This window comes from Echeneis naucrates, chromosome 22 (genome assembly GCF_900963305.1).
Source record: "Echeneis naucrates chromosome 22, fEcheNa1.1, whole genome shotgun sequence".
Classification (NCBI taxonomy): Eukaryota; Metazoa; Chordata; class Actinopteri; order Carangiformes; family Echeneidae; genus Echeneis; species Echeneis naucrates.
In genome coordinates this window covers 743,580-847,489 of record NC_042532.1, presented here as the reverse complement: position 1 = coordinate 847,489, position 103,910 = coordinate 743,580, and the positions used below count along the sequence as shown (strand labels likewise).

At 39.7% G+C, this 103,910-nt stretch overlaps 4 protein-coding genes across 8 annotated transcripts; 2 read left to right on the top strand and 2 right to left on the bottom strand.

Annotated features, from left to right (window-relative positions):
• Positions 1-20,692: 20,692 nt before the first annotated feature.
• On the bottom strand, positions 20,693-26,382 carry ldah (lipid droplet associated hydrolase). Of its 3 annotated transcripts, none has more exons than XM_029493915.1 (7): positions 26,357-26,382; positions 25,889-26,038; positions 25,049-25,183; positions 24,167-24,336; positions 23,670-23,910; positions 22,208-22,290; positions 20,693-22,023 (listed from the first exon to the last, which is right to left on the bottom strand). In XM_029493915.1, the coding sequence occupies exons 2-7, from the start codon at positions 26,028-26,030 to the stop codon at positions 21,835-21,837; spliced, it is 960 nt and encodes a 319-aa protein (XP_029349775.1). In that variant the 5' UTR covers positions 26,031-26,038; positions 26,357-26,382; the 3' UTR covers positions 20,693-21,834. The 3 variants fall into 3 exon arrangements, with proteins under 3 accessions (XP_029349775.1, XP_029349776.1, XP_029349777.1); XM_029493916.1 differs by having other exon boundaries at positions 26,353-26,375; XM_029493917.1 differs by lacking the exon at positions 26,357-26,382 and adding an exon at positions 26,266-26,341.
• A 2,648-nt stretch (positions 26,383-29,030) lies between these two features.
• Positions 29,031-37,068, bottom strand: alkbh1 (alkB homolog 1, histone H2A dioxygenase). Its single transcript, XM_029494003.1, has 6 exons — positions 36,770-37,068; positions 35,889-35,997; positions 35,053-35,215; positions 33,831-33,921; positions 29,775-29,968; positions 29,031-29,651 (listed from the first exon to the last, which is right to left on the bottom strand). The coding sequence occupies exons 1-6, from the start codon at positions 36,905-36,907 to the stop codon at positions 29,201-29,203; spliced, it is 1,146 nt and encodes a 381-aa protein (XP_029349863.1). The 5' UTR covers positions 36,908-37,068; the 3' UTR covers positions 29,031-29,200.
• A 22-nt stretch (positions 37,069-37,090) lies between these two features.
• Positions 37,091-40,037, top strand: slirp (SRA stem-loop interacting RNA binding protein). The gene is made up of 4 exons (XM_029494004.1): positions 37,091-37,191; positions 37,752-37,810; positions 38,057-38,164; positions 39,830-40,037. Exons 1-4 carry the CDS (start codon positions 37,125-37,127, stop codon positions 39,896-39,898), a joined length of 303 nt encoding a protein of 100 aa, XP_029349864.1. The 5' UTR covers positions 37,091-37,124; the 3' UTR covers positions 39,899-40,037.
• A 463-nt stretch (positions 40,038-40,500) lies between these two features.
• On the top strand, positions 40,501-103,700 carry adck1 (aarF domain containing kinase 1). Of its 3 annotated transcripts, XM_029493308.1 has the most exons (11): positions 40,501-40,743; positions 43,631-43,770; positions 44,107-44,190; positions 72,335-72,538; positions 81,013-81,171; positions 81,824-81,982; positions 82,345-82,461; positions 82,911-83,060; positions 88,006-88,203; positions 99,630-99,823; positions 100,311-103,699. In XM_029493308.1, the coding sequence occupies exons 2-11, from the start codon at positions 43,639-43,641 to the stop codon at positions 100,468-100,470; spliced, it is 1,557 nt and encodes a 518-aa protein (XP_029349168.1). In that variant the 5' UTR covers positions 40,501-40,743; positions 43,631-43,638; the 3' UTR covers positions 100,471-103,699. The 3 variants fall into 3 exon arrangements, with proteins under 3 accessions (XP_029349168.1, XP_029349169.1, XP_029349170.1); XM_029493309.1 differs by lacking the exon at positions 88,006-88,203 and having other exon boundaries at positions 100,311-103,700; XM_029493310.1 differs by lacking the exons at positions 43,631-43,770; positions 44,107-44,190 and having other exon boundaries at positions 100,311-103,698.
• The last annotated feature ends 210 nt before the right edge of the window (positions 103,701-103,910 follow it).

Genomic DNA, 103,910 nt, shown 5'->3' with positions numbered 1-103,910 from the left:
GCAACTGCATTTCAAACGTGCTAAATACTGAAGAAAAAAACATTGACCGCAATTAGCCTGGGCTTTGATAAATCACATCACGGGAGCTAAATGAATACATTTGCATCTCCTCTCCCCTGTATGTTCTGATAATTTGCATATGCTCTGCATATGAATGAAAACAAATAGGCTACTAAATAATGAATTGCAGTCCATATATTCTGCATATTAATAACAATAAATACTAAATTATGATTACTGACACAATCATATTTCAGAATTCAATGTTATATACTGTATGTTCGCGGCCCTAGCACAAATGGACAGTGCCGAGCACCAACGTGTGCCAATCATACCAATGCAGGTCTATGAAACCCATCACCACAAAATACGCAAAATATTGCAAAGTAAGAAAACCCACCAAAATGGCTATGAATGATAATTCATAAAAAAACAGTTACAGATGCTGATCAGCGGCAGATTGGCATGTATTGATTAACGGCATTAGCTTTCAGAACCACGGACAGCTCCGTTCTTGTTGGCCTAGGGCCTGATCTATGAAAGGTTACTGAGGGTTAACGTACATAAAACAAATGCAAACTTGATAGCGCACAGTGCTGAACTACTAACCTACTAAACTCCTAGTAATAGGCTTACTGCATTCTCTTGTGTCTGGATAATTCCAGCGCACCATAGCAATTGTGTCGGTGTCTCCCAGAGTAGTTTTCTGGTGTGGTGTACCAAGTGTTGAAGACCATGTTACGCAGGATGGGCAGTCATACTAACGCTGAGATGTCTCAGGGTGCTTAAGCACCCATTTTTGCTGCTTTTGTGCAGCTGTGCAGTTGTGTAAGTATTGAGCGCCCACCAGCACAAACAGAAATACCAATGTAAATACATGTAAATACTTGTAAAGCCCTTGCTGTATTTATCATTGCTGTAATTAACAAAAGCCAACATGATTAATGTATGTCGAAAAAAAAACAACAAAATAAAAAAAAGTACTTACCACTAATGCCGTTGACGGCCACAGACTCTGTTATATTCAGCTCCACGCAGGCATTCTTTTTGGCCTGCGTACGCACAGATCTTTATGTTTGGCCAGAGTCCTTCATGATTTTGGCCGCTTTCAAGAGTCTTCCAGAGAAACGTCTGCTCGCGCTGCTACCTGCAGAAACACGTGTCGATGACGTAGTGGAAGCATGTTCCTTCGCCCCACGCTAATGACGTATTCGAAGCGGGATTGCAGCTCTTTCAGTGGACCAGAGCAGTTTAGTGATAATGAGCAGATTCACCCGATTTAAGAGGCTTATTAAGGAGGAAATGTATAAAAGAAATGCCCTGAAGGCAATGAAGTGGCTGCAGGGCATTTCTACAAAGAAGAGCTAAATGCAGAATATGCCATAAGGACATCAAGCTGAAGAGAAGGACGAACATTGGAGACCTATATGCTTGGTAAGACATAATGATATAGGTAAATTTGAACAAATGTGCAATTAACTGTTGATATGTGCACGTTTGGGTCAGATTAATATGAGATGTAATAAGGCTACTGGATAAAATAATTCCATGCAATTTATGTAATTAGCAATGTCATCTATTGCTATATTAACTATATTATCCTTAAATCATTAAACAGAAGTATAATTACAGTATATTCCTATTCTTTTTAAGTACGACTTGTCGCGAAGCACCACATAAAGGACAGGAAACACAAATTTCAGTCAGGCACATGTTAATCTTAGTAACTGGATGCAGTTCATGTACAGGTGTGTAATAATAATAATAATAATGTATAGCATGCTTTTTCAATGATTTTAAAGACACAAACAATCCTTTTTTCATTTCCCTTGAAGATTTTCTCAGGGTGTAAGATTACGACAGATTGATATGATGGATGACACAATTGCAGTTCAAAAGTTCAAAAAGTTCAAAAACTCTCACTAAAATGGCAAAAAAAAATAAGGGAGGTCTGTGTCACAACATCTGAAAGGATGAGAAGGTGTACAGGCCAACAGATTGGTGGAAGAAGAGAATTTGTTGTGATCAATGAGAGCCATTTTCGGCACAAAAGAAAGGTATGTTAATGTAACTGTGAATTTAAATATGTTTCAAAGAAAGTCAAGAAAGTTAACAGAATGTATCCATTTATTGTCTGTGTTTTTGTTTTGTTTCTGCATCAGTATGGGAGAGGAAGAATGGCTTGTGGATGGAAAAGAAAGAAGTGGGTCTTTGGGATGTTGGGTGTGAGGTAGAAGATCTCAAAGACATCTGATTAGTTGTTCATCATGTGAGGCCTGGATCTTTAGTTATCAGTGATGAGTGGCGTGCCTATTGGGTACTCTCTGGACTAGGATACAACCATCACACTGTTAACCACAGCAGGTGGTATGTAGATCAGGTACTCATACTCAGATCCTACAAGGAGCAGATCTGGAGGTTTAGGGGAAACCGCACTTACAGTTTGCTCTCTGACCACCTTTCAGTGATTGAGTGGAATGAATGGCTCTGAAAGAAACACCCTGATGGTGCATTTGGCAGACTGTTTCGTGACATTTCGAGAAAGTATAAGTAATTTGCAGTCACTGTTACCACTGCAAGAATTTTCTGTTGGAGATGGCGGTGAAATAAATTCCATATAATCAGTGCACGTTGTTGTTATAGTGTCCATAAAACTACATTTTCAGCATTATTTTCTCTTTTGTTCATTATATTCTATCTTTCTGAATCATGTTTGACTATTTTCTCTGAGATATGATTTAGAATTACACTAAATAGTAACAGTGAAATATTTTTGATACTGGAAGAATTTATTTTTGTCTTAATCAAAGATTTAATTTGTAGAAAGAGTACTTATTATCTCATAGAGCTGACTGTACCATGGGAAGATTCAGTTGAAGAAGCATATGAAAGGAAAAAGCTCAGGTATGCAGATCTAAGTAAGGATGCTGAGCAACAAGAATGGAAGGTTAGGATTTGTCCAGTGGAAGCAGGATGTCGAGGGTTTGTATCAAGATCTGTTGTCGCTTTGTTGAGGGAGTTAGGAGGATGGGGACAGAGTGTGAGATAAGTAGTGAAGGAAATGTCGGATGAGGCAGTAAGATCCAGTCAGTGGATTTGGATTAGAAGAAGTAATAGTAGCTGGGGGCCCAGCAGGGGGAGCTCTTAAGATAGACTCTAGGGAGAAGCAGAGGAAGAAATCCAGGAAGAGGAAGTATATTTAAGTGGAGGTTGTGGCCTGTTTGAGCCTCTTGGAGACCAGGTGGTTAGTTCAGGTGAGTTGGCCTGTATTGGTTTGATTTGGTTTGAGTATAGGACTGTTCAGGTGAGTTTGTTTGCTGAATCTGCTAGTGAAGCTTGTCCTCCACCTCCAGCACCCTTTAAACTTTCATGCCTCCTACCCGAACCAAGGTCTGTATCCCATCCCTACTTTTATCTCCACCTCTTCTATTACTCCCCCCTACCCGAGCCAGGGTCTGTATACCCACTGGTGCAATTGGTGAGAGGACAGAGTAGTTGACGGTAGTGCTGTTTGAGTTAGTTATCTTGATGTGAGGAGCGGTGATGGCTGGCACTAGGGGGTGACTCTGGGACGCCAGTGATCACAGTGAAAGGAGGTTCCCACCTGATGACCCCAAAGACATATTAGTTATCACTGCTCACTGGTCATCAGACCAGAGAATTTAGTTTATCCTGGTGTGTGAGTCCTTCAGGTGCCTTCTAGCCAGTCCAAGCGAGCTGTCATGTGCTTTTTACTGAGGAGTGGCTTCTGTCTGGCCACTCTACCATGAATGCCTGACTGGTGGGGTGCTGCAGAGATGGTGGTCCTTCTGTAGGGTTCTCCCATCTCCTCAGAGGAACGCTGGAGCACTGTCAGAGTGACTATCGGGTTCTTGGTCACCTCCCTGACCAAGGCCCTTCTCCCCCGCTTGCTCATTTTGGCTAGGCGGCCAGCTCTAGGAAGTCCTGGTGGTTCCAAACGTCTTCCATTTCTGAATGATGGAGACCATTTGGTGTAGAATTTTTGAGGGAAAAAAGGAATTTAACCACATTTTGGAATAAGGCTGTAACATAACAAAATATGGAAAAAGTGGTATGAATCCTTTCAGGATGCACTGTATACACTGTATATAGATATCTCATGTAAAAACATGTAAGAGGTATAAAATCACATATTAAAACAATACGTGATTCATTAGGTTAAAAAAGTATGATTATCAACTGTACAAAAGTATGTAAATAGCATAAGGTCAGACATCCCAACAATAGACAGACTAAATATAATTGACTCGTTTGCCGTGCACCGCTTCCTTGGGTCTTGTGAAATAAATCATCCCACGTCTACTGCTTGAATTTCAATGGATTATTTATTTCTCACTGTTTTGATCTTCAATGTGCTACATGCAAGAATCCAACCAGTAGTGTCCATCAAAATCCATTAATTCAATAAACACAAATACATTCAGAAGGTTTAACTCGGCCTGGCATTGCAGTCAAAAAAATATTTCTGCTCCACCGTCTAGCAACACCTGAAGAAAGGTTCCTACCCAAATAGGCATGTGAACAGCGTTGCAACAGCGTCCTACACACACACACACACACACATTACCCAGTTGAAATGGCCCTTAAATATTGGCAAAGGAATTTATGAGATTTCTTTAATTATCTACTAACTTTCGCCAAGCATTAGTACGTCTGAATAGTATGTTTGTGAGGGCAACATAAATGTAATTTAAATAGCTCAACTATTTACATACACCTTCTCAATGATCTTACAAACTACTACCCATTCCTAAATAATCCCAAATAGCTGGTTTGTAAATGATGTAATAATTAATTTATGAATGCTGTTTTCATTATTTATAGTCTGAAAATACAAACATTAGGCAAGTTATAGATGAGCTCATTAACCCTCCGGTCGTGTTCACTGCAAGCGCATAGTGTGGAGAATATCATAAGGCCTTGAGGCAATCAGATGTAAAACACAATATTTATGAGTGTTTTAAGTTGTAAATGACAGGAGGGTTAATGAAGGGTGAAACATTTTTAATCATGTTTATAGATTACAGACCAATGAGTAATTATGTTGGAAAATGCTTTTCAATGATGAATTTAGGAATTAGGAATCATTTACTAATGTCCTTTTTAGTAAATGATTACTAAAAGTAAAACATTTATAATTGTATTTATAAAATATTTATTCATGATTAATTATGTAAGAAAAATGCTTTATAAATTATAACTACAATATTTACAAATCCTTTACTGATATGCTCATTAATGATGAGTAAAACATTTATATTTGTATTTGTAAACTACTTAAACTACTACTTACTAATGTCATAAAAATGCTTTATAAATTATTATTTTAAGATTTATTAATGCTTAACTAAAACTTAATAGTGTGTACTTCTATTCTTACTGTTTACTACTACTGTGCGTCTCTTCAGAGTGACCAGATGCAGGCCTCCAACTGAATAGGCAGCTAAAGGGTAGTCATTGAGTAATTCGCCATTCTCAGTCAGAGACACCTCTCTCACATGTGACATGTCTCATTCAAAACCTCGGAAGTGCTCTCAATAAATTGAGCAAGCTACACAGGTATTATGCTCTCCAAAAAATCATGTGCTACATCTGGAGGGGAGCCTGCAGTGACATGAAAATGGCTGAGATTCTTACTCAAAATACAATCCCATTAAACTCCACAACACACAATTGCTGTTTCTAGTGCACACTTCAAATGGGCTTCATGAAGTTCCTGTGTTCTACACTCAAAAGCACCAGCAGTCACTGATGTAATTTCTGATTTCTTCGCTGTACAGAATCTGCAGATGTATTCAGCAGAAAAACTTTCCACAAAACCTGCCAGCCCATGGGCAACTCACAGTTCTTTTAATACACTTGTTCAACTGACTGATGAACACACCATGTTGCGCCAAAATTGCCAGATCTTTCAAAAGTGGATCCAAGATTTTTTTTTTTTTTTTTTCTATAGCGCCAAATCATAACAAAGTTACATCAAGGCACTTTACATATAGCGCAGGTCTAGACCAAACTCTTTATAAATTTATTTAAAGAGACCCAACAGATCCCCCGATGAGCAAGCACTTGGCAACAGCGGCAAGGAAAAACTTCCTTTAAGAGGCAGAAACCTCGAGCAGAACCAGGCTCGGGGGGGCGGCCATCTGCCTCGACCGGTTGGGTTGAGAGTGGAAGAGAGAGAGAGAGAGAGAGAGAGAGAGATAGACAGACAGGCATTGGAGGGGGGGGGGGGTGTAGGCAGGAACATGTTGTTGCATGAAGTTCATGGAGTTGAGCTGTAATACAGAATTCATGCTATATGGGACCAGCAGGTGTTGCAGGAACATGGGATGGAGATGAGTCACCACCTGCAAGAGAGAGAGGAGAGGAACTGGGAGAGACAGAGACTTTGGCAGAACATGGTTAGTAAATCCAGTATAAATGCTTAGAACTGGGTGAAACCGTTGTTTTTTGTTTTTTTTTTTTAAGAAGGATGGTTTTTATCAGCGCATGCAAGGAGGGAGTTAGAGAGAAAGAGGGAGAGGGGGAGAGGATGATAGGGAGAGACAGAGAGAGAGAGAAGCTCAGTCCTTCCCCCAGCAGCCTAGGCCTATAGCAGCATACCTAAAGAGTAGAGGACTTTTTAACTGTACGCTCTGTCATACAGGAAAGTTTTAAGCCTGGTCTTGAAAGTTACTAAAGAGTCCGCCCCCCGGACCGATGCTGGGAGTTGGTTCCATTGAAGAGGAGCCTGATAACTGAACGATCTGCCTCCAGATTTACTCTTGGAGACTCTAGGAACCACAAGTAAACCTCCATCTAGAGAGCGGAGTGGCCTGCTAGGACAGTAAGGAACTATGAGCTCTCTGAGATACGATGGAGCTTGGCCATTAAGAGCTTTATACATTAAAAGAAGGATTTTGAATTCTACTCTATATTTTACTGGCAGCCAATGAAGAGCAGTTAACACGGGAGAGATGTGATCTCTTTTCCTAGTTCCTGTTAATATTCGTGCAGCAGCGTTCTGAATTAACTGAAGGCATTTTAGAGATTTGTTTGGACATCCAGATAGTAATGAGTTACAGTAGTCCAGCCTAGAAGTTACAAATGCATGGACTAGTTTTTCTGCATCATCCTGAGAAAGGATGTTTCTGATTTTCCTAATGTTTCTCAGGTGGAAGAAAGCTGCCCGACTAACTTGTTTTATGTGAGGGACAAAGGACATGTCCTGGTCAAAAATTACTCCAAGGTTTCTTACAGTGGAGCTGGAAGCCAAAGTAATGCCGTCCAAACTGATGAGATGATTAGATGATTTTTCTGAAGTGCTTAGGACCGAGTACAATAACTGTTTTGTCAGAGTTGAGAAGTAAGTATTACTAAGTAAAATTCCAGTCATCCAGACTTTTATGTCTTCAAGACATGCCTGCAGTCTGACTATCTGACTGACTTCATTTGGCTTCATTGATAGGTACAGCTGAGTATCGTCTGCGTAGCAGTGGAAATTGATGCTGTGTTTCCTGATAATGTTGCCTAGAGGAAGCAGATAAAGCGTAAAGAGGATTGGTCCAAGTACCGATCCCTGCGGGACTCCATGACTGACTACAGTACATGGGGAGGAGCTGTTGTTTACATGAACAAACTGATGTCTATCTGATAAGTAGGATTTGAACCACTTTAGTGCAGTTCCTTTAATTCCAATTTCATGTTCCAGTCTCTGTAGTAAAATATTATGATCTATGGTGTCGAATGCAGCACTAAGATCTAGAAGGAGAAGTATGGCGGCTGATCCATTGTCTAAGGCCATTAGAATGTCATTGGAGACTTTAACCAGCGCTGTTTCTGTGCTATGATGGGCTCTAAATCCTGACTGAAACTCTTCAACCAAAGTGTTCCCATCCAGATGCTCGTGTAGTTGTTTTGCTACAGCTTTCTGTAGCAAAACAACTACACGAGCATGATTTTTTCAAACCCAAATATCCTCAAATCTTCACTTTTACAAAGAACTGTCAAATAAATGGATGAGAGCGCAGAGTGAGAGCCAGGAGGTAAATTGCCCGAGGCCAAATATACATCACAGAGCTTATGCGTATTGCGAGAGGTCCCAAGAGGATTACAAACCTCAAAATCATCAATATAAAGGTTTTTGCAAATTCTCAACTTCTCAACAGCTAGAAAGGTATTTTTTTTATATTATGCTCACCATCTTGAAAAGATCTGTAAACCCACTGCTCACCATTCAGATTTTCTCCATTTTCTTAACCTCTTCACTCAGTCCCCTTTGTGGTTGGGACGACGGTGTGCCAAACTAATTAACGTGAAAGTATGCGTGGTTTTCTGAATATTTCAATACAGACGTTTTTACCACACTTTCAGCAGCATGCACAAAGATTTTGACATTTCTAGGTGCTACGGGTTTATCATAGTTATGAAAAGGTCTCGAACAATAGAAGACGACAGCAAGCCCACAAGCGACGTCACGTAAGCATATGAACATATATGTATAATCTTTACGCTGTTTCTTTCACCTCCTAAAAGTCGTATACTGTCATAGAAACAACAAAGAACAAAAATGGAGTTCATTTCCCAATAAAGTTTTCAATAAGTCTGCTCACAAAAAAGAAAAAAAAAGTGGGACGTTGTTTTCTATCTCCGCGAAATGCGAACATTCTTTGATCAAGCCCCTACTAAAACACTGAATAAATTCACAAGCTTGGCCTCATTTTAAAGCTGAAGATGTGCCCAACAATAATCTTCGGTTAAATTTTTATCCATCGTGTCCAGCTAATCGGACGTTTTGTCATCTTTCCCTTCTGTGCTAATGCACATCTAATACGCGCAGGCAGCGTCTCCTGTCAAGCAAAGTCCCGTGGAAGAAAAAGTTTCCATCAAACAGTAGAGGCCCTAAGGTTCCCTCTGATGTATAACAATCCCTGATTGGGCCTTTGGTCTTTAGATATAAAATACTCAACAGGTTCTGCAATTCTAAAATTTAGTGTGTGGTATAGTTTTCTTTTTTAAGAAGTGGCAAGAGGGCCACAATTTCACAAACACGCACAGAATAGGCAAGTTCTTCAACAACAGCCTTACCAATATGGAGGTTATGGCTTTTGAACAATTTCTGTAATTGTACACTTTGTAAGAGGCACACTAGCTGAACTTAACAGAAAATATAACTCCTCTAATAACGCATCAACTCCTTTTGCTGGAATATGAAATATATGCTCCGATTTCAACAATATTAGAGCTACTTTTTATTCAATTTGTTCTGGCTGAGTTTCAACAGCACTATGATCACTTTCTGTCCCTCACGCAATATCAAATTCACCATATGATACATCTGCATAACAGCTAGCCATTACGTTGTCAGAGAACTTCTCACTACATGTCACTTGTCACTTGTCACTTGAACTGGATCCTCAAGTGTTACCATATTAGCTTTAAAATCTTTCAATGTGTGTATATAAAATGTATTGTAAATATTTGTCTTGAAAGGGCAACCAAAAAACACACAACTGTCTCAATACTTTGCTGATGTTCCAATCAGAACAAAAAAATATCTCTCTGAGGATACGTGACTGATTTCACATTACTCACATTTAAAAGTTACAGAACTGGAAGCTGTCTGTGTAAACTGAAACAAATGAGCTTTATAGACATGAGTGTTCAGTCCACTCCACGTCTTGAATGTGCATGGACAATTTGCATATATGCGCAGATAATGCTGGCCTATTCCATAATGATGATGTCATTTATAATGCTGAAGTAATTTGTACCTACTACTCTCTCTGGTGACACAATTTTTGCACTGGCACATACAAGTCACTGAAAGAAAAGGAATTGCACATTAGCAAACGATAATATATCAACCACAGGCCGGGTTTCAGTCAGGGGGATTAAACTTCTGCATAATGCCAATCAGATAACAGATGAACAATAATATCACAAAATTATGAACTTACGATGTATTGTTGAGGAGGTGCCTGAGAATTTGAGGGCTTTATTTTGTGATGCATTTCTGGTAAAAAGAAAATTTTTAAAGTTAATACTATTATAAATATGTATTATATCTGTGAAGACTGTCAATCTTAATGCAGAGTACCAGAGAGCAGAGAAACAATATGAACAATATTCCACCTAAATAATACTGAATTCAAAAAACTGGATGTAGATATTCCAGAAAAAGAGAATGCACATGCAATTATTGTTACAGATTTTATCTTGCTTCTTGTTATTATTTCATAACATTCACTGAGTTAAATTTGAAAATATTCTGTGTCTATGTTGTCCCCACTACATTGCACTCCTCAAAACCACCAAACTCCACTGACAAAATCAGCCATTTTGGAGCACCATAAAATTACCAACTCCAGCTGAGTAGAGGGAAAACCTTAATTCACAGAGTTATACATGAAAACATTACATCGCCTCACGCCAAAGCATTCATTTTATGCACTGTGGCGGTTCTGTGGGGGTCCAGCAGGGGCCAGTACCCCTGTAACACTGCGTCTGGACCCCCCTGTGGCCCCTGCTCTGAATAGCGACCAGATGACGATGCAAAAGGCGGATACAATGCGTGCATGGGTCAACATTCTAGTTAGATCCTTTAGTGCGTTTCACCACTTCAAATATTGATGATCTGCAGCATGAATGTTAGAATAAATGTACATAAAGTGATTATCACAGTACTGCTCAACTTTTACTGACCCTGCAAGAATGCAGAAACCTGTGTTTTTATTAGCAGGAGCAGAGGTCATACCTCCGAAGAAGAAGCAACGACCTTCAAAGAAGATTTATAAAGAAAGGGAGGATGTCGAAGCGAGATTACTTCGTTCATAAACTAACCCCTCAATGTGTTTGTGTTTCTTGTGACTTATAACTTGAATATAAATCATATAACAAGCGTCTATTCATTCACTACTTGCAGCTGTGTATTCTCACCTTTAGAGCTGCAAGATTTTGTAACTAGGGACCACCCTAAGGAAATCAAAAGGGGGAGAACAGAAGTGATACTCTAGAGCGGGTAGAGAGTGTCAATGAGCACATCTCTGTCTGTTCTCCTTGCAAGTAAAATGAGCGCTGTTGTCCTTTGTCTTTCTTCCCTGTGTGTTTAATAATGTTCTAGGTGGTTTAAACCTGACAATGAACCACATCAATTCAGAAGGATCTTAGACAGGAAAGTACAGACTGGGATGCAGAGACCCTCCAGTACAGTAGAGCTAGTACAGTTCATTGAGCCACATAAAGAGGTATTTTTTGAGCTCTACAGACTGTAAAATAGCAGTTGCGATCCCAGTGAGTACTGCTTCTTGTGAGCCGAGTTTTTCAATATTAAAGCTCGAGAAAACATCCCTCAGATCTACCATGAACGACGAGAGATTAAGCAATCTGGGTGTACTGAGCACTGAGTCTAGGAGGGAAAAGGCATTGAATCTTGACCTATTTGTGGATCGCTTTGCCAGAAATCACCAAAACCGCAGAATACAGTTGCTGTAATAGTAGGGCAGCCTATGGTGGAAAAAAGTTTTGGGAAACCCTTAAAAATATCCACAATGTTATGAAGCATGTGTCTTCTCAGGCGTGTCTCCTGTGTTTTGTCTCTGTTTTTTTTCTGAGAGCCTCTTGTGTGTGGACAGTATGTAATTTTGGACTAAGAAACTCAACCAAGGCTGCACCTAAGCGTTCAACTGTTGGTTGGTTCATAAAAATAAAATAAGATCAAATATGATTTTGAATCTTTGCCTTTTTTGCCCTGGCTCAGTGGCGCAAAAAGTGGGTATGGACTATATGCAGCGTAGAGGGGCGTAGCGCTTGAGGGGAATTATTTTCAGTCTGCATTAACTGTATTTAAACGTTGCGTGTCTAAATTATATGATCGATAACATAAGCACATCACTGATCACCTCCGGCTCTTCTCTTTCCCCATTCTTTCCTCTCCTTCCCTGGCTGACACACACAGGCACTCCAGTGCGCACCCCCTCAAGCATGCGCTAGAGCATGAGTGTTCATTATGTCAGGGACAGGGAGCATGTAGAGGCAGAAGAAAAAGGTGTCGGGGGCGCAAAACAGAAAACGCAAGAGGGAGAAGGAGAAAGATTGTATTGGGATGAAAAAAAGCTTCTCAAAGTGGTTGAAAGAAAGTCGTTAGGTTGAGGAAGCTTGTAAATAGGCTATTCAGGTCAGCAAGTCGACAGTAACCTATGATCAGTATTTACAATATAACAGATCATCAGAGAAAGAGAAGAAGAGAGAGAGAGAACCAGGACAGGCACACTCAAAGAAATAAAACATAGGATTTAAATAATAAACTTATGTCAACCGGTCCCACTAAACTAGGTTATTTAAATTGGAAGTATACTAGATGACTTAATTTCACCAAACCATCTTAAGTGCTAAATCATACAGTTATATTGAATATACTAAACACCATTATGTTGAATTTACTAAAATCACTTACGTTAAATATACTACACACAAATTAGTTGTATTTATGTTGTAGGAGTTAAATACCATTTCAGTCATTCATGTTACCCAACTTCATTTTACTTATTTTTTAACAACATGCATATCAAACATAAATATCAAAGTCAAAGTGAGGCAGCCAAATGTGCTGCATAAAGGCCCCAACTGCTTTGAGTGTGTGTGTGTGTCTGTGTGTCAGTGGGTGTGGGTGTGTGACTCTCTGTCTTCCTGTGGCTGTCTGCCTCTGTGTGCGTGGGTTTTTGTTTCAAAAAATATAAACAGTGCATCATAATTCCCAGGAACACAGGAAAACTACCATACCGTGCTGTCTAACACATTGCACAGATTGGCTCGGTTTCACAGAACATTCTCAGAACCTCAATTTGGGCCCTGCTCAGGAGGTGATACTAACCCTGAGTTCCAGGAACCCAGAACTTGGAACCTTTCCAAGTCAAAAATAGCTGTATGTAAACAAATTACAAATTAAAACGCAAAAACATAAAGTGCAGGAACCGAGAACTTGTTACCTTTCCTAGTTGAAAATAGCTATATGTAAACAAATTACAAACATAAAGTGCACCAGTGGGGAACAACGAGCCACCAGCATAGGCAACGCATTGTCATTCAAACTCGTAAAGTACTGCCACTTTACCAACACTGTGACAATAGTGCAACGTACTTGCTGAAAATACTAACTTAAAATTGCATTAGAGAAAAAACTATTAAATAAACTATAAAAAAAATAATTCTGATTGCATTTAACTGCAGTCCAACCGCTAGCAGTCATAGGCACTACTGGTGCAAGCACATGGTAAACTCCTTTCACTTACTCATATAATTTGCCTTTGAGGACCTGTACATTCTTTGACAGTTTCTGCCCATCCATGTCCGTCTACACCTTCTGAATAAATTCGAAGGTGTATTTGAGGTTGCTGGGGTTCTCCAGATTTAGGCAGTAGATGAGCCCAAGGAGGAGTGCACAATCATTTGCCACGTCCTTCATGTCCTGCAGCACTTCTACTCCCTCTATAATAACTCCTACATCCTCATAGTCGTCTGTGGGCTCAGTTCTTTCGTGTTGGACATGGACCCCCATGTCGAGTTGCAGTCTGCTGCACTTCAGGATCAACATCCTAAAAAAGGGATTGAGAACAAAGTATTTGTGAAAATCTATTTTAACAGTGCAGTGGTTCCCAACCTTCTCTAGATTAGGGCCCACATGAAAATATTGAAAATGTTTGCGGCCCACCCATTTGACCTCATAACCTGGCTGCTGATGGGTGGCCTGCATGCATTTTCAGAGCATAGTATCACTATGAAAACCCTTTTTTCCCGGTTTTCAAATACATTTTTTAATATCAGTCTCACTACAAATATTTATATTGAATATCCAATCCAACATATGTCACACCATTTTGCAACTTACCAGGAACTCCTTTATGAGGTCTTTCATTGAGGTAAACACAAAGTGTTTTCAGGATGCATTCTGTGCATTTTTCAACTTTTTCAAGGGATTCTGTGGGAGGGAGATAAACCTTCAGAATCTACACACAGTTGTTTCGGAGCACATCTTCAGGACACAGGTTTTCATAACGTGAAACACCCATTTCCTGTTCTGGTTAATTTTCCCATAACGCTTATGAACATTCTAATTAAAGGACCTGCAGAGTGAAGACACCCATGTTCACATTACCCATACACAAGGGTCGATGAGATAAAGAAACAGGATCAGGGCGGTAGACAGACCCTGAGGTAGTGAGAAACTACATGGAGAGACAGGGTTAAGAAGTAGAGTTTTAAGCTTAACGCCATTGACGTCATATTTCTATCTTGTAAAAGTGCTTTGAGCGGAAAAATGCCAAGAAGCTGAAACAAAAAATAAAGAGTTGAAATTGAAAACTTAAATTACAGTGGATTTTATAAAATTGGTATTGATCGTTCACGAAACGGTATCAAAACCAGTACTGGTATCGAAAAACTTTAAACGATACCCAGCCCTAATGTGTAGTTCTGTTAGCAAGTGAGTGTCGCAATCGTGAGAGGGGGCGGTGGAAAAGACAGAATAGACAGCAGAACAGATGGAGCCGCTGAGACAGTGAGCACATCGGGTTCAGACACCCACATAGACTGTATCGCTGACCCGGAAAAACAGCCGCAGGCAGCGGACAGCCCCCACTCGGGAGCCTGCTGTGCACTCTGCCTCCACCACTGGCCAGCTGTGAGACAGCTCCGAGTCAGAAAAATATATATTTCAGTATTTTACAGGTTCAGATGTTTGAGGTGTCAGTGAAGAAAAAAAATAGCTTCAGAGTCACTGTTCTGTTTTTGGTGAAATCAACCTATGTTCTAATGCTGATTACTAAAGAACAGAAAAAGGTAGAAACACAATATTCTGTGGGTCTTGAAAGATCAGTCAAAATTCTCTAAAACATTTGGCAATCGGAGGCAGTATGAGCTGGAAACAGCTGGCAGCCAATGAGTTAATGAGAGAAAAAGTGAAAGCTGGTGACACAAGTACTCAAAATACACCATTTAACCCATTTAGACCTGGAACAGCATATACGTAAGCCAGCGGCTTAGTAGTGATGCGGGTGAATTCAGCATTTACCTGAAACACATTGATTAATGAATAAGCAAATGTAAAGCTAAAAAGCAGTGTTATACAGGAGGTGGACCTGGACATTGCTTGCGTTCAAATTTTGAAGTTAAGTCCTCTTTTCTCATTCCTACTGACTGCAGCTTTAGGTCAAATTGGGCCAGGTGGACACTTTTAATGTCACTTTTAATGCTTGCCACCTGCGTTAAATAATCAGTTCAGGAAAATAAAAGGCATATCACACTTTGCTTTATGAGGTCTTAATTTACGGTACTCCAACATTACTGTATCATATGTACTGTTGTGTTTTTGTACTGCAGTCAACCATTGGTACCGGGTTACCATGCAACACTACTTTTTAACACCTGCCAATTCATCAAATGGGTTTCCATACTTTTCCATACTTGCGTTGGAACCCTGAAAATAAGACTTTCAGCTGAGGTTACTCATTGATTCACATACCTACCATGAGCTAAACACGCAAAGACTCACTAGTACTTTACCTCACTTCGGGTAAACAGAGCTGGCCATCTGTTTCAGAGCTGTGTGATGAAGGGCATCTCCATGACAATTTCCTGTCTTCTGTAGGCAAAGGTTCTCTCCATTTTCACTTTGATCTGTGACTTTTTATCAGAGTTTTTCTGCTTATGCTCCAATACTAGTGCTTGCCTTTGGGCCTCAAGAGTTTCTGTAGTTTCACCCTCTGGATAATTAGGAAGGTAATTTACTTCAGCTTTTCATGGCTTCTTCACTTGGTTTGGACCTAGGTTTCAGGCAGCCCCCTCTTTCTTTCTTTTCATAGAATTTAGGCTCAAGTCTGGGTAGCCAGCGTTTCGTAGTATTTGGCGGTAATTGTAATCTTCCACCCGCCGTAACCAGTTCCTTGATTTCCTAAACAAGGACGCTTTGCAACCAGAGCCTGGGCCACTTGTTCCAAGTCTTCGTTTTCAGGATACATTTTGTATTTGACAATTTCTTTCGCCAACATGTCAGGAATGCCCGACCTAACTCTGCTACTTGGATTCAGAGGAGTGCCATCTTTGCGATAGTCATTGTTGGCTTCAGCTAGCGGTAATTGTAATCTTCCACCCGCCGTAACCAGTTCCTTGATTTCCTAAACAAGGACACTTTGCAACCAGAGCCTGGGCCACTTGTTCCAAGTCTTCGTTTTCAGGATACATTTTGTATTTGACGATTTCTTTCGCCAACACGTCAGGAATGCCCGACCTAACTCTGCTACTTGGATTCAAAGGAGTGCCATCTTTGCGATAGTCATTTTTGGCTTCAGCTAGCTGATGCTCTATCTCAGCAGCAAACTGGGGTATAGCAAAGGTTTGAGGCCATGGGTGTGATGGCCCTGAATTTGTGGATGACATTGAAATTGAGGATGAGGGGGAGGAAAGAATGTCTGTGTCTGACGTAGAGGACAAAGCATTATTTGATCCTTGAAGCAGAGGGCCTGATGGTATGGGGCCATTGTGAGGGGTAGTGCCTGACTCATTTGTTATGTGAATTACTTTCACTGTTCTCCTGTCTTTTATTAGGGAAGTGGATGACAAGTTCACAAAGTCATTGTCAAATCTTGCATCTCTAAACTGCAGTCTAAAACTTCCCAACAAGCCATACTGTCTTTTGATCTCTGCTTTAAGGTCTTCAAGCTCAGGTGGTATTTCATTGGGAAGATCCAAAACAACTACATTGTCTTCTCCAACTACAACTCTGAGGACTGCAGCCATCTTGTATTCAATCTGAGAAGGGTATTAATAAAATAGAAAATGTAACAAAAACAAAAAGTATAGTATGCTATGTCAGGTTCAAACCATTTTCTTCAGTTTTTGGGCATGTGGATCCCTGACTATAGTGACTTTTCTGTTTTCACTCTGCACTAAATATCTTACCTGAAAATAGCAGAGCTACAAGCTCACAAAGCATTGAGCTTGTAGATCTGCAATTTTCTGGTGACGTTCTCCTCGAATACAGATGCGCTGAGTTCAACTGGTTAAATACCTACCATGTTGAATAAAGGTGTAATAATAATTACATCATATTAATCTTGCAAGAAAAAATAGGTTCCCACAACTTTCTTTCAGGCCCCTAATGGCACATAGCAGGGGTTTTCAAAGTGTGGGAGAGTGAGCCCCCCTTCAGAGAGCAAATGAACAGCTGTTCCCCCCAATCCAAATATCTTTAACGCATTTACACATCATGTCACACATTTTTAATACATTTTAAACATCTGTGCAGTTAAAAAAAATAATATATATTTCTACAACAGGGAACCCCATACTCTTTGCAGTAAGTGTCATGAAATCTTTAACATGAACATCAATTCAAGGTGACCAAAGCCCCTGAACGCAGAGTGCTGGACAGAGAAACAGCACTCTGCGCTGCTGTAGCTTACTGAGGGAGAGCAGAGTGCAATCTGCTGCATCTAATGTACTTAGAGGCTATTTGTACCTCATGCAAACCTACTTTTAAAAAACTGAACAATCCCTTTAATTCCAAGGACATTGATATACAGGTAAAAACCCTAATCTTAACCAATATCCCCACCTAAAGCCTCATTTATATTGTACAATGGCTAACATAGCTAATATACTAGCCCACACCAGTCTAAAGCAATGAAGCTTCTTCCCTGACATTGTGGCAAAGTCTGCCACAATGACACCAAGACTTCACGTCTTTGACAGGAGTTCACGTCGTTGACACAGAATATGGAATTTTTTTAGTTGTAAGATGTATAAACTTGCCAATTTATAACTCTAACTTCACCTGATGTTGAATTTTAAATGTCCGTCCCACATGAAATTATAAGACACTCCTTTTTTTTTTTTTTACAAAACATACATCTACTGGTCTCGTTTTAGACCCCAGGAAGAACAACTGATGCTATGCAGAAGCTAATGGAGACCTGAATAATGCCCCTGAGCAAGATGGCAGCTGTATAAATCTCACAAGCCCGGATGCAGTATAACGTGTTTAATAGGTAGCTATGCTAGTAATGTTAGCATCGTCTTTGAAAAAAATACATTCAGATCACAGGTTCACGGCATCATTAGAGCACATTTTAACAACACAATGCAACGTTTTAATTCCCATATGTTATGGTGTGATAGTCAGCATAGTGGATTAATGTTAGGGTTAGGGTTAGGGTTAGCCCTAACCCTAACCGATCTGGAATATACCACTACAAACTCTGAATAGTGTCGGTATATTAGGCGCCAAAGTATATAGCTCTGTACACAAGTAATAATCACCATCTTACGTAGTTTATACATCGTTTTCACTAATATGACTATGATAATAAGTGTACTTACCAGAAAATCGACAGATGACGATAGATAGACAGAAGCACATACGACCCAAATTGGCGGCCGCTTTCCTTTTAGCTGTATTACAACAGTGCGCAAGTGCTAGGTGGACGGAAAGCACATTGGGACAATCTTAAATTTCTAAATAACTGTGTCGACTAAACTTCAGTAAACAATATTGAATATCTCTCAAGACTTTTATTGTTATTTAGATGTAACTGAACTCTCTTGTTTTTGTTACTAAAAGTGAATGTATCAAGTATTTTCAACATAAATACATTAAATAAAGTATAATACAGCAGTTTTCCATTTCTTTGAGTGCAGGGGAAGGCAACAGGTTGGTCTAATATCAGGTGGAAGTTGAGGAACAGCCACTTCAGCCACAAGTCATTAATTTCTAAATATCATTTAGTACTACTACTACTACTCTAACAACTACTATATAAAACACAGGATCTAGAGTAAAATAAATAAATAAAATATATACTATTCACAGTAAAACATTGCATTAGCAATGTCTGCAGCCTAATTTATTCAAAGCTATTAAATAATGCTTGTTGCATAAAAAAATTGATGTCCAATATGGGTTGAATTTCAGCTGACCAATCTATTCACTGTAACCTTTTGGTAAAATTAGTGCAGACGGACATGGCAGGCAGTGGACAATGTCGAGCAGAGAGGTGCAGATGATGATGAAGAGGAACTCTAACAGAGAGGTGAAGATGAGGGAGAGGAACAGAGAGGTGCAGATGACAATAAAGAAGAGGGACTTGAACAGAGAGGTGAAGAGAGAGCTGGGGCAAGGCCTTACCCAGAAGAGCCTTCTGAATGGCCTTCACCACACAAAATGGGGGACTCATTGAGACAGTACAATGTTGATAATGGCCCACAGAAATGTCCTGGTGGACCATATCCAAGATCAGATAAGAGTAAAAGGTGTTTTTCCAAAGCATACTGTTTTCGTGTACTATCCAATGGAGAGAAAGTGGAGCGGGATTGGTTACTGTACTCCAAAAGTACTAACTGTTACTACTGTTTTGCATGTAAACTGTATGGTGAATCTAGAGTTGCTGACACACGCCTTGTGGTGGGATATAATAACTGGCAGTGTCTTTCAAAAACTGAAGCACCATGAAACCAGTGGTTATTACATAAATGCATATATGATGGCATATTGGCATCCTGCTTACGCATAGATAAAACTATTGATAGCAAATTGCAGAGAGCCATGGCCACTGAAAAGGCACACTGGAGAAGTGTGTTGACTCGAGTGATCGACTGCATACTCCTTGCAGAAAGAAACTTGCCAGATGAGAAGAAGAAGGTCACTATTACTGAGTCTTTTGTGGGGTTCACTGCTGTGAAGGATACAACAGGGGCAGCCCTCACAGATACACTGACAGGAGTGCTGGATAGCCTGAGGTTGGAGTTGGCTAATTGTAGGGGGCAAAGTTACAACAATGGCTCTAATACACAAGGGTGTCCAAGCTTTAATACAACAGAGATGTCCAGAGGCTCCGTTCATCCCCTGCTGTAGCCACAGCCTGAACCTGTTGTTATGTGATGCAGCCTCATCCAACAGAGAGTGTCTAACCTTCTTTGGCACTCTTCAAAGATTGTACACCATCTTTGCATCTTCTGTGAAGAGGTGGGACATTCTCACAGAATTTGTTGACATCACACTGAAGCCTCTGAGTGACACCAGGTGGGACGCAAAGCTAGATTCTGTCAAAGCTGTACGTTTCCAGTTGGGGGGTTCTAGATGCACTAGAAAAGTTTCAAAAAGTGGCAAGAGACAGCAAAATTGTCTCACAGGCTAAGTCACTGTCTGATGAGATTGTAAGGATGGAGTTCTTTGTATGTCTCTTGGTTTGGCACTTGGCAAGGCACTACAAGCAGCAGATGTCTCAACGGACACAGCCATTAGATTGATTGATTCTCTGAAAGAGTTTTTGCTCAAATATAAAGAGGAGGGTTTTCAGAAGTCACTTGACATTGCATGCAGGATTGCCATTGAAATGGATGCTATATATATGTTAGATATAATTCAGGAAATATACCCAGCAAGCCGTCTCCTGAAGGGTCACAAGGCTCTTGAGAAGTTAAATTTCCTCATACAGGAGAATCTTGATTTGGTGTTCCAAATTTGACAGCAGCCCTCAGAGTATTCCTGACCATGGCTCTGACGGTTGCATCTGCCGAGATATCCTTCAGTAAGCTGAAGCTTATCAAAACTTACCTTTGTTCAAGTATGAGCAATGATCGCTTGACCCAGGTAGCAATGATCTCAATTGAAAACAGTGTGGCACGGTCTATTTCATTTAATGACATTTAATGACATGCAAAGGCACAACATGTAACATTTTAATGGTAACATTGTAACATAGGCTACAACAGCATACAACAAAAATGTGGTGGTTGCACCCCTGGCCGGGTTGAATGTGCCCCTCTGGCAAAACCCCTGGTCCCAGCCAGGCCACCCCAGTAAAACTGGTCTAGAACCGTCACTGTTTACATGCACTCTAATGTCTAACTGTGTTTTTCCGCATTAGGTGGGCGTGGAGCATGTGCAATAGCTGACGATATCAGTGTCATTGATTTGATGGACCTAATTCTCATTGGATTGCCATAAATGAATTTAACTCATCAGAATTTTCTTTGAGCCATGTTCAACAAACAAGAATGAAGCAGTTGATGAACATAAACACAAGTTATTTGTGTAATTTAAACGTATTACTACTTTGCTAATCAAACACAGGCCCTAGATGATTTTTTTCAGTGTATACTCTCTTGTCCTAACTTATTAAAAGTAAAACAAGACATCACAGTGGGTGATACTGTTGGAAGGTTTACTAATGTCCTCCTGTTTGTAATCCCAACAATCCATGAAGTTTTTGTTATTTTCTGATGTTCTCTTCTGTGTTTTGGTTGATAATTTATGGCGCACAGTGTTTAATTATGGGGATATCTTCACACATTTGTGATAGAGAGTTATACAATGATATAAAAAAAAAAAAAAAAAAAAAAAATACAAACGCCCTTTTAATTCCAATGAAAAGTGTATGCGAGTTTGTGGTTTTGTGTACATATAGCTTCATCATGAATCACCATCTAGCCCCTGATGTTTAGGCTACACATGTTATTAAAAAATACATTTCATTGGTTTCTGGTCTCTCATTTTATCTTTGCAGAGTAATACTGAACAAAGCACTCAGTAAGGTTTTAATATTGTTCATATTTAATTCGTAAAGCAAAGAATTCTGCTCCAGTGCAAACACTTCAATAGGTTTTCATGACAGATTGGGGTTAATTTCTTCCCATCCAATTCCAAATCAAATTGTATTATTTTAAGATGAATGTTTGATATCATTTAAATTTACTTCCATGATCTCTGCTTATAGCAAAATCCACCTCATGCGCCACTTAAAACTCCCGGAAGGTAATGGTCATGTGAAAAGATAAAACAACTCATGTCCTTAAATTTTCACTGATCCATTCTGCCACCATTTTGGCAACTTCTCTTCCTGCATCCAGGACAAAGGCGTGCCGGAACCCATGTTCACACAGTCTGATATCCCCGTGTGGGAAGTCCTGCTTGATGTCAAGATAATATTGTACAGGGCACCAGTGGTCCACTGATCCATAATAAAATATAAGCTGAAAATACAACACATAATGTTTTCCATACAAGTGTCTTAGTTCATATGAACGGAATATAACAGCAGAGGAGAACATCTTAAGAGTGAGTAATTATTCCAGCTCAATATTTTATGTCTCACATTGTGTTATGTCAAGCATAAAGCTATTTGACATATTAGCAGTCAATAAGGTATTTTCTTACCTTTTCAAGATTATTCTTGATGGTTGAGTTGTCTCTTTCCAGAACTTTTTTCATTTCCTGACTCCCCATGTACATAGCATTAGCTGGAGAGAAAGATCGTTATATTGGTTTGGTCATTGCTTTGAGCATTTTATGTTGGGATATTGGAATCTATGGTCGGTGGAGCGTAAAGGTCAGAGTAGGAAAAGTTCTAAAACCGCCTCAAAAGGTTATTGAAAAAATAGTCTTTCAGGTAAAGATTCCCAATATGCTATCCATTCCACTTTCAGCGGTTTTGTAATTGCCCCAGCCAAAGAGCTTATATTTCCACCCAGAGAGTTAATTCATCAGCAGGATTAGTACTGAACCAGTTGGTCAAGGGAAGGGGCCTTGGCCAGAGAAGATTCCATTAAATGTTGGTGTGGATTCATTTATGGGAGGAATGTGGGAATATTTGTGACTGCTTTCCAGAACATGCAACACGGGGGGATAATTTTTTCAATAACACACCTTTCTGTGGGCACACTGAACCTCCATAACATTATAATTGCTAACAGGTGAAGTAAATAACACTAATGATCTGGTAACCATGGTACCTGTCAGTGGGCGGGATATATTATGCAGTGGACGAGGCCTTAAATTAATATGTTGAAGCAAGAAAAATGGGCAGATGTGACAATGAAAGTAAATCTGACATGAATCAAACTGTGATGTAAACTTAGTCAGAGACCTCCAACACTACAGTTCAGAATCTCAGAATCTACCAGAAGAGGTCCAACGAAGGAAAACCATTGTACCAGAGATAACCATGACTCATTGATGATTGCGTAGAGAGAAGAACTGCTGTAGTTCAAAGGACTCAGAACACACAGAGCATAACAGTTTGTTATCTATGGGGCTGCAACTCCCCGTCAGACAGAAACAATTATTCAGAAATGGTTTGAGGAAAACAAATGCAATTCAAGGTGTTGAGCTGGCTTCCCAATTCCCCAGATCTCAATCCAATCTAGAAACTGTGCAATGAACTGGACCAACAAGTCTGATGCATGGATGATCCACCTCACAACTACTAGTAGTTAAAGGATCTGTTGGTAACATCGTGGTCCAAATATGACAGCTCTCCTACAGATATTTAGAGAAGCCTAGGGTGGGTCAGGGCTGTTTCGATGGCAAAAGGAGACCTACATTTTAGTTGGCATGTGGCCACAATGCTTTGGCGTGTGTTCAAATTTGCAATAACACGATATATCTATAATCCGTCATTCAGAAATTAATGCTGCAAGTGTAACACTGCAAAGAAGAAGAATAAATTAAAAAGTCAGGAGAAATGAAAGTGGATGAAATTAATGACTAGAGTACTATATAACAAATGATGGCTCAACAGCCCAAAATCATTGAACATGATAAAGCAAAATAAGTAAAATCCAATCACAATAACAACATGATGGTTGTAAAAAAGATGGGAAAAAAAATCTTTACTCACCTGCACAGTCTCCACTAAGCAGACCTACAGTAGGCTGGACTACAGTGCGGTCCAAAGAGTGAATGCCACTAAACATTAGTTTGATCAGGCTGCTTTGGAGTCTGCCAGGCAGTAGAGAGAGAAGAAAGAGAGGCAGGTAGGCCACATAACGCATGTGACACAGCAACGGGGCCATGACCTTCCCCTGAGGGGTCTGAGCCATGCGCTCAATTGTGGGAAACAGCATGACAGCCTTCAGAATCTGTAGCAAATAAAACAACCAAATTATAGGTTCTGAAGTCTATGGCATAAAAGCTTACAGACTATGGACATTTAAATAGAAATGAGGCATTATTTATATGCTCAGTTTTGAGACATTTCTTAAGGTACAACAAGCATCACTAACTTCCTTTCTTTGTTTGTTTGCGATATCAGTGATAAGCTAAATCTTTTGGGGGAAAAAAAAAAAAACATGCAGTCACAATACACTACATTTCAACATTTTTTTCAAGATTTACCTTGAGTTTAGGGTCTCTTTTCATCATCTCTAGAATTATGTAGCAGCCGATGGAGTGTCCTATCAGGATCAGGCTGGTTTCTCTGGGAACATGTTTCCTGAGAAAGGCTAACTTGTGTTCAATCTGCCCATTCAGGCCAAATACATCACCAACTGCTGGTGATGATGCATCTGTTTAAAAGACATTTTAAAGTGTCGAATGGAGATAATTAGTCTCATTAGTCTTCATTACATTATACAATTACTGTATTTGAAATGTAAGGCATTACACTACTTTTGTATTACTTTTAAGTTACTCTCATCAAAATAAATGCAACCAATATGGATCTGGCATTCTAATTGTAGGCCATTATGCTGAATTAGCTCATTACACATTCAGTGGCAGGTGATGTGGTATCTGTTTAATAACTGTTAAAAACTGTTTAATATAATAATATACTAGCCACAGTAATTTACAATTACTGGTGCTATTTCAGGAAGTGGAAGGATATTTAGGTTTCGCACACAAAGTGCGTTCCTCATATTTCTGATGAACTGAAAGTAATGGACATATGCCCATATCGCAAACATACTGCCCAACGTTGCATCTGATGCTGCTGTGTAAAATACTATCAAATTTCTTTGGTAACACCTTACATCATCGCGTTACAGAAACAGCACTGCATTACAGTAATTAATTATTACTCCCTTATCGTAACTCCCAACACCGTCCATAAGTAATAATAAAGCAGATAGAACAGCTGATAAGAGACAAAACAATAATTTTGTGATTACTATAGCATTCATCAGTGGCTGGGATACTTTTGGATGTGACTTTCTCTCTTAGATCTAATTAAATATACCAGATAGTTATTTATGTAAAGAACTCAAGAATGATCAGTACCTTCCACCATATCCATGGAGTCTGGAGGCACACAGTGGCCAGCATGGCTTACAGCCCACACTGGGTGCTGGTAACCGAACCTGCTATGCAGTGTTTGCATAAAGGTTCTGTAGAATCCCACCACACCTGGATTACCTGAACAGAAGAAAATATAAGTTAGTGCATTTTACATTATCTTTTACATTTCTGCTGTTTTCCTACTTCATTTGCTGTCCTATTATGAGAAAAGGTTGTTACAACAATAGTGAAGCCATTTCTCAAGATATGCATGCCATGGAAAAAAATACTGTTACTCCTGCTATTACCAAAGAAACATTCTTTGTAATGTCCAACGATGTGTTTGTTGGCAGCCTCTCTCTCAAGCTCTGTGTCTGAGAACTGACATCACCACTGTGATTGAGGAAATTACTGATAGTCAATTAATTGTATGAACGCACACGCCAATGTGAAGTGGCAGATCATTAATTTGTTTAAATTGCTGTGCGTCATTAACATAATCGGAAATGCATGCTTGTAAGTTCATTACATTCAATTTAATAGTACTAGTATGTAAAAGTTAATGATTATTTAATGATTAATGATGACTGATAACTGCAGATCATTAACACCTTTTGGACCTTAAACTAATTGTTTAAGGGCAGTAAATCCTTCTTTATGGGCTATGTACACCAATTTCTGTATCAACTACAAATAATGATAATAATTATATTGCATATGTAATTATTACACTAAGAGGTTCAAAACTATGAATAGTTCTTGCTACCCAGAGATTAAAAGCTTAGTATCAGATAAGATGGTGTATGCAACACAAAACCATTGACACAGTGTAGTCTAACTCACCTGGAATGATGAGAAAAATAATTTTTTTCAGTCCTGAATCCAACTGAAAGGAGCCAAATTTTAAGACCTCTGTGTTGGCTCCACAACAGTAGATAAAGTCTGTCTGTGGTTCATCTCTGCTGTTTGTACCAATGCTTTCCATCTCATCAGCTGAAAAAAAAAGAAGAAAAATCAGAAAGCAGATTATATTTTATTTTAAGTCATATGTCAATAATTCAAAAATAAATATAAAAGTATGATACAGATGTATAATTTAGGTGCTAATGTAACACTGTGTTAATACAATGCTATGAGGCGGCTGTAGTGCATATTCTACATCCAGAAACGCCGTTAAAATCTGCAATAACAAAGTCTACACATGATTACAATCAGTTTACCGGTTTACGTTAGCTGGAACCCTAGAAGTCGTTCTGTCTTTATCTTTATAACTGTATAACTATTTCGAACAACTTGTGTTTTCTTACCAACCTGTGTTTTCGTTGGGAGGACTTCCTTCTTCTGACACGACTGGGTTGTGATTGGTCACCTGAGCCGGCAGGCTGTTCTTCTTGTTGTTGCATCACTGCCACCTTCTGCTTCGGATGGGGAACTACACAGCAGACAGAAAACTTCCACACTCACCTGCCTGGAAACTACAGCTGTGCATTAAAACAGCTGATTGTGTCTGGTTGTGTTCCCAAGTGTCAACATCACCCATTAGTTTTTGAGCTGCTGGTTTTGAAGCCTCCAGTTCCTAATTTGTCTGCCGTCATGTGGTTTATATTCTTTTTATTATTATTATTATTATTATTTAATCTCTAAATGACGAAAAACCATGTTTTGAGGAGAGAGTGGGACTCTGGAGGCATGAATTCTGGTACGGTCTGCCCGTCATGGGTTTGCCACGGCACAATGCATGGCATGCTGTATCATTTATTTTACTATAATGGGATCATAATAAAATCAAATAACATCATGCTGTATTGCAGAAGACTGAAAACTAATGACGGTGACCATAAATTATCTCAGACATTATTTACTGAAATGGTAAATCAAGTGAGAACCAGTGGAGTTCCTCCCCTGAAGGTCATTAGAGTGAATAAAGGTTTAAATTACTTAAGCCCTAGTGTGTACTTCTAAATTTATGTTCCATTGTGGGAGTGTAAACTGGTATACAGTGTATAGTCTATTTCTGTCCTACCCAACTTTGCAAACTCATTCAACCTTTTGTTGATTTCTACTCAAATGCAACAGAACCCATATAAATTTTATCCAATCTCCCATGGTATCTTTATTGCTGTGTGAGTTCCCTTCAGGTTCTCAAGCTTGCTCCCACAACCTGAAGATATGCAGGTTTACTCTAATTGGTGACTCTAAATGGCTCATAGTTTCAAACCATCACATTGAATTAAAAACCTGGATGTTATTTTTGTCTATGGGCTTGACTCTATTCCACATATCAGGAATATAACAAAAGTGGGATTTTAAAATCTTAAAAACCTAGCCAGAGTCCACCCATTTCTCTCTTCCGCCACTACAGAGGTGGTGATGCATGCTTTCATTTCTAGTCATTTAGATTGCTGTAATTCCTTGTTCTGTGATCTTCCCAAAAAGAAAATTTCACACTTTCAGCTACCGCAGAATTCAGCTGCATGAGTACTGACAAAGACCAGAGGGTGGGCACCGATTACCACCCTCATGGGTGACTGCATTGGCCACCCATGATTTGCAAGATCAATTTTTAAGGTTAAGTCTACATACATCTTAATGGTCTTAGTCCTTATTTATCTGTACTTCTACACCATAATGCCTCACAGACCCTGGCGTCATCCAAGACTGGTCTTTGAGTTAATCCAAAGGTAAGCACAAAAACCTATGATGAAGTGTCATTGAACATTTATGGCCCTTATCTCTGGAACAGCCTGCTGAAAGCCCTCCCGGCTGCAGAAACAGTCGAGGTTTCTAAAAGCATGCTCAGGACACACATTTTTAATATAGCTTTTAACTAATCTTTTCTCTTTTTTCAATGTCTTGACTTTGTCTTTATCATGTCTTACACCTCTTTATTGTATATAGTTATATATAGTTCTTAGTATATTCTTTTGGTTTTTATGCCATTCTATATTTTATGTAAATTCTTAACTCATGAGTTCTTATTCTCCTCTTATTATTTTCATCTTCATTTCTTTTCAGCTCCAGTCTTTCCCCTGCACACCTGAGCCCTGGAATGAGCAGCAACATCTGTGTTCAATTGTGATGCATCTTCATGTGGATGGCTCCCTTAGATAGCGTTTCTTCACGAGGTTCCTCAGTTCCCTGCCATTCTAACTAGTTTTTAACTGTGTATGTGGGATTGATAGTTGTGAAATGTGGGTGTGAAGGAGTGTTTTTTCTATACATCAGTCCTACAACAGGTGACCTGACCTGGGTATACCTTAACCTCACCCAATGAAGGCTGGGATTTTTTTCTCGACCCAGAAAGCCCTGCACAGATATGCAGTACAGATTATGGATGGAGGATATTAATTGGCTTTATTTTTAATATGTTCATCTTGGCTGGAATAAATTCTACATTACTAGTAACTTGAGACTACTACTACTACTACTACTATCCAATAGATGTTTCAGGATGGTGTACCCAAAGATAACTGTATTTAAATTTTGATTTATTTATTAACATTGTTATTTGTCCATCCATCTTCTACTGCTTTTCTGTTTCTGGGTCGCGGAGGTGCTAGAGCCAATCCCTGCCAACGTGCTGGGCGAGGGGTGGGGTACACCCTGGACAGGTCTCAAGTCCATCACATGAACAAAGAGCAACAGAGACAAACTACCACTCACATTCGCATTCAGACCTACGGACAATTTAGAGTAACCAGTTAACCTAAATATGCATGTCTTTGGACAGTGGGAGGAAACCCATGCAGGCACAAGGAAAACATGCAAATTCTGCACAGAAAGGACCAAGGCCAGGGACTGAAGCCGCAACCTTTTTATTGTGACGCAACAGCGCTAACCACTATGCCGCCGTGCTGTTAATTGTTTAATTTCTCAAGAACTGAATAGTTGAAGAACTACCAAAGCCCCAACTGAATGTATTTGACTACTTATAATGGCCGAAATTACTTTTTGTAGTTGCACAAACACATACACACACATTGACAACAGTTCAGTTTGTTTATTTCCATATAAAGCAGGAAAGTGAGATCGAATCAAAAGTGGTCATTTGTGTGGTGATGCATTTTAAACTGAATAATTGACCACAGTGTTCAGATCACTGGTTTGAGCAGATCTAAACAGAGCCTAAATGAATGATACAGCATAGAGTCTGTCTCATGTTTCTACAGTATCAACAGAGTCACACCGAGGACTCTTCCTCTTCTGACTCACTCTGTTTGCTGGCCCTTCATGGTAACTGGCTGTCTCCCCAAAATCGGTCCCTTTGGGTGGAGTGGGTGTTTCTGGAAAGCACTGACCAGGCCCCAGCACCTGTCTGACAGTCACATTCACTCTGGAGCTCTGGATGTACCTGCAGCATACTGTCCAGTCTTGCTTTGATATCTGCTCCATTAGAGTGTTGGCCTGCAGGGTTGAGGCCACGTTGCCGCTGTACTTATCTAAAGTGATAAGTTCCTTGGGCACTGGGATGATGCGTGGGACAGCATGGTAAAGCAGACGGCTCTGTCCTGACATCACCATTATATCGCCACTGTGCATATACATAGCAGTGGGGGTGTCCTGTCTGTGTGTGCCTCCAAGGAGGAAGATAGCTGACTGTCCAAAACTAAAAAAGACAACAAGTGAAGGAAATGTTTCTACAGTTACACAGGCAACTATCCAAAAGATTGATTTTTTTGTATGACAAGACACTAAAATTACAACTCATTTACGAAAATACAAATCTCACCTGAATGACAGCAGTGGCAAACTGTGATCGAGTTCTGAGTTGTCCACATGGATTCCAAGAGAGGAATCTGATCGGTAGTAGTTGAGGATTGCAGCCTCTGCTTTGAATCCTGGGAATCCACAGGCAGCTGCTATTTGGTAGGACAGCAAGTGGAGGTCAGCTGGGAAAGGAGTGTGGTGGTTTGCAGAGTAAGTCTGTGAATGGAACAATGAAAGAAATTTGGATGTCGCAAAAGAAAAGGAATGTGAACAGATATTTCTTACCTTCATGGCCCATTAGGGCCTCCTTGGATTTCCTGGTAGTTCGGCTCTTATAAATTTGACTTTTAACCCAATTATATGTGTTCTTATTCTTATTCTTAATGTACTGTTTGCATTTTGTGACTATTTTAAGTGCATCTTTAAACCAGGTCTTAAGATTTTGGCCATCGGGCTTGTGGGTTTAGCATTTTGCGCTACTGGACCAACATCTGCTCTGAGGACACAAACACCTCTCCACTACAATGCGCATCCAAGAACACAAGAACAAAACATGCCTCCAGTCATCACACCTGGCTGGCTGGCTGGCTATGACTGCTGCCTCCACTTGACCCAGAGGATCTCTGAGCTGGAAAGGAAAATCTTCATTTTACGCCATCCGAGAAAGGAGGCGCAGATTATGGACGCTGCCGTAGGTCCGACCACCAAGTTTACACCTATCGGTGAGTTGGACTCACCTGTTCCACTGCCATGTCCGGAAGTTGCTGCTGCCCTCGCTGGCGATCGCTGGTCTTAGCTGGTAAAAAACCCAAGGCTCTGATCAGCTGCGCTCCCAGTCTGAGTCAGGAAGAGCCATGGACTGCTGACTATTAATGAAAGTGGACAGCCTGCCCGTGTCTTCATTACTCCTCAGCCACTCCAGCTGTCAAACAAGTTCTCAGTCATCCACACCCCCTCATGTCAGTCTCACCACTTATCCACCCCCCCCACATGATATTCAGGTGGTGCTGGAAAGCTCACCACCTGTTGCTCCAAGCCTCAATTTACCCCTGCACCCACTGTCCCCTGTTTGCCCAGACTACAGCAATAATCGAGTATTCCATAATCAGGAGAGTCCTTTTTGTACTAACGCAGTCAAACGCCGTTTTCCTGGCTCCACCATCCCAAAACTACTTTCAAAACTCCCAGGGGCTGCTGGACCCACTTCTCTCCTCCCTTAAGAGGTTGATTAAGCATGTGTGTTTTAATGACACATCTCACTGCCAGTCAGAGTTGACGAAAGAGGTTTTCAACTTGCTGTGTGGCTGCAGGAAATTTGTTTACATCTCTGGGCCTCTCCCCTCCATGACACGTAGAGTGTAGAAATTCATCAGAGCCCTCAGCCTCACTGCCTGGCTCCAGTTTGCCTGCACTTTAAACAGGCTTGGTTTTATTGACATTTTTAACCTACTCTGGAACTGGACCTCCTTTTATAGGGCCAACAGAGTCTGGGCTTCTATGTTTTAGCAGCTAACATCCAGGGGTCCAGTCCCCCCCTGCCCTTCCTCTACAGTTCCTCCAGAGCCCACTACCTCCAGCACTTGCTACCCCACCAACCTTTTCTTGGACTCTCTGTTGATACTTCATCCAGACCATCATCACAGACAGATCCTCCCGTCTTGGACACAATGACCACAGGACACCTGACCTGTGTTGTCTCTACATCCTGCACCCATCAGAAAACCATGGACAACCATCCCGTTATAAACCTCACCCAACAATATGGCGCTTTTAAATGTTCACTGATAAGCTAACAAATGTATTATTAATGACCTGTATTTAGATAATAAGATCGGGGTTTGTTTGACTGAAACCTGGCTTGGCACTGGCACACCAGCTGTCACTGAGGCCTCCCCACAAAATTTTACATTTTATTTTCTATCAGGGAAGGTTGAAAAAGTAGCAGCTCTTGTTTGCACCTTAAGAACAACAAAGGGATGTTCCCCTGAATAATTACACAACCTTTGAACACCATGCATTTCTTTTAAGCAATCCTACTATACTCATATTATACTTGCGTTACAATTTACAGACCACCAAAACCTAATTTACACGTAGACAATAATTGTGACACATTTATAAATTACTTCACAAACCTCTTACTGTAAATTACATTGATTTTAAGCAACATGTTTTAAGCCACAAAATTGAGGTTTTCATTATTGGTCCTGAAAGGCAAAAGACAGAAACTTCTGCCAAAATTTCTAGATTTCTAGAATCACAATGGATTAATAACCTGTGTGTTCTTTTTGACTCTGAGCTTGATGTTATTCCACATATCAGGAAAAAAAAAGAAAGAAAAGATTCATATTAAAAACCTAGCCAGAGTGCACCAGTTTCTCTTTCTTGCCAACAAGGAGGTGCTGATGCATGGTTTTATTTCTGGTCATTTAGATTATTATAATTCCCTGCTGGTCTTCCCAAAAAGAGAATTTCACACTTTCATCTACCCCAGAATTCAACTGCACGAGTACTGACAAAGACCAAAGGGCAGATGCACATTACAATACTTTTAGAACCACTGCATTGGCTTCCATGCATTTCAGGATCTTTTATGAGAAAAAATTATTCACGCTATGATCGCTTGTGGACCGAGAGGTCATCTGGTACTGGCCTTTCAGAATCAGACGTTCCAAGGGTAAGAACAAAAACCTATGGTGAAGCATCATTTCAATTCTATTTTTTGTATATTCTCTTGGTTTTTATACCTGTCTATATTTTATGTAAATTCTTAACTGATTAGTTTTTATTCTCTAATCATGTGCTCTGAAAAGAACAATAGAAAGGCCTACATGTCACCGCAAAAGCCAAGAGCGAGACAGTGAGAGAGGGGCACGTCATCAGAGGGCATCAGAAAACAATTTGAAAGTTTTCAGGTTTGAGTACAAAAATAGCATTGTCCATATATCAGTCCATATAGAGGTTAGCAATGTCTCACTTGGAAAAAGCAGAGATTGCATGAGTTATGTCCAGTTGGTGTATTGTGCATGTACATGGGTGGTAGGTACCATTACTTTGTCTGAAGTCTATAGCTCATGTCAGATCCTGGACCCTAATGAACATCTGCCCTGCAGAAAGTGGGCCCTTGAAACTTCAAGTAATATAACTGAGATGTCACAAACAACCAGTCTTGCTTGTTGTCACTTGGAAGAAAGAGAAGAGCAGATATATGGGGAAATATCACTTTTGATACTAAGACCAACAAGAGCCATTGCATTGCATTGTTATCCAACCAAGAATACAACAAACCTGAAACAATGTTTGCGGGTGAGTCATCCTGACACTAAGGTAAGCTTGCAATTGTGATTTGGTGAGCTACTGGTGTGTTTCTGCCAAGCTATGAATTTAAGACACCAACGCTGTCTTGTAACGTTTGCAGATTAAAAAAAAAAAAAAGTATTTGTCATGTTAATTTGTGACATGCATAGCACATAGCACAATCTTTTAAGAGGCTTGGCATTCATTTGAAATGTTTTTGAGAGCTTCAGGCATTGACATAGTTTCAGCTGAGTACTATTGATAGTTTATTTTTTTATTTTTTATTTATTGGTTTATTATATACTACTGGAACTGCTGCTTTTATTTTATTTTCATGGAGAATACAATTTGCAGTTTGTTATGATTACTGCACATCTTAGTAAGGGCAGGTCATGTTTTTATTTATTTATTTATTTAATTAATTATTTTTGTAGTTGAGAGATGCCCTTTAATTCAACTTGTCACAGAAGTGGAATTTTTTGTATTGCACAATCAAACCTTAGCTATTCTATAAAAATTAAATAGAAGTTTAATTTAATCTAGGTTAAAATTATCATCTCAGATACCTTGTATATGATTACATGAGAATTTAGTCGATAATCTATTGTTTTTGACTAAATTAATTAAATAATAAATTAAAATAAAGATATTTGGTTGACTAAAACTAGATTACAACTAAAATTGTTTAATGACTAAATGGTGGCTAAATTATATTTTTGTCTTAAGACTATGACTAAAACAAAATTTAACAATTGCTGTCAAAATTAACAGTGTTCCCTACCTTGGTATCCCAGTTGTAGTGATATCCCAGAGTGACCCATCGCAGCCTTTCTAGGAGAGTCAATGGTTTTCTCTTTTCAGAGGGAGAAGAGCTATGGAGTCAAGCAAAGAACACATTTGCACACAGTGGTCAGACCTGGTATTACCAACTGTCTTGGGTGACACAATCATGAGTGGACACTTGAATGAGCAGGTGCGAATGCAGCTAAAATGCACTGAAAACTCTTGAGATTTTATCACTGAGACCATGTTCAAAGGTAGTCTGGACCACTGGGCCCTTTTGAGATTTGACATCAAAGGTTGGCATATTAACCTTTCCCAAAACTATACAAGCACTGATTTAGTAATGCATTCCTATAACAATATCAGTCTCATGTCTTATATTAGATATCATTAGTTTTTTCTTTTTTTAATCAGACATCTAGTTTTAGGTTTGTTTACCTGACATGTTTCGACGTACGTAACTGCCGTCTTGCTCAGAATGTCACCAGATGTTGTTGGTGACACATTTTATCAGCAGATGTTTCTGAAGGCGTGACCTTCCTTATTGGGTTGACAGGTCGGTCACACCTTCTGCTGTCTGTTCTAAAAACTAATAATATCAGATTCCTGATGGACAGATGTAGCAATTCCAATGTAAGCACTTGAGTTGAGGGACGGTTTGTGATTTGGGTTGTTATGCTATTATAGCTTAGATTTAGAGCGAGTTGTAGAAGCCTCCAACTTGGTTTTCATATTGCATCAACTGATCCTGGTTCATATGATGCCAGTTAAGGAATTTTATCAAACATGACTCACTTTTTCACATTGGAAGCAGGTATGTGAAAAAGGGAGTTGTCACAGTTGTTTGTTACACCTGAAATTACATTACAAATATCCTCTTGAAACCTGGCAATTAATTTTTGTCCTATGTAGTGGTAGATGAACATATGAGATACGTTAAATGTATATAAATATGTACTGTGTCTGTTTTCATTGGCCAGATGAAAAACTGCTTTTACTCTTGTTCATCATTTCCTGTTCAACGTGATTCTTTCTTCCACTGTTTTTTTTTTTTTTTTTGTTTAAATGGAATATAAATGAACATACAAAGACTTAAACTATCTTACTCGTTTCCTCACTACTCAATAACATCAATGTCACTTTTCCTATAACTGGTAGATCTGTGTTGTTTGAACAACTAACAGCCTAGATCAGAATAGAATGAGTACAGCTAGTCATACGTGAGGCCATGTATGCTCTTCCCCCAAATGTCCTCTGTTTCAGAAGGAGACATGTGCATGTCCAGGTTACAGATGTTGGGCCTCTGAGGATATGTCTTCAGGCACTGTCTGACCCAGAATGGTTGGGAGCCCAGCAGGAATGGGTTGCTGATAAAGATGAACCCTGAGCAGCACATAACATTGCAGTAATGAGTCATATAGACAGAAAGTGAAAATAGTTTGATACCAGTATTGCTGGAAAACACAATTTACTGTATGGTGGTGGTTTAGAGGCTGCCAATGCTAATCTGCTGTGGAAAAACAAGTGTGCGTTCACACTGCCTGTATGGCTGTTTTGGCATTATTCCTGCCAGCTGTAGTTTGCAAGATACTTCACTGTTGGCTTCATCATTATTTCAAATTCATTTCTAATTATTTTTTTATAGAAAACATCTGTAAAATATTACTATGTCATCTAGGAAGTGATAAAATGGTTAAAATTTATGTTTGTCACATCAGATCAGCCTAGACACATACTATAGTGTAAGGTGTCAGTTTTGAGTAACATTGCTTCTAGGACATCAAAATGGCTGTGAACACTTTTCTCTAAGCACTTTTGCTGCCAGATGTGAATGTCACTCGTGAAACAAGGTGAACTTCTAGATCATGCAATTCAGCTGTGTGACATCATGTAAACAGTCTGTGTCTTCTCCCATTTGTTAACATGTGAACTGAAATGAAAACAAAGATATCCCATAGACACTACACCCTAACCATTTTTCTATTTTTTTCAATCAAATGAATTTAGTTTTGGTCAGAGTGGGTGTAAAACTCTTGTGTGTCTGTTCTGTATTTACCTGGGTAGCCCTGTAGACCAAACACTTCCCAGTCTCTGACAGGCTTTAATCCAACCCTGGCAGCCTCGACGTCACTTACTGCCGCAAAGTCCAATTTCGCCTGAGCTACCTATTAATCACAAATAAACAAGAGCACACATGGCAACATCAGCCATGTGGTCCAGTAAGGCATTAGCCAGAACTTTGTTTAACAAGCAATCCCCTTTAATCTAATGTAATCCAATGTAAACCAATACAAGTCAAAACTTCTGGTCTGGCAAGGATGGCAATTTATTAATAGCTAATGAATTTGAAGCTGTACGGTAGTTTTATTACACAACAATAAAAACTGATATTTATGTAAGTAAAAGATGTGTATGTATCTTAAATTGCTGTTGTCTTGACCTAACGCCCTTATCTCTGTGCCCACGATTCCATCCTTATTCGTTAATTCAAATCAAATCAGTTTTATTTATATAGCGCCAAATCATAACAAAGTTACATCAAGGCACTTTACATATAGAGCAGGTCTAGACCAGACTTTTTATAAAATTAAGAAATTAAATTGAGAAAACACGTCCGCAGTTTATGGAAATATACATACTGCATATTAACTTTCAACAACAGTCCAAAAACATATGTTTTTATGTATGCTCATTTAGAAGTACACCGCATTGATTATACTGCTCTCGGTACACCAGGGTACTGCCAGTCAACCTAACTTGCTTCTAGATATGACAGTACTTTTGCTTTGGGGTACTGAACCATATAATCACTTCCTGACAACTAAAAATATCGTTAGGTTGTCAAAAAACGAACAAAAAACGAACAAACAACGGTTAAATTGAAACTTTAACACGTGATTCTCGGAAACACGTTTCTTGTTTTGACATTTCGCTCACCTTATCACTTGGTACAGCTTTAGAGAAGTCAAGGACATCACTGAAATCTGGCGGAGGGTTCCGTCTCTTATAAAATTTAAATAATTTTCTAAAGGCGTCTTCTCCATTCTCCACCATGGAGGCTGCCATCTTGGCCATGCTGTAAATTGCTACCCGCTCAAGCGTTTAAAACTAACATTTTGGACAAAGAAAAAAAAGCATAAACAATCTGAAGAAAACACTCATCGATCGATTTATCTCTCGTACTCCTATTCACCACATTGTTCAGTCAAAGCTGAAGCCGAGCAACCCCGGGTTGGGTCACGTGACGTTTCGTCACAGGTCACAGGTCACAGTGTCATATCATCACCAAGACATGGCGGCGTCCTCCAAGAAAACGTTCGAGCTTTTCGTGTCTAGAATACCATGGACTGTCGCAGGCAGTAAGTTGATTTAATGTATTAAAGTCCTTCATACTCAGTCAGAGGTGTATTCAGAGGCTCCCATTTTAAACAGTGAATTGTTTTATAGCCTACTACTATAAGCAGGCCTGCCTGTCATATCGTCTCTGTCTCTGTCTTTGCATGTGAGGGAGTGATGCCCCAAGAGAAAACGGTTTTTTGATCTCAACACCGCAGTTCTCCACTCCTCTCACAAGATAGCCTGAATGTTTAAATAGACCTAAATACTGAAGCCAACACTGAAGAAACTTAAATATTCATTTATTCTGGTAGCATCCTGTTTAATGACATCAAGGTCACTCCAATGGTTAACAACAGCAAACAGATTTTATTGAAAAAGTAAAATAGCCATAGGTTTTATTGCTTTTGTCTTAAACTGCATAAGATTTAGTCAATAGCTCACAATCATCTGTGACTTGTATACTCAAGTGCCAGTAATGCTGTACTACTCCTTGTAATTCAGGTCTCAAGACTTGTAAGATGAGAAAAGTTGAATAAAACCTGAGCTTGAGAACTTGAAATATCCTGTGTTCATGTTTCAGAGGAGACAAGGGAGTACTTTGCGCAGTTTGGCACAGTGAGGAAGTGTCTTCTGCCATTTGTAAGTCGTGCCAACATCACAATGACAAACTAACTATAAATCAGTATTTACTGTTCTGTTGGTACTATACCTATACTGCTAATATGTGCACTTTTTGTGTTTTTTTTTAATCACAGTTGTATACATCAGTTTAAATAAACCATGTAGCTGATGTTGATGCTCAATATTTGACTATAATAAACCTGCTAAATATTGCATGAGCTCCTTGTGTTTGTATGTGTGACTGTGAGCTGTAAATTGTCTTAGGACAAAGAAACAGGCTTCCATCGAGGCTTCTGCTGGATTGGATTCACAACAGAGGAAGGCCTGAACAATGCACTTCAGAAAGACCCACACATACTGGAGGGAGCCAAGGTAAAAATAATACTTATTAATTAATAATCATTATCACTCATAGGGATGTCTTTGTTCTATTCATGTCAGCATCATGTTGGTTTCACTGTAACTTGTGATAGGTTGAGGTTTTTGAGATAGAGTTATGTGAGGTACTTGGTCAGTGTATCTGTATATCACAAGTATTAAATTCTGATCAGCATGCTGCCAGATCTAGGAAACGGCTGGCTCAAGCCCATCCAAAACCTGCCTTAGCCCACCCTTAGTCCTCAAATCGTATATCATTTTTTTGCAAACCTGTTTTGTTTGGAGATGGGGAAATGGTAAAAGGCTCAAACGGGCTAGCAAAATCAAACATAACCTGAATGCATCTCGTCTCTGATTGGTGAGCGGGCGCCTCCTGTTTTATAAAACAAAACAAAACACGCAGCCCGAGAGCACTAAATGTAGGTCCTACAGTAGAGGCAAGGCAGATTAACGTGCAGTACAGCAGTGTGTTGGAACACTAATGACCAGATAATGCTTCATTTTAGGACCTTGACATAATCTGTCAGATGTCTATTAAATGGCAGTTGACCACAAGAAGATTTTATTAATGGCTCATGTTATATTTAAATTTGCATGGCTTCTAATGATACGTATGATAAACTAGGCTGCTAGGCGTTAGCACTAGCTGTTCAACTGCAAATAGTTAAATTGTTGCCCAGTGGAAACACATGAAATATATGATATGATATAGATATAGATATAAATATATAAATGTCACTGTGTGAGGCTGTCTTACGCCAAGTTAGAACGTCCAATGGAAGTGAATTTTCCTGGGTTTCTGTACTGTTATTGGCGAAACACAGGTGTTTTTTATGTGTTATTAATGTCGCTATGTGACTGTACTTTTCAATGTGTTACATAGTTAGGACATATAATGTCAGGTTTAATATTTCGAGATTGTGCAAAAATGGCTCATGTATGTTTTAGGATATTTTATTGTTTTTGGACTCTGGCTGACTATCTACCTGCTGTGTTTTCAATCTCCATGGCAACGGGAGAGCAGAAACAACGAAGATATCAAACCTGATGCTATATGGTCTAACCAGATAACACATTGAATAGTACAGAAACATTGCATTAATAACAGTTTAATAAAAAGAGGTTTCATTTCCTGGGGGCTGGGCCTTCCCAAAGGTCAGATCCTAGAATCGTGCCTGATTCTAGCCACTTAAAAAAGTACTCATGGAATAAAGCTAACATTGGATAAAGTGTGGATGTGGAATAGTTCAAAGACTTTGTCTTACCTCTTTTGGAACTAAATTTTTTTCAACAAATCAATGAATTACTACACTATGCTCAGGGTTTATAGACTGAAACAGCTGATCCGCAGAGTAATACAACAATTAAATATTAAAGAAATAATGAACAAATTAACCCTATAAATCTATTGGGAATTGATTTATATTTAAATCAGTGTATGCTCATTCAAGAAAAGTCAAGAGCAATTGCTTTGTAGTGAAAAATTAACAGTGCAATTGTCAAAGAAGAAAAAAATCAACAAAATATATGCTAAAAGTATGTTTTTGAAAATTGCTCTCATAATTTTTGAGCATTAATAGGACTTGGGACACAGCCTGGAAATACAGATATTTTTGCATGCTTTGTATCTTAATTATTCTGTCTATTATGTGCTCTCAGCTCCAGGTTCAAAGGAACAGACGTGCATTCTCAGGGCAGAGGTCAAACACATCTACTGAACATGACTGAAGCCCCCTGGTAATTCCTTTGCTTGTAACCCCTTGTGACTCCTCATTTCTTGTTCAATAATTGTGACATCATTTACTGTCAGGGATCGTCCTTCCAGTTCTAACTGAACACCATTCAATAAAAACTGTATATAATTTAATTCTGTGCCAGTGTTGTCTCTGTAATGTTTTATGTTGTAGTTATAGTATGCCATTTAATTTTGCTATAGTAAAGGATGTGAAATTTAAATTCTATTTCCCATTTTTCTTTTTAAATGTTTTACAAGGAAAATTGAACCAAGAAATGGTACATATCTTTTCACTTTCACTCTCTTTGATGGCACTTGACTGATCTGACTTTGAGCTTTTGTTTCCCCATTGTCAACTTTCTTTGATATTATGACGCTTTCTTTAAAGTCAAAGGACAAAACTGGCAGATGAAGCAGATTTTTTTTTCATTCTAATACATTTTTCGTGTTTTGTAAAAGCTTGATTGTTTCATTTTAAGTCTCCTGAATCATAAAAAAAATATATATATATTCAGTCTTCAGACATATTTTGAGTATCAGCTGATCACTGTCTGACGCATGTGAAATACGTCATCTCTTGTGTAGTTCTGAACGTTAGTAAACAGCGACAGTCAAGACATATAACCTTGCTGTGGGATCCATTCACTTGACATCTTCATTGGCAATATAAAGGTTGACTTGGCTAAATGTTGAACCATTCCATGAACCCGGAAGTTAATGTGCACGTAGCAGTCTGCTTCTCCAGCTATACTAGTCCGTCGGATACATCGCTCTCACGTGGGAAACTACGTGAAGAGGTCAAAACAAGACCGGCGAGTGAGAGACAACAGAGAAACAGGTAAGAGTGAGTCCAGCGTGAATTGGACATTTAACTCCTGACGGTTCAAAGTAGACATGCGACAGTTTCTCGTGTGATATCGTGTTTGATGCGAAATGTAGAAAGTCATTGCATAACGCTAACATTCTAAGTACTGATAGGGCTTTTTAGGTCTTATCATCGAGCAGGATTCAAATCATGATGAATGCATAATGAAGGTATCATCTGAAAATCCGTAAGTCATACGTCATTTTCTAATGAAAAATACGCAAATTGTTTCAAAACCTAGACATTTTATTGAACTTGATTTTTATTTTGAAGTGCCAATAATTCACTTCCTTTTCCTGTGTGTCCACGGATGTCCTGTCTCCGGCAAATTTCTCAATCTCGGTTTTCTCGCCTGTTGTTCGAAACATACAACAAAATATACCATGTGATATAATTTGCTTCAAAGTTTCCTCAAAGTTTAAATATATATGTATAAATTAGCTTAAACTAAATTGTGATAAAAGGAATTGCCTTGCTTTTTTTTGATTGCTCGAACGCCAGTCAGTCAGATAGATATATATAGCATAGATAGATATAAAAATAGACAATGAGACACACAAAGAATGCCATTTAAGTACAGTATGGGAATATCGAATAAAAAAACTATAGATAGCGCTGTGTTTACCGATCAGTAACAGGTAAATTAAGGTGCAGCAGTTATTATGAGTATTGCATAATTGTTCTCAATCACATGAGGCCTTGAATGTACTTCAATAACCAGAAGAAGTATTCTTCATGTACATCCCCTGCTGAACTGCTATTTGACTGTGTGTGTGTGTGTGTGGGTGTATATGTATGGCAGCTTGCTCAGAGGCACTGTGTGGTGGGTGAGCGTCATATATTAGGGCAAGTATGATAGGGCAAGCTGTGTTTAGAAAATTAATCATCTTGCTGTAAGAGGTCTTCACAGTTCAAAATGTCAGAGCTTAAAGAACTATAGGACCTTGATAAGTGATGATAGGCACCATCCTGTGGTTAGAAGTGCTGCTCAGACACGTCGTCGGAGACTGCGGGAGAGATGAGGAGAGCTTTCTCCCGTCTCTGGTTTTCGGAGCTAGGGATGCAGCGATTAACCGATTGTACTATTAACTGCGCTTTAAAACGAATTGTCTGTTCTCACTCTCAAAAAATGGACACTATCTTGGTACAATATTTTCGGCGCAACCTGCATGGAACGACAACAAAGTAACACCAGAGGTGCAGCTGCTTACAGTGCCGTGCGTACCAAGTGGCTTGGAGGCTACGCTACTAGTGATGATAACTCCGGCTGTGTTTAGAGAGGCGGTGCTTTTGGCACGGGTCACTAAAAAGAGCCAACTCTTTCGGCTCCCAAGTCGCTCCTCAGATTTTTTTTTTGTTGCTTAAATTAATATATTACCACAAACAATGTACAATTATATGTAAAATTAATTACTCAATGTAAAAAACATACATTATATAAAATGTTCATAATTTATATATCTTTTTATACTCAACATTGAGCAGAGTGTTCCAAAAATAAATACATATAAACAAGTACAAAAACAAATCTCTGATTGTATACTTATTTATTCATCAACTTTTAACTATTTAGTGTGAAACACCAATAAATACAAAAAAATAAATAAATACATAAAAACAATAACAATAAATAAACATGTGTAACACAAAAAGAAAAACAGTTAATAGTTTCAGCTAGTCTTTAGGGAAGATTGGCATTGAGGGACGGATGTGGCCGCAATACACAATCTCTGTACCATCTCATGTGCAAGGCATGTCAAGAGTGGCAGCAAAATGACCCTAGAACTGTGGTATCTGGACCAAGATCCCCTAACCCTCCATGGATCAGATATTTTTGAAGCACAGATGCTGAATTGAAATGAAATCTGGGGAATGTAGAGCCAAGTCAATACCTTGAACTGATTGCTATTCCTCAAACAATTCTTGAACTGTTGTTGCAGTGTGGCAGGAAGCATTATCCTGCTGAAAGGGGACACTGATATTATGGGACACTGTTTCCACAAAAGACTCAAATTGGTTTGAATGAGGCTAAGGTCAGGGTTAAGCGTTAAAGTAACATTCACATGAATGAAGGACACAAGGTTTTCCTCCCAAACTGCCAAAAAGCATCACACTCTCTCCATCAGCTTGTCTTTCCATAATACATCCTGGTGACATGTAATCTCTGTGTAAGAGATAAAACACACCATCCACATAACATCAAAGGAAACCGGATTGGTCAGAGCAGACTGCCATAGCTCTGTTGGGCAGTTTTGATGCTCACATGTTCATTGTAGTTCATAGTTTTTCTTTCGTGGGAACACTTATGTTACGTACTAAACACTGCACACTGGGAACATCCCATATTTAGCACGTCTGTGAATTATGCTCACCAGCTGTCTACATTGTTGGTTGACCTCTGAAAAGTTGTATGTATTGTTGCATTAGAAGTGCATTGGGGCCAGTCAGTATCCAGTGAGCTTTAGAGTCAGCTTTAGAATTTAAAAAGGCTGGAAAATGTGTCATAGACCAGGATAGCAATAGCACATCTAAGTTCCGAGTGTCTTATTAGAGGAAAGAATCCAATGTTTCCCTAAAGGCAGACCGACATTGACAAAAATATGAAAAGACAGGTCAGACTATCAATGTGTCACTTGTTAGGATGGTAGTTGCTCTGAAGGCAGGGGAGCTATTAGACCGTGAACAGTTGTTCTGGCACTGCTACAAAGGGAAATGGGGATCTTCAATGTTGTCATATTTCTACATTGATGAACCATTGGCATGCTTTCAGCTTTCTCTGCATGTTACGCTCTTTTTTTCATAAACTCACTTTGGGAGGTTTCATTTTACCATATTTTTACGGTCATTCTTCGTCCCACAGTGCCTCTCATGGCTGGTCGGCTCCTCAAATTGTCCTCTCTGGCTACAGCACTGTTTGCATCCTCTGGGTTTTATTTGAACAGCAGACAGCTGGACCTTAATGACTTGAGCGTCATCCGCTTTGGACGAGCTGCAGCCACTGTGAGTTTCTTAAAACCCCTGTCTTGAGAGTCTTTATTTGGGGATTGTGAATTTTTTTTAAATGTTACTTGTCTGTTTGATTGAGTTTTTTTATTCAGAGATGTGTTTCACAAATTAAATGATACAATATCAACCAATCTATACCAATGGAAGTGGGGTTCTGTCACCCAGTGCTCTCAGAAATCATACCACTCATGTTAATTCAACATCTGACAATGACAGTACGATTCCATAATTTGACCTCCGATGAAAATCTGTGTACTTTTTTAACTCATTTTACAATTTGTGGTTTGTGGTAACGCAACCTCCTACATGTTCTGGTTCTTGTGTCAACAGACGGCGGTCATCAGCTATGATTATCTGACTGCGTTCAAACACGTGGAGTATGGAACAGAGGAATACTGGGCGCTCAAGTCCAAGGTAGATCAGAAATGTTGTGTTTTTTTAATACTAATAATAAATAAACTCATAATAATAAGCTGATGGCAAGAATAATAACTCAGAGCAACAATAATCAACAGTACAACTATCACTTCTAATCAAGCGTCATTCCCTTTTATATTTTTTGGGGGCTTGTAGAGATGTGTGTAGGCTCTGCCCTCAGGAATGATGGGTTTCAATTGGTTCAAGGTTTCAATATGTTGTTCTTGAGATGGACTGTTATTTTCTCTGTTGAGATAAAAACAATGAGAAGGTAACTTCAATTGTTGATGTGTAATATCTCCTTTGATTTCCAGTTTAGCAGGATTGTATACCTGGTGATTGTTAACAATCTAAACAACAGGTTTCTCTATTTGGTTGGGAGGTAGATTTATGAGATATCTTTGACTAGGCAAGGGCAAGGCAAAGGTAGGGAGATGGTGAGACTTTCTATATCAACCGCTTTCTTTTATCTGCCATTGGTGCATACCATGCAGGGCTTGTCCTGTGAGTCACTTCATGACTTCCTGATCTACTCATGGAACTTTGTCAGATGAAATAGCCAGGAAGAGACAGCATCATTAGTCCTTGGCCTCTTTCCTTTTGCTAAGTGTGCAGCAGACCTTAGGGTGCTGGTCTTTTGGGGAAACTGTCCAGGGATTGTGAGATTCTTCCTTGTTTTATTATCAGTAGTTTCTATGTCCTCCTCTGGGCAGTTTATCATGCTAGTGTGGTATCTGATCACAGGCAGGACAAAAAGGTCTTGATAGCTCTGACCTTTCCCAATTCACTGACTTCTGGACTTGCCTACCTTCTGTGTAGATATATTGCTTTCCATACAACAAACCCATGATCAAAAGCAACTTCAAGATCTTTCTCAGTCAGAAGAGGATATTTCATGGTTGGTGAAAGGAAGAGGTGCAAAGTGAGTTTTAGGAGGATTGTAGCAAAGAGGAAGCTACAGTACAGTATCACCAGCAGAGGGGCATGAAGGGGAGAAGAACAGTCACTGGCTATAAAGACAAGAACATCCAGGCAACATTAAAGTATGTGGACAAAGTTCTACAACAGTGTTGGGATCGCCTTCCACGTGCTCTGAAAAGAACAATAGAGAGGCCTGCATGTCCCTCCTGAAGGTGTTGCGGACACTCAGAGCGGATCCCTCTCTCTCTTTAACTCTCTCACTCCGAGGAGCGGCGCAACCAAAGTAAGAGGCTCATGTCTAAGGCAGAGACAATTAGAATAGTGTGCATTGCATTTTGTTTTATCGTGTCTTTTGTTTACCTGGGATTGAGTTCTATTTGTTTGTCTGCTTTGTTTTATTTCCCTTAAATTCCACAAGCCGCAAAATTGATTGGTGATACAGATCTTGTGTCGGCCGTCACCATGATCAGTGATTGCGCAATATCACTAGTTGAAGGACGAATACCTGACCCTTGAACTCCGTTCGCCAGCTCGGCTATTGTGTGGAGATATTGTAATAATCAACTATGGTGATGTCGTCTGCGATCTCTTTCTCCTTCCCTTTTCTTCCCCTGACACCCTCCTGAAGCTGCAGGCTAACTACTATATAATGCTATACTATACTATATCATTCTTTGATGGCTTTTCACGATTGAAGAGTTTTGCCTCAAGACAGAAAAAGTGAAGAAAACATATTGACTGCTGGACTGACAATGAGCTCTTTATTTTTACTTAACATAGAATCATGTTCTCATATGGCCTTTGTTTTCTTTTAACTGCTACCTATCAGCTGGTGGTTACTTTGAAAGCTTTTGCATATGTCAGGTGTCTTATTAACATAATCCCCCTTTGACTTGAGGCAGCAAGGGGAAAGCCACAGACAAAGGGTCCCAAGAACCTTTTAGTTCCTCCAAGAGAATTATCAGGAACTAAAAGTTCCTTATAGAGCCTTATACAGGTATTCAGAAGGATACAGGCCTTCAGTGAATGAAGCAACAAGAAGTGCCCTTTTCATGTCTTAGCCCCCTTAGTCAAAGTTTAAGGCAAATACATTGCAGTGGTGCACATATATAAGCAAGTGCACGGTAAACAAAACTGCTGTCTCAATTGATGCTATCTACTGAAAATTAATTTTTTCCTCTGCAAGCTCAGAAAGTGCTTTTTGTAATCAGTGGTGAGTGAAATGTGACAATCAATCCAGGGGCTGTTGTATATGTTTCTCTGGCTTGAATAAGGCTGGTTCGTTTGTCTATGTATTCTATCAATCTTACTGTTTGATGATAGGGAGATTAACAAATCGTCAGTTTCCAGTCAATAACTCTGTATGTCCTCACAAGGAATTTGTCTAATGGCTTGTCTGATGCCAGTCCAGGTATGTCCACTATAAGTTTATATATTATACTTTTAAATGATGGAATATTTATAGCATTTGTGCCATACAATGATTATTTCATACTTAAACTGTATGTTTGTTTCTTATTTCTTGTTTCTTGTGGTGAGGGACACATTTGACTACATAGTTAATTGGCTCTGGTTGCCGCATTTAATTTTCCTTATTGTTAGTTTGGAACCCTTAGCTTGTCTCTTGGAAGAGCTGTCAAGCTTCACTCAAAAGTCACCTAAGCAGCCAGTCATTCAGGCTCATGGTGCCACCTAAAGACCTAACTTTGAAGACGTGTATTACATGACAAAAATCCTGTGATGATACAAAGTTTGACCCTCTGAAAGTCTGAATGCAAGAGTGTTGTGCAGCGCATCTCGAGCATGCAAAGTTGACATTTTTGACGTTTATTGCCAACAAACACAGAAATCCTGGTGAAAACAACAAAATAAGAAAATAGATAGATAAAAAGTTCATATAAAGATTGATGGAAAATGTAAAAGCAGGCCTACTAGGTGTGTGTGGTGGAAGGGTGGGCGTGGTTGTGAACGATGACTATACTAGGGACCTCATTTACAGAACAATGGTGACAAGTTGGGAAAATTAGGATAGGTTCACAAAGGATATCGACACTCTGGTTATAACAGAAGTGCTACTTAAAAAAACACACGAACAATGCATTATTTCTGGAAATGTCATCAACTTGTGGCAAGTATGTGGTAGCAGTATTAGGGTTAGAATATGTTGATTTGTCAGATCAAACATAAAAATAAATTAAAGATGCACTTCTACTCATTCATCATTGTAATTTTTTGCCATTTTTTGCTTTAACTGGCCCAAAAAAACTACATTTGAATTAAAGGAAAAATAGTCATTGGTGGCAGCTGAAATTGCATTATTAATAGGTGTGTCTTAGCTGGAATACAAGAAAATGCAACCCTGAGGGTCCTTGGGTGCTGAGTGGTGAGTCTGACACGGCTGTGATGGCAATGAAGGCTCAGTGCCAACCTCTTCAAAACCACCATCATTTATATGTTTTTTCCTGTTTATCTAACCCCACCATCACAAAATGTTGTGTACATGACTATCTATGCCACACTCTGCACCTTAAAATTACCTTTCCATGATTTATACCCCAGTGGAGCCTTGTGGATGCAGAGAGTAAAACATAAGCATATATGAATCCAAAAATCACCTTGTCTTAAGAGTAAGAGCACCCATGTTCAATCTGGCCCTTTGACTGGAGCTTTGCTCCTTAACTAATGTTTGACCTCAGATTGAGGAAAAGTCAGTCTGACTTTATTGTTGTGGCAGAAGAAAGACAGAGAGACATGGACAATGATATTTACAGCAATAGATGGTTTGCAGCTGTTTTTTTTTTATTATTATTAATGCTCAAAAGAATGAGCAGAACTCCTGATCAGATAAAGATAGAAACTTAAAATCAGCTCTGGAACAACCCAAACACACGAGAGGGACTTTCTGTGTTGCTTCTTCTGGTTTACAGTGTTTTTAATCTAGAAAATAAAAATAAATACAATGTCAGAGCAATAAGTGAAACCCAATATTTTTGAACAACTTAGCAACCACAAAGTATGTACAGTACATGTCTCACCCTCCAATGAGCTGCACATTTTGTTCTTGGTGGATATTTGGAGTGCATGATTTGGAATAATGCAGATGTGATAAACCAGAGATAACTAGATTTTCATCTGGAGGGGAGAGAAGCAGAGGCAGTGAGAGCAAGCATGAAGGAGAGGAAGGGGAAACTCAGCAGAGGGATGGAGTAAGAACACGAGTTGGAGAGTAGATGCCATGGTAAATAAAACAAAACATAGAAAAAACACTAAGTGTGTGCAACCTGGTAGCACTAAATGTGAAATAGTAAATATTAACAAAAGGGGAGAAGAGGTTACAATTGGAAGTGATAAGGTAAAGGTAACTATAGCAGCAGCAGGTACTCAGCGGGAACACGGAGACGCACCTGTAGTTGAAGGCTTTACAGATAATTGTTGAGACATCCTGATAGTGATGAATTAGAGTAGTCTAGAGGTCACTAAGTAACAATTTTTTCTGCATCCGACAGGATGTTTCTAGAGACTTGTTTTAAATGAGGGACAAAGGGTGTGTGTGTGACCTAGTGAAGAAACAGTGAGAATGAGAAACGGGACACGCAAGTTTTTTATTGTACCATTTTTTTTTCTCAGGTACAGTTAGCATGTTAAAATACTCCTTGTAGAAATAATGCTTTAAGATAACTACTGGACAGTATTTTTTAGATTGTGCTGCAGTGTGTTCCCCTCTGGTGGGCGTGGCTTTGAGAGTATGACGCGTTGCGCTCTGTCCTATCACAGGACACCCTGAGGAGGATTTTCCTTCAGCCTGAGCTCATATTACTCGTATGGTATGCATACTCGTCAAAATTGCTATATTCGTACCAGACATTCTTTTCAGCCAAGTATCTGGCTCAACCCTACTATACAGGCTAAATTAAATAGTTTCCAGCATCATGTTGTTTTGGTGAAGAAAATTAGGAGGACTTAACACTTGCAGGAGAATATTAGAGATTTACATGTACAGGGCTTCTTCTCTACCCTGTTATGATTCTTGTCTTGAATCGTACAGTAAATCACTTGATCTTAACCTTAGTGAGATTCATTGGACCACATGCTTTGTTCACAAAATGCAGTTTAGCACAGGTTTTGAAATCTACAACTCTATGTCCGGGGCAAAGGACAAACACTGTGATGATAGCAGACTCCAAGTCAAAAAGCAATTTTATAGGATGTGTGTAAAGGGGAGGGTAAACAAAAAATTATGAAATGGACAGTGAAGGTATATCAGCTGTACAAGGAGAAGGTAGGAGGGTGAACCTGATTAGGGGGAAGCAGCCATTTTCAATGTAGCTTTTTATAAATGAGATGAAAGAGAGAACAAAATCCTGATTCACTTGAACATCTGCTCAGTATGATGTAAATTATCTTTCAACACTCCCAAGGTTAGAGATAAAAAGTTGTCTTTTACTCCAATTACAGTGAATGTGTCTGAGGTCACCATAGTATATGAAAGCACTGTGGACAAGGAAATCAAAGACTGCCTGATTAGTAACTATTCACCAGAAAAAAAATCTTCCCAGCATCAGCTACTCTAACAATGACTTCTATATCTTCACTGTTTGAGGCATTTGAGCATGTGACAACAGGTCATGGAAGTCAGTGCATTCTTTGGAGCATTTCAGAGACAACATTTTTTGCTAGGCATAAACATCAGGATACCAGTTCTGAGTGGAAAATATTCACACTCACATGAGTTGTGAGATCACCATGGTGCTTCTCATTAATAACTGAACTAAATTTTCAGCCTTTCTAACAATTTTGCTGTCTTGAAACCAATTTCAGTTGTTTGTCAGATTAATGGATTGGATTTTATGAGAGCATGTAATTTGTGTTTATAACAGATAATGTGGTTCTACGGACTTCATCAGAGTACACTTGTTAGCACATGCAGACAATGAGCGTTAGTACCTCCATGTCTGAAACCACAATTCTCTGCTGAAAAATGACAGAAGTTATAAATGGTAAACATTTTTCAACATAAAACATTGATCAAAAATCATAAAGGCACTTAATAAATTATCAGACTGATAGAAAAATTGCTACTACATAAGATAAGAGTACATGATTTATCCCACATATGGGAAATTCATTGTTACAGCAGCAGCCATAAGTATAAAAAAAAATAGAATATAAACAAAATACAAACAAAAATATAAATTGGCCGTGATAAAGATAAGGTGACAGAGAGAAAAAAAAAATTCCAGTAATGCAGTGACAGGGAGGTGGTGTATGATCGCTGTTGGGATGAATGACCTGCCATAGTGCTCCTTCTTGCACCTCAGCTGCAAGTTTGTTACTGAAGGAGCTGCTTAGTTCTCCCACATTGTCATGAAGGGGGTGGGAGGGGTCGTCCATGATGGATGTCAGTTTGGCTAACGTTCTACTCTCAACCACCTCCTCAATGGTGTCCATACAGCGGTCCAGGACAGATCCGGCTCTTCTGACCAGCTTGTTGAGCATCTTCCTGTCCCTCTCGGAAATTCCACTGCTCCGACAGCCCACGGCATAAAAGATGGCAGAGGCCACCACAGAGTCATAGAGGGTCCTGAGCAGAGACCTCCACCAAATGATCTCAGTCTTCTCAGTAGGTGGAGATGGCTCTGACCCTTTTTGTACAGTGCCTCAGTGTTAAGTGATCAGTTTATTGTTTAGGTGAACACCCAGGTATTTGCACTCTTGCACAATCTCTATGTCCAGACCCCAGATGTTCACTGGCACGGCATGGTGTGGCTTCCTGCTGAAGTCGATCACCACCTCCTTTGTCTTACTAGTATTAATGTGCAGGTGGTTCCATTCACACCAGTCGACTAGGTTGGTGATAACTTCTCTGCACATCAGGTCGTTCCCCTGAGATACACATCCAACAATGGCTGTATCATCTGAGAACTTCTGGAGGTGGCAGCTGTCCATGTTGTGTGTGAAGTCTGATGTGTACAGGGTGAAGAGGAATGGCAATAAGACTGTCCTTTTGGAGCCCCCCGTGCTGCAGACTAGCAGATTGGACACACAGTCATGAAGCCTCACATACTGTGGTCTGTTGGTGAGGTAGTTGGTCCGTGCACCCAGGTTACAACCCACTCCAGCTCCTTCCAGCTTCTCCCTGAGCAGTAATGGCTGGATGGTGTTGAAAGCACTAGAAAAGTAAAAAAATAATATGACCCTCACTGTGCCCCCAGTGGTCTCCAGGTGTGACTGACATCTGTGCAGCAGCATCATGCACAAAGTTTGTATTTTGTGTGTTCATCCTTTATGAAACGTTTGGTCTAGACCTGCTCTGTATGTAAAGTGCCTTGATGCAACTTTCTTATGATTTGGTGCTATATAAATAAATCTGATTTGATTTGACTTGATCCTTTATAGCTGTAACTCATAACAGTATAACTTTGTATGGCTGTGATATATTTAAATTTCAGAGGGACTGTTCCATATTCAGGATTGAGTTGTGTTGTGCAGTTTAGCCAATATTGTAGAAAGTGGAGAGAGGAGTAGAAAAAACTGAGTGCCATACAGCCCAGATGCCACAGTGAAGGGCAAACTTTTCACAAGGCATTCCAGTGCAGTTGTCTGAACAGACCACATAGATATTAATGCATCAGACATTAAAATATTCACCATGAAATGAAAAAGGATAACAAGTGGTCAACATTTTCTACGGCCAGGCGAAAGGATTACCCTCAAGAGTACAATATTCTTCTCTAAAAAAAAGTTCAGTAAAAGGTTCTTCAAATTAGAGATAGTTGGATGATTAAGACTTTCTTTTTGTGTATAGTTTGTATTAACTCAGCCATAGTATTATGTTTCAGACAGGAAAAGACTTCAGCTTTCCACCAGCAGATGTCAGCAATGACTGCATCCCTCAGTTGAGCAGCATGAATAGAGAAGCTGCTGAATAGACAGATCTGTCTCAAAGCACACCAACACGTGTATAAAACAGCACAAGAAAGCAATTCATGAAATATATTTTTAGATAATCATTGTGTATTTATTTTTATTTTTTAACCATGTATTATTTCTCAATTACATATTTTAATCAGATTGAGGATGGTAAACACAGATCACTAAACAAATATTGAAGATACAGTTCCCCCTCCATCAAGAAATACAAACAACACGTTTTTCAACCACACAACACAAATTAAATCTCATCTTACAGTATTTTTCTATCTTGAAACACTGCTGTGTTGCTTTTGGGTCTCCAGGCCTATAGATAGTTCGGCACTGGTTTCTGCCCAGCAAGAAAGTTGCTGGGCCAACTACACAAGTTGGTGCTTTGGCCCTAAAAAGTAAAATGTCTCTTTGGCAGTTGGTGCACTATTTTAAAAGAATTTTGGCCTTGTAATGTTGCCACTTAATTTTATGACTCTATGTTCTCCTCATGAGAGAGATAAAGATCCTTTACAACAGGAACAATGTTCCATGTTATACCGAATCATTTTCTTATGTTTTGGTTGCTTCTCTCTTCTACATCCTTCATTGGTGAATATCTGTATGTGTTATGTGCAGCCTGTTTAAACCAAACCAAATCATTATAAGAAAGCAACTGATGGAAAGTTGTGTACATTTTATTGTTGTATTTGCAACAAGCCTGGTGTCAGCTAATTTTCATATCTGCTTGACAGATTCATCACACAGGTTGCTGCATTAGCTGCTACAATTAGGACTAAAGCTGTAGTAGCGGTGATAATAGTTGTACTTACTGGTTGTATTCTGACATCCTTTCATACTCATATCATTTTGTTTTGCTGCTTTGGCCTTTACTTGACATGATTCCTTGACATTAATCCCCTCTGGACATTTTAGGGAAAGTTGGGATGATGATAGCAATGGTTGGGGTAGAGTATAGTAGAGGAAGAGATGAGAGCAGGAGGAGGGGATATTCAATACAGCTGCAGGCAGGAACACATGATGCTGCATGAAGTCCATGAAGATGTGGCGATGATTCACCACCTGCAGGATGAGGACAGGGAGAGGAGAGGAGTTGGGAGAGACAGAGACTTCAGGAAACATGGTTAGAAAATAGTTAAAGATGCTTAGAACTGTGTTGGCTCCCCTTGCATGTTAGCGCATGCAAGGGAGGGAGGGGCAGCAGAGTTTAAGACTGAATGACCTTTAATTTTTTAATTATAAGCTCTGTCATACAGAAAGGTTTCAAGCCTGGTCTTGAAAATTGCTCAAGAGTCCGCCCCCCCCGGACCCTGATACTGGAAGTTGGTTCCATAAAAGAGGAGCCTGATACCTGAAAGATCTGCCTCCAGATTTACTCTTGGAGACTCTAGGAATCACAAGTAAACCTCCATCTAGAGAGCAGAGTGGCCTACTAGGACAGTAAGGAACTAAGAGCTCTCTGAGATATGATGGAGCTTGGTCATTAAGAGCTTTATATGTTAACAGAAGGATTCTACTAAATAATAAATTCTACTCTGTATTTTACCGGGAAGAGCAGCTAACACAGGAGAGAGATCTCTTTCCCTAGTTCCTAGTTATTCGTGCAGCAGCATTCTGAATCAATTGAAGGCCTTTCAGAGATTTGTTTGGACATCCAGATAATGAGTTACAGTAGTCCAGCCTAGAAGTGAGGTCAAAAGTTACTCCAAGGTTTCTTACAGTGGAGCTGGAAGCCAAAGTAATGGCTTGGAGTGTCATCTGCATAACAGTGAAAGTTAATGCTGTGCTGTGTAATGGTGTTGAATGGAGCACTGAGATCTAAGAGGAGAAGTATGAAGGCTGATCCATTGTCCGAAACCATTAGAATATCATTGGAGACTTTAAACAGCGCTGTTTGTGTACTGTGTCGAGCTCTAAATCCTGACTGAAACAACCGTTCCTATGCAGATGGTCGTGTAATTGGTTTGCTGCTGCTTTTTCGATGATTTTAGAAATGAACAGAAGGTTTGATATGGGTCTATAGTTGGCCAAAATTTGGATCAAAATTTGTTTTTTTAAGTTGGGGTTTCATGGCTGCAGTCTTAAGAGTCTGAGGTACATAACCCAAAGATAACCTCTAGTTCATCAGATCTAGAATGAATGGCTCAATTAAGTAGAAAATCTCTTTGAAGAGGCTATTCAACACTGGGTCTAATAGACAGGTTGATGGTTTAGATCAAATGAGTGGCTCCTGATCAGACTTCAGCAGAGTTTGATGACAAACTGATCACTTGAATCAGGTGTGTTGGAGCAGGAAACATCTATAACATGCAGGACAGTGGTCCTCCAGGACTGGAGTTGGACACCTCTGGTTTAGATGATGAAACTATAGAAGCTAGCTCTGAGAGATTCCGAGGTGAGAGTGATTCCAGATGTAAAATAGGTGTTGCAGTTGATTCAGGAGCTGCTGAATTCAGTAGAAGATTATTGTCTAATGTAGGTAAGAGCTGATGAATTCTTTCTCTGACTGTTATAATTTTTTCTGTAAAAAAGTCCATAAAATCATAATCTGCTTTATTACTTTCTTTTTGAGAAGGGCGGAATCATCAAGATTTGGCCATATTGCTAATCACAAGGTTCTTATGGGTCTTGATTCATGAGCCTCAGCTGTGTTTCTTATTTCACAATAGTCTGGATTTGAATTTATTCTGGTTAAACAATAAAACATACAGCACAGCGGCATAGTGTTTAGTGCCATTGCCCTATAACAAGAAGGTTGCAGGTTTGGTTCCCAGGCCTGGGGCCTTTTTGTGCAGAGTTTGCACCTTCTCCACTAGCCACCATCCAAAGACTCTAAATAGTCCGTAGGTCTGACCCCGACCTCAACCATTGTGAGCTGGGATTGGCTCCATGACCCAGAAACAGATAAGTGATAGAAGATGAATGAATGAATTAATAAAACATACACAATGAATGCATACTTTTAAATGTAAACCCAGGATGTCACAATGAAGTATTAATTAAAAGCATTTGCATTGTGGCTCTTGAAACAATTAATGTTTTTGGATGAAGAGACAGCCTGGGAATAGGTAAGAAAACCTTTTTCTGTTGAAAGATTATGTTATGACCAATTTCAGAGGTTAAACATATTTTACTGAATTATCAATAATGTGCAAATGATTAATTAAGTGGTATTGTGAGTTAATATTGATTTAACATCGCAACAGCTCTGTGTAAAATGAGGACATTTCTGAATGTAAATTTAATTATAAATTAAAAATACACCAGACAATATCTGTTTTGGTGTGAGAACAAAATACAGTGCAAATGGGCAGGAAACCAAGAGGACCAAAACATCTTTTTTTTTTTTCTTCCCTCTCAAACATTAACCGCCTGACATCCACTTTCCCTGATCAGTGTACATTACATCATTTGTCTTCCTTTAATTCTTACAATGGCAAGTTGAGGTAACCTAACAATAAATTGTTACTGTCGGCAATATGGTGCTGCATGCATCAATGACCAATTTGGTTTTCTTTTTTACAGGAAGTTGGCCTCACTGATTCATGCTGTTGCTTAATATCCACTGGCTCATGGTAGAGAGCATGTCTGCAATGTGGCACTAAGGCACAATTACTGAAGCATGTCAATAAAATGCAGAGCATGAAATTAGCTGTGACTCCCAGTTAATAATCTACCTGAATGCTGCAACCTTTCAGTACCTTGTTCCCTCTTCACATTTATTTATTTATTTATTACAAACCACATTTGCTACCAAATCCCACATTGTTTTTGCTGTGAGTGAAAAGAACCCCATTATAGGAAGTGTACATTTATACAAATTTATTTACAAAGTTAGTATTTTTTCCCCTATTTTGTTATGTTGCTGATGGGCTGTGTCCAAATAAAGGAATTCCTTAATAAGTGGTTCACCAAAGATATGAGATACATTCTGTATCATATATTCATTGTTGGAGGATTTTTTTCTAGTAGCTTTGCAAACTCTGACGGCTTTACTGCTATAGTACTTAATGCTTGTAGACAAGGCCTCTTAACTACACAGGCTTAACTTTGCAAATACGCACAGTTACACATAGTCCCTGCTCTCCACTGTGACAGCCAGCTAGATAGGCCTCAGTGAGCTAAGTAACGACGTAATCATGAACACCCCAATAATAAATAGGCCTTGTTCATAGATATCTAATCCCAGTAGCAGCTGGGATCCAGTTTAGGGCCCTGCTGTCTGCAGTATGTCTGGTTGCACACAGCACTCACACACTTTAGCCAAAATAAGTCAGAATTAGTGTATATTGCTAAGTATTTGGAATGTCAGTTACCTAATAATCACAGAATGGCACAAAGTAACTGCCCAATACTATATATATTGATAATGTATTGAGAGTATTTTAATGGCTTAACTGAACAAGAGAAATAGTTAAAACTATCAACATATATTCCTGTACACAAATAGGCACTGGATTATTGTGATATTTCAGAAATTATGAGGTTTACATGGTTATAGATAGCTTGAAACTATTATGTAGTTTGGGGAAAAATGCATTGGTGTGTTGAGGGTAAACTGGTTTTTGCAACTTTGTAGTCTCACCGCTGTTCCCGATGATACTCAGTCATTAACAATTATATTTCTACCATTTTCTACTTTCATTCCAATGCAATGTTCATGTAATAGCATGGTGAAAGATGCCGTCAGGTTGAATTATTAAGATTGATGGATCCTTTTTTTTTTCTTACTTGAGCCATGTCCCTGTCTGCCACTGCTACACGCATTTCTTTTCTTTTGATTGTTGTAATCCAAGATGCAACGTTCCTTTCATGTAATTAATATATCATTAATAATTTCCTCATTCATTTTATAAACATAATGTAAGTGTATTTTATTGCCAATTCTCTGTATCAGTTATTTTTTCCTGTAGTTACAGTCTGTGCAGGCAGTGAGCTAGAGATGACAAAGGGAAGTGGTGGGGGGTTGTAAATTATTAACCATTTGTGTTTAATGGCATCAGAGTCTGTCACCAGTCCTCCTCTCCACTACAGGGAATCAGCCACAGGGCCAACACTTTCATTACATATGCAGAAAAAGTAACAGGCCAATAACCAATTAAAATTTTTCAGCTTTTAAACACACTAAGTGCTACATGAATTCATACAATCAGATTTCAGCTTGGCCTTGTTTCAAAAATAGCTTCAGAAGCACCCTCTAGAGGCTTGTCACAAGACAACATTCTTTTTTCATGTGTTCACTTTACATATTCACATATGACACATATTCAATTCATAAATCTTAACTTAAGTCGCAAATAAATCGAGCAGTCATGCTGTTGAAGTGGTGTGGTGCAGGCAAAACCACAAAACTCTCCTGGTGAGAGTAACACTAGGAGACTTTGGCATCTTGGTCTTTGTTAATTACATATCTTGCAGCAAGGGGCACTCGGTCACACTGAGCTCAGAGCTCTGTAGAGAGGAGTGAGGAGTGACTACTTCCTAAAGCACTCAGCAGATATACACACAATGTACAGAGGGTTAAGGATTTAGTATCTGTAGATACCTGTTGTAAAAGGCCACTTCCCTTGTGAAGTCACTTTCCATGCAAGGGTTTGTTACAATCAACAAGGAGGACCCAAACACAGAACACAGAGTCAAAAGGTGGTTTGGAAAAAAATGGGGTTTAATTGCGAGGTTGATAAGTGTGGGAGGAGGGGGGTAAAATCCAGGAGATGACTGAGGACTGAGGGAGAGTGGTTTCAACTAGGAGACATGAAGGTTGGGATGGATCCTCATGGATCTGGGCACCCTCTGTTTAAGAACAGACAGAATGATGACGGTTTTGATCTCATAGGGGCAAATACAGCATGGTGAGTTTCTTGGAGTCAGTTTTCATGAAATATCTTAAGAGAATAACCATACCTTCTGGCCTGGTCAATAGATGGGAGCAGGGATCCTATGGCAGTCTGCAAGGCGTGGGTTGCGGTCGGCCGTATGAAGCAGGGCAGCATGAGTGTCCTTTCAGATCCTGTGGCAACGCCAGAGGTGAGCCTGCATCAAAGGCATGGATACTTCCTCTTTCTGAGCTGGGAACAGAGGGGGTTGATAGCTTAGTGAAAGGCAACGTACCAGTTGCAGCGCAGGTCAGCGAGTTCTGGGTATACTCAACCCAGGTAAGGTTCTTGGGGTTCTTAGCGACCACACAACGGAGGGCAGCTTCTAGATCCTGATTAGCCCACTCAGTATTTGTCTGTGGATGGAAACCAGAGGAGAGACTCACTGACGCTCCAAGAGTTTGACAAAATGATTTCCATACCTGAGAAATGAACTGACCTCAGACCTCTGTCTGAAATTATGTCCAAAGGGATGCCATGGAAACCAAACACATGATGGGCCTGCAATTTGGTAGTCTTAAGTGCTGTGGGGAGTTTAGGCAGGGGCACAAAATGTACAGCTTTGGAGAAACAGTCAAAAATTGTGAGTATAGTGTTGTGTGTGTATAGTGTATTGTGTTGCCTTGGGATGGGGGTAATCTGGTGCAATATGGGACAACAGACAGCCAGGTATTGGCAGTGAGCGGAGCAGGTCACCTGGGGGATGTGACTGAACTTTCCACAAGCACACACAGTGCATGCAGTAACAAAGGCTCGAGTATCAGCATCCATGGTAGGCTACCAGAAGGACGTCTTCAGGAGGGAGAGACCAATCCCAAGATGGCAGGCGAAGCGAGACGAGTGCCCCCATTGGAGAACCTGGGAGCGAACAGACTCTGGCACAAAAACACAATTATGGGGACCATTACCTGGATCAGGTTGGGTATGCTGTGCTTCTTTGACGAGAGACTCAATCTCCCAGGTAACGGCTGCCACAACACAGGAGGAAGGGAGAATGGTGTCCGAGGAAGCTGAAGTCTCCTCACCAACATGCATCTGGTTTAACATTTCTTGTACTAGGGCTATAGGTGAGTGTAAACCAAAAACAATGCCCAGCGAGCTAGGCATGAGTTCCGGCGTTTCGCTTTTTGAATGTAAGCAAGATTCTTATGGTTAGTCCAGACAATGAAAGGGTGCTCTGAACCTTCCATCCAATGTCTCGACTCTTAAAATGCCAGCTTAACTGCAAGCAGCTCACAGTTACCAATGTTGTAGTTGTGTTCGGTGGGGGACAGATAACAAAGGAAAAACAGCACAAGGATGGAGCTTCTGATCGGAAGCAAACCAGGCTGGAGACAGCAGACTGGGAGAGAAATGCTCCAACCCTAGTATCTGAAGCTTCCACAATGAACTCTAATAAAGTGTCGGTAGAAATAAGCTAAACCCAGGAACCATTGAATTTGCTTCACTGAAGTGGGTGTCAGCCACACTGCCACTGCCTGGATCTTATCAGGAGCCATCTTCACCTGTCTGCCCTCAAGGAGGTACCCCAGGAAGCTCATAGAATTGACATGAAATTCACACAAATTCACGCTGTGGGAGAAGATCAGATGTCATCGAAATAGACAAAGACAGAATAGTTGCGTCAGTCTCAAAGCACATTATTAACCAGAGCCTGGAAGACTCCTGTGGTAAGTCAAGTTTAGTGAAGACTATGGCCCCATACAAAGACTCGAAGGCTGAGCTAATCAGAGGCAGAGGATTCTTTTCTTGACAGTGACGTTATTAAGGCTATGGTAATCAGTACAAGGATCAAATGTGGAATCTTTCTTTGACACTAAAAAAACCCCCAGCTCAGACAGGCGAGGAAGATGGGTGAAAAACACCTGCTGCAAGGGAATCATTGATGTACTTCTCTGGACGGGACAGGCTGTACATATGGCTGGTAGGGAGAGGAGCTCCTGGGAGTAGGTCAATTCCACAATCATAAAGGTGGGGGGGTGGGGGGCAGGGGGGTAGGAGTTCACTGAGGTCATGATATTCAGGGGGGATGTTGGAAAGAGAACAGAGACAATAGTCCTTTATTGTCATTGGCATTGATTCAGAATGCTGCTGCACGAATACTAAGAGGAACTAGGAAAAGAGATCACATCTCTCCTGTGTTAGCTGCTCTTCATTGGCTGCCGGTAAAATACAGAGTAGAAGGTGAGATGAGGTAAATAGTTATTCGGGGGTGGGAGGTTTATGGGAGGCTGTGTGTGTGCATTTGTCTCTGGGTGTTTGCAGTTCTGATGGCCCAGGGGAAGAAACTGTTGGTCAGTGGGCTGGTCAGTTGTCTGGTGTGTGATTTGATTGACCTGAAGCATCTTCCAGAGGGTAACAGGTCAAATGCATCCCCTGTTTGAGTGGGTGCAGGGTGTGTTGGGTCTCTTGTGATGGCTTTGGTTTTCCTGAGGCTGCGATGATGTTGATAAGTGCTCCAGGCTGGGCAGAGGGCAGTGTTAATAACCCTCTGCACCGCCTTCCGGTCCTCAGCTGTGGAGACTGCGTGCCACACACCCAGACAGCATGTGAGCACACTCTCCACAGAGGAGTGATCGAAGGCCAGCACCAGCTTTGTGTCAAGGTTGTTCTTCCTCAGGACGTGCAGGAGGTGCAGCCACTGCTGAGCTTTTTTAACCAGGGCCTTGGTGTTATAGGTTCAGGAGTGGTCCACGGAGATGTGGGTGCCCAGGAACCTGAAGGTGGTGACCGTTTCCACCTGTTCTACATTTATGAGGAGGGGTGTGTGGGCCTCTCGGTTTTTCCTGAAGTCAAAAATAAGTTATTTGGTCTGATGGATGTGCAGGCTCAGGTTCTTTCCCTTATCAACAGTTTCTGAGCGACAGTTTCTTCACCTCAGCCCTGTACGCTGTCTCGTCCTCATCACGTATGAATCCAACCATAGTGGTGTCATCTGCATATTTTATAATATAGTTGGTTGGGTGGGTCGGAGAGCAGTCGAGAGCAGTCGTATGCGTACAGGGTGTACAGCAGTGGGCTCAAGACGCAGCCATGAAGGGAGCCGGTGCTGAGTGTGAATGTGGAGGAGTGGTGGGGGCCGAGTCTCACAGACTTGTTAGGAAGTTTTTTCTATCCAGGGGAACCAGGGTGGGGAGGGGGATCTGTAGTTCCAGTACTTTTGTGAAGAGAATGTCCAGGATGCTGGTGTCAACAGCTGAGCTGTAGTCCATGAAGAGTATCCTCATGTAGCTCTTCTTGTTCTCCAGATTCAGTGCTGTGTAGAGCGTGAGGTGGATGGTGTCCTCTGTGGACTGGTTTTCCCTGTAGGCAAACTGGTGTATGTTGAGGAAGGGAGGGAGGCAGTGTCTGATGTGCTGGGGGACTGATCGCTCCAAGCACTTCATGATTACAGACGTCAGGGCTATCGGTCTATAATCATTGAGACTGGCTATGGCAGGTTTTTTGGGGATGTGGACGATGGTGGAGGCTTTTAGACATGTGGGGATGGTGGCATGTGTCAGGGTGAGATTGAAGGATCCCTGCCAGTTGGTATGCACATGCTGTTATCACTGCCCCCCGGATACCGCCAGATCAGAGGAGTTTCTGGATCAGATGAAGATGGAATATCAGTTTCCACGGGAGGAAGTGCAGATTGCAGGCATGTATAATGATGAGCTTCAGCTAACTTTTGCAGCTGACCTGTCAATATGGGCATTGTGCAGTCTCAGCCAAGGCTGTCCAAGAATTATTGGAGCAAGGGGGGATGAGATGAGGTAAAAATTAATCTGCTCTCAGTGGTGTCCTGAAAGAATGAGATGCAGAGGACAAGTCTTGTAAGCTACATGGGCCAAAAGTCTCCCATCCAGAGCGTCAGCAACCTTTGACTTGAATCAAATGAATAGTGTCTAAACCATACTTGGAGAGACTAATACATGCATTTGTCTCCAGGAGGACTACTGTAACCACCTGCTTACTGGACTCTCTAAACAAGCTATAAGACAACTGCAGTACATTCAGAATGCTGCTGCTCAAGTCTTGATTAGAAACAGGAAATACGACCATATTAGTCCAGTGCTAAGGTCTCTGCACTGGCTTCCTGTTGCTCAGAGAATAGACTAAACAGCTCTGCTTGTGTACAAGTCTCTTCATGGTTGAGCACCAAAGTACATCTCTGACATGCTTGAGCCATATGAACCCCCTCGGGCTCTGAGAACTTTGGGGTAGTGGTCTCCTGGTGGTACCCAGAGTCAGGACTATACATGGTGAGGCTGCATTCCAGTTTAATGCAGCTAAAGTCTGGAACAGTATTTCAGAAAATGTGAGACAGGCCTTACCTCTGACAACGTTTAAATCAGGCTGAAAAAAGCTCTATTTAGGTGTGCGTATGAAAACTGAAAGTATTTTATCTGCAGTTTTTTTAGTTTTTAATTCATTCAATGATTATTTTAAGTTTTATGTAATAATTTTATCTGCCTGCTTGTAAATTTTTGAATCTGTAATCACCTGACTTGAATCCAACAGAAAATCTATGGGAAGAACTAAAGATTAGTAGAGGCCCATGGGACCTTCAAGATTTGAAGACTGTTTATGTGGAAGAATGGGCCAATATCACACATGAGCAATCCATCCATCCATCCATCCATCTTCATCCACTTTATCCGGGGTCAGGTCGTGGGGCTAGCACCTTCAACAGTGAGCCCCAGACTTCCTTTTCCTGAGCGACATCAACCAGCTCGGACTGTGGGATTCTGAGGCGTTCCCAGGCCAGGGTATAATCTCTCTACTTGGTCCTTAGTTTGCCCCGGGGGCCTCTTCCCAGCTGGACACGCCTGGAACACCTCCCGAGGTAGGCGCCCAGGAAGCATCCTGAACAGATGCCCAAGCCCTTTCAACTGGCTCCTCTCAATGCAAAGGAGCAGCAGCTCTACTCCGAATTCCTCTCGGATGATTGAGCTCCTCAACCTATCTCTAAAAGAGAAGCCAGCCACCCAGCTGAGGAAACTCATTTCGCCCACTTGTATTCGCAATGTTGTTCTTTTGGTCATGAACCAGTTCTCATGACCATAGGTGAGGGTAGGAATGAAGATTGACGTGAAGATTGAGAGCTTCAATTTGCAGCTCAGCTCTCTTTTTGTCACAGCAGTGCGATATAGAGACTGCAGTACCGCTCCCACTGCTCCAATTTTCCGGCCAATCTCACACTCCATACTTCCCACACTCGTGAACAAGACCCCAAGATACTTGAAATCCTTTACTTGGGGTAATGACTCATTCCAGACTCAGAGTAGGCAGTCCATAGGTCCACCTGAGAAATGCATGCAACCAGTTTCTCCATACAGGAGGTGACTTGAAGCTGTTGTTACCAACAAAGGCTATATTAAATAAATTGAATTTGTTCAATTCTTTTCTCTGTGTCATTCCATTTTATTACACATAACTTAATTTAAGGACATCTAATGTTTGGGTTGTATGAGTTGTTCCCAACATCTGGTGAAAATTTCATCTCAGTAGAAATATTTACTGAGAAAAATTGTGACGTGTTCAATACTTCTTTTACCCGCTATATTGTATTCCACTCCTTGATGATGTCATAATGGACAGAGACAGAGACATTTTACCTGCTGTATATTTCTCTGGAATTACCATTGGAGTTGTATCAGGGGACTCAGTGCATACTACTCCTTCTAGTTGTATACTTTATAACATAACATTACACCCATTATAATTAGCAGCCTCCCCAGTGTGCTGCCACACACTCTTATGTCTTTGCTGAGGAGCATTCCATTGCTTCCTCTGTTTAAGCAGCTGGTCTAGATCAGCTCCTGGCTATAGTCATCATATACATCTTGCTCATCCTTCTTTGTCTTATCTGCAGTTGGAGTGATTTCCTCAACCTTAATAATCCTAACTATTGGCTTAGTGGTAAATGTACGGATAGTAGTTACTGTTTTGTCAGTCATAACTATCAGTTTTGTTGTCACTACGGACACAGGTGTAATTGTCTATTGTAGTCGCTTCCTCTAACTTAACATCACTTGATATGGTCTGGGGTGTCTCCCATTCCGCTTGCAGTGTACATGTCTCGTCTAACTCATGTCGTAGCATGTTTTTTACTTGTAACAGTTAGTGTGCCATGAACCTGGTGTAGGAAATCTGGTGTGAGCCCTAGCACTATCTGGATGGATGTGTTTGTTTTTGCATTGTACTCATTGGAGTCATTGGGCGTGGCTCCTTTCATGGCCTGATGCTCTCCTTCCAGTATCCTGCAGTCGCTTGAATCTTCTTGGGCCTGGCAGGTGCTGGTTGGCACTGGCTTCATTTTTGTCCCAGATTGCATCAACAGGAGAGCGCTTGTCCCTAGTTTGCACCACACAGTCATTTTCCTCATCGTTCTCTGTCAGTTTTATTCTGCCTTTTTTGTCTTTTGGAACTTTTTTGGTTCAATGATTCAGGTAATATGTTTTGCTTCCTCTCACCTATACAGCCGTTGGCGTTGCTCTTCCAACTTTGTAATGTCCTTTGCAACCTTTTACCTCTTGCCTTATTTACAAATCACCTTCTATAATGCCATCAGAGTCATCATCACTATTAGGGAATAGGTCAGGGACGTCAGTATCATTATCTAGTTTGTTGGACCATGTGATATTGCATAATCTGAATAGAGATCATGCTGGAAATGCATCTTATGATCACAGGAGTAACTTTGTAAGAAAATGAAATCATTAACAGCATCAGCATGACTACCACAGGAGTTGAAATTTTTAACTGTCAGAGCTGGTGATGCTGAACCCAGGTGCGAAAAGGGGAAGCGAGGCAGAGGTACAGAGTCCAGTAAGGCAAGAACTTTAATCCAAATGGAGGCAGTGGGTCATACACAAAACGCTGGCAGGACGGCTGGTCCTGACAACCTGGAACCATTAAACGTGGGATGGATCCTCATAGTGCGAGGGAGGCAAGGACGAACAGCAGCTGGGCTGATGATCCTGAGATCGGGAATGGGTCCACAAATCTGGGAACAAGCTTAAGGCACTCCTCCCGAATAGGTAAGTCGAGAGTGGAGAGCCAGACCTTTTATTCCACACGATAGGGAGGAGCTGGGGTACAATGATAGTCAGTAGCTCCCGCAGTGGAGCACCTCAGAGTTGCCCGGGCTCTCTTCCAGGTGAGGCGACAATGGTGAACCAGAGCTTGGGATGATGGGACGGAGACCTCCACCTCAACATCAGGAAACAGCGGAGGTTGGTAGCCGTAGACACACTGGGAGGGTGACATGCCCATGGGTGCCACTGAGAGAGAGTTGTGAGCATACTCCACCCAGAGGAGCTGCCGGGACCAACTGGAAGGATTCTGGGAGGTGATACACTGCAGAGCTGTCTCCATCTCCTGGTTGTACCTCTTTGTCTGGCCGTTGGTCTATGGGTGAAGAGAAGAGAGACTAAAAGGTGCATTGATTAGCCTGCGGAATTCTCTCCAGGAATGCAAGGTGAACTTGGGGACCCCTGTCCAACACAGCATCCTGGGGAAGACCATGGAGCCGAAAAACATGAAACAGAACTGCCTCCGCCGTATCCTGAGCGGAGGGCAGCTTAGGCAGGGCAATATAATGGGCCATTTTAGAAAAGCGGTCAATGACTTGAGGACCACTGTCTTACCTTCTGAGGGAAGCAACCCTGTGACAAAGTCCATCGATGTATGAGACAATGGCCAATGCGGAACAGGCAGGGGTCTCAGAAGTCCAACTGGAGGGCTACGGGTGACCTTACTGCGGGTACAGACAAGACAGGCAGAGACAAATTCTCAGGCATCCTCCTGTGGGGAGGGCCACCAGAAACGTTGTGTGATCAAGCTCAGAGTTCTACTCACCCCGAGATGACAGCTCAGTAAGGAAGAGTGCCCCCACTTAAGGACTCGGGAACGGAGCGGGCCTTGGACGAAGGGCTGTACCCCCGGTCGGCTCATCAGGAATCTGGGTTCCTGGGAGCGCACTGTGGACATCCCTCTCAATGTCCCAGGTCACTGCCCCGACCACATAGTTTGTAGTAGTAAGATGCTGGCTGCATCCCAGGGGTGGTCTTCTGCCTCAAATTGCCGGGAGAGGGCGTCAGGCTTGATGTTGCGGGAACCTGGGCGAAAAGACAGGGTGAAGTTAAAGCAGGTGAAGAATAGAGCCCACCTGGTTTGTCTTGAGTTCAGTCGTTTTGCTCCCGAATATATAAAAAAATTTGTGGTCGGTCCAGACCACAAATGGATGGTCTGCACCCTCCAACCAATGTCTCCACTCTTCTAATGTCAACTTCACAGCCAGTAGTTCTCGATTCCTGACATTGTAGTTGTGCTCCGCAGATGAGAATTTCTGGGGAAAAAAAGCACAAGGATGGACCTTATTATCCTTAGGGGAGTGCTGGGAAAGGACAGCTCCAGCTCCCACATCTGAGGCATTCACCTCAATGATTAACTGGAGCTTGGGGTCAGGGATCTGCAGAATAGGAGAGGATGAGAATCTGGACAGGAGGTCCAGAAGGCAGACTCAGCCACAAGGGACCAAGGATACCCTGAAATGGCAGAGGTGAGTGAGTGCAAAGGGGCAGCGATCTGACTGTAGTTGAACAGTAGATGAACAGTCGACAGAAGTTGGCAAAGCCAAGGAAGTGCTGGAGCTACTTATGGTCGGTGGGTACAGGCCAGTTGAGGACAGCGTTGACTTTCTTGGGGTGCATCTTGATCGATCCTGGTGAAATGATATTCCCCAGAACTGACACAGTGGACCTGTGAAATTCACATTTTTCTGCTTTGACAAACCAATGGTGCTGGAGTGGCAGGAAGAGAAGAGTCAGCAGGACTATGTGCTGCTGGAGTCATTGAATCAAGGCGAGCCATAATCTGGTTAGTCTGAGCAGCCAAGGCTTGCAGGTGCTCAGAGAGTGACCGAACACCTGGCTCCAGACTGGAGAGAGACAGTTCCAGTGCTGTAAGGCGAATTCCCTGAGCCCCAAGGGCACGGTGAATAGCATCCCCTTCTGATGGGTCAGTCATGGCAAGATTGTACTGTCAGGGCTGGTGAAGGTGAACCCAGGTGCAGAGGTAGAGTCCAGTAAGGCAAAAACTTTAATCCAAATGGAGGCAGTGGGTCAAACACAAAAATCTGGCAGGATCAGGCAGACAAAACAGGCAAGGAGGAGGTAGAAAAATCCAACATCAAAAAACAATTCGGTCTTACACAAGGAGCAAACAACAGGGTACACAAGAGAGTTTCACACACAGGAGGTAACAAAGACAATCTGGCAATGAAGGCCCAGTTTGGCGGGGTTATATACACCAGGAAGCAACACACAAATGAAACCAATTTGTAATAAACTCATGGCGGGAAAAAGAACAAAGAGGGCTACGTAAATAGCAGACAACACCATGGAAAGCAAGATTTTAAAGATAAAACAGGAAGTGTACAAGACAACAGAAACAGAGTCTGACATTAACAACCATGTTTTCCAATCAGGTTGAACGTTGTGGAGTGGACCGTCAGCTGGCCCAAGTAGACTTGGTTTCATTCGTTCTGGAACAGAATGGAGAAACTTTATGAGTTGTTGACAAAAGGATAACATTGAATTTTCACATTAGGTGCTGTTATAGGTTGCCAACCAACAGAGGAAGGGTGACCAAACAGGATTTCAAATGGGGAGAGCGTGAGATCAGTTCTGCTTCTCATTCTCATGTTTGTGAGCACCAGTGGAAGAGCTTTTATACATGAGAGGCCCTTGGTTTATTTTTCAAAATGCCATTTACTCTTTCTACTGCACATCCACCATGCAAAGTGCCTTGAAGTAACTTTATTATGATTAGCGCTATATAAATAAATCTGATTTGATTTGATTACCATGGCTCCTGAAGTTGATGTCCTTATCTATGCTGTGATAGTCTTAGACTGTTGGGGGAAGCACTGAGCATCTCTCCCCGTCTCTCTCCCTCCCCATGTCTCTCTCTCTCTTTCTCCCTCTCTCAACCCAACCGGTTGAGGCAGATGGCGCCCCCCTGCCCGGATCCTGGTTCTGCCTGAGGTTTCTGCGTCTTAAAGGAAGTTTTACCTTGCCACTGTCGCCAAGTGCATACTCATGGGGCGATATCTTGGGTTTCTTTAAATCATTTTATAAAGAGGTTGATCTAGACCTGCTCTATATGTAAAATGCCTTGATGTAACTTTGTTATGATTTGGTGCTATATAAATTAATTTGATTTGATTTATGTGTCGAAGCAGGAATTAATGATCAAGTGTGAGAATGTGAGAGACTTTGATAAGACCCAAACGATGATGAGTCAGAGCATCTTTGTGATGTTCTTGGTCTGCAGTTGTCAGGACCTACAAAGAGTGCTTCAGAAAAACCACTAATCCACACAAAGTGTAGGGATAGAAGGCAGATCTGTTGTTTCTGATCCAACAGGACAGCTTCATTTAGTCCTTACATGTCCCCGCCCCCCCCCCCTTTCTAAAATTATTTGTCTGTCTCTTGTATTTCTGTCCTTCATTCCCTTCATTCTTTCATCTGTTCATCCACTACACACCACCCTCCAGAGTATGTTGTCACACACACACACACACACACACCTCTAGTCTTTTATTTACTGTCCTTTTTGATGTACCACAAATTGGCCTGTGTTTCTAATTCACCAACAGTCGAGTTGATTGGATACTGTGTGTGTGGAGACGGTGGGTGGTGGCCAGCATCAAGCAATCCTAACATTGCTGTGGTGATGTCATCTTCAAGCTTTGAACCCACCTCCTTTAAACAAATCATACTGATTATGGGAAGAGAAGGAGCTGTTGAAATGATTCTGATGGTGAGATTACAGCCCATGGGCAAGCCAATGCCAGATTTTCATTCTGATCAGACCCTACAAACAGCTCCATGTGTTTTCATAATGACAATAATAATGTCAGTAATGTAAGTACTGTGCTAAAAAAAATTGTTCACAAGTTCACAAGCCACTATTTTTTCCTCATCAGAACGGAATGGTTTGTGTAGATAACGATAAAAAAGTAGCTTCAAGTTTCTGTCAAATCTTGGAATAAGATATGGAGAATATAATATTCAGCCATTGCTGTTATTTTAAAAGTGCGACCAATTGTTTCATATATTCAGAATCAGCACAGCATGCTAAATTATACATTATATGTCACTCAATGAATCCTCAACAAAGACTAATGGCTCAGAAAACAATAAGTCACAAAAGATGAGCATTGAATCCTATTAGATGGTACAATTTATCACAGTTGGGGCTACACAAACAATGAACAACGTACTCATATCAAAACTGTTCAGGGCAATCTTGCAAAATATTTACAAGATGGAAATTCATTAATTGTCACATGTTTCAAACAGGACATGTGTCATGGCCATATTCAAATAACTTACTTGAGCTGCAATAAAGTGGGAAACACGAAAACCTGCAAAACAAAAAGCAGCTGTTGATGCAGTGTTGTATGTTTATTTAACAAAAAACTATAACTTAGAATTGTAAACAGATTAAAAAAAAAAAAAACACATTGTGAACTAAGATAACCAAAGAAAACCACACACAGGTTACACAGGTTTGTTTGTTGTTGTTTCCCCACCAGTCATTCAGAATGGATGAAGCCTCTTGAATGAGGTCAATATGAGTGTCCAATGCAGAGGTGTGACACTAGACATCACTATCAAAGATGGAGGATAAGAATCAATGAATAAACTGAAATAAAGCAGCAATGCTCCAGTCAAAAGTCAGACTGATTTATACACTGAAGTCAGTGTTGGACATGACAAATCTTGTTAGAAAGAGCTGATTCTTTAGATTAAGGAGAAAACACAGCAAATCTTCAGAGAAAACCAATACAGAATAGAAACACTCAAAAGATGATGTGATTTCTGGAAGTGTATACACTTCGGTTAGCTTAGTATGGTTAAATAAATGAAGATAAAAACACATTTGTCATTCAGTGAAATAAATTCAGTTTGTTTTTACTTTATTTTCATAAACTAACAAAAACAAATTGAGCATATTTAGGTGGTTTTAATTAATTACTGCTATTATTAAGTATTGATTTGCACAGCAGAGTGATGTAACACATGATCACACAGTGTGACTGGAACACAGATGACGAACCAGATTTCCAGCCATACCTTTCAGCTTTTACACACAAAGTGTTGGGTAGATGCTTTTGCATTACTTACATTTGTTTAATTGTTTTAAATAATATTTTCTTTTAAAATTGTTTATAAAAAAACAAACAATTTAAAAAATACATCCAGTAAAAGGGATCCCCAATTAAAAAGATAAGTAATTGAATCAGTATTATTTATTATTTTATTCATTATTTTCCACATTTAAAATCCTGACAACAGTGTCCAAGGCTGGTAGATGTTTCTCATATTTAATTGTTTCATTTGTCAACAAAATGTTAAAATAAATAATAAAAATCTTAAATCTCTGAAGTTCAATTAAATACATGATTGATCAAAGGTTAAAGGCAAGTAGAATTTATATGAATTATTAAATAGTTAAAGCCCCATTAATGACATAACTAATAATGTGTTTATAAAATTCCATTGTTGCATATGGTGAAACACAGAGGTGGTGGCTCTGATAGTCTAATGGTGCTTTTAATATAAACAGTACCCAGACCATCCTTAAGCAGAAAGGCTCATCTGGTAATCTCTGGCGACTTGTTTCTGTCACTGCTTCACCATCATTACCCAGATGACACTCATGTCAAATTGTCCTATGGGAGCATGCTGTGTGAATGTGAATGTGTATGTGTGTGCCAGTGTATTCATGATGTGTGTTGTGGGGTTATAGAGGTTAAGGGGAGCTAATTTCATGGCTCTTTATTGGAGCTGGTCTCAGGAGAGGCGCTCTCTGTAAGCAATATCACTCCTGGCTGGTTTAAATAGGACAGACAGGACAGGGCCAACACACACACGGACACACACACAAATATCACATCACAAAGTCATCTGCATTATTATATAATTACCTCTGTATACAGTATATGTGTACATGGGAAAATTACCTGAGTGTCGATAGAGATACACAATGTGAATGCATCATTAGAGCAACCACAAATAGATGTAATTTGGAATTGAAATCAAGATGCATCAGTTTTTACATCTTGCATTTAATAAAGTCAGATCAGTCTCTCTATCTAACAAACTCATTTATCCAATGTGGTGAAGTAGAGCAAAAAACTTTAAATCAAAAGTCTAGCAACTTTACGGAATTTGTAAGACAGAAGAAAAGCTCAACAAATCAAATGTTATTTGCGAAATGTGTTCCATCTTTAAGATGTTATTAAAAGATCCCTTTGAGAAAGCTTAATTTATTTTTTCATTTTTTATATTAAAGAAACTACATTTTAATCCCCACTTTGGAGTTTATGAAAGTGTTAAGCACATAAATAAGTAGACAGTAAATTGCATTGCATTATTTCTTTGCTTTGTTGTAGAAAATCAAATCATATTTAATCTGATTTGATCATTATTTTTTGGATCACTGACAATGTATTGAGGTATTTAATGCTTTATCCACAGACCAAAGATCCTATATGTGTGCATTTGTGTATGCATGCGTATGTGTGTGTGTTTGTGTTCATTTGTATACAGCTAGAACAAAACACGTGAACGACACAAACAGACTGCTTCACCTCTTGCAGCAAAACCAACCTTGAAATATAATAAGGCCCTTATAAATCACAAAAAGCCATGTTGAAGCAAACTAAGCTCTTATCCCTCTGATGCATTATCAGTCTAGCACAAGTAAACAAGTGCAGTCTTCAGGTAGAAACCAAACAAAGCTTGATATCCTGGGATTAATCGAATTCATTCAGAATCTGATACAAAATCAGAAATACTTGATGTCCAGTGAAAACTCTGTTTGCTCAATTCTATTTGATTGTTATTGGACTACCAAATACATGGCTGTGTTATATTTTCACTGCAGGTTTTTGATGCAGACATTTTTGTCCTTCAAGGTCCCAAGTTTGTAATAATATATTTTTTTCTTAAATTCTCAGTATATGAAAACTGCTAAACAACAACAACAGTGACTTTTTAACCAGACAAATAAATAAATAATATAATAAAAATGTTTCTTCAATGTTCAGGATCAACTTTTTTCAATTCACTATTGTCTGTTTTGGCATTATGTGTTAGTATGTAACATTGTAAGTCATCAAAGTAATTTAAGATGAAGTAAAGTTGATTATCCCCAGAGGGGCAACTGGAATATATGTTATAATGATACTTTGACCCCATCCCCTGCTATGATAGTCAGCATTATACATCAGATGTCTCAGAATACCATGAAATCTTCTTTGTGAATAAGTCAGTCTGATGTTAATTAACCATTATACCTTTCCCAGCAGTCCAGTGTTTTTATCCAAATTTAAATCCTTAAATCCTTTTTATCATCTGTAGGTGCATCGCCGCTCAGCAGAACGTCTTTTAGATTTGTGCTGTGCCAACCGTGGTACTTTCATCAAGGTTGGCCAACACCTTGGTGCTCTGGACTACCTGCTGCCCGAGGAGTACACATCCACACTGAAGGTGCTACACAGCCGAGCACCTCAAAGCAGTATGGAAGAAATCCAGAAGGTCATCAGAGAGGATCTTGGCAAGGAGGTAATGTAGGTCTGAAGAGACTGAATGTACTGTTCAAGTGTTGATTTCTGTCAACATCAAGGTGAACACAAATGGGTTCATGGTTTTCTTTACTTCAAAACAAGAAAAGTGTCCACAGTAGGGTGTCCAGCTCTGCTTTTGACCAGTGTCTATTCTGGTAACATTTGATTCAAAATTTATCTCATAGTTAGGTGCAACTGGACTCCTGTGGGTTGGGGTTACATGGATATCAACTGTCCCTCATTCAGTCCCAACCAACTAGAAAATAATGGCTCAAAATACTGCCTCAGGCCACTCGCCATTAAGATCCATGAGTTATAGGTTTACTAAATTCATAGCTATGTCCAAAACTGTATATATGGCACCAAACGCACCAAACTGTATCGATACAAATAAGTAATTTTCTACATGTGTTGCCATGTATAGCCTGGGTGCAGTGGTATTTCTGTAGGGGATGGCAAACATCCATGTGTCTGTCCTGAAGGTGAGCTTTACTTGAAGCAGAAAAAGGGCAAATAAAGCAGAACTGGATATGTTTTATTATCTGCCCTCATTGCATTTCATAACCAAGCCATAATCTTGATGCAGCTGTAAGTGCAGAGCACTGAGTTTTCTCTCAAACTTGTTCTTATGACAGTTTTTAAGGCCTGCTACAGGCAAGCAAATTGTGCTGCTATTGTCAGATTCAGAGCATTGGTCTTCTTCGTTTGCCACTGATTTTCCAAGTGTGGTACATTGTGTACGAGTGTGTTCAACTGCTGTTATATACTTGCTTGAATAGATTACATCAAATGGAGGAACAGTGAACATGTTGGTCCACATGACACAATGCTACTCTAGGCCAGGTTTTATACATTTAAAGGTGCAATAGGTCACACTGTGTTAGATTTGGCCAGAATTTAGATTTGGAAATTAATATAAAATATGGTGGGCCAGGACATTACAGATTATGGAAAACGTAGGGACAACACTTCTTATTCCTAATTGGACAGAAAACTCATAGTTTATTCAAAGGAATTAGCCAGAGACACGTTCAACCATATACACTGCTGTGATTGGTTGTTTTGCTGCCAGTCAAGAAATTAAGCTTTGCGAAGTCTTGTCATTTTGATGTTAATTGTGCTGGATATGCCTCCCTTTTCTGAGAACTTGTTGAGGAAAGGATGCCATGTCTTCATGTTCTCAGGGTTCCAAGAGCCTTAAATTATTACATTATATGTATACCCTTTGTCAAAATATTAATTAATAATTATTTCCATCTCATCTTTCATTCTTTCCAAGTCAGATTAAAATTTGTGCAGGGACACAGCTTAGTAGGACATAGTAGAAACTTTAAAATTATGTTGCATTTCTGTCCATTCAGAAACAAGATGTGTTTCTGTAATTTGTGCAGACTATGAAATGTTGTTATGTTTTGTGAAAAGTCTTTTTGACTGTCAGGGCCACCGGACAACTTCCAAAAAAAAAAAAAAAAAAACAAGAACAACAAAAACGCTCGAATTATATAACTTTAGGGGAAAAAAAAAAAAACAAAGGCAGAATTTTTTTAAAAAGCCAGAATGCGGCTCAAGCAGGGCACCTGATATGCCACAACATTTTCATAAAAGTAAATATGTATATATGAAAATTCTGTTTTCATGTTTACATTCAAAGTTGAAAGCAAAGTTTGGTGATTTTTCTATAAAGTTGACATATTGGATTTGAACTCTGTGATTTACTACTGTCAGTGCGTTTAGATAAGATTATTTTTTACTACAGTGAAGTAAGGTATAGGTATGTTGAAGTTCAACCTCTGCTGAGGTGCTGATATTAGTCAGTCAAGACTGACAAGATCATACTACTAACTTACTACTAACTACTACTTACTACTTACTTACTAACATGAAAGGACCTACACCAATACTTACAGTAATTGCATCTATTAATCATTTGCTTGGAACTTCATGGGATCTGCTGGTGTAGAAATCATCTTATGCCTGTAAAAAAAAAATAAAAAATAAAAACAAAAGCAAACGAACAAATGACAGTTTGGCATGGAAGTGAATCAATTAAATTCTCACATTAAATAGTTTCATCTGACCAGAAAGCAACTTTCAGTATTCAAATAAAATCAAATCATGAGTATTTTCTACAATGTGACTATGGAAAAAAATACAATGATTATATGGACAGAAAAAAACACATCCTGAATTTATCCTAATTTTCTCTATTAAAAACAAAAAGTTGGCCAGTCAAGGAAAAAATAGCTCAAATCTTGCCATCTTGTCAAGGGAATATGGCGGTGTCTGTGAACATGGCTCAAGAAAAGGTAGAATAACTCTCACATTGCTAGGGAGTGATATGATTGTTTTTTCTAAATATGTATGGACAAACGTCACAAGGATAATCAACGTCATTCATCCCTCTCAAATCATACTCTCAGTCATGCACAATATTAAGCAGGTGGTCATAAAGGGTGATTGGGTAAATGTAAGTTTGCAGCCTTCTTGATTTCCATGGTATATAGAAATGTTTTTAAATAAATAAAAATAGATAGAAATATACAAAAGAAAAATAGGGCACTAAAGAGATGGAAAAAATCTAATTAAAATAAGAAGTATCATCAGTGAGGTAGTGTGTATATATATATATATATATATAAAATTCATCGAATATGAGTCCATGAAATCACATTTAAATAACAGTAGATTGGTTGGCTTACAGAGTTCAAACATAGATTAACAAAGACCAAGAAACAGGATTTACAACAGTTGAGATTTTATGGACATTTTTGTAAAAACGTAGAGAATTGAGGCAGAGTTGGTAAAGAGGCACGCGGTTCAAATTGTACAACTCAAGCAGGCAGTTGGCAGGAGAGTGAGAATCCAGATCACAAAAGGGCATGACTAGGGGTGACGGACATACTACACTTACCACTGGAGGCGAAACAAAACAAGAGCCTGGAGGTAAGATCCTGCTCTGAAATATGCTGGCAGCTTTAGTGGTTGATGAAATGTTGAATAGTGAGTGAACAGGTACAGTATAGGCCAAAAGTTTGGACACACCTTCTCATTCAAATGAATAGGAAAGTGTGTCCAAACTTTTGGCCTGTACTGTAAATTAGTGAGACTAAGTACTACAGGGCCACACACACACACACACACACACACATATACACATGATAAAAAGTGTGACAGGGACAAACAAACCAAATAAGGGAAGGGAAGGAGAATATCAGCAAAAACATTGGGGTAAAATGGAAATTAATAACCTCACCCCTGCACATCCATGATCCCAAAACTAAGCTGATGGAGCAAATGGAGAGCCTGGATATGATTCATAAATAAAATGTGTGTGAGGTGATGTTGTTGCTGTTGAGGTGAATTAATCTGAATTTGCTGTCTGGTTGTACACATACAGTACTGTGAAATAGACAGGGATATTAAGGGCTTGAATTTCCTCCCCTCAGTAAAACAATCAGAAATCTCTTCTGTATGATGATTTTTGTGTCTTGATTCACCTGGGGCTGTTGCCAGCTTGGCCAACTTGCCACAGACCCTGATGTGTCGCCATCCAACAGCGATGCCTCAGGGACCATTTCTGTACAATAACACATTTCAGGGAATGTATGTCACTGTTGACCCCCCCTCTGAGAGTGAGACTCGTGTGCATACATTAGCATGTTAATTAACTCCACAACTGAAATTAACATAAACAGTGATTGGGTGGTAGGTTTAAACCAAAGGCTAGAAGCCAGACAATGTTGACACAAGCACTGCCAGCCTGCTTTTTTTTTTTTTTTTTTTTTTGTTTGTTTGTTTTTTTTACTTATCTAAAATGATCCAAGTGCCAGAAATAGGTAATTTTTCATCTTCAGTGGGATTTCTCAATTTTTGCTGCTGTGTGAAGTGACAGGCCCATCTGAGAAATAGTATATTTCTTCAGCCCATGAGACTGCTCTCTGCATGTTAGATCCCATTGAATGCTCATCATAATTGTGGGAGGACACTGGTGGGTGTAGACAATTTCATTTAATTTAGCATGTTTGCATAATAAATAACTCAGCTGTTCCCACACAGGAGCTTGCTTGTATAGTTATGATTCGAAAGCATCTTCCCGAGGGCTCATGCTCAGCCTTTCTAAATGGGCCAACATCATGTAAAAATTTGCCTCTTTTTATGTTTCGCTAAGTACCAACAAAAGGGGAATTCCTTGCACGCCACAGTTTGAATATAAAAGCAAGTGTTTGGTTATTTTCCAAGCCAAAGACAGAACAAGCAGCACAAGGGTCATACCTCACACTTACTGTGTTATATGGCTTTCTGTCACTAAATGTTGTTGTACCAACTCTTAGCTCAAACTCAATCCCACTGACAAATAGCCAGCATATTAAAATTTTTTAAAACATTTCATCTCTTAAATTTGGGCAGCACGGCGGTGTAGTGGTTAGCGCTGGAGCCTTTCTGTGCGGAGTTTGCATGTTCTCCCTGTGTCTGCGTGGGTTTCCTCCGGGTCCTCCGGTTTCCTCCCACCATCCAAAGACATGCATGTATAGGTTAACTGGCGACGTTAAATTGACCGTAGGTGTGAATGTGAGCGTGAGTGGTTGTTTGTCTCTGTTTGTAATTGTGTGTTGGCCCTGCGATGGACTGACGACCTGTCAAGGGTGTACCCCCCCCTCGCCAAATGTGAGCTGGGATTGGCTTCAGCAGCCCCGCAACCCGGATATGGATAAAGTGGAAGAAGATGTGTGAGTGATCTGAAATTTGCATTTGCTTGTGGTTAAAAAAAACTGCAGATCGGAAATGATAAATATAGTTGTGGATTGATTCACATATTCACTTATCCCATACTAAATGATTCCACAGACATTAACTGGGTTCAATGATATGCATAACTTAACCATTTTTGGATTGATGTTTGGCAAGACAAAGTGATAAAAGTCAAACATGGTAGGATACTAAAGGGAAGCGCAAAAAGTCTTTTTAGTTATGAATTAAATTGTGATTTTTCTGAAATCATATAACCAAATGACACTTCCATGAGCAACAGATTTTTAGGGGCAACTTAAAGGAACCATTTATTAATACAAAAAAATTGTAGAACGTGTAAATCGGTTTAGTACTGTCATCCCGTTTGACAAAAATTGCATAGATCCTTTATTCCCACAGTGTGAAGGCTGGCCCTGAATGTTACAAAGGGATGTCTGTGGCCGTTGGACTCTGTCTACCAGGTCTGAGAGAGAAAGGGTCTGACATGCCAGCAACTTCAGAGCTGAAACTATTGGTGCTCAGAATAACACTCAGCCCATTGTGCATGCAAAGGTGGAAGCTGTGAGTTGTACGCTACATGCTGCCTTGCCTTTGTTCGCTTTGCAGGTTTGTATCCATAATAGCCTGACATGACAGCCTGAGGGTATAGTTTGGAAGTTAGTGTGGAGTATACAACAAGACTGTTATAATGAGTCCACATCCCTGGGGAAGCCTCTTTAACCTTCAAACCCACACACTAATGTATATGAGTTCTGCATGTCCACAGGGACAAGTTGTGGCTAATGAGAGACTACATTTGCTCAGAGCGTACAGACCGTGTGTTGTGTTAAACACTGTGATAAACAGAGAATATCAGAAGGCTACATTGGAACTGATTTTTTGCAGGAGCTCCATTAAATCCTGTCCCTGTATGTTCAGATTAAAATTGACATGTCTCTTATTACCAGAAGTTAGTTAAAAGGAGTCTTGGAGCGTTTTTCTAACTCCCACTGCTTCTCAGTATCTGTCTTGGTGCTGTTCCTTTCCACTGTATAAGCACTCTTATTTGTCACTGTAATTTGTTTGTGGCTCCAAAGTCAACTATCATTGTATTCTCTTTTTAATATATTGTATCTGGACATTTCTCTTCTAGAAAAAACTTAACTCTTATTTCTGCTCTCTGTCATTACTTCTGTCCATCTGAATTAAGTTGGCTGTACCAGTCAACAAATTTTATTGTGAACACTATTCAATTTTCTTGAAGACTCCTGTTGGGGGTTAAAAAAAAACAGAAGAAGAAATAGAATTCTTTCTCATGCGCAGCCAGTTTCTTATCATAGTAACATTTCTATGATATTACTCCAAAGTCTGTAACATAAAATTGATGAAGATTGATGAATCATAATAATTTTATCACAAGGATGAGATGGCAATATGATTTATAATTTTGTTAACTGCCAGCCAGAAGTGTGCTTGTGAGTCCTGTCTTCCCCACGCTGTCTGGGGGTCTCAACTCTATGCCTCTTCTTGAAGACCTCAGCATGTCATCCAGTGCAATGGTATGACTCACTGATGAGTACTCAGGTATTCATATTTCATAGAAACATTTGTCTGAGGTGACTGAGTACTTCATAAACATAAACTTGGAGAAATTAATCCCAATCTTTTTTGGAGGTTTAATTTGCTGATCCCAAAGATTGAAAACGTTAGAATATTTGTGGATCAAAGGAGGGTGAGTAAAAGTGGTATCACAAGATTTACCATTTAATTGGTTGTCATTGTAGAGTAAAAGTACAGGATATTTAGCTTGTATGTAATGACATGTTCACCACAAAAATCTGCCAATCCTGACACCTCTTAAGAACTGCTTTTACCAGTGGGAGCTTCTGCCTTTTAATGATCTTTCAAACTGCATTAACCTCCTCCAATGTCTCTGAAATTGGTTTACTACAGTCTTACTCCTGCCTAACAAGATTGCTCTTAAGAGAAGTCCTACTGGGGAAAACAAAAAAAAAAAAAAAAAAACACAAGGCATTTGGTTCTTATTTACCCTTTTTTAGAACAGATGAAATATTTCTCCAAGTGGCAATGCAAATTGAATTTCTCAATACAAGAAACTGATTCACTGTCAGGGATGGTGTTGTGTTGCGGGTGAGGACCCAAACGCAGGAGCCAGATAACCAAGTAGGTGTGAAGATAGGACTTTAATTAACAAAACCAAAACTACAAAATAACAAAGACACTGTGAGCATGCACACGTACACAAACATGACACACAGATACACACTAAGGTTTCATTCTAGTCCTCTGTCACGCTAACAATTCTGTAACCTGCATGATACTGTGTCTAAAGTCAATTTTATCCTTGAGAAATTGTAATAGAATTTAAAATAATATCTTTCACTGGCCATACTGTCAGCATCCCTCACAGAAGATAATAAGCAATACAAACATGTTGTTATTATCATTAGGATAAAATATAGAACTGCTAATCTTAAATGCTTAAAATAGCTGTAGGAAACATTTATTATTTTGTTTGAACAGTCAAGCTCTTCTCTTATACCTATATTCAGGTTTTGAAGGTTGTAGACCATACATTAAATACATGTAATTATTAGTGCCCATAAGTTCTTCTGGTCATTGTGGAAGCTCTCTAGGACATTGTTGGAAATTGGGGAAATAAAACCCCTATGGTTCTCTCAAACACTGATTTGTGGCCTTAGTGCCACCTTATTCAGATTATTCTGCCCTTCATTCTAGTCTGATGTCTGCACTTCATTACTCCTTACTTGATTAGACAAATATTTGGCAACTTCAGGAAACAGTCAAGTTGCTGAGGTGCTGAAGTTGGGCCTGGACAGCTTTGACTTGAGTTCAAAATAAATTAACATACTACACAAGGCATAAATTATGACCAGCATAACAAAACTAAAGAAATCAAATTACAGTAGTTCTCAGGCAAAAATAAGGTAGCCCGTTGAAGAGGCCCTTCTTAGTCACACATTGCTTAGCCATAATATTTTGACCAGTGACAGATGAAGTGAATAACAATGTGCTGCCTCTGTGGGGTGAAGTTCACAGACTCTGTTACCACTGACTCAGAGTTCAACTTACCTTACCTTGCCTTTCCTGCGTAAACTCAGTTTCCCTCATTTCAGCGTTAATAAACTCAGAGTTTTCACAAATTCCTCTTTCTGAAAGAGGTCAAAGTTCTCAATCCAATGTAGCATCAGTGGGATAAACTGGATGAACAAGTCTGATCCATGGAGGTTCCCCTCAAAACTCCAGGACTTAAAGGACCTACTGCTAATATTCAAATTTCAGATACCTCAGCTTCCCTTCAGAGTGAAGTCCACGCCTCAATGGGTCCAGGCTGCAAAAGGGGGCAGCAAATGGGTAATCTATACAATATAAGATGGTCATAATTTTATGGCAGATCTATGTATTGACAATGAATGTTAACTCTCAATAATCACTGTAATCACACAATAAAAATGACAATGACAATACATTCATCACAAACAGAAATTAATATATCAAAGTGTAAACCATCATCAACTGACAAAATGCATTCTTTCTGAAATCATTCATGGCTCCTACGCCAATAATGGCCTGTAAATAGAGATGATCAGATTGACGATCACAAATCCCCTTTGCCTTCACTTGTTCTCTATCTGTCTACACCTCATTTATCCTCTGCTCTCTCCCACTCATTTCTTCTCCTTCCGTATGTCTCCCTAGCAGCTGTCAGAGTTATTTGTCTCCTTTGAAGAAAAGCCTCAGGGTGCAGCCTCCTTAGCCCAGGTACACAAGGCAGTGTTGCATGATGGGAGGACAGTGGCTGTCAAGGTCCAGCACCCCAAAGTCCAGACACAGAGCTCCAAGGACATAGTTGTGATGGAGGTGTGTATAAACTTGTTAAACTACTTAAAAATACTGAAAGAGTTGTTTTAATGGCTCAGAGATCTTCTGATCAACAGCCTTGCAATGATAAAAGAAAAATGAAGAGAAAATGTAATTTCACCTGAAAAGAACTAGAAATAAAACTGTCCATCAAACATGCTACACCTTAGCAAAGCTTTTAGTGGTCCGTCTGTTTCTACAGAGGGTATATTCAGCACAGTGTAGACAGCTGAATTAATTTCAAATAGCAACCTGAAACTGTGTATAGCAAAAACTGTAATCTGCCTAAAATGCCACCTGTGTTTTCAAGTCATAAATCTAAATGTTGAATTGCCATATTCACACTCCATCCTTACTAAAGCAGGAGGAATAAATTGGTGACAAAAAAGAGCAGTCAAATCAGCAGAGGCTGCTTAGAGTGTTTCTGAAACTTACGGTTTGGGAAACTTAGAGAGGTTCATCAGAAAACATGAAGTAAAATGTTTTGAACACCATGTGGAATCACTGACATTAAGCCATGGGGCAGTTTTGGAAGGAACAGGAAGCTCTGCATAGTGCTAGTGTGGTATTACCAATGAAGTGCTTACTGGTTGTATATGTTTGTGAATTTTACTTAACAGTGAGACTCATTCTAATATTTTCTGATTTGAAGCTGTTGGTGAGGGTTGTCCATTGGCTCTTCACGGACTTTGCCTTCCTGTGGTTGGTGGAAGAGGCCAAAAAGAACATGCCCCTTGAGCTGGACTTCCTTAATGAAGGACGCAATGCAGAGAAAGTGGCAAACATGTTGTCACACCACACTTTCCTCAAGGTATAAACAAACCTTTAAATTGTATTCCATCCGGTCATAGAGGTCAGTTGTTCTGACTGTGTATGACGGTTTTGTCTGTGCTTCTTGTCAGCTCCTTTTGAAATCAGAAAAAGGAAGTGCTGCTTACATCTTGGTGCCAGTTACCACAACACACCTTCAAAGTTCCAGAGGAGTCAAGGCCTCAATGTATCAGGGCTATTTTGGCTGCAAAATCAGACCTACACAATAAAAATAAATAAAAATAAAAAAATAAAAATAAAAATTGGTAGATGTTCTAACCAAAAAAAAAGAAAAAAGTAAAGAAGATGAACAAAAATCTAGTTGTGGTCTGGTTTTCTCCACCTCTGTCTATCTCTCCACAGATTCCCATGATCCACTGGGATCTGTCCACAAAAAGGATTCTGACCATGGAGTTTGCTGAGGGGGGGCAAGTCAATGACACAGACTACATGAAAAAACACGGGATCAATGTCAATAAGGTATGCATGTGTGATTTATTTATTTGTCTACTCTGACTTCCTTTGGTTTTGTTTCATTTAGAGCAAAGCAGTTGAATTTAAATAAAAATACTGTTTATTTACTAATTACATTCAAAGTTAACATATAATATATAATATACTGTATAATATATATATATATATATTACTAGTGCTATTTGAAATACAGACACAAGACATAGTGACACTAATTTCCAGTTAACTGGTCATGCGCCCACCAACATCATGTCCTGTAAGGTGTAAATGCATGTTGCATGAATCTGAATAATTTATGAATTTGCAGCTTGTTTTGCTTACAGAAAATGATTTGGGGCATTACAGCATTCTGCCCCAAATTTTACTTAGTTACTTGTCTAGTTTTCATCTTTTTTCATATTTTTTGTGAAATCCATCTGTGCTTAACTGCATAATTCTCCATTGTATTATTCCAGATCTCAGAGAACCTGGGTAAGCTATACAGTGAAATGATCTTTGTCCATGGCTTTGTTCACTGTGATCCACACCCAGGCAATGTGTTGGTCCGAATGTGTCCCCAGAGCAAGAAGACTGAGATTATCCTGCTTGATCATGGCCTCTATCAGGTGGGAAATCTCTCAGCTGCCCGGACATTCAGAAAATGCCAATGCTTCTGATATTATGTTCCATTTTTCCTGTTGCTGACTGTGGTCTGAGTATATAGCAAGAGCAGCAAAAAAAAAAAAACAAAACAAAACATGGACCCCACATACTTCCACAGACAGAAACACACATTTATTGGAACTGCAGAAGGATAAAAGCTTTTTGATAAACAGCTCATTTAATGTTGTTCTCGGCAGAGTGCAGAACTAATCTAAACACAACTGCCTTTGGATTGGTTCAACCCAACTGTAATTATAAAAGCACAAATATGCACTTTCATGTCCTACACAATCATGCTTTTTGATTGTTAAGGCACTACACACACCAGCACTTCTGACACAAGTTGGTCTGTTTTTTTGATTGCTCAAGCTCAGCTAATCATTAGATATAATTAGATCTTGGATTATTCCTCCTCTGTTACGTAACATTAGGGAACAAATGACGTTCCGTGGCTGTGCAGCACAGGTTAGGGGTGTGGCACAAAACCTCATTTATCTTGTGTTGTGAAATAGAGAAATACATGGAGCAGTTAACTTTAAATTAAAAGTCTGGCGCCATTATGGTATTTTAAAGAGAGGGGGAAAGCTTGTTAAATCAGCTTTTATTTGCAAAATGCACTTAATTTGTAAGCTTTTATGAAAGACCCCTTTGAGGGGAAACTGCATTTTGCTGCCTACTTTGAAGTTTATGGAGCACATAAATAACTAGTGCAAATAACGAGTGCATCAGGGAAGAAAGAGATGTTTGGGAAAGGAAGGGCAGTGTGGCCGCAGCGATCAGGACTTTTTAAGAAGTCAAGTGAGTAAGTCTGATGAAATCCAGCAAGAGGTAGAAAACCACAGTTCGAAGGATATCAACAACACGGTCACAGAGGTGGAGGAGGAGATTATAAGAAGAGATGCAACTGATACTGAGCTGAATAGGCCAGTCAAGGAGAGAAATATGGAGCAGAAAGCTAGAGTTAAATGGCCTAGGGCAAATAATAGCAAAGAATGGGAGACAGTCAATAATTTTGACCAGACTAGGAGGAAATGCAAGCAATAGATTAGAGAAAATGGGAGACATAATTTACTCCTGTGGTGTAGAAAGATTTGGGGTGCAAGATAGAAAGAGGGTTGAAAAAAATACAGGTAGCTAAGTCTAAACGGCAAAGAGAAATGGAGAAATTAGTTAAAGAAAGAAGGCAGTTAAGAAAGCAGTGGAAAAGAGCTACAGAAGAGGAGAGGGAGGGAATTAATGTTTTGCAAGCGGAATTGAGAAGTAGGCTAGCAGTACAGTACTAGAGGAAAAGGAACAAATATGTAGGGAGAGCGTTTCACAGGAACCCATTCAAGTTTGTTAAAGGATTGTTTAACCAGGAAAAGGGAGGGCAGCTTAAAGCAAAAAAGATAGAAGTAGAAGAGTACCTGAGAAATACATATTTAGACTGAGCAGAATAGAGTAGTAGGGCTTCCACCTGACATGCCACCATTAAGGGAGATAGATCAGGAAATGGATGTTAGATCACCTAGGTGGAAGGAGGCTGAGGAGGTAGTCAGGCATGCAAAGGCTTCTTCGGCCCCAGGGCCAAATGGAGTCCCCTACCGGGTTTATAAAAGCGCACCTGATATCCTAAAATTTTTGTGGAGGCTATTAAGAATAGAAGAATAGTTTGGAAGAAACAGTCTCCCCTATATAGTCTATATAGCATGGCGTAGGGCAGGAGGTGTTCTTCTTCCAAAGGAGAAGGATTCTTCAGACCTGAGTCAGTTCCGTATAATCTCTCTCCTGAATGTAGAGAGGACGATTTTCTGTAATGTAGTTGCACAGAGACTGGCTAGTTATTTAGAAAGGAATAGCTTAATAGATACTTCAGTACAGAAGGCAGGAATGCCAGGTTTCCCCATGGTGTTTAGCGCACACTAGCATGATTTTGCATCAGATTCAGGCAGCCAAGAGTGAGAGAAAGAGACTTGCATGTGATATTCTTGGACTTAGCAAATACATTTGGGTCACTGCCAGATAGTCTTATTTGGGAGGAGTATTTTAGAGTGCCTGGAGCAGTTGTTAATTTAGTAAGAGCATATTTCCAGGATAGGCTCTTACTAAATTAATGCTCAAGTACAGCAAGCTTTACAACACATTGGCAGAGGCTAGAAACAGGTATTATGGCAGGGTATACAATTTCTCCATTAGCATTCACAATGGCAATGGAGGAATTATTAGAGCTTCTACGTGGGCTGTAGGTGGAGAGAGGCGGCTGGATGGGATGCGCCTTACGCCAATAATATGAGAATCAAGCATAGTAAGTCTAGAAGTATCTCAGTAAGTAGAGGGAGATTAAGTGATCAAAAGTTTGTAATAGATGAAGAGGAAATTCCAATAATGGAAAAAAGAGTCTAGGTAGGTGGTACAAGGCAGATTTGCATGATGGAGAACATTTAGTGCAATTTAGGAAGGATGTTGCTGAGGGACTGGATAGAATAGATAAATCAGGACTTCCAGGAAAGTTGAAGCAATGGTGTTTACAGTTTGGATTATTTCCCAGGTTTATATGGCCACTGTCAGTATATGAGATTCCAATATCTGCTGCAGAGAAAATGGAAAGACTAGTAAGTACATTAGGAAGTGGCTAGGTGTTCCAAGATGTTTAAGCATTGTGGCACTGTATGGGAAAGGCATACTTCAGCTCCCAGTATCTAGTCTAGTGGAGAAGTTTAAATGTACTAAGGTTAGGACAGCGCTTCTGTTATCTGGGAGTAAAGATGCGGTAGCTAGTAAGGTGGTTCCAAACCAAACCAAGGGGAGAAAATGGAGTCGAACAATGGCAGTGCAGGAAGTGAAAGCAACTCTTGGGCATACAGAGATTGTGGGTAATGTATAAATAGGCCGGGGAGGCTTGGGTCTTGGCCCAGGCAAACCGGTGTGGAGTAGAGCAGGTCCCAAAGAGAAGAGGAAGCTAGTTGTAGAGCAGGTTTGCAGACAGGAGGAAATATTAAGGAGTGCGGGGGCAGTGGCTCAGGCTAAGCAGGGACAGTGGTTGAACTGGGAAGGTGTAGAGAAGAAAAAGTTTAGTTGGAAAGAGCTGTGGAGTATGGAGGAAAGTAGTATTAGTTTTTTGATAAGTGCAACATATGATGTATTGCCAACTCCCCAGAACCTAAAACTCCGGGTAAAAGGAGACCCGCTATGTTCGTTGTGTTCTAAAGCACATCTTGTCATGTTGTAAGGTTAGTCTGTCACGAGGACAGTAGACGTGGCAACATAACCACGTTTTAAAAAGCTTAACTGCAGGCATTGAAGATATATGGAGGCAGGCAAATTTAGGAGGCTCTAAGACATAGAGAGATGCAATTCAGTTTGTTCAAGAAGGAGGGAAAGTTAATAAGGTAAAGGAGGCAAGGCAGCTTAGAGGAAGCTAGTGACTTGGAAATGCAGGTAGATTTAGGAGGAAAACTTGTTGTTCCCCAGGAAATAGCTTGTACAAAGCTAAGGCCTAATATAATTTTGTGGTCTAGAGTGGAATGAGAGGATATTTCATAGAGCTGACTGTGCCATTGGAGGATTCAGTTGTTGAAGCGTATGAAAGGAAAAAGCTCAGGTATGCAGATCTAGGTAAGGATGCTGAGCAGCGAGGATGGAAGTTTAGGATTTGTCAAGTGGAAGTAGGATGAAGAGGGTTTGTAGCAAGATCTGGTGTTGCTTTGTTGAGGCAGTTAGGAGGAAGGGGACAGAGTGTGAGGAAAAAAATGAAGGAAATGTCGGATGGGGCAGTAAGATCCACTCAGTGGATTTGGATTAGAAGAAGTAATAGTAGCTGTGGGCCCAGCAGGGGGAGCTCTTAAGATAGACAGACTCTTGGGAGAGGCAGAGGAAGAAATCCAGGAAGAGGAACTGTATTTAAGTGGAGGTTGTGCCCTGTTTGAGCCTCTTTGAGACCATGCGGTGGGTCCAAGTTGATTTGGCCTATATTGGTTCGATGTGACTTGTGCTCTCTCTGATTATAGGACTGTTCAAGTGAGTTTGTTTGCTGAATCTGCTAGGCCTAACTAGACAAAACACCATTGAAAGGCGGTTCCCACCTGATGACCCCAAAGACATGTTAGCTGTCACTGCTCACTGGCCTAATTGGATATTATCTTCAGGGCACATACGGCAGGGCCACCAGACTCAGTTAATTTTTTTTTCACACAGTTTTCTTGTGTTTACTCTACATTGAGAGTGTCTTGGCAGGGTTGTTGCCTGGGGGGGGTGGGGGCATCTGTATACAATATATATTACAAAGTTTGCTACATTGACTTTAACTCGGTGTGTGTATGTGTGTCAAATCTAATCAAATCAAAACAAATTTAATTATGTTAAGCATTTGGCGGCAATAAGAGGCAGAAACCTTTTTACACATGTATCTCTACTTCTACTGAACTACAGAATATGAATACTTTTGCCACTTCTGCCACTATACTGTAGAAATTATAAATATATCAATACATTTCCAATGATGAACTATTTTGGAAGCAATTGTGTTATTCCATCTGCAGGTTTTAACATTTTGCATTTATTTTCATTTACATATTATTTATACATTGTTTTGATTTTGTGTTCAAATTCACTCGACTTTTAAGTAGATCTTAGAATGGGTTTGTGAGTTTACTTTTTGGGGGGCAGGATTGGGTAGTAAGTTGTATAGTAACTCATCAAACATTGGGCCCTTTTAAAAACAGACAGAAGAGGAACCATCAACAGAAGACAACTATAAAATCTGAGTTTTTGTGGTAGTGCCATTAACCAAATTTGTCAAAACCAAGCACATCAAAGGGGGAGAACACAAAATGCTGATTTTTGGGATTTGTGGTACCATGAAAGATAAAGCAGATAAATCATAACAAAAACATAACTGGTCACTCTCCCTTCCCCTTTTTCTCCCTCCAGAGTCTAGAGGAAGACTTCAGGGTAAATTACTGTCGACTGTGGCAGGCTCTGATTAAAGGCAATATGTCTAAAGTGGAGCAGTACAGTCGCAGATTGGGAGCTGGAGATCTGTATCCACTATTTGCCTGCGTGCTCACTGCTCGCTCCTGGACTGCAGTCAGTTCTGGCATTAGTTCTGTGCCTGTTACAAACTCTGAGGTATGATCTTTCACACACAGAAACATACTATTTATCAATCAACAAAATTTCTGTAGTAGTTACAGTGTATGAAAAAGACAGAGACTGAGGAATAGAGAGTTCACTAGGTCGTCTAGCTCAGTCATTATAGCTGTATATAACTTTAGAAGAAACAACTAAAATTGAAATCTTACTGTAAACTGTGTGAATTTGTCACAATGACACTATGAGACATCGGTTAGGTTTTGGGTCTCAGTCATGTTCAGCTATTGATTGATAGTTTCCTGTACCAGCCATGAAAACAGAAGTATTAAAGTTTGTGGATTTGATCACTTTTTGCTGTTGTTCCTGCCAGGATTTCTCAACTGTGTTGGTATCACTGACAGGGTTGCTAAAGGCAAAATTAATTGTCATTTGGTTTGTCTGATGTTAGCAAGCTTTTACTTTAGCAAGCTTTTACTTTAGCAAGCCATATTGGGTGGTAATATACTATTCTAAGCTAATAAATAAGGAATCTCGTGTCCTGTGAGTTTCAGTGGAATCACAGAGTAATTCCAGAAAAAGGCACACTGACATTAATATTGTGTCTTGTTATGGTACTTTCAGGTCTACCTACCTGAAAGCCAGCCTTAGTATTTACTGACCATAACACCCTTACCTTTTTGAACTCTGCAAAGCCCAGATTAGATATGATGTGATCAAGTATGATAGCAGATGCCTTTTCTCATTCAAGGCTGTAACTGCTCATACCCTCCAAACGTAGTCTTGAGGCATGTCAGCTTATGTGAAGGTGTGTTGAGTTTTGGGGGTAAGGGATAAGGTTACACATATACGTATATGGCTTCAGGTTGATATATAGGTTAATGTACTTTGAGATCCAGGGTAGGAACCCTCTGTTGTTGGCTGGGTGGATTAACTTCATCTCGTCTTTCTTTTTATCTGGCTCAGTTTCTGTTAGTTTTTTTTTTTTTTTGGGTCTGCATTTGTCCTCATAGTTTAACACCACAAGGTGTGTGAACTTTTAATGAGATTGATACACTTTCTGTCTTGAAGCTAAACATTTTTATTATTTAGGTGCGTGCTGTCACCATCACCAGCCCTCCCTTGAAGCGAGTTTGATGATCTTTGAGTGAATGACCTTTGTGAGGCAGGCAGTGCAGTGCTATACCACAGCGAGTCTACGGTGAAATAAAGGAGAGACCAGATGCAGCAGGATGACCAGGGGAAGGGAAGCAGGCGGTGCAGGTACAATATAGCGGAGTGAAGGTAGCTCTGCTTTTCCTGCCACCCCGCCTCAAGATTATGAGAGTCCAGAGAATTTAAGTGTAGATCCTTGAAGTATAGACAGGGCATGCAGTGATAGATTGAAAGAACAGCTCAGGTAATTTTTGGTGCTTCATGGCTGATGGGGAACATAAGAGACATTTCCAGAAGTTGCTACATCTTCCATTCACTTTTGGTGATCAGGTTTGGTTACCAGTCTTTTTGGGTTATTATGAGGTAGTACTCTTGAAGTTACAAATGCATTAAGTTTATTCATGAGACAGTAAAAATAAGCAGCAACAAAAAATGTGGCATATCAGTACAAATCAAATTCATTCTCAACAAAAAGTAAAAAGAATACAAAAAACACATGGGATGTACAGTGCTGTGAATAAATATTTGTCCCCGTACCGATTTATTACTTTTTTGCACCTTTGCCACTCTTAGGCATTTCAGATCAAGTAAACTTTAATATAAGTTTATAAGATAACTCATAAGTAAACACAAAATGCAGTTTTAAGCGATTTTATTTATTAAGGGAAAAAAAAGCCATCTAAACCTACATGGCCCATGTGAAAAAGTAATTGCCCCCTAAACCTTAATAACTGGTTGAACCACCCTTATCAGCAACAACTGCAGTCAAGCGTTTGCAATAACTGGTAATGAGTCTTTCACATCGCTGTGGAGGAATTTTGGTCCACTCTTCTTTGCGGAATTGCCTCATTGGAGGGTTTCCAAGCATGAGCCAACTTTTTAAGGTCATGCCACAGCATGAACCCTCAATTGGGTTCAAGTCTGGATTTTGACTAGGCCGAAACCAAAACCCTATTTTTTTTTATTTTTTTAAGCCATTCAGAAGGTGACTTGCTGGTGTGCTTTGGATCATTGTCCTGGGAAGGTTCACCACTGTACCATGCTTTTTATTTGTGGATAATGGCTCTCACTGTGGTTCGGTGGAGTTCCAAAGATTTAGAAATGGCTTTGTAACTTTTTCCAGACTGAGACATGTCAATTGCTTTTCTTCTTAGCTGCTCCTGAATTTCTTTGGATCGCGGCATGATGTCTTGTATTCAATATAGCCTACTTCATCTTGTCAGACAGGTTCTATTTAAGTGATCTCTTGATTTGAAAGGTCTGGCAGCAATCAGGCCAGGGTATGGCTATGAAATTGAACTCAGCTTTCCACAATAATATGATTAATCACAGTTACCTCATCATTTAACAAAGGGGGCAATTACTTTTTCACACAGGATCATGTAGGCTTGGATAGTATTTTTTACAAATAAAATCATCACAGAAACACTGCATTTTATGTTTACTTGGGTTATCTTTGTTTAATATATATATATATATATATTTTTTTTTTATCTAAAGATGAGTATAACACACATACAAAAAAGTAAGAAATCAGGAAGGGGGGAAATAATTTTTTCACAGCACTGTACATGTAAAATCATTTTTGTAGGGATTTAATGAGTGACTCTGTACTATGCCGACACACACTACATAACACACTTCAGTTCAGGTGCGTCCCATTCTGCTTTGAATAAGCTCCTTGATGCCTCCAGACCTAAAGAGAAAGCACAGCAATAGAGCCACTCAGAAGCTGAGGAGAGGGACCAACACAACTGACAATGGGAAACTGGCATCTTCTTTTGGGTGAGAACAGAAATATTAAAATGCCATCAGTTTAATTATGAGACTTGTTGTTCCATACAAACATGGTGCTCTTGCCTTATCTTGATTATGGGCTATATTGTGTCCCATAACAATTAACTTTCTGGTAATATTCTGGTAATATTCTGGTAATATTCTTAATTTTACAATTTAAGACGTAATATTTCAAAGGAATTCCTGCTAATCACACTACTGTAACTCATGTGGATTTTACTGACTAGTTGACTCTTTCATGGGAAATGTGTTCTATTATTACACAATTATTTCTGAGTGCACAAGTACCAGCCTGTAATTTAAAGTTATTTTTTATTCCCAAACCATAAGTAGAATTAGACAATTAGACATTTTACATTTTTCTTTAAGATTAAATTGTTGGTAAAATCCATCAGGCAGAAAACTTGTTTGTGTACGTATTTGTGCTTTTACCCACAGGGTTCCACAATGCCATCTGTTTCTCAAGAGAGTTTATTTATACCTCTCTTATGCAACATTTAGAAGCTGGCAAAAGTACAATGCAACAGTCTGCTGGAGTGTGTCACCTCCTCAAACATGATGGGCAGTGCAAGGGAGAATAGGGTAGAATCCAGAACATGTTTTTTTTTTGGGGAGGGGTTGTTTAAATTTATACAATAATGTGCGACAGGGATGTAGGGTTCAGACGCCAGCCACAAGGCAAACCAGTGCCCAGGAGGACATTTGGTGTGAAAAATGTAGCCAAATCAAACATGAAAGTCACCCAGCTGACTTGCTGTGGTGACTCCAAATAGTGAAAACCCAAAAGAGGAAAATAAATAAATAAATACAGTACTGTGCAAAAATCTTCCGGGACCACTAGTTGGGGTCTGCCTTGACCGGTTGGGTTGAGAGAGAGTGAGATGGAGAGAGAAAGTGGGAGAGAGACACACACACAGGGGGGTAAAGGGAAAGAATCAGATGCTTTCCAGAAGGAAAGGCCTGATGAATTAAAAGCTGGATGTACTTTTCAATATCCATGATCCCAATAATTCAGCCCCAAACCAGGATAGAAAGCCAGAAACACTCACAACTCTACTTCTCGCACAATGTTGATGATTGAACCCAGAAATCTCAAACTTGGATTCGTTATTCCATGAGCTTTATCAAATAACCCTGTCCCCCTTCCAAAAAGCACCTTTCTTGATCAAGCTTCTCTGGGCTGCTTGTGTCCAAGCAAAATTATGTTTTATCAATATGTCTTATCAATTCTGTGATCTTAGGCACTTTGGATGGATTCATGCAACAAAACATTAAAAATGTGTTTATTTCCCCACTATGAACATAATTCAGGAATGTAAATGGAAAATAACCTACATGCCATTGTTGTTTGTGTTGGTATAAATTTAATTAAATTAAATGTGGATGGTGTGATTTACAGTTCTTAAAACAAAAGACCTGAATAAGATACCTTGGTTTGCCTAAATAAAAGGCCTTGAGGTGGAAGTACTTTGGCTTTTTTCTCTTGACAATTTGAATGGGTAGCTTAGCCTAACCTTAAACCTGTCCAGGGATCTTGGGCTCAAAATGGTTGGCGACCATAGCCTGAGGGGAAAGTCAGATGTCCAGCAGCAGTGAAGATAATGGTTAATGATAAACAATAATAATGAAGTCCAGAAATCATGATACACTTCCTTTGGCTGAGGGGTTACACAATCTTATGGCATTGGAGACAAAGGATCTCCTGAACCTCTTAGTCCTGTGGTACAGTGGGTGGATTGATTGATTCTCCATTCTGGATTCTATTGTCCAGGGTGAGCAGCATCTCAGAATGCAGCTCCTCAATAACAGTCCTGAGCCTATCCAAACTTTTGTCAAGCACAGAACCAGGCTTTTTGACCAGCTTGTCCTTGTCTTCTTGTGCTCATGTTTGTCATGCTGCTCTCCTAGCAGACTGTAGCATAAAACAGGTTAGTTATTTCCACTAATTTTCTTTTTTGTGTGGGTGGGCTACAATCTGATGAAACATACAATATTTCACTTCACATGTCAAAAGCCACATCTGCCCCTACCTGTAGATTCTAGTCCTGTTTACTGTTCACATCTTGAAGTACTTCTCTTGAATCTTGGCTGAGAACTCATTCATCATCTCCTTAGTCTTTAAGTTGACCAGAAGAAGGCAGTACTTGTTGCTTGATTCAAAAGCCTAACATCTCTCTTCCGCTTACCTGTTCAAGTTACATCCCATAATAGCTGTGTCATCTAAGTATTTTTGGCTGTGACAAGATTTATATTATACTGCGATGACAAGAGTATTATCATAAGTCCAAGTTATACAAGATAAACAGGAGCAGAGCCACAACAGTTCCCTGATGACTCAGTCTGACATACTGGTATCACTTATCAGATGTCATCAAACGCATAAGGCATGTTTGAATAGCTTTAATGAATGAAACTGACATTCAGCCAGATCATTTGGTTTTGTCAGAAATTTTCAAAAGATCATTTTGGACAAACAGCTATCATTTTATGTGCATTTACTGAGCTATGTTGCCTTGGTGATCTAGAGATGTCCCCAGCATGATAAAATGTCCTATACTTGCACAAAGCACATTTGAAAATGACTATTGAGGGAAAAACTATCCATCATGTTTATGAAAGAAAGTAGAGGTTATACATTATTTAGTTCCCCATGTAATGTGTATTTTTATGCATCAAACACCATTATTGTGTTGTGAGAAAGTAAGCTGTTTTCTGCCTCCTGTGCCTCACTTTAGGCTTCATTCCCATCAATATAAGTCTGTCTGTCATTTATGTCACCTGTTTTGCACACGCATACTCGCATGCCATTATTAGGCTCTAATGCCCTCTATTTGAATATGGTTTTTGAATGTGTAGCACTCTGCAGTTATGAAGAAATTTCCAAGACATTATTTTTGCCACAACCACTCATCTGCTCTGCTTTGTCTTTATCTTCTGACAGCTCTTCTCTTTTGCCCATTGCTGTTGCTAACCATCTCTTGTGCATTTTTAAATCCTGTTTCTAACAACTGATGATGCGTTCCATTAGTGGTAATACAATCAGATGCAGCAAATGTTGAGTGCTTTTAGAGCTGTGGCTTTTTGCTGCCTTTCTGTCTCATGCAGGAATATTTTTTTTAATGAATGCAACTTATTTAAACATTGAAAACAGAGTAATTAGTCTTTTTTTACCTGTTCTGTTCAGCAGCAGTTTTACTCTGCAAATGAGCAGTCTGACATAGTCCTTCTGTCTCACACAGAAGAAACAACAACAGCAACAACAATATCAACAGAAACAATGAGAGCATTGGTCGCAGGATTTCCAGAGCAAATGTACCTTTTTGCCTAATATAACTTAAAATGAATGTATGAGTGTTTGATTAGGTATCAGTTGTTCACTGTTGTGTGTAGTTGACAGTAGCTGATGTGGGGGGCCAGAACAGCACGTCCCAGTCCCCAGATAGCAGGTAGGTCAGGACCGAGCCACCAGGGTACCCATGTGGGAATATATATATATATATTTTTTTTTTTAATGAATGCAACTTATTAAAAATTGAGAGCAGAGTAATTATATTCAAATATATAGTTAGGCCTAATCATTTTGTCTTGGTCTATAGTCCAAATATAAGATTTATTTATATATATTTTTATTTTGGGACTATGTGACTATGTGACTGACTATGTGATACAGTTAAGTGATTGTACTCAAAACTGATCAACCAAATGCCAGATCACAGAGTTGGTTTCCCCATTGGGTGGTAAGCAATTCAAAATTATTTAACATGGTGTCCTCTTCTAGGGAGTGAATGATGAAGACCTGAATCCTTTAGGATGGCTTTATAACATTTTAAGCAAAGTATTATAGTATTTGTAATGCCTAGATCTTACTGAGAGCTAACACCATTAAACTAGTTAATTGATTGGACTCTGTCTGCCAATTCCTGATTTCAGTTAGCTTCTGTTGTAGTCTTTTGTTAAGGTGTTCACATACATTATAACCTAAACTGTGAATTATCACTGCTTGAATGATATATAAATATGTTATTATTAATTATAACATTTTTGTTTATTATTGTAACTTCACTTATTTCAAGGATCAAAACAAACTTATTCATTAGTGTGCAGGATTGCAATGTCAATACATCAGCAATTTCTGCTCCCTTTCCTTCAACATAGATGTTTAACTGCTCTATGTGCTCATCCGTTTACACAGTAGTCCTCAACATCAGTGGACTATAACTTACACTTTGTAACAAGTCAGATGGTGCTGTTGACAGGACATACACCATAGGGGAGGCTACAGACAGGGACAAGTAACTGCATCAGAGCCAAAGTAACACTTTTTAAATGCATTTAGTATAGTGGTTAAAAAGTTTTGGCATAATTTAAAAAAACTTTGATTATTGCATTTTGTTGCCAGGCAGATAACCAGACATTCCTGATTACTACCACCTAGAAATGTCAGGTAAGATGCAGGCACGTGCTGTAACCTGATCTACATACCTCTGGAAACATAGGTAAATGTTGTGGCCAAATAGACTGTAACAACTGGGATTGGTTGGTTTGATAGCATGTTCCATCCTGCCATAGTGACCAGACAAGCAGTAAAAACTCAGCTTCAAAAAATTTAATGGTCATTCACAACATTTCCTCTGATGCCTTTTGAGTAATTGTCTGTTGTGAAACATTATTAACTCTAATTCTTACATGATCTGCTCCGTTTCCCCATTATCTGAAGGAAACACACACTTGCATGAACCCACCACCACCTACATTCTGGTGATGTAACTGTAGAGTGATACCAATACACCACCGCACAAGTATAAATTCTTACAGTTGAGTAGACAGCTTTTATTTACTTTAACTCTGTTTAATCCAATGCTGAATTACTATCGTATGACCAAAAATTGTGTGCGTTTGGTGAGTGCAATTCATCTACTACACTGCATAGGGTTGCATTTTCCCACTCTGCAGAATATATATTGCATACGGTAATAACAGATCTTACATTAGATACAGACATTCTTCATCTGTCCCTCTGTCTATCCCCACAGTTTTGTAATATCTGCTGGCTGCTGAATGAAACCATTCTGCTGGCTCCCCTAGGAGAAAAGAAAAATCCCCAGAATGGATTCCACCTCCCCCCATCTGCGTTTCCCTTTGCTTTTTGCGTGGCCTATTATCGCACCACTCGCAATACAATGTGTCCTTATTGAAGCTTTCACATGCAAATGAGAGCACTGTCGCCTTCTCTGTGTCCTGCTGACAGCTGTGGGGCCTGGTAACCAACCTCCTATAATTGCTACTAATTGTTATTCCCCAAGCAGAACTTGGTAGAGCGCATCAGAACACCAAGCCCTTGGTTATTTGGAATGGAAGGTGTGCTTGGAGTTATTTAGTTATTTATTTATATTTTCATTTATTTATTTTAATTTTTTGGGGGCCTGGGGATTTACATGTAACGGGATTATGTAATTGAATTACAAAGTGTGGTAACCTTTAATAATATTACCTGTTTCCATTAAGAATAATCCAGAATAATGGCCAATTGTGTAACAAAGGCAATATCTAAATGGAAATCTTCTGTGACTTGTCCATTGGTTTTTGACCTGCCAATTTGAAACTTCCAGTTGGATTTCTGAAAATCAGTGTCTTTACTGGGTGTACAGCTCTGTCTCTTCAACATCTTGAGATTCAAAAACATTAATTTTAGAGATCATTTTGCCTCTTCAGCCCAGTGTTTTCCTTCTGTATCACCTATCTAGAAGAACACAGTTGTATTCCTTCCACCACTGTGGGGATTAACATAATGCTCCACCATTGGCCATTTATAAATCTCAGTGCTACTCTTGTCTCTGCCTTTGCATTTAGGCTCAAACTGATTCAGTTAGTCCTCCTTCAAGGCCTAGAGTATTTTTACTGTGCTAAGATACGTGTTTCCTTAGTGTTGTTGCATTTGTTTTGGTTCTTTGCTCATTTTAATTTTTTTTATTGTTTCTGTAATTGTAGCGCACTCCCTGTTAGTTTTTTTTTTTTTTTTTTTTGGGGGGGGGTGCATCTAAAGCAGGTTTTGTGGCATTTCTGTTTTCTTGCTTTTTGTGTAATTATTTTTTTATTAATTTAAACAAATGAAACACACCCAATTCAATAGAGAAAGAACGATGAATTTAAGTGATTTTTGAAAGTAGTGCTAATATTTATAATAGTTGTGATATACTAATTCAGTCCGGTAGTGTTTGCCCTATCAGTGTTGTTAGAGTTTATCTGTCAACCAACTTTCTGTCTCTCACTATGTCTGTAAACTCTCTATCTGGACTGACAGTGCTGTTGTCTCTCTAAGCAACTCACACGTGTACCCAGGCTGGGGAATATACAATATGAAAAAATAGTGGCAACCCTTCCTTTTTTGTGCAGTTTTGAAAATACATTTATAGTTTTGATGTATGTTTAGCCATCTATACGTAAAGAGAGAGAAAGAAAATCCATACTCAGGGCCCACATGCTCAGATCATGTCCACACACACTATGAAAAATTAAAGTCAATATGTTATCTTCTAAATATTAAACCAAGACCACCACATGTGGGTGCACCTTGGACAGATCTCCAGTCTATATAGAAACATAAACTGGCGCTTACAGGCACTTATTAGTTCAGAGTAGAGGTCTAAGACAGGATTGGAAGAGTGTGTGATCTGGGATGTGGAACGGCGACTGACAAGAGGAACTTTGTTTTCTGGATGGACTTGGGTTTTGGAACCATTGATCAGTCGCTTTACTTGTTGCAAGCAGACATGTCAGGAAAATTCTACTCACTTCTACTTACAGTCTTATCCAGCGGTCCATAATAGTAATCAATCAGCTAATTATCCCTCAATTAACTGATTGAGTAGTTATATGTCAAAAAGACAGTTCCACCGTCATCCTGCAACAAAAGAATGAGAACTTGAGTCATGTGATAGCGGATGGTTGTATACTGGTTGGGGTTAGAAAATGGCATTATTTCAATTTAGTTTAAAATTAGAATGTCTCTCTTGATCTTGTTGACTGTTGGATGACCTTTTCTCTGTTCGTAGTGGATGCAGTAAGTGGTCTTAGATTTCTTCTCTGGAATTTCAGAGAATCAATGTAAATCTGAATGGTTTGTGCTGATGAGCTGTTTTGATAGTCCAGGTACATTTAAGAATTTTCTCTGAGATGGAAAAAGAATTTTACTGTAAAGGGCTATTGTAAAGGGTATGTATTGAGGAGGTGATCTGTGCCATGTGCTATGTGAAGGGTTAAGTATGTGATGGGTCTGCTGTCGGTCTGTGAGTTTCCTTGTGTCCAGAAGCCATTGGGAATAAGGTTTCCAAAAATCACATTGTCTGTAGAGTGTTCTTACTCCATGCTGGTGTAACGGAGTTTTATGTTTGATTCCACTTGCCACAACCACAACCAATCACATTTTAGTTTGTTCAGGTATTGTGAAACCTCACCAGTTGGCAGGTCTCTCCTCAGCACATAAATACTGACTCTGTGATGTCAGCACAGTGCCAGTAAGAGAGGATTGTTCCCACGGTAGGTTACACGACGCACAGCGTTACATTAAATCTGTCAAAATAACATAATTCAGTGACACTGCTATCATAATACTACATCTGACTAGATGTATGAAAGTGCCGACTACATTGGGCTCACTTTAATGTGCCACATTGGTTACATTTTGTCAGTGTTAAAGTTCCTCAGCTAAGCTAAAATTTACTAACTTTTCTATAGAGCTGTGCCGCATTACTGTGCCTACGTGACTGACCAGTGCGTTTTCATGCTGCACACAGGTGCATGTTTTGGTTACATTACCTTACATATTGCCTTTATTATCATTCATTAATATTTACTGCCAGTCAGAGAGGATTGTTTCCACAAGCTGTGCCACATTACTATGCCTACGTGATGTGACCAGTGCGTTTTCATGCTGCACACAGGCAATAATGTCCGGTCTGAAGCTGAAGACAGTGTTGGTCCATAATTCACACAACACAACACAACGCAGAAAGACATTCCAGGAGATTTAACAGCAGTTATACTGGTTTGAGCTGGAGAAATGGTGGTTTTCTTAAACTATAAAGTCAGGTCTTTATAAAAAGCCCTTGTTTACTTTAGTCTATACATTTGTGAGCAAAGTCTGGCAAGATTTTCATCAGTCTGACCCTTTTATTGGACCATTGCTGCTTTACTTCTCTGTGTTTATATGTCAGTTTGGATCTGCCAATAAAGTTAGTGATGTCTAGTCATGTTTCTGCATCAGTCACTCCTATTGGCTCCAATGGTTGATTCAAAGCCAATCAGAGTCAAACTTTTCAGGGTGAAGGAAGAAAAGTTCTATCATTATGAACACAACGTAAGACTGTACTGCACCAATGTCCTCAAAGAAAACAATTAGTCAGTCATTATCTATGAAAGCATAGGGAAGTACGCTTGCACATGGCTTTTATGGAATGCATCATTTAATGACTAAACAAACGTCTTGCCTTGCAATCTGTCCCTTGTCTTGCCAGGACGTTGAGATACGGACCAATGCAGCTCTTTACCTTCCCCAGATCAGCGAACTGTTGAATCGAGTGCCCCGTCAGATGCTGCTGCTACTGAAGACCAACGACCTGCTGAGGGGCATTGAGACTACTTTACAGACCAGAGCTTCATCCTCGTCTTTCATCAACATGTCCCGCTGCTGCATACAAGCCATGGCCAGGTTAGAAGGTTGTGACCAACTTTAGGCTGTCCTGTTCCAGCTGACAAAAGGAAGATTGTCCATTATAAAATGCTATCTAATCGTAATCAATTCTGTGAATGATATTCTTATGTTGTACATCAATCAGAGTTTAGTACATACAGTACTGATAGTTTTAGTACATTCTGGATAATAATAATAATAATAGTGAAATTGTGAGGTTCAGTCAGGCTTCGGCACCAAACCTATTTGATAAGGTCTAGGAAAAGGTCAGTATTTTGGTTAAAAAAAGAACTACTTCCCAAGTCAGTCATTTATAAAAGAAACAATTTTGACTGTTGGCAGTCATAGCATTAATGTCACACTGGAGTTGTGCTTTGATGGTGATGATGAGCTAATTCCTAGAGAACTCAAGGATATTGTGAAGATTCTTAGTGATAGTGCAAAACAATGTCTTGTTTGTTGTTATTTTATTCAACTGTTTCTCCTTCTTCCCTTCTGTTTACAGGCACAAGAGGAGTAAAGTTCAGTCTAGGAGGAGACGTCTACAGATAAATCTGGCAGAATCTCTCTGTCTATGGCAACTCACTTTATATGAATTGTATCTGTGGGTGAAGGCCTCCATGTTGGTACATTGGTTCAGTGCACTGCTGGCATTTGTACAATGAGACTCATTGGGACATGACATTGGAACATTAACAGCAGGCTTCAACTGTGGACTCTGGAAAGGCCTCTAATCCAAGGAATATTAACACACACACACACTTTATGAGGATACTCATTGACCTAACTGATTTCCAACCTGCTACTCTAACCTTAATCATAGCAACTGAATGCCTGATGCCAGCCCTTTTAGACCCCCGCATTAAAGCTTTCCTGTTCATTGCATACCATTGTGATTTTACTTATAAACTTGCCATTTTTAAAAATGCTTCACATATTCAGAATCAGCTCAATCTCAGCTAATTATATACATCACTCAAAAGACTGTTCTGGAGCTGGAGACGCACAACATGTTTATTAGTAAGCTTTAGGGGTAATGACAGATGTATTTTACTATACAGCACAGTTCTTTCACCCTCCTATGATATTTCATCCCACTTTCAAAAAAAGAAAATAGACATCCAGACAGGTTACAATTTGAAGAAAAAGATTGAATGACAAATGAAACACAACCAAGGTGTTTCCACACAAGTGTACTGCATGGTACTAGGAAGCAATCAACTTGCAGTCATGCTCATGTGTTTAAATATATTGAGCAGGATGGCATTAGGAAAGATGAAAGTCACTGGAAAAGAGGGAAGAAGGAAATAAAAAGTGATTTGGTCAGATTAGTCACATTCTCAACAAGTGGGTGAGTCTTATGTGTTACACACCAAGGGTACATACAGGCCTCAATGGTTCACCATAGCAGTGAAGGCCTTTGTTATGCTGGTGTGTGAGTGCATAAAACTGTATGTAGTAATCACCAAGAAAATGATTAAGCCTGTGGTCTTCACAGCTATCAAATCTCAACCTAGTTGATCACAGCTTGTTTTGTTTAGCTGATGATTTGGGGACTGGGGCTGATAATTATTAAATGAAGAATCGTATGCAGAAACTTGATAATAATGGGTCAGGGCAGTGAGAGTTCCAGCTGGAGGGCTGGAAGGCTGCAGGCAAGTAAGGGAGGCTGGGGTTCAGAAAGAAGCTAGAAAGTGTGAGAGATGGTCTAGTTGTTGGATGGCTGCATGGAGCACTAAGTGTGGCTGACAAACAGACTAGCAGGGTGGCTGAATTGTAAGGGATCATGCTGGGGAACCAGGAGACAAACGTTAGTACAAGCATAGAGTTCACAACCTTAACTTATACAGGACTAGGTGGCTTGAGTGCCTTATACTAAATGGGCTGAAGTAATGATCTGACAATTGGGGAACGAACAAAATGGAAATAGTGTTGCTGATAAACTGATGGGAGATGTTTTAGCTGACTGCAACTTAGGGAGTCAGGAATGAATGGGGATCTCCCACTGAACAGACACACAGATCCTCAGAGACAAATGAATGGGGACAAACTAGAAGAAGAAAATTCTGACAATGTAATGGAAAATTGGAATCATGGCATAAGCCAAGGCACCGTTGGGAAATTTTGGTCTGATATATTAGACAGCACTCTCCACCACCAAATTAGAGCGTGTCCCAAAACGTGTTCCACATTTCAATACAATATGTAAATATGTGTAAAGTGAAATATGGCAAAATAAGTTCATATTTTCTTTGAGTTACATAGGAGGCCATTATTTATAAATTAATGTCACTATTATCTCATAAATTTTTGGATCATTACATTCTGGACCCAAAACCTAAAGAAACATTTAAATGATCAAACATGTTGGAGATCTCAAACACCTGGCTATATTTACCACTATACATATTACCACATAAAAGGCAGTTATTCAGGAATCAAGGTTGTTGTAGCAAACAAAATTGTGAAGTCATTAGTCTACAAGATACTGTCATTGAGTCAAACAAATACAACCAAACAAGTATTTTCAGTGGCAGTGCCAGGGAGGCGCTAGGTAGTGTTGTAGCTCTCCCTAAAATAGCAATAGCGCCTACCTAGCAAACCCAAGAAATGTCTGTATATGTATATATATGGTTATAGTTGCATAAATAAATGCCCCAAAATTCAAACCACCTTCTCTTGAGTGTTGACCATCCCCATAGCACCTGCAACAGAAAATCTCTGGGGCAGCCACTGAGTATTTCAGCAACTGACAGCACAGCATGTACCAATATAAAAAAACAAAAACTAATGCTTTTTCAGAAATGCAAACGTTTTGGGATTGTATTCACTCTAGAAGTGACCTGTACTACCACAAAGAGAGTATGCTTATTTTCCTGAGTCATTCCTGCTTTTCAAAAAAAAGAAAAAAACACCTCAGAATGAAGTCAGTGGTGCTTCAATTGTTTTTGTTCTTGTTCTTTTTTTATTGTTGTTGTATAATAATGGATCATGTTTACTATCTCATTGCTGCTGTTTTTTGGCCAAATACTGTACACTCACACATCCAAAAGCACAACAGTTTGAGTTAATATCATTTGCCGTTGGTCGTATTTACTTTACTATTATAACTGTTATCACAAATGAACAGTTGTTTCCTCAACTTTTGCATTTCTGCTCATATTCTCCTCTTCTTGTCACTCAGACACATTTTGTCAAGTTGTTGCCACCCAACGCCTTATTTTATATGTGTGTGTGTGTGTGTTTCTGTGTTTTTGTTGTTATTAAGAGAGCGGCATTTTTCTCACTGATTCTAACTGTTGTGAACACAGTTCATATTTACCTTGTGAGGTCTTATTTCCTTGATATTCTTTTTTTCATTGTTGCATAATTTCATCATAATGTCACACCAAATGTATGTCCCATGGTTTACATTTGAGTTTGAACATTAGCCTCTTTTCATTCACAGTGTGGCCAGCTCTAAGACAATTTTGCAGACCGGGAGCCTGATTTTCAGTTATTATATAGTTTATAGTAGGCAGTCTGTTGCTTGGTTACAATTATGTATCTTTCAGAAGGGGATGAAAACACATAAAAACAGCATGGCAAATGGTCAAATCAGTATGCATTATTGGGTCTTTGTGTGCTTGTTTGGTAATTAATTCTTTCCTATAAGTGTTTTGTGCATGAGGCACTGTGAGCAATATAAATGTAGACAGTGCATGGGCCAACATGTTGTATTTGAGATTTATTACATTTGAGAGTGCTGGGAGTTGAAATATCAAAAGAAGTAAAAATGCAAAATTAAGTATAAGTACGCCATAACCTATATGGTGTTTTTGTGTAATAAATAAACACTCCGATTTCTGTCTTTTTTTATTGGCATTCTTAATGCAAGGGAACCGACACAATCATTCAATTTCCAGCTTATACAATTCAAAACGTTGCTTAAACCTCTTCTTCAGCTGTACTTTTGAGCTATCAGACATCACATTTAGTCTGGGCAGCACAGCGACATAGTGGTTAGCGATGTCTAAATTTTTACCACCGTTCAAAGACATGCATGCTGAAGCTTCAATACCTGGCTCATAAGTTTGGTTTGAGTTATAATTACATTCTATTTCAG

Excerpts from the sequence above, each read along its gene's own strand:
- ldah (XM_029493915.1), bottom strand. The coding sequence starts at position 26,030 with ATGGAAAGCATTGGTACAAACAGCAGAGATGAACCACAGACAGACTTT. Across the intron at positions 23,911-24,166 it reads AAAGAGACCCTAAACTCAAG|ATTCTGAAGGCTGTCATGCT; the intron begins GTAAATCTTGAA and ends TATTTGCTACAG. Across the intron at positions 22,291-23,669 it reads GCTTAGTGGAGACTGTGCAG|CTAATGCTATGTACATGGGG; the intron begins GTGAGTAAAGAT and ends CTTTCTCTCCAG.
- alkbh1 (XM_029494003.1), bottom strand. The coding sequence starts at position 36,907 with ATGGCCAAGATGGCAGCCTCCATGGTGGAGAATGGAGAAGACGCCTTT. Across the intron at positions 35,998-36,769 it reads AAGCTGTACCAAGTGATAAG|GTAGCTCAGGCGAAATTGGA; the intron begins GTGAGCGAAATG and ends TGTGATTAATAG. Across the intron at positions 33,922-35,052 it reads AAGAGCATACATGGCCTCAC|CTCTTCTCCCTCTGAAAAGA; the intron begins GTATGACTAGCT and ends TTGACTCCATAG.
- slirp (XM_029494004.1), top strand. The coding sequence starts at position 37,125 with ATGGCGGCGTCCTCCAAGAAAACGTTCGAGCTTTTCGTGTCTAGAATA. Across the intron at positions 37,192-37,751 it reads ACCATGGACTGTCGCAGGCA|AGGAGACAAGGGAGTACTTT; the intron begins GTAAGTTGATTT and ends TTCATGTTTCAG. Across the intron at positions 38,165-39,829 it reads ACATACTGGAGGGAGCCAAG|CTCCAGGTTCAAAGGAACAG; the intron begins GTAAAAATAATA and ends ATGTGCTCTCAG.
- adck1 (XM_029493308.1), top strand. The coding sequence starts at position 43,639 with ATGGCTGGTCGGCTCCTCAAATTGTCCTCTCTGGCTACAGCACTGTTT. Across the intron at positions 81,172-81,823 it reads AGGACATAGTTGTGATGGAG|CTGTTGGTGAGGGTTGTCCA; the intron begins GTGTGTATAAAC and ends TCTGATTTGAAG. Across the intron at positions 83,061-88,005 it reads TTGATCATGGCCTCTATCAG|AGTCTAGAGGAAGACTTCAG; the intron begins GTGGGAAATCTC and ends TTCTCCCTCCAG.